The following is a 143524-nucleotide window of genomic DNA, read 5'->3' as shown; positions in this document are numbered from 1 at the left end:
ACTGGTATTTGTTTCTCATAAGAAAGGTTTGAGGGCGCATGACAGATAAACAAAATAAGCATTCATGGACCACAGTTCATTTCATCAGATGCACAAAATGGATTTTTTCTTGAGAAATCTAACATTCGGGGGGTGTGGGGACACCCATTGTTGCTCTCCAATAGGAGAATTGCTACTACCACACCAATTTTATAATACAATCTTAATAAGCCCTGCAGAAATATACTTAATAAAAACAGGCTTATTTCTACATCAGCGTGGGGGTGGGCAGGTGCAATGGGAATAACTCAAACTATAGATGCATAAAGAGTTATCCTTAATAACTAAATGGCATATTGCAACTAAGAAAAAGTATAGAAAAGGAGAGCTTCTGATTAATATGTATACTTAGCCCACTCAGAATCCAAAAAGAAGAGACCAAAACTATTGTAGTAGCATCAGAGTTTAAATCTTCCACCTGAAAATAAGATGTGGCAGGGGCTCATTCCATTTGTGGCAGAAATTAAAAATGGTTTCACAAAGAAATATGTTATGGCTGCTTCAGTTATCCAAGTCTCTTCCTCCTGAATCATTTACTTATTTATTTATTTATTTATTTGCATTTATATCCCGCCCTTCTCCGAAGACTCAGGGTGGCTTACACTATGTCAAGCAATAGTCTTCATCCATTTGTATACTATATACAAAGTCAACTTATTGCCCCCAACAATCTGGGTCCTCAATTTTACCTATCTTATAAAGGATGGAAGGCTGAGTCAACCTTGGGCCTGGTGGGACTTGAACCTGCAATATTGCAAGCAGTTGCTGTTAATAATAGGCTGCATTAGCCTGCTGCGCCACCAGAGGCGCAACATACCTTGTGCAGACATTTCAGTTACATTTTATATACCATAGTATAGCAGTCTGTATGACAAAAAGATATGCTAATAGTCTTCACCTAACAAACACAATTGGAACTGGCAACTCTGTCCCTTGAGGACACAGCCATTAAGAGAAATATCACCAGACTGAATTGTGCTTTTAGTGCTGGCTTTTCCATTGACTCTGTCGGAACCTGGCTGTGAAGTGTGCAAATGGTAATCACGTGACCACAGGATGTTGCAACTACTGTAAATGCAGGCTGTTTGCAAAAAACCTAAATCTCAATCACATGACCACAGGGATGCTGTGCTGATCATAAGTGCAAGGATCAGTCAAAAATTTATTTTTTCAGCACCATCATAACTTTGAAAGGTTGTTAAACAAAGCAGTCATTAAGCAAGGTCGACCTGTGTACATATGCAAACAGCCCTGAAGAGCAATCTGTAAATAGGCTCAAGCTCAATCCCTCCAAGACAGAGTGGCTGTGGATGCCGGCGTCCCGGTACAGTCAGCTAAATCCGCGGCTGACCATCGGTGGCGAGTCATTGGCCCCGATGGAAAGGGTCCGCAACTTAGGCGTCCTCCTGGATGAACGGCTGTCTCTAGAAGATCATTTGACGGCCGTCTCCAGGGGAGCGTTCTACCAGGTTCGCCTGGTACGCCAGTTGCGCCCCTTTCTGGACCGGGATGCCCTATGCACGGTCACTCACGCACTCGTGACGTCGCGCCTGGATTACTGCAATGCTCTCTACATGGGGCTCCCCTTGAAGGGCATCCGGAGGCTGCAGTTAGTCCAGAATGCGGCTGCGCGGGTGATAGATGGAGCCCCGTGGCTCCCGTGATAACACCCATCCTGCGCAGGCTGCACTGGCTACCTGTGGCTTTCGGTGCGCTTCAAGGTGCTGGTGACCACCTTTAAAGCGCCCATGGCATTGGGCCGGGTTACTACGGGACCGCCTACTGCTACCGAATATCTCTCACCGACCCGTGCGCCTCACAGAGAGGGTCTCTCAGGGTGCCGCCAGCGCTGCAATGTCGCCTGGCGGCGCCCAGGGAAGGGCCTTCTGTGGGGCCCCACCCTCTGGAATGAACTACCCCCCGGTCTTCGTCAGCTTTCGGACCTCCGGACCTTCCGCCGCGGGCTTAAAACACATTTATTTAATTGTGCAGGGCTGAGCTAAATTTTAAATTTTAAATTACTGGTTTTTAAATTGGCTTTTATTTTATATTTTTAATTTTAAATTAATAGGCGTTTAGAATAAGTTTTTTAACTGTTTTTATATTTCTTACATTGTATTTATGTGTTTTAAATGCCTGTACACCGCCCTGAGTCCTTCGGGAGATAGGGCGGTATATAAATTTGATAAATAAAATAAATAAATAAATAAATCTTAAGCGCCTCTTCTCACAGTTACCAGCTATCAAAGAAATTTCAAAATAGTGTCATTAATTGTAAGAAAATAAGAGATCACTTATGAACTAAAAATGCTTCCATATATTTTTCAGGCAGGATAATGTTCAGAGAACAAAAACCACAATCCAGCACCTGTAATCCAGCGGAAGCTCCTCCTACAACAGCATTTGTGGCTTCATCATCATGTGTCATTCAGATGTCCTGGAACATTAATATCCCCCATCCTGAGACAACAGAGGCATTGCTGGGACTAGATCATTTACAAATTTGTCTTTTATCTGTCCTGAATTACTTACTGATGTTACGGTGTCATAAAACCACTTCCTTTTGTACTTTGTAGGTAAGTTTTAGGAATGACAGCTGGGCTATGCCAGCATTGGTGGGTGGGGGGAGGGAGGTATTTCTAATAATTTTAAAAAGAGAAATAATTTAAGCAAGGAGAAAATTGGATATACTGTTCTCCGTTGTTTAGAAAACCACCTTATTTCTTAATTTCTTCTTAAAAACTACTCCCATCTTCACAGGATGAGGGGGGGAAAGGCCCTACCTAGTGGAATAAATTCATTGGAAAAAGTTGAATAATACTGTAGTGGTGTTTACGAAAGTTTATGCAATTTCGTGTGCACCCTTCTAATCCAGCAAACTAGTTTTTAAATACGGTTAGCGCTTTACAGCAGCAGGCTCTCAGTCGGTGTATGTAGGATGTTGTCTTCCTCTGTGATTTTTCTCATATAAGAAAGCTATTCTATTTATTTTTATTTATTTATTTTGTCACAACATCATACAAAAAGATTATATAGTATACAAACATATATATGAGTAAATGTTAGGAGGTATAAGCATATATATATATATATAGGAAGAAGAAAAGAAAAACAATAGGACAGGAACGGTAGGCATGTTTGTGCGCTTATGTACGCCCCTTATGGTCCTCTTAGGAATGGGGTGAGGTCCATAGTTGAAAGTTTTTGGTTAAAGCTTTTAGGATTATGGGAAGAGACCACAGAGTCAGGTAAAGTATTCCAAGCACTGATGATTCTGTTACAGAAGTCATATTTTCTGCAATCTAGATTAAAGCGGTTGACATTAAGTTTAAATCTATTGGTTGCCCTTGTATTATTGCAATTAAAGCTGAAGTAGTCTTTAACAGGAAGGACATTACAATAGATGATTCTGTGAGTTAAACTTAGGTCTTGTCGAAGGCGACGGAGTTCCAAGTTTTCTAAGCCTAGGATTTCAAGTCTGCAAGTGCCTGGTTAAGTGCAAAGTTCCCGCGGCTAACAAGCAGTCCCCTCTGCAGTTGATGTGACAACCAAGTTTCTGTTAAAGCCCCTAATTACTGTATTCACAGCATTCTCTAAGCGTGCATTCCCTGTTTAATGAAAGTGGAAAAATTAGAGAGCCGCAACTTTAATTAAAACTAAACCGCGCGCGTTTTAAGAGGCCACGCCTCCTTCTTTTTTCCTCTTAAAACGAGTGCGGCCAATCCCCCGCTTCCGCAGGATCCGATTCGGCCAATCAGCGGCTACTCCTTCGCTACTCTGAGAAAGATGGCGACTTTATGAACGGTTTAGTGGGGTATGGAGGCGGCGGCCGGACTCCCCCATGGCAAACAAACGGCGGCAAGCGGTGTCGGTAACGGCAACTGAAAAGCTGATCATAACGAGCCCGGCGAGGCGGAGCAATAGACGAAGAGCTGCTGTTGAAAGTGGCCAACGTGGTGGGAGTCCCTGTAGCGAAAACAGAGCGGAGGGTGAGAAGCCTGCGCAGCCCCCACGTTTTGTCCTTGCTGTTTGCACCTTTCAACCCAGCTTTGGGCAATGCGGCTCCTCTGCCTGCCCGTTACCTTAGCTTCATCCTGAGCAAAAGTATAATTTTCCACTGGATCCCGTGGTTTATTCCCTAGGAATGGTAGCGAGTTTGGAACGCAGCTCCCACCATCCCATCCAGCTGGGACTGATGGGAATTGTAATCAGACGCATCTGGATGTAACCGGAAGATTGGCGGATCGGGTACCACATTTAAATCCATAGTCCCTTGCCCCCTGCTTGTTAACGACCCTTTCCTAATTTATAATACTTGTTTCTCATTATTTCCAGAATTTTTATACTTTTTTTCTACTGGATCTGCAAGTAGGACCTTTAAATAGGGAGTTAATTCTCGATGAACGTATCTTTTCCTTTTATGTACACTGAGAACATATGCACCAAGACAAATTCCTTGTGTGTCCAATCACACTTGGCCATTAAAAAATTCTATTCTATTCTAAAGGCATTGCACTTAAACACTTATGCATTTATTACAGCTTCAGAAAAAATGAAGTTCTTATCCTGTGGGTCTGCAAGGATTTCCAATAATATATCTTTGTATGAACTACAAAAGGAAGTTTTTTTTTCCTTCAGTTTCTTCTTCAGATACTAAGTCTTGTAGTATCACACAGCTTGATCTGTACCTCCCACTACCAATGATTAGCACTTCCACAGGTGGAAAAACACTATAGCAAAACCGTGCTCTGTTCCCGATCCTCAAAGGCAATCCAAAAGGATATTGTGATAAATGGTATCAAAGACCTCTGAGAAATCAAGCAGCTCCAAGAGAATCACACTATCTTTGGTTTTGCCAGATGTTCTCCATAAGTAAGATTAATATTTTGGTGCCATGCCCAGGTCTGAAATGGGTTTAGATAATCCATTTCCTCTAGGACTATCTGCAATTGCACCTTTTTAACACTTTTCCAAGAAAGGGATGTTTGGAACAGGTTAATCCAGAATTGCTGGATTAGAGAAGGTAGGTTGCATAATCTGGTCTTCCAGAGAAGCATTTTCCAGCTTCATGAACAAATACTTAGTAGTTGAAGCTTTCACTAATCAGGAGGGATATGGATCCAGGTTGCAAGTGGGGGAAGGCTGATGTCACACACAATCCTGTCCCCTGTAACTCAGTGGAAGTAACCAGGCAATCCTTTCTCATCAGAATTTGGTCAGTTGGCATGGAACTTAAAAACACTTGGGAGCAATTTTGGTCACCAGTTGCCTAGATAATTTGTCACAACTTGCATAGTTTCATTTTACCAAAGCTCATAAAGTGAGTATACGTGTCCATTTTGAATAGGTGTTTTGCTTTATATTTTTCCATAGAAAGGTCTTTGTATAAGACGCCAAAGAGAACTCAGGTGAGCAGATCACGGTTGCCTGTTTTCAGTTCTCCTACAAATGAAATTGACAATCAGCAAGAGATCTTTTGGGATCCTCAGTCACCTACAATATATAAACTAGGTAATTATTGTTCATATTTAAAATGTTTTCTAAGTAATTTATCTTTCAAAATGTGTCTTTACAAACCCTAGAACATTCTAACTGTATACACAATGCTGAACTATAGTAACCTGTATCTATTAAAAATAACTGCTCAGGAGATAGTTTATTTATTTATAAATACTTGAGCCCATTTTCCATTAAAGCATTTCCAAAACAGGGTATAGCTGTATACTTATAATTTAATAATGTCCATGCTATTGTCTAAGAGCAGGCTGTCAAAAAAAAATTCTGCAATTAAATATGCTTGTGTAGCCTTTTAAAGACTTCACTGCTTTACTGTTGGGCTCCCATCTTCCAGTGCGAATTGGATCAACTTTGTGGTGGAACCTTATTACAAAGCATTCTTCCCAGCTTGTCCTGCCAGGTGCTGAGCTTTTTAAGTTTGCCAAATAGAAACAGGCCTTGCTTTCTTTTTGGATTTTTACTGTCCTTTTGCTGTTTTGTGTTTGTCCTTTCTCTAATGGGTTTGTCGTGTTAAATGGGGTTTTTATGCTAATTTAAGTTTTAGAGCTGCCCACCTGACATTGGTAGCACACACAATTAAAATAACAAAACCAAAAAAAAATACGGATTGATTTGTTCAATGATCCATTGTTTTGTTTCCTCAGCTCCTCATATCATAAGTTCTCTTCAACATCAAAGTTCAAAGACATCAATATTCTTTCTATCCTACTTTTTCAAACTTTCCTTCTATAGCAGGGGTCTCCAACCTTGGTCCCTTTAAGACTTGTGGACTTCAACTCGCAGAGTCCATCCACCAGCAAAGCTGAGCTGAGGAACTCTTGGGAGTTGAAGTCCACAAATCTTAAAGGGATCAAGGTTGGAGACCCCTGTTCTATAGAGTCTCACAGGGAACACCATTGCTTGCACTATTTTTATCTTGGTAGGCATAGACACATCATGACATCTAGACATCTTTTCCAAGGCTTTCATGGCTATTCTACCTTGGGCTAGTATGTAGCATATTTCTTGGTATTTTATTGTCTGTTGATCCTAAAAGACAGAAAGTGTCTGTTATTGTGATGTCTTCATTGTAAGTTCTGATTGTTGTAGCTTTTTTCCTTAGTGTAGTTATTTTTAATATTTAATTTTTGTCCTATTTTTGTCATTCTACTTGAGTTTAATGTATTTCTCTTTTTTTTTTTTATTCAAAAAAAGTTTTACAAAATTTTTCCCCCCTTTCCCCCCCTCCTCTCCCCTCCCTTCACAACCCCCCTCCCCCCCCCGACTTCCCGGGCAGGCACAAGGTATAGTTAAAAATAAAAAACATATGCTAATAAATTTTCATCCCAATAATTATACCCCTACAATCATCAATTCCTAACTTCCCCCAAAAACAATCAAGAATAATACATCATAATCATTCAAAAACAGTCTGATAACTCTTAGTCTGATATCTACGTTGAATATAGTCAATCCATTTTTTCCATTCCTTTAAGTATCTTTCTTGCGTATTGTCTTTCAAAAAGGCTGATATCTTCGCCATCTCAGCCAAATTGGCAACCTTCAATATCCATTCTTCTATTGTAGGTACTTCTTTTTTCTTCCAGTATTGTCCTATTAGTAGTCTTGCTGCTGTTATTAGGTTTAAAATCAATTTAGTCTCAATTACTGTACAATCCGTAATAATTCCCAACAAGAAAAATTGCGGCAGGAACTTTATCTTCTTTTCAAAACATTTTGTAAAATCCACCAAATTTTTATCCAAAAAGGCCTTTATGTCCTTACAAGTCCACCAAATGTGAAAATATGTAGCGTCATCACAATTACATCTCAACATTTGCTTGCATATCTGGATACATACGATAATTTTTAGGATCTAGATGCCATCTATAAAACATTTTATAAAAATTTTCCTCAGATTCTGTGCCTGCGTGAATTTAACATTTCTAACCCAAATTTTTCCCAAGTTTCCAATATTGGCTCCTGAAAATTTTGTGCCCACTTTATCATACAGTCCTTTACCAAGTCCCTTTCAGAATCTATTTCAAGTAACACATTATACAATCTCTTTATATGCTCCTGAGACTGATTTCTAATTTGCTTTCAAATTTTCCTCGTTCTGCTCTATACCAATTTTCTGATCTCCTTCCATCTAGCACGTAGTTGCTCATATTGAAACCAAGTATAATTTTTCCTTCCTCTCTTAATACTTGCAGAGATTTTAACTGCAAATTACCTCTTTCAGTATACAAAAGATCTTTATATGTAATCATTTCCTGATTCTGTTCTATGTTTATATTTTCTATTGTATGTCTAGGACTTGCCCATATAGGAACCTTATAATTTAGTTTATAAGAGTATTTTTCCAAACACGCAGAAGGGCATTTCTTAGCACATGATTTTTAAAGGCCTTATCCACTTTTTGTCATAAATTAAATATGCATGCCATCCATATAGCAAATCATAACCTTCTATATTCAAAATTCTGTCCTCTGTTAAATTAAACCAATCACTTATTGCAGAGAGAGCAGCTGCTTCATAATATAATTTAAAATTAGGCATTTTAAACCTCCCTTTCCGAGAATCTTGAATTATTTTCATTTTAACCCTAGCTTTTTACCTTCCCATATAAATTTGTTAATTCCTTCTGCCATTCCTCAAGATTCTTATCTTTCTTAATTATTGGTATCATCTGAAAGAGGAATAAAATCTAGGTAAAACATTCATTTTAATAGCAGCAATTCTCCCAGCAAAGATAATTGCAATTTTTCCAAACAATCAACTCCTTCTGAACTTTTTGCCATAAAACCTCATAGTTATTCTTATACAATTTCACATTTGACGATGTAATATAAACCCCTAAGTACTTAACCTTCTTTACAATTTCAAATCCTGTTACTTCCTCTAGTTTTTCTTTCTGTTGTCTGGCCATATTTTTTATTATCACTTTTGTCTTTTTCTGATTTACCTTAAACCCTGAGACATTCCCATATTGATCAATTATTTCCAACAAAGATTTACTAGAATTTATAGGGTTTGTTAAAGTAATCACCAAATCATCTGCAAAAGCTCTTAACTTATATTCATACTGTCTAACTCTAATTCCTCTATCTCCTTTACTTCTATTTTATCCAATAATGGTTCTAGAGTTAAAATAAACAATAATGGTGATAAAGGACATCCCTGTCTTGTTCCTTTCGCAATCTTAAAAGGTTCTGTTAAGCTACCATTGATTATAATCTGTGCTGTTTGCTCTCCATAAATTGCCCTAATTATTCTTAAAAAACCATCTCCAAATTGCATCTTTTCTATTAATTTAAATAAAAAATCCCAATGCAATCGATCAAAAGCTTTCTCTGCATCGAGAAAAATAAATGCTGCTGGAATAAAATTTTTCTTTTCTAAGTACTCCAGTAAATTAACAATCTGCCTAACATTATTCCTCATCTGTCTCCCTTTTATAAATCCAGATTGATCATTATGAATTCTTCGCTGCAGAATCAATATTAATCTATTAGCTATTATTTTAACAAAAATCTTATAATCATTATTTAAAAGTGAGATTGGCCTATAATTCCCAGGTTTAGAACAATCCTGTTCCTCTTTTGGTAGAGTTTAATGTATTTCTCCATTGGGAAAAAGTGTGCTTACACATTAGCCAATCTTGGCCTGCTTTTAAGGTAGAAGAGCTCTCTTATTCAAATTTCTTCTTTTTTTAGGCAACAGTCAAAAGAAACTGACAGTTGGTGGACATACAGTTGAGATCTCAGAGATTGTTAATCGAATTGCTCCTCAGGTAATGATTTTTCTAGGATACAGCACTATAAATTTGGTATTTTATATTTTCTTTTACATGAATTTGCATCTGATTAGAGCAGTCTATATGTCCAGTAAAAAATAAACAACATACTTTGAGAAAAAAAAATTATTTAGATCAGACCTAAAGGTGTTTCTTCAAAACTCTTTCAAGTGCAGATGGACTGCTGAATCCTATCCTAATGGGTTTGTTCTCTGTTGTGCCGTACTTTCTTTCAATCCATCTTTCAGTCCATCTGCATTTGAAAGACAAAGGTCTCTCTTTTGAATACAGCAAAATCCATATTCTGGACAGAGAGACCACTGGTTTGAAAGAGGGATAAAAGAGGCCGTCTATGTTAAAATTGAACATATTGAAGGGGAGGGATACAACACCACCTATCTCATGTTTACAACACAGTCCTATGATTCAGATCACTCTGAGGCCACAAATAAACCACCAAGTGGTCTTAGCTACTCTCAGAAGCTAATGACTAACCACATAACTGCAAGGAATACAAATCCTTCCATTCCCCATCATTCAGTCAGAACTGAATAAGCTCCTTGGATGAAGCAAAACGTCTTATTTATTTATTTTATTTATTATTTTGTCACAACATCATACAAAAAGATTATATAGTATACAAACATATATATGAGTAAATGTTAGGAGGTATAAGCATATATATATATATATAGGAAGAAGAAAAGAAAAACAATAGGACAGGAACGGTAGGCATGTTTGTGCGCTTATGTACGCCCCTTATGGTCCTCTTAGGAATGGGGTGAGGTCCATAGTTGAAAGTTTTTGGTTAAAGCTTTTAGGATTATGGGAAGAGACCACAGAGTCAGGTAAAGTATTCCAAGCACTGATGATTCTGTTACAGAAGTCATATTTTCTGCAATCTAGATTAAAGCGGTTGACATTAAGTTTAAATCTATTGGTTGCCCTTGTATTATTGCAATTAAAGCTGAAGTAGTCTTTAACAGGAAGGACATTACAATAGATGATTCTGTGAGTTAAACTTAGGTCTTGTCGAAGGCGACGGAGTTCCAAGTTTTCTAAGCCTAGGATTTCAAGTCTGCAAGTGCCTGGTTAAGTGCAAAGTTCCCGCGGCTAACAAGCAGTCCCCTCTGCAGTCGATGTGACAACCAAGTTTCTGTTAAAGCCCCTAATTACTGTATTCACAGCATTCTCTAAGCGTGCATTCCCTGTTTAATGAAAGTGGAAAAATTAGAGAGCCGCAACTTTAATTAAAACTAAACCGCGCGCGTTTTAAGAGGCCACGCCTCCTTCTTTTTTTCCTCTTAAAACGAGTGCGGCCAATCCCCCGCTTCCGCAGGATCCGATTCGGCCAATCAGCGGCTACTCCTTCGCTACTCTGAGAAAGATGGCGACTTTATGAACGGTTTAGTGGGGTATGGAGGCGGCGGCCGGACTCCCCCATGGCAAACAAACGGCGGCAAGCGGTGTCGGTAACGGCAACTGAAAAGCTGATCATAACGAGCCCGGCGAGGCGGAGCAATAGACGAAGAGCTGCTGTTGAAAGTGGCCAATGTGGTGGGAGTCCCTGTAGCGAAAACAGAGCGGAGGGTGAGAAGCCTGCGCAGCCCCCACGTTTTGTCCTTGCTGTTTGCACCTTTCAACCCAGCTTTGGGCAATGCGGCTCCTCTGCCTGCCCGTTACCTTAGCTTCATCCTGAGCAAAAGTATAATTTTCCACTGGATCCCGTGGTTTATTCCCTAGGAATGGTCGCGAGTTTGGAACGCAGCTACCATCCCATCCAGCTGGGACTGATGGAATTGTAATCAGACGCATCTGGATGTAACCGGAAGATTGGCGGATCGGGTACCACATTTAAATCCATAGTCCCTTGCCCCCTGCTTGTTAACGACCCTTTCCTAATTTATAATACTTGTTTCTCATTATTTCCAGAATTTTTATACTTTTTTTCTACTGGATCTGCAAGTAGGACTTTTAAATAGGGAGTTAATTCTCGATGAACGTATCTTTTCCTTTTATGTACACTGAGAACATATGCACCAAGACAAATTCCTTGTGTGTCCAATCACACTTGGCCATTAAAAAATTCTATTCTATTCTAAAGGCATTGCACTTAAACACTTATGCATTTATTACAGCTTCAGAAAAACAAACTCTATTTGCCTTTTTAAAAAGCACCTTTGGGAAAACCATGGCCTGGATGACTAAGAATCTCCATAGATATTTAGACCAGTGTTTATTAAATTGTTTGACCAAATTACCTTTTTTCACAGACTCAATGTCATTGACACACACCTTGTTTTTTTTTTTACACAAGCTTCTCAGCAGCGGATGTCCCAAATTGGATTCTTGACTTGTAAACAAGCAATTATAAATTGCTTCCTTTACCCAAGGATATGCTTAAACTACTGATTTAGATTATCAGATAACATTCACATCCTGATCCTCCTGAATGTGAGGTATTTGGCTTTACCTTAAGATGACAATCCTTAGAAAAAACAACATTGGAACACATTGGAACTTAATTTTCATTATATGAATACAGAAAATAAGCCATATGAATTCAGGGTAGTAGTACAAATGTGCTTGCCATGTTCCTCTTCCCCCAGTTTGTGCTAATATTAAAAAATAGAATGCTGGTTAGCTGATGCTGTTCCAGCTTGGCAGTGGACTTTCCATGCTGCTATGGACCTTAGCAGTGTCCCAGTCCTGCCTGTTTTGACATTCCACATTCAGCATCCACTGAATTATGGGATATGGAAATGTAAGGAGGCTTTTTGGAACTCTGGTTGGAGGATTGTTTCTGCCATAGGACTAGATAGCTGTGATTGATAAAACCACTTTTAACTTTTTTATGTTCTCCAAAGTGAGGAAAGGTCAGCAGCCCAGTTTATACTTCCTTTTACCTAACCGTCCATCATTGTGGGAAACATTGTGGTCCCTGAAGGCCCAAGAAGTGTTTTTTTGTACTGGACACATTAGGAGACTTTTTGGCTGCCTGTATCTGCTATTTTAGAGTTGCCCGTTGAGTATGGAAACTAAGAAATAACAGGGGAGCTCTGTTCCTCATTGATCTCAGGGAAAAGAAACAAACTGTGCCCCTTCTGCAAAGGTAGTGAAATCATTCCTTACTGCAGGGGTGTGAAACTTGATTTCATTGAGGGCTGCATCAGGATTATATTTGACCTTGGGGGGCTGGGGTGGGCGTGGCCAGCTCAACATCACTTGTGTCGGGGGCACCTGTGATGCATTCTGCCAGCGAAAAAGGCCTCTTGATCTCCGTTTTCTGCTGGGACAGCCTCCTGCAACCCTCTGCCAGCAAAAACTGAGCTCGGGAGGGCCATTTTCACTGGCAGAGGCACTGCAAGCCAGTTCTTCACTATTTCCAGGGCAGCCCCGCGGGCCAGATCTAAGTACCCCATGGGGCCACATCCAGCCCACGGGCCTTGAGTTTGACACCCCTATCCTACTGCCTTTGGGATCAAGGATTGCTGGCTTGAAGGAGATGAAGCAGAAGGATGGAAGATTTATTTTCCTTTTTTCCAATGACTCATGGGTTGTTTTCTATCTGGTGGATAAGGCAAACGCTCTCCCCCTCATATCCCATTACTTCTTTAATCACCTGGGCCCCTGAAGGGTGACTCTGTACCCCAGGAAAGCTAGCCAGCTGGAAAGAACACATTGGCTTCTATCATGGAGAGGTTTAAGAGATGGAAATATATTTAGTCTGTATGTGTGACATTGAGAAGATACTTCTCCTTGGATCTTCATTTTTATAGCCAGAGTGGATTGCTCATTCTGTTGTTTAGGTGCAGTGGGAAGAGATATCTCCTTGGACACAAAGCATAAGTTTCCTGGGCACTGGCTTACCCCATGGCTCTCTTTCCCCCAGGCCTTTAAATAGATTGAAGTGAGAGCCAATGGAGGAGGAAGATCATGAATTGGTCCTTCAAAATGATTCCTCTTTCTAAGACAAGAAGGCCTGTAAGAACCTTGTCCCTAAGGGGTTCCAGTTCCAGTCCGTCACTGTTGGAATCAGGCTAACCCAAGATTTGCCAGGAATGTCAGGCTTGGTGGCAAGTATTTCTCTTCCAGATGGAACAAGATCATCCCCCACCCCCCAAAAAAATAGCTGAAGTTTTGTTCTCTATGTAGAAATCTGCCTCTACTTGGCTATCTTCCATTTTTTTTACATTGTCCAACTTGTATAATAATATAACAGTTAATTCCATGTAATTCCATCAAAACTAATCACTCAGCTGCGTTGAGATTATGTTTGACAGAAAATCATGATGTAAATGTCTGAAAATAGCAGTGTCCACAACAGGATATGACGATGCCACAATAATTATACATTGCAAAAATTTGCAAAAGTGCTATGATTATGTATCCTAATACCTGTTACAAATATGTAAAATGCAGCATATGTGTTGTCATCATGCATATTTGCCATTTGCACTCCTGAGAACAATCTCACTATTGGAAAATTCAGAAATATTTTTAGAATTCATAACACTGAGATAAATTAGATAGGTACTGTATGTATGTCCATTTAGTCAAATTGATAATGTTTATCCTTACTATTTAGGATGAAAAACCTGCCTGTTATGAAGGATCTTTTCTTGGGCTATGGATTGGTGAAGATGCAATTCCTTGTACTCCTGGAGTAACGAAAGCACGATCGAGAACAAAAATAAACACTGCAAAGTATGTTGGAAAACTTGCTATTTGGTTTTTGGAATCATTACAAAACTTCTATGTAGGAAAGCCAGAGAACAGTTTGACGTAGTGATAAAGGTGTTGAAAAATGATGAACTACTTAAAAAAAAAAGCTAATTTTTTGCAGGAGTTGAATCTTACTGTGATACGATTGATCCATCTTCCAATAATTATAAAATGAGCCATTTCCAAATACTTTATGTTGGTAATATTTTTTTTCTTTTGCTTGTTCATGTAGAGATCATCAATTAAAACACGGAGAAGAGGAGCTTATGAAATTAGCAAAGCAGTTTGATAAAAATCTGATTGATGCAGTCCAGGAACAAAACTTTTTGCAGCCAAATTCTATCCATGTTTCATCAACAGCAAAACCATCAACTGACCATCATATCCAGGTCCAGAGAGAAGATCAGTGGCAATTGCTGAATGAACATCCTGCATTTAATTCTACTTTGTCCCATGGGAGACTTAAGGATAATGCTGGGACAGCTAAGAGTCTTAAGAGCAGTAGTCAAAAATCCATTGATCTAGATGCTGAAGGGGCACTAAATGAGCTTTTTGATTGTTCTACCCAAAAGTGTAGTGGCCGATTGAGCCAAGGTGTGTTAAACTGTTCCTTGATCCCTGTTGTGCAGGATAAGGGTACTTTGCTGGAGGCAGAGCAGCCTTCGGTTAGTGATGAACCTCAAGGACAAAGTGCCATGCATCTTAAACAGCATTCAAAATTCCTTTTAACTGAAAAAGCTAAAACAACTTCTGTACAAACATTTTCATGTGAAGAGCTTTCTAATAATCCTGAGAATACTTTCAGTGATGACAACTATGACTGGGATGCTGATCTGTTACCTGATGATTCACTTCTCATGCAAATTGTTCAGGAGCCCGAATTGATGAAAAGTGCAGAAGATGCCCGTATTTCTGAGGAAAAGGGAGAATCAAAAAAATGGACTGTAAATTCCAAGAAGCCATCTGTTGCCCAGGCTGGAGTTCATAATTCTTCCAATACCATACCAGTATCATGTGTTTACATGTCAAACCAAAACATTCAGACAGGAAAAGCCAAGATTATTCCTTTTCATGAAGATAGCTCATTAAAAACCAACAAGGTGGATTCATTTTCTAAAACTAGGCAAAACAACACTCTGGACTATAATTTTACTTCAGTGAAATCTGAAAACAAGAATGTGCCTCATGGCCCTTCCCATCTTAAAAGTGCTACAAATACAAGTTCTGAAAAAACTTCAATTTCATATTCTGATCTTGCTAAACTATCGACTGGGAAATTCAAAAGCCACGTGCATAGCACGAGCTACAAGGCCTCAGTTGTTTCTGGCAATAAAAACCATCATGATCTAAAGACGGCAACTAACCAGGGAAACCCTGATTGTCCACAACAGACATCCGTGGCAAAGAAAGGCATGTTTTCGTTCGATGATTGGGGTGATCCCAAGTTTTCAGACGATGTTCTAGAATTGTTTTGTGAATCTAATACCTCTTGGGGCACCCACTGTGATGATGATGATGACTTGCTTTATCAAGTTTGTGATGATGTAGAAAGGAAAACACAGAGCCAAATGGGTATGAAGGAAACTGGAAAAGGTAAATCAATGGCAAAGAGTACTTCCAATTTGGCGCAGAACCTTTGTCAGCCAGGGTTTAATCAAGGACTTTCCATTTGCCTGCAGACTGAGAAGAATCGTGCAAGCAGAAAGACCTTTTCGTTGGATCTGCCCATTGCAATAAGGAAGAATGAAAATTCTGCAAATATGTCTACAGTGTTTGAAGGCAGCTTTGCATCTGGAATTGGCATAGCTACTATGTCCAGTGTGCAGATAAATAATAATAATAGGCAATGGCAGAATGGCCGTGATGTGGGCAAAATAAAAACAAACTGCAATCAGTTATCTTCTGAAAAATCCAAATATATGTTCAAAAAGACCAGTAGTTCTCAAGCCCTTATTTTGGACCATAAAAATGTGAATGTAGGCAGTGTTTCTGGAACTAACAAGGGGCTGTGGGAAAGCAAGAATGCACCAAATATTCCATTTCAGAAAGTCATGAATGGCAAGCCAGCTGTTAAGAGCATTGATTTTGCACCATCAGAGAAAGGTAGGTGTTGCTGGATTCTTCTCAAAATAATACAGTTCTTATAGGTAAGCTGGTAAACCCTCTTCATTCATGGAATCCTCTGAGGAATCCCTTGATCTTCATAGAATGCACACTGGCACTGCAGCATTAATTAAGCCTGAAGTTTGTCCTGTCATACATAAGGTACTATATCTGAATAAAGGCATAGTTAGATTCATCTACCGCCCAAGACCTATATCCCGTCTGTCTTCTACTCGGAACTCCTGGTGCGTCAATTTCCATCTTGACAGGTCCAGGATGGGTCCGTTTGCCGGACTTTTACCATGCGGACATTTACAGCGGCTGACCTTCTTGCCCTGCGAGATTCCCCTCTCTCGCGGGTCTGGCCCTCCACATTATCGAGGGTCCATCTTGAGGACAGGTTTTGGAACCCCGAGAGATGGCATGCCAAAAATAGGAGACTCAGGGGATTTTTAATTAATTATTTTAATAGGGTTTTTAAAGGGAATTTTAATGGGAATTTTAAGGGGAGGGTAGAAACTGACGGGTCTGGGTTGGAGGGGGGGGAGGGTAGCGTTGGGTGGGGTGGAGGTTAGGGGCGGGTGAGGGGTAGCCCGTCGGGAGAAACCAGTTCCAACGCATGCTCGTGGCGACTATCAAATGGGTTCGGAGGTTATGAAGTGTGTTCCTTTGTGTGAGGTGAGTCTATTTGCACGGTAAGTGGGAGGGGCAGATATGGCGGAAGGGGATCGTATCGACATGGGGGTCACGCGTTCGATGTTTACAGGCGATCGCGTGCCCGATCTGACTTCTCCCGTTCCCGGATGGTCAAGACCCTCAGAGCCTGGGCCTCGTCTGATGTTATGCAACGCACGGTCCGTGGCCAATAAGGCCCCCTAATACATGATCTGATTCAGGGGTGCGCGGATATTATAGGCGTTACGGAGACCTGGTTGGGCACTGAAGGGTGTGCCCTGGTCGAGATGTGCCCACCGGGTTTCCGTGCATTCCATCAGCCGAGGCCCAGGGTAGGGGTGGAGGGTGGCGGTTGCTATTAAAGAGAGTCTAGAGCCGAGGAGACCACTGTACCTCAGATCGCGGTGTGAATCCCTCTTTGTGAGGTGGGGTCATAGATGTCAGATGGGCTTGCTGGTGGCGTGCCTGGCTCCTTGCTGCGTGACAGCTGCCCTGCCCGAGCTCCTGGAGGTGCTTGCGGGGTGGCAGTGGAGACCCCAGACTTTTAGTCATGCGGGACTTTAACTTGCCATCTGCCGGCTCGTCATCGACAGTAGCTCGGGAGTTCTTGGCCTCCACGACGGCCCTGGACCCCACTCAAGTAGTGGATGGCCCCACTCACATCGGGGGAGGCACACTGGACCTGATTTTGTCTCTGGTCAGTGGTGAGAGATCTGGACTTAAAGGAAATAGTCATTGAACCTTTGTCATGGTCAGATCACTCTCTCCTTCGCCTGGACTTTCTGACCGCTACCCAACACCGCAGGGAGACGGAACCACTACGATGGTACCGTCCCAGGCGCCTGATGGACCCAGAGAGGTTTCGGACGGAGCTTGGGCCACTTCCTGAGGGTCTGGCTCACGGCACGGCAGAGGAACTAGCTGCAGCCTGGGGACGGGCTGCGGCTGGGGCTTTAGACCGTGTCGTGCCTTTGCGGCCTCTGACCCGGCGCAGATCCCAACCGGCCCCTTGGTTCTCCGAGGAGCTGAGGGGGATGAAACGCCGGAGAAGACGCCTAGAGAGTTCCTGGAGGTCCAGCCGTTCAGAGGCTGATCGGACACTAGTTAGATCCTATACTAGGACCTACCTAGTGGCACTGAGGGAAGCGTTCCTCGCCTCCTCCCTCATTGCGTCGACAGATAACCGCCCAGCTGCCCTGTTCGGGTGACCGCTCCCTCCTTCACCAGGGAGGCGGGATGACCCTGCGGGACGTGCTGAGGAGTTTAACGGTTATCTATACGATAAAATCGTTCAGCTTAGGGACGGTCTGGACCAAAATTGTGGCGATTCAGGCGGGGTATCTGAGGCGGTCTTGGTGATGTTGTTTGGGATGAGTTTGACCCTGTGACTCCGAGGACATGGACAGGTTGCTGGGTAGATTGAATGCCACCACGTGTTTACTGGACCCGTGCCTCCTGGCTGGTGCTGGCCACTCAGGAGGTGACACGAGGCTGGCTCCAGGGGCTTCTACGAGTGCTTCCTTGTTGGAGGGAGTCTTTCCGGCCGCCTTGAAAGAGGCGGTGGTGAGGCCCCTCCTCAAGAAGCCTTCCCTGGACCCGGCTGTTTTAGGTAACTATCGTCCGGTCTCCAACCCGCCGCGGCGAAGGTTGTAGAATATGGTGGCATATCAGTTTCCCCTGCACCTGGAGGAAACTGTCTATCTGGACCCGTTCAGTCCGGCTTCCGACCCGGTTACAGCACTGAGACGGCTTTGGTCGCGTTGGTGGATGATCTCTGGAGGGCCAGGGATAGGGGTTATTCCTCTGCCCTGGTCCTATTAGACCTCTCAGCGGCTTTTGATACCATCGACCATGGTATCCTGCTGCGCCGGTTGGAGGGATTGGGAGTGGGAGGCACCGTTTATCGGTGGTTCTCCTCCTATCTCTCCGACCGGTCGCAGACGGTGTTGACGGGGGGGCAGAGGTCGACCCCGCGGCGCCTCACTTGTGGGGTGCCGCGGGGTCGATCTCTCGCCTTCTGTTCAACATCTATATGAAGCCGCTGGGTGAGATCATCAGTGGCTTCGTGTGAGGTACCAGCTGTCCGCTGATGACACCCAGCTGTCCTTTCCCCCCCCGGGCCACCCCAATGAAGCTATCGAAGTGCTGTCCCGGTGTTTGGAAGCCGTACGGGTCTGGATGGGGAGAAACAGGCTCAAGCTCAATCCCTCCAAGACGGAGTGGCTGTGGATGCCGGCATCCCGGTACAGTCAGCTGAGTCCGCGGCTGACTGTCGGGAGCGAGTCATTGGCCCCGATGGAGAGGGTGCGCAATCTGGGCGTTCTCCTGGATGCACGGCTGTCTTTTGAAGATCATTTGACGGCCGTCTCCAGGAGAGCTTTCCACCAGGTTCGCCTGGTGCGCCAGTTCGCCTTTCTGACCGGGATGCCTTGTGCACAGTCACTCACGCCCTTGTGACGTCTCGTCTGGACTACTGCAATGCTCTCTACATGGGGCTCCCCTTGAAGGGCATCCGGAGGCTGCAGTTGGTCCAGAATGCAGCGGCGCGGGTGATAGAGGGAGCCCCTCGTGGCTCCCGAGTGACACCTATCCTGCACAGGCTGCACTGGCTACCTGTGGCCTTCCGGGTGCGCTTCAAGGTGTTGGTGAACGTCTTTAAAGCGCTCCATGGCATAGGGCCGGGTTACTTACGGGACCGCCTGCTGCTACCGAATACCTCTCACCGACCCGTGCGCTCTCACAGGGAGGGACTCCTTGGGGTGCCGTCGGCGCGACAGTGTCGTCTGGCGACACCCAGGGGAAGGGCCTTCTCTGTGGGGGCTCCCGCCCTCTGGAACGAACTCCCCCCAGGACTTCGTCAACTTCCGGACCTCCGAACCTTTCGCCGCGAGCTCAAAACTCACTTATTTATTTGCGCTGGACTGGGTTAGTTTTTTATGGGTTTTTTATGGGTTTTATTGATGGGTTTTTAATTGGGTTTTTAATGGGTTTTATTATTTGCTAAATTTTAATTGCGGCCAAATTGAATAAGTTTTTTAGTGGGATTTTAATAGTATTTATTTTGTAATAGGACTGTTTATTTTATCTGGCTTTAAACCGCCCTGAGTCCTTCGGGAGAAGGGCGGTATAAAAATTTAAATAATAAAATAATAAATAAATAAATAATAATAAGATTAAAGGTGGCTTAGTGAGTAAATCACTGAGCTTGTTGATTGAAAGGTTGGCAGTTCAGCGGTTCGAATCCCTAGTGCTGCCATGTAACGGGGTGAGCTCCCGTTACTTGTCCCAGCTTCTGCCAACCTAGCACTTTGAAAGCACCTAAAATGCAAGTAGAAAAATAGGGACCACCTTTGGTGGGAAGGTAACAGCGTTCCGTTCGCCTTTGGCGTTGAGTCATGCCAGCCACATGATCACGGAAAGATCTTCGGACAGCACTGGCTCTTCGGCTTTGAAACGGAGATGAGCACCGCCCCCTAGAGTCAGGAACAACTACCATGTATGTGCGAGGGGAACTTTTACCTTTTTAGATGAGATTAAGGATGCTTTTCATCCAATAATGAATTTCTATTGATCAGTTAGCCTCCCTGGCACACCCACTACTGGGGCATGAATACAGTGATTTCTTAAACAAGGGCACTTTGGTATAATTTGGGCTTTATATTGTAAAATAGAACTTTTGACAAAATGCAGAAATTCCATAGGAGAACAATGTGGGTTCAAGTTTATTTGTGATGTATGAGCTAGTTCCTCCCTACAGTTCTCTTTGTTTTCTCCATGGTGTATTTTTCTTTTGTGATTCATCTGCCTGGCATTAATGCTTTCTGTTCTTTGGATGTAGCTAGAGCTAATTTCATTCTGCCTTTTTTAATCATTCAGGATGATATCAATTATTTAACAAGATTGACAAAATCCATGTTTAGAAATGAAACCGTGCATTAATAGTTGAACTTTTAATAATGGTTCTTCCTATTCCACTTCTTTAGATTCTATACATTGGTTCTTAAAGAGGGCAAGATTTTAAACTGCCCTTGATACAAGTAACCCCCACTTCCCTTTTACTTGGTAGACATTTTTGCAAGAATTAGAGGGCAAGAGTTATTCTGATATATTATGAATAAAGTTCCTCTTACTCCTGATCAGTAGAAACATAAGGTACTGAGTAAATGTGGCTACATCAGACTGTTTGCCTTCTCTTTGCAGAATATAAAAGTAGGAGGTGTTCTCAAGAAGAAATTGCACGGAAAAAGCAAGAAGCTCTTGAGCGAAGAAAGTGTAAAATGGAAACATTGTTCAAAAATGCTGCACCTACCTGAGTACTTTTCAGTACAGAAGAATTAATGGCAGGTGGGCAGTGGAGTCTTTGTCACTAAAATATATGTATATATTGAAGAGTACTGCCAATTCCTTCACCTACCACTGTCTTTATTCTACAGAATGGCAGTATTAATTGCTTCTGAATTTCCTTCCCTCCTTTTTGGAAACACTATTGCTTACAACTGTTTTTTTAAAAAATAAATTATTTATTTGGACTTGGGATATTAGATCTATTGAACTGATATCAATTATTTTGTGATTAAATCATGCAATTTGCATTTGTTATTCCCATGAAGCATAATGTGTCAGTTCGTACTTTGGGAACGTTTGAGAAGATCAGTATCCAGTTTAATTATATATTGATCATTTAATCCATTTCCCATGCAACATTAGTCTTTAAATTTTGTAATGAACATTTTGTTTATACTGAGGTCATAAATGACAACATTCCAAGCTTTAAAGGGCGTACCAATAATGTAAACGTTTAATAGTGAGCCTTGAATGTAACTCACAGCTTGGTTCCATTTTAATTTTATTTTATCACTACATTATAAAGGACTGATTCTGTAGTAAAAGCATGTGAAAATTTTCTATCATTTATTTATCATTGTAAATTACATACATGCTGTAAATTGTAATTAAACTGATAGCAATTTCTCTGATTATACTCTTCGCTAATATGTCATTAGAATCTAATCGGCGTAGTATTCTTACCTCTTCACAGAAGTGAAAGTGATCTGCTCTCTGTTGGAAGTATGTATCTATGTGTTGGTGACTTCCCAAGCTGTTCTTTTCTGATTCCATTCTGTAGCTTAACATAATAAACAGGGAGATGATAGCTGGTCGCTAGTTATGGGGCGTACTCATATTCAGTACAGTGGTGGGATTCTAATGGTTTGGACTGGTTCGCCCAAACCGGTAGTTCCCACTTCCTGCCGAGAGCGAACTGGTTTTCTGTTGCTGTGAAAGTGAGGCCACCTGCCCCCGGTTTATACTGACCTTTATTACTACTTCTGAAGCCCAGCTGATTGGGGCGGCAGATTGAATTGGCCCTCCTCAGCTATTTTCCTTCCTCCTTTCCTTGTTTGCAACCCAGAAGTTCAATTTTATGGAAACTGCACATGCACGCTCAGTGAACCGGTTGTTCAACCAGTAGGATTCCACCCCTGATTCAGTAAGAAAAAAACATACTCTTTTTCTGCAGCATAAGACAGAGTTGAGGATTGAGTTTAATACAATATTGACTTGGAAGCAGTGCACATCTTCTTATTTACAAAAGTAGCTCTAGTTTCTCACACTTTAGGATGTTTATTGTGCGACGATGTTACAAGGAAACTAATTCTAGATTCTTACGTGATTACAGCAAGTAACTTATCTTGTACATAATACCAGCCCCAGGGACATCCTACCATAAAAACATGCCTTTAAAAAAGCTTCATACATGGCTAAAATATATGGTCAGATTGGAATTTTCAGCAAAAGAGACAAATTTAATTCTCTTCTGGAATATTGTATCAGGTGTATTCCAATTCAGTACCCTGATTCCAGCTTCAGTTTGGGAGAATTTTTATGCAAATCTGTTTACTAAACCGAACCAGGTCCTCCCATGTAAGTAAATTACTGATACTCTCTGTCCTCCAGTGTTAGTGTCAGAAATCAGATTCATTATCTGAAATCTAATATGGCATCTGGAAAAGATTTTCTACTTCCAGAACTTTTCAAGACATAGATTGATTGGTAAGCCCCATTGTTAGCAAGGCTGTTCTCCCATATATCAGAAATAAAGATTCCATCCCAGTTGGACATTATATATTGCCATATATATAAAAAGGGAGATGAAGGTGACCGACAAAAATATAGACTGATAAACCTTATTGGGATTGTGGCTAAAATATATGCAAAACATCTTTTGAGCAAAATAAAAAGACTGAAAGATTTCTTAGTGAAAGAATAAGCTGAATTTAGATGCAAGTGTTCCACAATAGACAATTGTTTTATTTGATACCGTCTCATAACAAAACAACAAATGAAGAGAAAATGCTTACCACTTTTATAGATCTCAGTGCAGCTTTTGATCCTATAAACAGAAATATTTTGTGAAAGAAATTGGCTAAGTCAAATATGAAAACCAGACACTTATTCTTGGTTAAGGCCCTGTACTCAAACATCCTTTTAAAAGTCCATACTGGTGTAAATCGTTCTGTAACTAAAATTATACCTACCCATAATGTTAGGGTTGTATTCTAACCCCAATGTTTTTTAATCCAAATGTGTATGATATTCCAGGATTCCTGTATGCTTCAGACATGTGCCAAAGATCCATAATAAATTCAATAATATCCTTTTATACGCCAATGAGATGGTTCCATTGGCACACTCAAATAAGCTTGAGAAGTGTTTTGTGAAAAATAAATACCTACTGTTTTCTTAATTTTTTAAACATCAATAAAACTAAATCAAAAGTGATGACATTTCCAAAAGCATGACATGTAACTGGCAACTAATTGGGGAACCAATTGTATAAATAAATTTCTTTAATAATTTTTTTTTACCAACATAGGGTTATGGATAAATGATTTTAAAAGAAGTTTTGCAAGAGCTGAGGCAAGTACTAAAAGATTATATAAATTAATTATAGTTACCCAAGTACCTTGACTTCTATACTGAAGTTATTCAGGACAAAAATAGCCCTAATGCTAAGTCATTTGAACCAGTTCATACCCATTTTTTAAGATGCATACTGGGAACTGATAAAGTGTCAGCCCCTGCAATCAGAGCAGGCACTGGTATCCATTCCACACATGGCCAATCAATAATAATAAATAAATAAATAATAAAAAGGATCCATTCAATAGAGTCTCTGGGCTACCCAAAATATGCTTAACAGAACAGATGAGTATGGCTGAGGCTTATTCCTGGGTAATTGTACCATACTTATCAAAGTTATTTCATAGCTTGAATTTTCTACCTAATATTTATTCTTAACTGTCTTCCAGCCAATTTTTTAAAATAGAAAATCATAGATATGAGTGCCCAAACTGACATGGAATTATTGGCAAAAACCCGATCTCTAAATTGATTGTCTAAGAATAAAACTCTTTTCCAATTCAAAAAAATGCCTGTCATTGAGTTTGTCACAATTCTTAAGAAGGGCCTATTTTAGAGCAAGATTTGAGCTGTTGGATTTCATGGCCAAATATAGCCCTTCCGTCACCTGCTTTATCACGTGAGGACGTGTACATGCAGTGCCCCATATTTTCCATACGACTAGGTAAATAATTGGATGAAATATTTTGAATTAAAAATTGGTAAATATTAGTCTTCTAATGAGTAAGAGTTGGCCTAATCTAAAATCTTCATTCAGATCTTTCCAAATGTGATTGCCTTGAAGATTTCTTTCTTTTTGAATTCGTCAAACAGAACAAAGTTGTGTTATAGAATTCATTATCTAATGGACCTTTAAAAGAGGATTAGACAAATCCATAGACTACAAAGGTATCGATGGTTATTGGTTGCTGTAAATTAGCTCCAAAATCAGAGGTAACACATTTTTGTTGGAAATATTTCTGCTCTGCCGACATCCCAGAGGAAGTTGGTCAGATACTGTGAGAAAAGAAAGCTGAATCCATATAGCATCTTGTGTTTGTTAGAACCAATGTTGACACGACACCGTTTGAAACATTATTTTATAATCTTCCTTCATGGAGAAACTGGAAGAGTTTGTGTAAAAAGATCACCCAGTGTACAGAAACAACTTAGGACATCACTGATGCATTCTTCCATCAGAGTGCAGATCATTTCCACTTATCTGAAGCTTTCATGCTCTACAATGATATATGTTTTCTGGTAGATTTGCAAGAAGTAGCAGAAACTTCTCACATTGTAAGATGTTTATTATGGGGAGGTGTTACAAGAAATTGCTTTCTCCAGATTTTTATGTGGTTATAGTAAGTCATATATCTAGTATAGTGCAACCTATGTCGTCCCAGGTAAGTCTAGGTAAATAATTGGACAAAAATTTTCAAGTGAAAAAACAGCAATTATAGTTTTCTAAGAGCCAATCTGGTCTAGTGGTTACGGCACCAGGCTAAAAGACAGGTATCTATATGTTCTAGCCCTGCCTTAGGCACCAAACCTAGTTTGGTGACCATATGCCAGTCATTCTTTATCTCTCCTAAGTAGCAGGCAAGAGCAAACTATTATTGAAATATTACTAAGAAAAATACAGGAACTTCTCCAGGCAGTCGTTAGGAGCCAGCACTGACTTGAAAGAATCATTCCCCCTCCAAAAAGTCCTCTAATGGCCAAGAATTGAGTTGGCTGGGAAGACCCTTGTTCAGATTGTCTCGAAGCACCCTGAAGATCATAGTTGTCCGAACTCGCCCATCTGCAGTATCATAATTACGACCTGCGTCCTAACTATTGCAGTAATGTTAAGACTATTTTTAATGACTTCCCTCATAATCATGTTTATATTAGGTATTTAAAATAACTAGATATCTATATATCTATATATATAAGTGTGTGTGTGTGTTGTGTGTGTGGTCCAGTATAATTCTGGAACGCCTCGAGCAATTTGAACCAAACTTGATACATAGATGACTTACTCTCTGGAAAAAAATACTGTGTGTGTGTGTGTGGGTGGATGGGTGGGTGGGTGTGTTCCTGCATAACTCTGGAATGCCTGGGCTGCTGAAATGAAAAGGAATGAATTATATCTATAGTGTCAAATAACAGTACTTTTGACAGTGATAGTGTGCCTTTTGGATTCAAGTTCTGTTAAAACACAGCCTGTTGTGCCTTAAAATGGCTTCTACTGTACAGCATAGTGGAGTTGCCATGGTAACGGCTTCACAGTACTCCACAAGGGGGCTGCCTCTGGTAAGGGGGATTGGTTCTTAAAAACAAAAGAAACAAAACCCGGGCAACACCGGGTTATCAGCTAGTATTTTTTATAAATTACAATGTGTACTTTATTGGATACACACCAAAAAGTAAAACCATGTTTCAAAGTACATATTTCAAGCACAAAAAGAAAAACCCCAGAAGATCATGTAGATTATATAAAAATCTTGAAATCTTGAGTTAGATGAAAAAAGGAAAAATGAGAGAACACAAGCCTATCCTCTATACTCATTTGAAAAGCAGAGCGCTGTTGACATACAATCAAAGAAATGGCCTGTCTTATACAAAAGCTGAATATAAAGGAAAAAAATACATGTATGAATACGGGTAGTACTTGATTTACATCCATTCATTCAAGTTTGAAATTACAATGGCAATGGACAAAGGGACTTACAACCTATACCCGAAGTTATGGCTGCTGTATGCCTGGCAGGCACATGAACAATATTTGAGTGCTTTGTAATCTGCCGCCATTAAGACTGACCACAGGATCACTGCAGTTCCCCCTACCCGCCTATCTTCCCTCTCATCCCGCCCCATTGGATCCCTTGGGTCTCCTTCCCCACAGTCATGACTTGTTCCACTTACCGTTTCCAATGATCAGTTTTCCCAAGGAGAAGCAGCCAATGTGCCATGTGGGCTTTCCTACATAGAAACCCCATGATGCCATCCTGGAAGCGGGTGCCATATTGGAAGCTGCTGCGATTCTCACATTCTTCTTGCCTCCAAAAATGGCATCCATTTTCAGAACGGCATTCTGTGGCTTCTGTGGAGGATGACTGCATGATGAAACTCCTTGGGAAAGGTGCCTTTGAGAAAAAGTAAGTAGAGCGAAAAAGGAGACTTCCAAGTGTATGGGACCAAGAGTGGTGGGAAGCTGTTCAAGGGGGTGGGGGGCTTTCAGAGGAGGGAGGCCCTGGCTCAATGCAGGAGAAGTGTGATTTGTGGGGGAGGGGGGTGCTCTAATGTGGGCCTGTGTCTGGTTTCCCAGGGCCTTTACCAGTCTCTAAGGCAGGGGTCTTCAACCTTGGCAGCTTTAAGACTTTTAGACTTCAGCAAAGCTGGCTGAGGAATTCTGAGAGTTGAAGTCCACAAGTCTTAAAGTTGCCAAGGTTGGAGACCCCTGCTTTAAGGGACCCATTGCTCCACTTAATAACCACAAAGGAGAGATTGCATGGTGGTCATTAAGTGAGGCAATCATGTGGACTCAATTACAACCATAAATCCAGGCTCAATTCTGGTAGTAAGGCGAGGACTACTTATACTGCACACAGAGAGAGGTCTAGAAAAGACATTGTTCACACGTTTCATTTTCAAAAGGGCAAGGGATTGGAAGTTTAGCTTATGTGACTTGTTGGAGGAGAAGAGGCCAAATTCATGCTAGAGGAGCTGCCATCTCCGTGGTCCACATTTTCGATGTTACTGCTGCTGCCATCTCCGTGATCCACATTTTCGACGCTGCTGCTGCTGCCATCTCCATGATCCACACTTTCGATGTTGCTGCTGCCATCTCCATGGCTCGCATTTTTTATGTTGCTGCTGCCGCCTCCTCCTACTATAAAGCAACTACCTCCACCCAGGCTAAGGCCACTTCTGTAGCCAAGACCGCTACGAGCAGCTGAACCTCGTGAAACGTGTGAAGAGATAACAGCTGTGAAAAGAAGAGAAAGAGAAGACTGAGCATTTTCTGTTCTAAGAAAGGCAGCTACTTTGGAGAAATTATAGGAAGGGTAATCATACAGACTCTTGTCAAGTTCATCCTTCCTAAAGGACCTACTAACATTCCCCCAACATGAAATGATTTTGAAACCTCTTTATTTATTTTATTTCTCAACAGTGCCAAAGGTCAGGTGACAGAGTATTATGATTTCGCTTCAGATCAAATGCAAGAATTCCAAAGCCGTATGAGACCATAGGATGAAATTACTAACACGTTGTGAGATTTGGTGATGGACCAGAGTTCCTACAGATTTGCGTGTTGCTGTCTGAGGCCTGAAAAATTGGTTGAATTCTGTGCTATGGCATTCTACGGGTGTTTAAAAAAGTAGATAGAAGCAGATGCAGATTTTCACCCCATACATGTGGTACTATGTTGACGTAACATACCAAGAACTCTGCTGTGCTTCTACTAGCCTAATTGCTGCAGTTGTGATTGCAAAACCTACAATTGTATGGGAAGAGACAGGGCAGGAGGGTGGAAGGACAGCACAATTAGCATTTCCCTCCATCTAAATAGGGGTAAGGAGCCACTTAATCACCACTGAACAGCAAAGGTCCTATAATGTGAATATTCTTCACTATACTTACAGATGTTCACTGCATCTGCTGCATCATTTGCCAATCTGTCAGGAAACAAAGCAGAAGTCAAGCATGGGTAGGAATTCAAATGTATTCTGAGCATATACAGCTGACAAAAAAACCCAATGTTGCATGACTATTGTCACTAAGTCATCAAATCCTTAGAGACACTGAAGGATGAACTTCAAGGGAGAAAGACTCACTGTGCCCACAGAACTAGATGCTAATGGGGATGGAATTTTTTGTTTTGATGGAGTTTGAGGACTTCCACCCAAAAAATAGCAAGATCTGTAAAGGTCTATTTAGATGGGCTGTCACTGACCGATATTCTTCTCCTTCTAGGAGCTTTCTGTACATGGCAATCTCAATATCCAGGGAGAGCTTCACATTCATTAGCTCTTGATATTCCTTGACTTGTTTGGCCATCTCTTGCTTGGTTTTCTGAACGGCATCCTCCAGTTCAGCCAATTTCCGCCTAGCGTCTTTGAGTGCCAGTTCACCTCGATCTTCTGTTTCAGCAATCTTTGCCTTTAGGTTAGCACACTTAAGGGAGGAAAGAAAGATAAATTAGCATAGAAGGTCATCTCTTCAGAATGGGAATAAAATATCTTCAGTTATATTATCCCATAAGAAGATATAGTAAATTTATATTGGGCCAAGACAAATCCTTGGGCTTTTGTAGGATCTCCAAGGACACCCCAAAATGTCAAGTGCTTCCTGCTCCAAGCTTTGTAAGCATGGATTGTACTAATGAAATAATATGACTCTATGCAAATTATTCCAACTTTGGAAGAGCCCTTTTTAGTATAGACTCATACAATGATCGGGCCGGAAAGGACCTTGGAAGCCTTCTAGTTGACCCTCCTGTCCAAGTCAGGAGTCCTTATACCATCCTGGGCAAATGGTTGTCCAATCTTTTCTTGAAAACCTCCAGTGATCAAGCACCCACAACTCTGGGAAGGAAGTATTTAAGCTTGCAATGAAATGGGACATTTTCAGTATCCTGTATTGGTTTGTTGTTTCATGACTAGTGAGAGGATTGCTTTTGCAACTATTTCCAGGATAGTTAGTACAGTAGTAGGGTCAGCCATGTGGCTTCTGCTTTAAGCTTGAGGGGATGAAATACTGTGTACATGTAGTCCTTGATTTATGACTTTTTGAAGTTATGACAGACCCTTACAACCCAGTGTAGAAGTTATGGCCTTTATGACTGACTACAGGTATGCTGCAGCAGCCCCCTCTGTCTGTCTCTTTCCCCACACCCCCAGCATCCTGCCCTGGGCCTGCTTCCCACCTCACCAGGCCCCATAAACCCCACATGAATTGTGGTTCTTCTGAAAATGGTTCCCGTTTATGGGATGAAGTCACACAGCCCAGGGATGCTGTGGGGCGGAATGGCCTGCCCTTCTGCCCCAATGCTCCAGGGTTTTTCTAAAGTGTTTGATTGGCGTGAGGAGGAAGGTGGGGTGCCTGGTGGGGTGGGAAACAGTCCTAAGATATGTGGGGACCCCGAGAGAGGGTGCCTCAGGGAGTCAGGAGACCTTGAGAGAACCGGGCAGTTCATTCCTAGGCATGTGCTAGGCCTCCCACACCTGAGGCACCCCATGCGCTGCTTAATGACAGCATTGGGGAAAGCTGGGGTGGGGTCATTAAGCAAGGCACTCACAAAATTGTTAAGTAAGGCGATTACATCACCCCACCTGACAACTGTAACAACTTGCAACGATAATGGGCAGGCTTCATTACTGTCATGTGTAAATGGAAAGTTGAAAGAAGTGTGCAGACCAGAGAAATGATGACAGTTTGCAAGTGCATGTTAGCCAGGAAATTTACAGCTGTTTGGAAAAAAAATAATCAGTATGGGGAAATTATGTGGATAAGCATCATAGATGTTGTGTTATATTTTCTTTTTCAGGCAGGTAAATGTAAATAAGTACATTGTCCTATTTTGTTTCATATATAGTGGTACCTCGGTATTCGACTACTACTAAACTTGTCGATTTTGGTACTGAATGCATTTTCATGCCAAAATGTTGCCCCAGTATTTGTAGTTTCTTTGGTTTTTGGCACATTGCAAAAGGAAGAGGGGTATGAGCACAGAGAGTGGACAGGAAATGGGTCATGCTGGGAAGGTTACTGACAGGAAAAAGGACAGACAGAAAGTTTTTCTCTGGCCAAAACATAGTCGTATGGTAAGTCACCTGGTTTGTTTGGCACTCAGTTTTTAGTACCCATTGTGCCTCTTAGAACCAATTGACGTTGAATGCCACAGGACCAGTATACAGGCGATGCTAATTTTGAGGTTAAATACATGTTAAAAGGTAGCATTATATTAAGGATGAAAAAGTATTTCAACTGGGGAATAATCTGCACTTCAGAAACGAATGGGAAGATCACGACACTGATATTATTTCAGGCCAGAAATGTGGCTGAGCCGTATCACTGTATGATCACAACTTTGGGAAAACACAGTAACCTACCTGCTTTTTCACACCTTCAATTTCAGCTTTCAGTCTCTGGACATGTCGGTTAAGTTCTGAAATCTCATGCTTGGCGTTACGAAGATCATCAATGTGCCTTCCAGCAGTACTCTGGAGTTCCTCGTACTAAAAAAAAGTAGAAAACAGCCACTGTAGCTTTAATTATTATTTAATTGAGTCAGTTTTATTCATTTGTGAGAGTATACATATCTGTTTGTCTACCAGCCTCACCCCATCTGACGCTTCAACGTGCTTTGGAATGCAAATCTTACATTTCCCAGCCAAAAGTCATTGGCAATGCTAGCTGAGAAGATTGGGAAAGCTAGATTTGGTGACCATATGCACTAGATTGGGAAAGCAGGCACGTAAACACTGCAGCAAATTGAAAAACAAATAGGGGGAATCAGATTTTCCTCCCTTGTATTTTACAAGGCAAGAGTTGCCTGCTGTTTCCCTGACTACTAATAGGTTTACAATAAAAGAGAATGAGAAAGGAGAAGAGGCAACATCTCCCTACAACTGGCTTGGCTTTGCTAATTCCAATTTTGGAAGAAAACATTTGGCCCCCCTTTATAGCTTATTCACTGTAAGGCAGCAACAACTCACCCACCGACTTTTATGGATGACTGTTTACCTTGCTTTGGTACCAAGCTTCAGCCTCCGCCCTGCTTTTTTTGGCAATGTCTTCATACTGGGCTTTGACTTCAGCAATGATGCTGTTGAGGTCCAGGTAGCGATTGTTGTCCATGGACAAAATCACAGAAGTGTCAGAGATCTGCCTCTGTAGGTCTTCCAGTTCCTGCATGTGTGATAGGAATAGCCCACTCAGAAAATATACACAAAAAGATTAGGCCTTGGCAAGTACCTAATTCAAAATTTAGAGCAAGTGGTCCTTTCTATTAGATAAGTAAGGAAATTGGAAGGGGTGTTTGTTTTGCATAATTTCTTTTGTTTCCCCAATTACTTTCATTTTTTTTCTAATGGTCATGTTCATCGATACAGTTCATTGATACCGTACAATACAGTTGACCAGAAAGGACAGATTGGGATGAAAGCTGTTTAAAAATATCTATGGAAAATCCAAAGAACTGCACAGGGCACAGAATTCCCAACACTCCCTTCCCCCCAAAAACCATCTTTGTCCTCCAACTTGTTAAATTTAAGAATCCATTGCCTAAGTACAATCAATTATTTGTAACTTGTACAAGAGAGTTTTGGGGTTACCAAATACATGATCCATGTTTTTGTTTAATAAGACCATTTATTTTTAGATCTTGGGATTCTGGAACTTCAGGAATTCTTACATAATTCTTAATTAATTCTGAACCTATTTTGTAATGCTTTGTGTTCTTTAAATTACATGAGGGATTTTCAACATCTTTTGATTTAATTCAACCCAGGGTGCCAAACTTAATATTGAGGGCCACATCAGGGTTGTGTTTCACCTCGGGGGGGGGGGATGGGCGTGGCCAGCTCGATGTCAGTCATGTTGGCACTAGAGCATTCTGCCAGTGAAAACTAAGCTCCGTTTTCGTTGGCAGAGTCATTGCGGGCCGGTCCTTCACTGTTCCTTCACCAGGATGGCCAGATCTAAGCACCTTGCATGCCAGATTCGGCCCACAGGCCATGAGTTTGATACCCCTGAATTAACCCTTCCTGCCTGCCTGCCTGCCTGTCTGCCTTATTTCCTTCCTTCCTCCCTCCCTTCCTATAACTAAATATGCTACAAATTTCTTTTTTTAGCAATCTTGTTTTTCCAGGGGTGAGTGAAACAGGATTTCTCACAGGGAAACTATTTCTGGAAGGTAAATGAATATGGTAGCTATCTCTTTGGCAGTACATATAATTGCATAATAGAGCACAGGTCAAAGAAAATACTACTGAGGCTTACCAATTCATGTAGGACTCTGAGGAAATCAATCTCCTCAACTAAAGATTGTAGTTTAATTTCTAGTTCTGGTTTGACCATGTAGGCAGCATCCACTTCCTAAAAAGAAAACACTGGATTTAAGGACAAGTGATTAAAGGACTACAGAATTATTAATCCATTTTTGCTTTCTGCATATTATTCAATATTAAAATATGTATACATATGTACAGTATGTATGTATGTTTTATGTATGTATGTATGTATGTCCTAATTGAGGTAAATGTACTTGTTTCTGGGATAGTCCCACCTTTTAACATCACAGCAAGGGCTGCCTTTCTGCAAAGTAGCTAGACTGCAAATTCTCACCTTCTTGAGGATTACAAAGTCATTCTCTGCTTCTGTACGCTTATTGATCTCATCTTCATATCTATTTGGGGAGGAGAAAGCAATAACACCTACTTAAAAGAAATCTAGTAAAGCTGGTGCGATTCTTAAATGTTTTTAAAAGGCTCCTGACAATACCCCAGAAGCGATTCTCAATTGTGGCTAGTTAATTATCACAAAACGGTCTGAGAAAATTTCCTTTCTTACTCAACTGGACTTACAAGGCCTGAAGGAGGACAAACAGATAGAAAGATGGACACAGTTTTGAGCATTTCTACACAATGTCATTCCCGGCCAGCATTCTGCAGTTCAGGATGGCTTAGGTCTGCCATACCTGGACTGGACAAGGCTGAGCAATCATGCAACGGCAGCAAAGAGTTAGCAGTCTTGTGAGTCTCTGTGTCAATGTAATGATCATCTGAATTTGCGCAACCTGGGAATATTAACTACGCTGAGATCCTAGGGAGTTGAAATCGACATATGTGCAGAGCACCACCTGGTAAACCACCTCTGCACATTTGTCTTTAACAAAGCCTGCTGTGAGGTATTTAGGTGCAATATAAGCAAAGGGTATAAAAGCGGGCTCAAAACCTTAAGAGCCAGTTTGGAATAGAGGTTAAGGCACCAGGTTCGAAACTGAGAGATTGTGACTTTTAATACTGCCTTAAGTACAAAACCAGCTCAAGGCCTTTGGGCCAGTTATTCTCAGCTCTAGGAAGCAGGAAATGGCAAACCACTTCTGGAAAACCTTGCCAAGAAAACCACAGGGGCCAGTCTGGCATAAAAAGAAAAAACAAAACACCTGACTTGCTGGCATACACATGTATAAAAGAGGGAGTAAGATGAAACTTGGAGCAAAGCTGAAGGTCTGAAAGTCTTACTTGCTCCTGTAGTCCTCCACAAGGTTTTGGGAGTTATGTAGCTCTCCATCCAGCCTTATTTTCTCCTTTTCCAGATCATTCAGCTGTGTCCTAAGATTGTTGATGTAAGCATCGAAAAGTGGCTCAATGTTACTCTTCACAGTTTTCTGCTCATGTTCCTGCAGCAGAGCCCATTTTGTTTCCAGCACTTTATTCTCTTGCTCAAGGAAACGCACCTGGAGGCAGAAAGACCCAGATTTTTTGGGTGGGTGGAGTAGGGGAATTAAACGATCAATCCCCTACAATGTTTCTCAAGTTATCTTGATTTGCTCTTAAGCAGATTGTAAATATTGCTTTTCTCCTTTTAATACCCTGGATAGATGCAGAATATATTAAGGGAATGTGGATTGGAAAAAGGTAAGCATTATTTTAAAACTGATTCAGATTAACAGAGTTGGAAGGGACCTTGTAGATCATCTAGATTCTAGTCCAACACCCCACCTCACCCTGCCCAAGCAGGAGACTCTAGACCATTTCTAACAGATGGCAGTCCAGTCTCTTCTTGAAAGCTTCCAGTGAATGAAGCTCCCACAACTTCTGAAGGCAAGCTGTTCCATTGGTTGATTGCTCTCACTCTCAGAAAATTTCTTCTTATTTCCAGGTTGAATCTCTTCTTGTTCAGTTTCCATCCATTATTCCTTGTCTTTTTTTTTAATTTATTTACATTTATATCCCGCCCTTCTCCGAAGACTCAGGGCGGCTTATATTGTGTCTGGCCTTCAGGTGCTTTGGAAAATAATGTGACCCCCTCTGTGGCATCCCCTCAAATATTGGAACACTGCTAGCATGTTGCCCCTGGTCCTTCTCTTCACTAGACTAGCCATGCCCAGTTCCTGCAACCATTCATCATAAGTTTTAGCCTCCAGTTCCCTAATCATCTTGGTTGCTCTTCTCTGCACTCTTTCTAGAGTCTCAACCTCTTTTTTATAGTGTGGTGACCAAAACTGGATGCAGTATTCATAAAAAAAAAATGTTTTGGGATGCAGTATTCTTAGTGTGGTCTTACTACGGCTTTATAGAGTGGTATTAGCACCTCACTTGATCTTGATTGAATACCTCTGTTAATGCAATATAGGATTGTATTGGCTTTTTTGGCTGCCACTGCACACTGTTGGCTCATATTTAATTGGTTGTCCACTAAGACTGGAAAAAGAACCATCAATAATATGCTCATAGTTGAAAATGCACAGGATCGCAAAATCTTGTAAGAAAGGTCAAGCTAATACATTCCATGTCATACTATAAAAACAGAAGTTGGATTCTGAAGAAGTAAGGAGTACTGTAAAAGAGTACTGCCATTTTTTGAAATTTTGTGCTAGAGAAAACAGAGAATATCACGGATAGCAAAGAAAAAAAACCCAGTTACTCATGAAACAAATCAACCAAAAGTTTTCATGCAAGAAACAAATAACCAGGTGTAATTTATCTTATTTTGGATACATTACGTAAATATCCAGCTCCCTGGAGAAGGTTATAATATTGAGAAAGGAGGAAGAAGACAAGCAGCAATGTGAGTAGATACAGAAGTAATGAGTACATCTATTGGAAGAAATGAAGATCTGATTAGGGACAGATCAACCTGGAAAAAATCTATGAATGTCATGTTGCTAAGAATCAACACTGCTTATCAGAGGTGGGTTTCAGCAGGTTCTGACCAGTTCGGGAGAACCGATAGTGGAAATTTTGAGTAGTTCGGAGAACCGGTAGTAAAAATTCTGACTGGCCCCGCCCCCATCTATTCTCTGCCTCCCAAGTCCCAGCTGATCGGGAGGAAATGGGGATTTTGCAATAACCTTCCCCTGGAGTGGGGTGGGAATGGAGATTTTACAGTATCCTGCCCATGCCACGCCCATCAAGCCACGCCCATCAAGCCACGCCCACAAATTTGAAACCCACCACTGCTGCTTATGGTGTTCAACTCTTAAGCCTTACTTTGTACACGCTTCGAATGGGATACCTACCACTTCCATATCCCATATTACTCATCAAAACTCAGTTCTCCCTCTCATATTATATGCTAAATTTATCCAGAATAAAGGCTCATAATCATGCCTGCCAAAATGGTTTGATGCACTTCATATCCCACTTACTTCTTAAAAATACAATCTGTTCATAAAGGATAAGGATGAAGCCATTCTGATTAGCTCTCATTTCCTCTGTCACTATTATATAGTGAGAAACTCTATTGGCCTACTGAGATTCACGTTAGAGAAAATATGATCTGAATTTTTCCAATTTCCCTTTCTGCAACAGGAAAAAATCCCCCATGGCATTCCTCCAGTCAAGTTGCTGTTGCAAGCACAGCAGCAAAACCAGGCAAAATTGGCAGCTGTGTAATCTCATCTAGCTGGTGCCAGGTAGTGATAAATAACAGCTGTAATGACATGAGCAAAAATTGAAGTGGAGCTGGAGGAAGGCACTTGAGTTCTTTCCCAATCTGTGGCAAATAAAAGAAAGCATTTATTTATTCTCACCTTATCTATGAAGGAGGCAAATTTGTTGTTGAGTGTCTTGATCTGCTCTCTTTCTTCTTTGCGAACCTTCTCTATGTTGGGGTCAATCTCCAGTTTGAGAGGCGCCAACAGGTGGGGATTGATAGTTACTTTTTGGATTCCGCCTGGTGGGCAAACTGGGAAGCAAGGGTCTCCTCTCCCTCCACCAAAACCAGCTCCACCTAGCCCATAGCCTCCACCAATACCACCACCAACAGCATAGCCGCTATTAACTCCACCACCATACCCATAGCCTCCACCGATGCCACTGCCATAACTGCCTCCAACCGCGATTCTCCTGAGTCCACCAAGATTGTAAAGGCTTTGGCTGCCAAAACCGGCCCCACCGGCCCGGCCCCAGCCAGCACCTCCAGTGCCACAGCTTCCACCTCTGCTCACACTTTGTGAGCTCCAGTTGGTGCGACACAAGTTAGGTCGGATGGCAGATGAGTTACTGAAGCCTCTCCTCTGAATTCTGATGTTGGCTCGGTGAGACATTTTAACTGGTAATGAGCTGAAGAACAAAGATGCAGAAAGAGGTAGAGAGAGAAAGAGAGGACACAGTCTGCGAAGCAGAGACAGGTGTAGTTGTGAGCTCTAGGTTTTAAATTTTCTTCTTTTATTTATATTGTCAAGGAAGTGGGATTGGTTGTGATTGCAGTTGATCATCTTTCTGATTAAATATTGCTGGGCATGCCCTAAGGCTTTTGGAATTGTGACATCACTGTTTTGCCATACATGCTCCACACTAAGGCTAAATGGTGGTGCAACCATCTAAGTCCAGGGTTCTCAATGTTTTCTTGCTCGTGACCCCCTTCTGAAGCTCATTTATCTCTGGCTCCCTCTCATATCTGCTTTTATTTATTATAAGCAGTAGTAATTTTCAGTATTTATGCCACTGAGATTAGCACAGATAGTGAAATGTGAGAATAACGACCTATTGATTATTTGCCTGGCAGATAAATTTGGGTGGTCCTCTCAAAAACCTACTGTGATCCCTTAGAAATATGGTTCACCACTGATCTAAGCCATTGTTAGTTGGCATTTGGGAATAATAATTTCCTCACGTTTTTCCCTAGATCAGGAGTGTCAAACTCAAGACCCGGAGGCTGGATCCGGCCCACAGGGTGCTTAGTTCTGGACCACGGGTGTCAGGCTTGAAGTCTGAATGCAAAAGATGGCTTCTTTTGGCATCATGGCCCACGGTGTCTCTGCCAGCGAAAGCAGAGCTCAGGAGTGCTGTGTGTGGCTCTCCTGAGCTCTGTTTTCACTGGCAGAGGGTTGCAGGAGGCCATTGCAGCCAAAAACGGAGCTCGCAAGGGCCGTGGGTGGCATTCCCAAGCTCCATTTTCGCTGGTAGAAGGTTGCAGGAGGCCATCGCAGCCAAAAGTGGAGCTCAGGAGCCCATTTTCGGTGGCAGAGTGCTTGGGCCACCACAGGCGTCCACGACACAAGTGAAATTGAGCTGGCCATGCCCACCCTGGCCCTCCAAGGTCAAACACAACCCTGATGTGGCCTTCAATGAAATCGAGTTTGATGCCCTTTGCCCTGGATGATGAAGATGGGCCAGGGAAATGAGTCCAATTTGTGATCAAGCTAAAGAACAAGAACTGATGAAAGGTTGTGCTCCAAATCAGTTACTTGTGCCTCTGAGAGTGATGGTCTTTTCTTCTGTCACTTTTCTTCAAGGAACAAAAATTCACAACAGGGATGGAGACACCCCGCCTTTATTGTCTAACCGCAAAGCAGAATAAAATTCCAGAACATTGGGAGAAAAAAAAATGGCTCTGGAATAGTATCTTCCCCAACTTGGGGATGTTTTGCAGAATTGAATTACAGTCTTATTCAAGTTGGCCTTTGCCCTTAAGGGAGAGTTGACTGTATCCTGTATCTTTCACTTGCACTGCAAGTTGAGGGTTGGGGGAGATATTCGGGTTCTTGAACCCTCCTGGAGGGTCTTCAGTCTGTTCTCTATACTGTAGATGCAACCTGGGTTCCTGCAACCCGTTCAGCCGTTATGTGACTTGTTTGTTTTAAGCCTAGCATGCTTCGTTTAATTGAGAATGTGTGAATATTTGCAAACCATGATTTATGGCTTTGTTGTTGCTGTTAGTTGTGAAGTCGTGTCCAACCCATCGCAACCCCATGGACAACGTGCCTCCAGGCCTTCCTGTCCACTACCATCCTCTGGAGTCCATTTAAGCTCACGCCTACTGCTTCAGTGACTCCATCCAGCCACCTCATTCTCTCTTTTTCCCTCAATCTTTCCCAACATTAGGCTCTTCTCCAGTGAGTCCTTCCTTCTCATTAGGTGGCCAAAGTATTTGAGTTTCATCTTCAGGATCTGGCCTTCTAAAGAGCAGTCAGGGTTGATCTCCTCTAGGACTGACCGGTTTGATCACCTTGCAGTCCAAGGGACTTGCAGGAGTCTTCTCCAGTACCAGATTTATGGCTTGATACATAGCATAATCCCACCCCTGTGAGTTGCATACCATGGGTAAGGATTTATCATCGTGATAAACCTATCAGTTGTTGCTTTTAAATTTATTATAACACGTTTAAAAAAACATACAAAACAAAAACAAAAATGAGAAGGAAAAAACAAGAGAAAAAACAAAAGCTAGCAAGAGAAAAGCAACAAAGTGTTTACAAATTAATCAATTATATCATCTCAGCACTACAGTTTACAATATCCAATATCAGCAAATAATTATACATTTCTAAATCTGAACTGAAGAGAATATTCTTGAACCCAACCACTTCTTGAATAAAGTATGTTCAAGCAAACCTTAAATAATACCATTTGTGAATCTAGTCAGAAATGGATGTTCTGTTTTACTCATTTGAATTGCTTCTAGCCTGTCTTTTTAATCAACTGATTCTCGAAGTCTCAGTCCTAGAGAATCAATTAAAAATAATAATGTTGGTAGAATCCTGGCAACCCTGCATAAGGTTGCCACACACCCAGGCATTTATGAAGTCATTTGAAAAAGCAACTCCTCAGCAGAAATCGTGTTGGCAGTGGCCTGATGCCATCACTCTTGCAGCATGTGAAGCAATTCAATAATAATAATAATAAAAATAAGCATTGCAGTCACGTATGTTTATTGGAATTTAAAGGGAGTCGGTCAGGCTTGACTCCTAGCAATTTCATGAATAGCTCAGTGCTCTGCCATTGGTCGGTCATAAGCACAACCAATATACTTTCCATCCTGTGCTCAAATCAGACTGCCAAAGGTCCAGATAACCTGGATGCTTGTGAGTGCTCTGCAAGTATACCTCTGTTACATTCGCACTACTGCTGTCTGCTTCAGTGGTGAAATCCAATTTTTTTTACTACCGGTTCTGTGGGTGTGGCTTGGTGGGTACCAAGCAGCACGGTAGGTGCAATGGGAGATGTAATCTCTTGGACACAAAGCACAGGTTTCTTGGGTACTGGTTTATCCCATGGCTCTCTTTCCCCTCAGACCTTTAAATGGATTGATAATGGATATGGATATGATGATAATGGAGGAGGAAGATCATAAAGTGGTCCTTCAAAATGATTCCTCTTTTCAAGTCAGGAAGATCCACAAGACTCTTAGCCTCAAGGGGACCCAGTGTCAGTCCCTCACTGTTGGACCTAGGGTAGCTCAAGAACTTCATATTTGGTGGCAGGTTTTTCCAACCCAGCTAGGACAAGGTCATCTACAAAGAATAACTGAACTTTTGTTCTCTATATAGAAGTCTACCTCTTTACTTGGCTGTCCTCCATCTTCCTTACGTTATCCAATTTGCAGCATTTCAATAATATTACAGCTAATTATTATTTGTATTATATGCCTCCTCTGAGCTTAGGTTTAACAGAAGATCATGATGTACATTTTTGACATTTGAGGTAGCCACGTAAATCATAATGACATCACAATAATTATATATTAATTGCTGTAATAATACGCTGTAATTGCATAAATGCCATGACTATGCATTTTCATCCAAACACCTGATACAAGTATGTAAATTACAGCATTTGTGGGGTAACAACATCTTACATGGTTTCTTATCTGCCCTCCTGAGGACATTCTCATTATGTTAGAATGTTTTTAAAAAAATAGTTTTAGAATTGATAGAACTGAGATAAATTAGATAGGTGTGCCCATTTAATTACATTGATGGTGTGTATCCTATTGTTTAGGATGAAAATCCTGTCTGTTATGAAGAAGCTCCCCTTAAGCTATGGATTGGTGAGGATACAACATTTAGATGTGCATTGCTTCTAGGACAATAGTGCATGATTCTCAGTCCCCAGCTCATCCACTTCTCAAACTATGGCTTTTCATGGAAAAATAAGACTAGAATTATTTTTCTACCAGAGTCCATTAGGGCCCAACATTTTTCTTACCAGAATCCATTAGGATCCAAAACTTTAGTACAGCTAGTCCTCAATTTATGACTACAATTGAGCTCAGAATTTATATTGCTAAGTGAGACATTTGTTAAGTGAGTTTTGACCCATTTTATGGCTTTTCTTGCCACATTTATTAAGCGAATCACTGCAGTTGTTAGATTAGTGACACTGGTTTCCCCATGGACTTTGCTTCTCAGATGGTTGCAAAAGATGACCACGTGACTCAGGGACATTGCAACTGTCATAAATGTGAACCAGTTGCCAACCATCCGAATGTAAATCACGTGACCATGGGGATATTGCAACGTCGTAAGTGTGAAAAATAGTCATGAGTCACTTTGTTCAGTGCCGTTCAGAGGTAGTATTCAGCTGGTTCGCACTGGTTTGGGTAAACCGATAGTGGCAATCGGGGGTGGGCCCTGCCTCCTGCCCTGGCTCCACGTCGTGCTATTTAGGCAAGTTTTCAAGGCCGGGTGCATGCATGGAATTCATGAGAGCAAGCAAAGCTCATGTGTGGACATGTCGTGTCCCACTCCTCCGCTGACAGCCGGGTCAGGGAAATCTCAATCAGGCGTGTCTCTGCAGCTCTGCCAAAGTCCTAGCAAAGTCCTCAGGGCAGGCAGGAGACCAGAAAGTGACTTCAGCAAGATATGTTTAGACTTTGCCTGACTCAGAGAATGCCAGAAAGCAGATCCTTTATATAGGCCACGGGGTGTGGCTCCATGACTCAGCACTTATCCAGGCCTGCCCCTCCCTTCCTTCTGTTGCCTCCGCCTATCAAGTCTTCTGATGCGAGGGTCACGCCAGTCGGCAGCTGTTGGTAATAGACCTCCCTCAGGCTCACATGCTGTGGAGGAGGGGGAGGGGTCTAGTTGCTCCGTTTGCCTGGGCATGGAGCCAGAGCTGGGGGCTGGAGGTATTTCTTCCTCTTCAGCCTGTCTGGGCATGGAGCCAGGGCTGGGGCCGGGAGACATACTAGAACATTCCTCCGTGTTCGGAAGCAGATAAGAAGACCCCGGCTGAGGTGAGATTGGACGAGACGCAATAGGACAGCACAGGCATGCATGAAGCAAGTGTTGTGTCTGTGGAGCTGCCGAAGGAGCATTGAGCATGCTCACGCGATGCGATCTGATTGGTTTATTTCCGCATCCTTTCAGGCGGGAAAATTAGGGCTTCACTATAGAATAGAATTTTTTTTATTGGCCAAGTGTGATTGGACACACAAGGAATTTGTCTTGGTGCATATGCTCTCAGTGTACATAAAAGAAAAGATACGTTCATCAAGGTACAACATTTACAACACAATTGATGATCAATATATCAATATAAATCATAAGGATTGCCAGCAACAAGTTATAGTCATACAGTCATAAGTGGAAAGAGATTGGCGATGGGAACTATGAAATGATTAATAGTAGTGCAGATTCAGTAAATAGTCTGACAGTGTTGAGGGAATTATTTGTTTAGCAGAGTGATGGCCTTCGGGAAAAAACTGTTCTTGTGTCTAGTTGTTCTGGTGTGCAGTGCTCTATAGCGTCGTTTTGAGGGTAGGAGTTGAAACAGTTTATGTCCAGGATGCGAGGGATCTGCAAATATTTTCACGGCCCTCTTCTTGATTCGTGCAGTATACAGGTCCTCAATGGAAGGCAAGTTGGTAGCAATTATTTTTTCTGCAGTTCTAATTATCCTCTGAAGTCTGTGTTTTTCTTGTTGGGTTGCAGAACCGAACCAGACAGTTATAGAGGTGCAAATGACAGACTCAATAATTCCTCTGTAGAATTGGATCAGCAGCTCCTTGGGCAGTTTGAGCTTACTGAGTTGGCGCAGAAAGAACATTCTTTGTTGTCCTTTTTTAATGATGTTTTTGATGTTAGCTGTCCATTTGAGATCTTGCGATATGATAGAACCCAGAAATTTGAAGGTTTCTACTGTTGATACTGTGTTGTCAAGTATTGTGAGAGGTGGAAGTATGGAAGGGTTTTTCCTAAAGTCTACCACCATTTCTACGGTTTTGAGTGTGTTCAGTTCCAGATTGTTTTGGTTGCACCACAAGGCTAGTCGTTTGACCTCTCGTCTATATGTGGATTAGTCATTGTCTCGAATGAGACCAATCACTGTTGTGTCATCTGCGAACTTCAGTAGCTTAACTGATGGATCATTGGAGATGCAGTCATTGGTATACAGAGAGAAGAGAAGTGGGGAGAGCACACAGCCTTGGGGGGCCCCTGTGCTAATTGTACAGGTATTTGATGTGATCTTGCTTAGCTTCACCTGCTGCTTCCTGTTTGTTAGGAAGCTTGTGATCCACTTACAAGTCTGTTCCGGTACCTGTAGCTGGTTTAGCTTAGTTAGAAGAATGTCTGGAATGATGGTATTGAATGCTGAACTAAAGTCTACAAAAAGGACCCTTGCATAGGTCTTTGGAGACTCAAGATGTTGTAGGATGTAGTGCAGAGCCATATTAACAGCATCATCTGTTGATCTATTTGCTCGGTATGCAAATTGCAAGGGGTCTAACAGCGGATCCGTGATGGTTTTCAGGTAGGAAAGCACTAGCCTTTCAAAGGTTTTCATGACTACAGATGTTAAAGCAACTGGTCTGTAGTCATTCAGTTCCTTGATGGTGGGCTTCTTTGGCACTGGGATGATGGTAGAGCGTTTGAAGCAAGAAGGAACATAACACATCTCTAGTGATTTATTGAAAATATGGGTGAAGATGGGGGCCAATTGGTCAGCACAGACTTTTAAGCAAGAAGGAGTTATCTTGTCTGGGCCTGGAGCTTTTCCTGGCTTTTGTCTGTGAAATAGGTCCTGTACTTCCTTTTCTGTGATCACTAGGGGTTGTGAACCCAATGAAATGGGGTCAGTTGTAGGAGGCTTGGCTGTTGTTGGTGTGTCTGAGATGGGGGTTGTGGAGATAGGTGGCTGTAGTTTCCTTTCAAACCTGCAGTAAAACTCATTCAGGTCATCTGCCAGTTGTTGATTACCTTCAGCCTGGGAAGGAGGTTTGCCATAGCCGGTGATATTTTTAAGAGTTTTCCACATGTTTGCTGGTTCATTTGCTGAAAACTGATTCTTTAGCTTTTCAGAGTAGCTTCTTTTTGCTGCTCTTATCTCCCTTGTTAGTGCATTTCTGGCCTGATTGTACAGCATTTTATCACCTTTTCTGTAGGCTTCCTCTTTGGAATGTCGTAGCTGCTTAAGTTTAGGTGTAAACCAAGGTTTGTTGTTACTGTGTATTCGCAAGTTCCTTGTAGGTACACATAGGTCTTCACAGAAGCTGACATATGATGTTACAGTATCTGTGAGTTCATCCAGGTCTGCAGAGGTATCTTTAAAAATATTCCAATCAGTGCAGTCAAAACATGCCTGTAGCTATTGGTGGTTGTTTCGGACAGCTCAGTATTTTAAGAGCCGCCAACTCTTTTTCTAGTGTTGATTCTGTTCTGGAGTTGCCTTGTTGTCAATAAATGGTTCCTGTTACAAGCCGTCTCCTCATTCATGCTGACCCTCGCTGAGATTATAATAGCAAGCATGCACGCTCGGGGCGAACCAGTGGGAAAGGTAAGTGAAACCCACCCCTGGTGCCGTTGTTAACTTGAAACTGTCACTAAGCGAACTGTTAAGTTGAGGACTACCTGTACTAGATAATGGTGCTTTCATTTCTCTCATCAATGTTTATGATGTTGATCAATGGAATGGAATCAGGGGAAGAAAAGGTATAAAAAGCTGCCAACTTTTAACAGTCTTGCATAGAATTGCTACAAATGGTACAAGAATACATCCCTTTTCTTGTATCATTTGTTCCCCACAAAATTATGGATTATAAATAATTGCCTACAAAACATAAAGGGGGATGTGGTAGTGATGGACGAGATAAAGAAAATGACAATCACAATGTTCAAAGGTCTCTAGAGCAATTTCTTGAATGTGGGAGTTTTCTGCTTTGAAGGCAAGGAAGTTATAGACTTATGTGTTATGTGTAATAGATGGCGAAGAAAAAAAATCACACATTTTGGAACTTTTTCAAACAGAATAAAATTATGTCATAAAATCCTTTATACTAGGGATGTCAAACTCAAGGCTTGTGGGCTGATCCTCCCCATGGGATGCTTAGATCTGGCCCATGGAGTCACCATGGAAACAGCAAAGGACCAGCCTGTGGTGCCTCTGCCAGCAAATATGGAGCTCGGGAGGGCCCTGTGCAGCCCTCCTGAGCTCCATTTTTGCTGGCAGAGGGTTGCAGGGAGCCGTCATAGCCAAAAAATGGAGCTCAGGAGCCTGTTTTCACTGGCAGAGCACCCTGGCATGAGTGACACTGACCTGGTCATGCCCCCCCCCCGTCCCCTCCCAGGTCAAACACAACCCTGATGCAGCCCTCAATGAAATTGAGTTTGATATCCCTTCTTTATACAATGGACTTTTAAAAGAGGAATGTATTTTGTGCATATAGTGGTGCATATAGTATCGGTGGTTGTTAGTAGCAGTAAATTAGTTGCAAAATGCATTTTTGCTGGGAAATATTTATGCTCTGCAGGCATCCCAGAGGAAGTTGATCAGCTACTGTGAGAAAAGAAAGCTGAATCCATATAGTATCTCATGCTTATTGTAACCAATATTGACACTACACTGTTGGAAACCTTATTTATAAGTTTTCTCCATGGACAATCTGGAAGAGTTTGTCTAAAAAGATTACCCAGTGTACAGAAACAATGTAGGACATCACCAACATATTGATGCATTCTTCCAACAGAGAACATACCACTTTCGCTTATCGGAAGTATTTCATGCTCCAGAATGATACACGTCTTCTGATACATTTGCCGTGCCACAGACTGTGACGGCGAACCTATGGCATGCATGCCACAGATGGCGCGCAGAGCCTTCTCTGCTGGCACCTGTTCCATCGCCCCAGCTCATCTCTCCATGGCGTTTCTTTAGTGAGCTTCTGTTTCCCTGCAAATGACGAAACGGAAGCTCACGAAAGAAAAAGTTCTCACCTCTGGCAGAGCTGCCCGTGTTGGGATGCCCCACCTCCTGCCGGCCAGCTTGTCTTCGGGTCTCTGCTGTGCATGCACGCATATTTGTGCATGTTTGTGCATGCACACATGTTTGTGCATGTGCGTGCGCATTGCAGTTTGGACACTTGGGGCCTAAAAAGGTTTGCCATAACTGGTATAAGAGGTTTATTGTGGGGAGAAACTTGCTTCCTTCAGTTTCTTATGTCATATATCTATCATATAATGCAACCTAATTTGTTTTAGATAAACAACTGCACTAAATTTTTCTAATGAAAAACAGGCAACACTGGTCTTTTAAAAGCCAGTTTGGTATAGTGTTAAGACACCAATTTGTGAGTTTTAGTCATGCCTTAGAAATGAATCCAATTTGGTGACCATGTTGTGCCAGTCACTTTTTCTCAGCCCTAGGAAGCGGGCACTGGCAAATCTCTTCTCATATCTTACTCAAAAAAAAGGCAAGGATGTCTCCAGGCAGTTGCCAGGTGTCAACATGAACTTGAAACAAAATAAAAAAAGAAAAGTTTAATGTCCAAGAATTGGGCTGACCTTTGTTCAGATCTTCCCAAAACATATTCCCTTGAAGCAGTGGTGAAATTCAATTTTTTTTACTACCGGTTCTGTGGGTGTGGCTTGGTGGGCATGGTGTGGCTTGGTGGGCGTAGCTTGGTGGTTGTGGCAGGGAAGGATACTGCAAAGTCTCCATTCCCACCCCACTCCAGGGGAAGGAGACTGCAAAAATCCCCATTCCAGCCCCACTCCTGGGGGAAGGATATTGCAAAATCCCCACTCCCGCCCCACTCCTGGGGGAAGGATATTGCAAAATCCCCATTCCCTTCCCACTCTGAGCCAGTCAGAGGTGATATTTACCAGTTCTCTGAACTACTCAAAATTTCCACTACTGGTTCTCCAGAACCTGTCAGAACCTCCTGGATTTCACCCCTGCATTGAAGATCATCAGTGTCCAAATCACCCATTTGCAGTATCACGATTCTGGCCTGCTACAATGATGCTCAGACTAATTTTAAATGATCATGTTTTTATTGGATATGCACACCGAAAAGTAAAGCCATATTTCAAAGTGAAGATTTCAAGTATAAAAAAACAATACAGAAGATTATCTAGTTTACACAAACCTTGAAAAATGTAGAAATCTGACTTGGATGAAAGAAGGAAAAATTAGAACACAAGCCTGTCCTCTATATAGTTTGACTCATTTGAAAAGCAGAGTGCTGTCTACATACAATCAAAGAAATGGCATGTCTTACAAAATCTGAACATGGAGCAAAGACAGATGTATGAATACTGCACGGAGAGGTCCAAGGAAGACATAGTCCACATGTTTCATTTTTAAAAGTACAAGGAATTGGACTTTTATCTTATGTAACTTGTCGGAGGACAGGAAACGAATTTCATGTTAGAATAGCTGCCATCTCCAAGATCTACAATGTTGCTGCTGCTGCCGCCGCCACCTCCGATTGCAAAGCAATTACCTCCACCCATGCTGAAGCCACTTCCATAACCAAGACCGCTGCCGGCAGCAGATCCTTGTGAAATATGTGATGAGATGACAGCTGTGAAAAGAAGAGACAGATGATAACCTGGGAATTTTCTGTTCTATGAAAGGCAGTGTCGTGTCCTACTCCTCCGCTGACGGCTGAGTCAGGGAAATCCGAATCAGGCTTGCCTCTGCAGCTCTGCCCAAAGTCCTAGCAAAGTCCTCAGAGCAGGCAGGAGACCAGTAAGTGACTTCAGCAAGATAAGTTCGACTTTTGCCTGACTCAGAGACTGCCAGAAAGCAGATCCTTTATATAGGCCATGGGGTGTGGCTCCATGACTCAGCACTCATTAAGGCCTGCCCCTCCCTTCCTTCTGTTGCATCCGCCTATCCAGCCTTCTGATGCGAGGGTCACACCAATCAGCAGCTGTTGGGAATAAACCCTCCTCAGGCTCACATGCTGTGGAGGAGGGGGAGGGATCTAGCTGCTCCGTTTGCCTGGGCATGGAGTCAGGGCTGGGGCCGGGAGATGCTCCTTCTTCTGCAGTTTGTGTGGGCATGGAGCCAGGACTTGGGCCGGGAGGCATACATTCCTCAGTGTTCGGGAGCAGGTAAGAAGGCCCCGGCTGCTCTGAGGGCGGGCAAGACACAACAGGCAACTACCTTGCAGAAACTATGGAAAGGGTAATCACTATGGACTCTGTCGAATCCATCCTTCCTAAAATGGGACCTTCGTACATTTCCGCCCCCCCCCCAAATGAAATGATTTTAAAACCTCTTTATTTATTTTATTTCTCCATGTTGCCAAAGGTCAGATGACAGAATATGATGATCTCGCTTGAGATCAAATGCAAGAAGGTCATATATGAGATCTGAGGATGAAATTACTAATATTTTGCAAAGTTTTGGTGGTGATCAGAGTTCCTACAAATTCGCTTCTTGCTTTCTGAGGCTTGAAAAATTGGTCAAATCCTGTCCTATGGCATTCGATAGGGCAGGGGTGTCCAAACTTGGCAACTTTAAGACTTGTGTCCTTAAACTCCCAGAATCCTGGGAGTTGACGTCCACAAGTCTTAAAGTTGCCAAGTTTGGACACCCCTGCTATAGGGTGCTATAGGGTGTTTAAAATGTAGAGAGATACAGATTTTCAGCTCATGCCTGTGGCATTATATTGACATAACACACCAAGAACTTGGCTGTGTTGCTACTAGTGTAATAGTTGCAGCTGTAATTGCAAAACCAACAATTTCAGGAGAAGAGGCAGGGCAGGAGGGTTGAGGGACAGCACAAAGAACAGATCTCTCTATCTAAATAGAAGCAAGGAGCCTTTTAATCACTACTGTACAGCAAATATCTTATAATGTGAATGTTCTTCAGTATACTTACAGATGTTCACTGCATCTGCTGCATCATTTGCCAATCTGTACGAAACAAAAAAGAAATCAAGCATAAGTAAGAATTCAAATGGTATTCTGAGCATATATCCGTGATGGCAAACCTATGGCAAGTGTGCCACAGCTGGCAAGCAAGGCCCTCTTGGCGGGAACGCGAGCAGTCGCCCAGCTCAGCTTTACTGTGCATGCGCACATGCGTTTATCACTGGCCAGCTGATTTTTGGGATGCGCAGGGGGCAGGGCGCATGCGGGGGTGCCCAGGGAGGTTGAAAAATGGGTCTACCGGAAGTACCGGAAGTCCAAAATTGGACCTTTTTCCAGCCTCCGGAGCCCGGAAGAGGCTGTTTTTGCCCTCCTGGAGGCTTAAAGAAAGCCTCCAAAGTCTGGGGAGTGTGAAAATGCCCCCCCCCCACCATGGTGCAGGAGGCAGAGTAGGCCACGCCCACCATGGCCGCTCCCACCCAGTAACTGGACAGAGAACCAGTGGCTAAAATTTTTAATTTTTAAAATTTTAAAATTTTTAATTTAATTGTGGGGGTGGGGGAACATGGGGATCATGTGCACCTGTGCGGGGAGGTCATACGTGCATGTGCGGGGGGGGCACATTGCATTATGGACACGCCTTTTGGCATGCGAAGAGATAATGATTAGTCATCAATGGCTTATATAATTAAGTGAAAGAAAACCAATGTTGTATGACTATTGTTGCAAAGTCATCAAGTCCTTAAGGACACCGAAGAATGAACTTAAAGGGAAAGAGGCTCACTGAACTAGATGCTAATGGGAATAGAATTTGAGGGGGGAGATTGTGGTCTGCACCCAAGGTTACTGGAGGCCACCCTACATATTATTCCATTATTCAAGTAATAATAGTAAAAAGGTAGATTTTTAGTACAAAGACTAGTACTAGTAAAGAGGTTGTAAAGTTTCTCCTTAGATGGACTATCACTGACCGATATTCTTCTCCTTCCAGGAGCGTTCTGTAGGTGGCAATTTCAATATCCAGGGCGAGCTTCACATTCAGTAGCGCTTGGTATTCCTTGACTTGTTTGGCCATCTCTTGCTTGGATTTCTGAACAGCATCCTCCAGTTCCGCCAATTTCTGCCTAGCGTCTTTGAGTGCCAGTTCACCTCGGTCTTCTGCTTCAGCAATCTTTGTCTTTAGGTTAGCACACTTAAGGGAGGACAGAAAGAGAAATTAGCATAGAAGATCATCTCTTCAGAACAGAGTAAAATATCTTCAGTTATATTATCCCATAAGAAGATATGGTAAACTTATATTGGGCCAAGACCCATCCTCGGGCTTTTGTAGGATCTCTAAGGGCACACCCAAAATGTCAAGGGCCACCTGCTCCAAACATTATAAGCATGGATGGTATTAAAGAAATAATATGATTATGTGCAAAATATTCCAACTTTGGAAGAGCCATTTTGCGTATAGAATCATAAGGCTGGAAGTATTGCAATGAAATGGGATATTTTCAGCATCCTGTAGCCAGCAACTGTCCTGTTGCATTGTAACTAGGGATTTCCTTTTTCCCAACCTTTTCTAGTTAGTGCATTAATAGGATCAGCCAGGTTGCTGTTGCTTTTTGGTTAGAGAGGATGGAGTGTGGCATGAATGGAAAGTTGAAAGGAAAGAAGTGGTTCAGGGAGAAGATAGCTGCTTGCATCAGTATACTGGCAAGGTGAGTTTAGTAATTTATAATACCAATTAAAAGGTAGAGGTAAAGGTTCCCCTCGCACATATGTACTAGTCGTTCCCAGCTCTAGGGGGTGGTGCAGTGGTGGGTTGCCCTCAGTTCAGTCCAGTTCTTGCGAACCAGTAGTAAAACTGGGGAAAGCTTTGCCCACCCACCTAGATGTCGTCATAGACGATCTGCCCATGCGTGCGCACGATCCCATTGTGAATGGGTAGTAAACATAAGTAGAACCCACACCTGGGGTGGTGCTCATCTCTGTTTCAAACCTGTAGAGCCGGCGCTGTCTGAAGACGTCTCCGTGGTCATGTGGCCGGCATGACTAAACACCAAGGACGCACGGAACTCTGTTACCTTCCCACCAAAGGTGTTCCCTATTTTTCTACTTGCATTTTTTACATGCTTTCGAACTGCTAGGTTGGCAGAAGCTGGGACAAGTAACGGGAGCTCACTCCATTAAGCGGCACTAGGGATTCGAACCGCTGAACTGCCGACCTTTCGATCAACAAGCTCAGCATCTTAGCCACTGAGCCACCGTGTACCTCACTACCAATACCAACTGATGATAATAATAATACACAATACCAATTAAGTGGCAATTAATTAATTATTAATGAATGAATTAGACTTACGGCTATTTGTAAAAGAATAATTGGTTTTGTGAAAGTTATGAGGATGAGCATCACAGATGCTCTGCTATACTTTGTTTTGCAGGGAAGTAATGTAAAGAGGTAATTGTCTGTCAGCATGTCTTCTGTGTTTCATGTACAAGTATTGCTAATTTTGAGTTTAAATATATGCAAAAAAGTAGAACTACATTAAGATAAAAAAATAAATCATTTTAAAAGCAATAGCAATAGCACTTAGACTTATATACCGCTTCACAGTGCTTTACAGCCCTCTCTAAGCGGTTTACAGAGTCAGCATATTTGTTCTGTCCTCTTCGCCTCTGTCTGAACGATGGCTTAATTAGCCGGCTCTTATCAGCTCTGGCAGCAAAAGAGCCAGCGTCTGCCAAGAGCCCTCGTTAGCTGCCAAGACGCTGGTGAGTCACAACCTTCAGCTCTAGTCAATCAGTGGATTTGCCTGATACAAAGAGACACACCAGCTCTTGCTGCCTTTTATATCCTGTGGGGTGTGGCTCCATGACTCAGCACTTCCTAGGCCTGCCCCACCCTTGCTTCTGTTGTTCCCTCCTCTCCTGCCTACGAAACCTGGGATTGAGCCAAGCCTGATTGCTGTCATCTGGGTTTGCAGGTGTGGCCTGGGGCGGGGGAAGAGTCAGGGGAAGGAGGCCTCATTAGTTCTTCCACCTGGCCTGCTTCTGGCTCCTGGAGCTGAGCCAGGGAGGCCAGTGCTTCCGAGGTAAGTCTTGACGGCCCTTCCCCCTCACTGTCCAAGTCACTTTCTGGCAGCAGGCCGGGCTCCAAGGCACTTTCGGGCATGGGGCCAGATTCTGGGGCTGGAGCCACAACAATATTGACCCCAACAATCTAGGACCTCATTCAACCTGGCTCGTCATTCAGTCTGGGAATAATCTTCTAGGAATGTAATATGATGACATATTACGATGTTTTTTCAGGCCAGAAGTGTGGCTGAACAGTATCACTGTATGATCACAACTTTGGGAGAACACAGTAACCTACCTGCTTTTTCACACCTTCAATTTCAGCCTTCAGTCTCTGGACATGTCGGTTAAGTTCTGAAATCTCATGCTTGGCGTTACGAAGATCATCAGTGTGCCTTCCAGCAGTACTCTGGAGTTCCTCGTACTAAAAAAAGTGGAAGACAGCTACTGTAGTTTAATTATTTAATTAAGGGAGGGAGTCAGACTGATTCATTTGTGAGAGTGTATATATCTGTTTGTCTGTTGGCCTCCTGCTATCTGGTGCCTCAAGGTATTTTGCATCGCAAATCTTACATTTGCTTATTTGTTTGTTTACATTTCACACGTCTAAACCACCCATCTCCCTCCAAAGAGGGGCTCCTGACCGATGTACAATCTAATATAGCCAATAACTACAACATGAATTAACACTAAATTTAAAAACTAAAGTAGGGTCAAACATTTTAAAAATATAGAAAAATGACAATTAAGCATCAAAGGGCTAAAAAAATCCTAAAATGGTATTAAAGTTGGATTATTACATTTCCCTAACTGGGAATTCTAGCCGAGAAGTAGGAAGATTGCACTTGAGGATACCTGGCTGGGAAAGCTGCAGTATACACATCTACCAGAATCTCTTTTGGGGAAAATGTCTTTTAAAAGTGTAACTGCAGCAAATTCAAAAGGAAATAGGGAGGCATTAGATTTTCAACCCTTGTACTCTACAAGAGGCCAAAGTGGCACACAGTTTCCCCGACTTCTAATAGATTTACAAGAAATGATTGGTGGGAGAATGAGAAAGAAGAGGCAACATCCCTCCGAATGGCTTGGCTTTGCTAATTCCAATTTTGGAAGAAAACATTTGGATACCCCTCACAGTTTATTCACTGTAAGGCAGCAACAGCTCACCCACTGACTTTTATGGATGACGATTTACCTTGCTTTGGTACCAAGCTTCAGCCTCCGCCCTGCTTTTCTTGGCAATGTCTTCATACTGGGCTTTGACTTCAGCAATGATGCTGTCGAGGTCCAGGTAGCGATTGTTGTCCATGGACACAATCACAGAAGTGTCAGAGATCTGCCTCTGTAGGTCTTCCAGTTCCTGCATGTGTGATAGGAATAGCCCACTCAGAAAATATACACAAAAAGATTAGGCCTTGGCAAGTACCTAATTCAAAATTTAGAGCAAGTGGTCCTTTTTATTAGATAAGTAAGGAAATTGGAAGGGGTGTTTGTTTTGCATAATTTCTTTTGTTTCCCCAATTACTTTCATTTTTTTTCTAATGGTCATGTTCATTGATTGAAAATACAGTTGAAAAATACATATAATTGCATAATAGAGCACAGGTCAAAGAAAATACTACTGAGGCTTACCAATTCATGTAGGACTCTGAGGAAATCAATCTCCTCAACTAAAGATTGTAGTTTAATTTCTAGTTCTGGTTTGACCATGTAGGCAGCATCCACTTCCTAAAAAGAAAACACTGGATTTAAGGGCAAGTGATTAAAGGACTACAGAATTATTAATCCATTATTACTTTCTGCATATTATTCAATATTAAAATATGTATACATATGTACAGTATGTATGTATGTATGTATGTATGTATGTATGTATGTATGTATGTCCTAATTGAGGTAAATGTACTTGTTTTTGGGATAGTCCCACCTTTTAACAAGGGCTGCCTTTCTGCAAAGTAGCTAGACTGCAAACTCTCACCTTCTTGAGGATTACAAAGTCATTCTCTGCTTCCGTACGCTTATTGATCTCATCTTCATACCTATTTGGGGGGGAGAAAGCAATAACAGCTACTTAAAAGAAATCTAGTAAAGCTGGTGCGATTCTTAAATGTTTTTAAAAGGCTCCTGACAACACCCCAGAAGCGATTCTCAGTTGTGGCTGGTCAATTATCACAAAACGGTCTGAGAAAATTTCCTTTCTTACTCAACTGGACTTACAAGGCCTGAAGGAGGACAGACAGATAGAAAGATGGACAAAGTTTTGAGTATTTAATTCCTTGCCAACATTCTGTAGTTGGGGGTGGCTTAGGCTTGCCATACCTGGCCTGGACAAGGCTGAATAATCATCTGCAAAGAGTTAGCAGTCCTGTGATTTTCTGTATCAATGTAATGATCATCTGAATTTGCGCAACTCGGTATTAACTATGCTGAGATCCCTGGGAGTTGAAATCCATGTACATGCAGAACACCTGTTGGCTAAGATCCCCTCACACCTAGCTGGTAAACCACCTCAGCACTTTTGTTTTTAACAGAAGCTTTTGTTAAGATTCTTATATGCAATATCAGCAAAGGGTGTAAACAAGGGAGCAAAAGGGCTGAAGGGCTAAAAACTTTAAGAGCCACTTTGGGATAGAGGTTAAGGCACCAGGTTCAAAACTGAGAGATTGTGACTTTTAAGTCCAATCTTGGGTACAAAGCCAACTCAATGACTTTGGGCCGGTTACTCTCAGCTCTAGGAAGCAAGTCACGGCAAACCACTTCTGGAAAACCTTGCCAAGAAAACCAAAGGAGCCAGTCTAGGCCATCGCCTGGCATAAAAAAAGAAAAAAGCCTGACTTGCTGGCACACACATGCATAAAAGAGGGAGTAAGATGAAACTTGGAGCAAAGCTGAAGGTCTGAAAGTCTTACTTGCTCTTGTTGTCCTCCACAAGGTTTTGGGTGTTATGTAGCTCTCCATCCAGCCTTATTTTCTCCTTTTCCAGATCATTCAGCTGTGTCCTGAGGTTGTTGATGTAAGCATCGAAAAGTGGCTCAATGTTACTCTTCACAGTTTTCTGTTCATGTTCCTGCAGCAGAGCCCATTTTGTTTCCAGCACTTTATTCTCTTGCTCTAGGAAACGCACCTGGAGGCAGAAAGACCCAGATTTGGGGGTTGAAGGATTAAAGAGGCAAATCCTTTTGTAATTCCTGGCAAAGTTCTCAAATTGTTTTGATGTATTCTTGAGCAGATTGTACAAAAAGTCTTTTTTCTTGCTTTTCCTCCCTCCCTCCCTCCCTCCCTCCCTCCCTCTCTTCCTTCCTTCCTCCCTTCCTTCCTTCCTTCCTTCTTTCCTTCCTTCTTTTTGCCTGCTCCCAGTAGTTCGCCTTCCTCTATCTAGTGCCCTCTAGGTATGAGTTCACTGCATGACCTTGGGCCAGTCTTTGTCTCCCGATCCAACTCATCTCACAGGGTTTTCTTGAGAAAATAGGAGGAGGAAGATGTTTAGGGTATGTTCGTTGCCTTGAGTTATTTGTAAAAATAATGAAGGCGGTATATAAATAAGTAAATATTCCTCTAGACTAGTTTGTGTATGGGAGTGTAGCAACCCATGCAATTCTGTTCCTCACCAATGCTGCAATTCTCATCTCAAAAAGTACCCCATTATTGCATAAATATTTCTAATAGACATTTTGAAATGGGGCAAATTGCAATTGTAGATGAATGAGTGGACGCAGGAATGAGTGAATGAACTCTAAGCCTACTCAGGCATCTTCTTGCACACATTTTGAGCATGATACCTGCCCCTTCCATACCTCACGTTACTCATCATGACCTAATTCTTTCTTCAGCTCTGCTAAAGTTTTTTCTCTGAGCAAGAACTACATCATATCTTCATGTTTTACATTTCTAGGCTAAAGGGTCATAGTTATGTGTTTCAAACCAGCTTGACTCATGGTTACTAGTCAGGAAAAAAGATTCTCTGGCTCCAGATTCCACCTCAGACTCATGCCTTCTCAATGGCCAACCCAACCTTTTGGAACAGCCTCCCAACTGAGATCTGAGGGATCCCCCTACTCTTTTGACCTTCTGGAAGGTCGTGAAGACCTGGCTTTTTCCCCACACATTGGACTGGGATGGGGGTTGAGCAGTGAGGATGGTTGTCTAGCACAGGAGCCTCCAACCTTGGTCATTTTAAGACTTGTGGACTTCAACTCCCAGAGTTCCTCAGCCAGGAAAGCTATTCTATTCTATTCTATTCTATTCTATTCTATTCTATTCTATTCTATTCTATTCTATTCTATTCTATTCTATTCTATTCTATTCTATGCTAGACATACATACATTTTGTTTGATTAGACCTCATTTCCCCATTATTACGATATAGTGAGAAACTCTACTGACCTACTGAGATTTGCGTCAGAGAAAAATATAATATTAACTTTAGAAATGTTTCCAGTCTCTCTTTCTGCAACAGGAAAAAGAAATCCCAACAGCATTACTGCAGTTAGGCTGCTACTGCAAGTGCAGCAGTAAGACTAGGGAAAAATTGGCAGCTCTTTTCATCTCACCCAGCTGGAGCCAGATAGCTATAAATAACAGCTGTGATGAAATCAGTGAAAATTGCAAGAGGAACTGGAGGAAGGCTCCTGAACTCTTTCCCCAATTCATTGCAACCTGAAATAATAAAAGACAGCATTTATTTATTCTCACCTTATCTATGAAGGAGGCAAACTTGTTGTTGAGTGTCTTGATCTGCTCTCTTTCTTCTTTGCGAACCTTCTCTATGTTGGGGTCAATCTCCAGTTTGAGAGGCGCCAACAGGTGGGGATTGATAGTTACTTTTTGGATTCCGCCTGGTGGGCAAACTGGGAAGCAAGGGTCCCCTCTCCCTCCACCAAAACCAGCTCCACCTAGCCCATAGCCTCCACCAATACCACCAGCAACAGCATAGCCGCTATTAACTCCACCACCATACCCATAGCCTCCACCGATGCCACTGCCGTAACTGCCTCCAACCGCAATTCTCCTGGGTCCACCAAGATTGTAAAGGCTTTGGCTGCCAAAACCGGCCCCACCGGCCCGGCCCCAGCCAGCACCTCCAGTGCCACAGCTTCCACCTCTGCCCACGCTTTGTGAGCTCCAGTTGGTGCGACACAAGTTAGGTCGGATGGCAGATGAGTTACTGAAGCCTCTCCTCTGAATTCTGATGTTGGCTCGGTGAGACATTTTAGTTGGTGAGGAGCTGAAGGACAAAGATGCAGAAAGAGGTAGAGAGAGAAAGAGAGGACACAGTCTGCGAAGCAGAGACAGGTGTAGTTGTGAGCTCTAGGTTTTAAATTTTCTTCTCTTATACGTATTGTCAAGGAAGTGGGATTGGTTATGATTGCAGTTGATCATCTTTCTGAATAATGTTGCTGGGGATGCTGCCCTAAGGCGTTTTGAATTGTGACATCAGTCTGTCCTGCCATACACACCCCACATAAAGACTAAATGGAAGTGCAACCAGCTAAGACATGCTTGCTTGTCATTTGGGAATAATGAACACTTTTCTCAAGTTAAGCACAAAATGATGGAAATGAGCCAGAGAAATGTATCCCAGGAGGAACAAGAAGAAGAAGGGGGGAAAAAACCCCTAGTGGGAAATCTTGTTCCATGTAAGTTTCTCTAGCTTGTGAGGAAGATGGTCTGGGAGTGATTTTGGATTTGCAGCTCCTGCTTGAAGACCATGTGGCCAATAGGTCCTATCTTCATCCTGTGTACTAATTGCACCCATTGTTTGATTGCAAGGCCCTTTAGACAATTACTCATGCCGTAATCACCACATATTGGATTCCTATAATGTACTCAATATATCCTTAAAGACCATTTGGAAGTAAAAGCTGGTCCAAAATTCAGTGGTACAGGCATTGTTGGGCATGCTTCTATAACTCCATTGCTCTACAAGTTGCATAGATTACTGAAGGGTTTCTGGTAGCCAATTCACTTTTGTGCTCACTGTTACCTACAAAGCCAGCCTTTCTTGGTAGAAAGCCAGGGTATCCAAGGACTGTCTATTTCAGTGATGGCTAATCTTTTCTCTGTGTGTACTGGGAGTTTTTTTGGGGTGGGGTGGGTGTGCTCACTTAATGACTGCCAATAAGAAAGATCATAAAACTGGGTGTGATCACATGATGGCTTGCTTAATGACAATCGCGATTTACAACATAGTAAGCTGGGGACTTCCTGAATGCCTGTTTACAAGATATTCAATTTAGAGAGGGAAATAATACTTCTTTAAAACGCTGATCATCAACACCCAACAATTTACATGCTTTATGAGAATTTTCTTGGTATGAGATGTCCATTCATTTTGAATACTTGCCGATTAGATGTCAGTCCTTATCCAAAATTCCTGGTTCACAAAAAGTTTTGTTTTTCTAAAAGCCATGTGTAGTTAAAGAAGCCACAATGGGACTCCATCTGCTTATTTTGACACATGCAATTAGTTGCTTCCCACTACTTTACAAAATTACCATAGCTGACTGGGATCACTCAAAGGATCAGTCATACTAAAAAGACATCAATCCGTTTTAATTAATTAAGCGGATAAAGAAACCAGCTCCAGTCCTTAGGCAGGGAATGAGTAGTTTTTTCAGGGAAACTGCAAATTGCAGACTTTTTGATAAAGGCATGCCTTTATTCCTCTAAACATTAATCTGCTTAGAATTCTTCTCCTTTATTTTCTCACTGGGCAGTTTGGAAATGAAAATTTACGGTATAATGGGCAGATTGTCAAGAACACGTCTGGTATACGAGCGGGAACCTTGATTTGTCTGAGCTGCAATATACAGCTTTCCAAATTACTCAAAGGTGATTGATGATGGAACTGGTTTGTGCAAGCAGTCTCCCAGACACATACCACAAGGTGAACCGGATAGTTCACTACTGGGGTATCTGAAGGTTGCAAGATTGGGATGGTACAACAGTTAAAATCTTATTTTCTTTGTTTCCCATTCCTTAAAGATTTTGCCTCCTGGCCTCCTAGTTAAAAACAGCCTAAATATGCATTACAGCAATTATTCCTAACCAGCCTGAGTTATCCTTTCCCTTTACTATTGAACCACATATCTTTTTTTTTTAAGATCAGATAAATAGCTTCTAGTACAGTGATTGTGCTGGTAGCACAGTGATTGTGCCTTCGGCATGACCTGAGTATAACTCATAAAATCATCTGCTACAATGTCCTTCCTGTCGAAGACTACTTCAGCTTCAATCGCAACAATACACGAGCACACAGTAGATTTAAACTTAAAGTGAACCGCTCCAATCTTGATTGTAGAAAATATGACTTCAGTAACAGAGTTGTTAATGCCTGGAATGCACTACCTGACTCTGTGGTCTCTTCCCAAAATCCCCAAAGCTTTAACCATAGACTATCTACTATTGACCTCACCCCATTCCTAAGAGGTCTGTAAGGGGTGTGCATAAGAGCACCAGCGTGCCTGCCTACTATTCCTGTCCTAACGTTCCCTTTGATTGTATCCAATTCGTATGGTTATTTCATGCTTATATATACTGTTGTGTTTGACAAATAAATAAATAAATAAATAAATAAATAAATAAATAAATAAAATAAGTCCTCTTAGAGTTTCTAGGCAGCACAGCAGAGGTGGGTTTCAGAAGGTTCTGACCAGTTCTGGAGAACCGGTAGCAGAAATTTAGAGTACTTCGGAGAACTGGTAGTAAAAATTCTGACTAGCCCCACCCCCATCTATTCTCTTCCTCCCAGGCCCCAGCTGATTGGGAGGGAATGGAGATTTTACAGTAGCCTTCCCCTGCCTCGCCCACCAAGCCATGCCACACCCACTAAGCCACACCCACAGAACCAGCAGTAAAAACGTTTGAAACCCACTACTGCAGCACAGCCACTATATTAAATGGAAAAAAAAATCTACTGAATTATCCAAAGACAGGCTCCTGTATGGCTACCGCCATGTGGTTGCCATTTTGAATCCGTCCTTGCACTGAAGGGCCATGTGATTATCCATTAAGGTCCTATAATTCATCAAGTGGATTGACTAGTTTCACGACACAGTTCTAGGCTCTTTGTCTAGCCATCATGATGATGGCAAAAGAGGTCTATTCCATCTGTGCAACAAACCTTAGCTCATGGATTGTGGTCAATATATGGGCTATGACTATCCTAATAGATGGTATGAGGTTGCTGGTCACAGCTATGGCTAATTATATCTCTTCTCCCAGCCTTTTTATTTAGGAACGTAAAATGCATCTCCTCCTGGAGATCTGAATTCAGCAAGAACCCTTTTAATATATATATGTATTTCCATAAAATGGTGTTGGAGAAAACTAAAAGGGGAACAAATTTTGACTCGGCCAATACTCTGTTCAGAAAAAATGTATTGTTTGTTTGTTTGTATGTGTGTTTGTTTGAGAAAAAAATAAAAAAAACTTTTCTAAAAAATAAATAAAAATAATATATATATATATATTTCTGAAGATAAACATACTGGAAGACTACTAAGAAGCTGAATGTCCCATTTAGAAAAAGGGTTCATAAAGTATTTGTCACAATGCAGAGTGAATGCTAATAGACATTTGATATATTTGAAATAAACATTAGACTTAATATATCTGAATAGAAAATCTACCTAAACAATATCCTGATAAAAAGGAAACATAGGGGAAAAAGAGATAGACCAAGAGACAGACAGTTCCCTTTATCTTTTAAAATTAGAAGCTCATTTATTCAACCATAGGCCAGTTGAGAAACAGATACAACGAAAATGTTCTGAAGACCTTTCCCTCAACTATCTCTGCCATTTACCCTAGTAGTCAAAAGAGGTTCATGGGTGCAAAGAAATTATGCAGTTTGCAACATCATTCCATTGTGATATATCATCCCACTTTTGATCTGTTTTAGCTGCCACTCAACTAAACTCTTTTGAATGTTCAATGTTTCTGCTTAAATATAACCTAAAATGTGATCTGTTCTCCGTATAAGTCCTAAAGCTATAAAGAGAACCCATTTAAACAAATGAATTGAAGACATTGTCCTTGTTCATTTCTTTATTGAAGAAATGATCCAAAGTCAAATGTTGGGTGTGGTAAAAGTCTTGTAGCCTAAAAACAAATCACATCAGCAATCATGGTTTATCTGTGAATAGGAGATGACTGTGGATTCCTATTTACAGAACACTGTACTTCATGTCTGCACTACATTAATCATCCTCCATGGCCATTATAACTCTCCATCAACTAAATTTTTCTATTGTTTGGACTCCCATAACCTATTACTATTGTTCATACTGGCTGGAGCTGATGTAGGTCAAAATGTGGAGGATTTTGTATTGGAAAAACTATCTTACAGTAGAAACATGGATGAATATCCCAAAGGTGCTTTTTCAAGAAGCAACTGGACTTTCTGGGTTTTTCTTTGAAGATGATTCACTTCTCATCCAAGAAGCTTCTTCAGCATCTTTGGGACAACCATGACCTGGATGATTGAGAATCTCCATTGACACTGGATCATTCTGTTATAGGCACAGGCAGTCTCTAGCTGTTTTAGATTTAAAGGCCAAGCAGCAGGCCTAGTGGAGAATTGTTTTCTTTCTCTCTGTCTCTCTCTTTATATAGCTCTTCTCCAGTCGTAACTCAATGGCAGAACTCATGCATTGTATTGTGCTCAGAATAGCTTGCATTCAAACCTTGGATATATGCAAGTTGAGATGGGAAATTTTGATGTCCAAAAGTTTAGACAGCTATAGGCAATCAACGTGGGCCAGCCATATACAACCTGGATTTACAGTCCAGACCTTTTAGATCAGGGGTCTCCAACTTTGGCAACTTTAAGACCACCAATGGTCTTGGATTTTATTATAAACTAGATTAAAAATGAAAATAAAATATTCCACCAGGTTTACAGACTGCCAATAAAACATAATGTCCTTTGTTGAATTTTGGCTTCACTTCTCATGTTGGAATGGAATGTTATACCACCCATTACGGTTTAACAATCATAAGCTGTAGCGTAATATATTGTCTGAACCTAGCCTATGTCGGGGCGTTATGAAAAACAAGCCTAGGTGTAACACTATATGCAATGCCAACAACTCTCTCCAACAAATGAAGTATTCAGATCATGAAGGGATGGAACAGACAGTTATTAATGAATGACATCACTTTGTGATGGAGGCATTGTTGTGAAAATAAGGGTTGCATTTGCAAAGGCACACACAGTAAGAAAAGGTCTTGTCCTTTGGTGTTTCCTGTCCCAAAAGGCAAGCCGGGCATGCTTAGGAAATATAGGTGACCTTTTTCTCCTCCAGTAATGATCTCCGTAACTTCCCCCCCTGGACCTCCTTTTTGTGGGAACATTCTCCACTAGGGAAGAGAGCTGCAGGTTCAAGATCTGCCCCTTTGAGGTTTTACAGACCTCAATCCATCCACAGGTCAAGATTGTCTTCCTCCTTTTGCTTTCTCTTTGATGTCAACTGGGATAGTCCTTCCTTCCTTCCTCCCTCCCTTCTTCCTTCCTTCCTTCCTCCCTTCCTTCCTTCCTTCCTTCCTTCCTTCCTTCCTTCCTTCCTTCCTTCCTTCCTTCCTTCTCAGGCACTAGTCTGATGACAAGGCTGGGGTGAACAAGAATATTTTTTTTAAAAAAACCTGGCCATATAATGTATCTAAACCCAATCCTTGTCTAAGTAGGAATCTTTTTCTAGCAATTATAATGCTGTCCACTCCCAGCTTATTTATTTAGTGTATGGCAATTTCCAATGCAGAAGTGTAAGAAGAGGAATCTTATTTTCAGAAGTTCAAAACCAGTGGTGGGATTCAATTTTTTTTTACTGTGGGCATGGCTGGGTGGGCGTGGCTTGGTGGTAGTGGTAGTGGAAGGATACTGTAAAATCTCCATTCCTTCCCCACTCCAGGGGAAGGTTACTGCAATATCTCCATTTCCTTCCGATCAGCTGGGACTTGGGAGGCAGAGAATAGATGGAGGTGGAGCCAGTCAGAGGTGCTATTTACCGGTTCTCCAGAACTGGTCAGAACCTGCTGAATACCACATTTTTTGGTGGGATGGAAAGGAGCCCAGAGTAACTTAGGTGAGATAGGTTGTATAGAAATGTGGTTAATGAATAGGTCATGCTGGGTGGGTGGACACTTCATGCTGCAATATTTGCTAGAATTGCTATTCAAAAACTTTTGGTAGCATTAGAAAGTACTCATTGATCCACATTTAGGGAATCATTACAATCTGGAAAATCTTGAAATATATTGATTGGTGAGTATATCAGGAAAAAATGTTAGGGTTTTGTTGTCCTTGAAATAATAATTTCTGATATGATGCATCAGTCAGGTTGTTTTGTTATACAGGTGTGAATGACTGGAAGTGCATTTTTCTGTGAACTATTATGTGTTACGCTGTGACATGGGGGTGCAGAATAGCAACAAGAAGAATTTGAGAATTTGTTTGATTTATATTTAAAATGTAAAGCCAACTTTGTCTTTAACAGTTAATGGACAGATGGCCCGGTCTGATTTTTATTAATCCAAAAGGAATAGTAAATAGCATGAAAAAGGCAACATAGGTACTAATTGCATTTACAAGCTAAGCAGTGATTAATGATAAGAGCAGAGTTACCACCGAGATTGTTTTAGAAACTATTCGTTTCCTAACACAGAAAGAGAAGAGATACCAAAGATCTACTGAGAAAACAAATGCCTCAGGCTTTTGTTGATTGTCACTTGGCGGCAGCCCTTACGCCATACTGTCTGTACTATTTTCATAAGAACTGATATCTTAATGCGATTTCTTCCCCATCCCTTTTTTTTGTGTGCCAAGTCTTTGAGCTGAGAAGCCTGAGATCATGAGCCGCCTCCCCACAGAAATGGTTTCATCCTAGGAAAGGTTTAATGGACCCCGATTTTTCAGCAACCAGGTATCGGTTGCATTGCTGAAACATGCCTGTGGCTCTCCCAGACTTATTTAAAACAAAATAATTTTAAAATGCAAAAGGCAGAAAAACTCATGAGATGGTTAAATCTCAGAAGACTTCAGCAATTTTGTAGGCAAATACTGGAATCCAGCAAGGGCAGTCATGCGATTTTATGGCTCTTGCATGAGATTGTGAGATCTTGCAAAATGTGAACTGGGGGTTTTGGAATGCAAAACCACACGATAATGGAACAGATCTTCAGAGAGATCTGACCCCTGGTTTAGAATTTGAAACATGGAGAAGGATGGTGGCTAAAGAGGTGGCTAAATGGACTAGTTCGCATGGGGCAGATTAACTGTGTAACCCTTCATTTACAGATTGCATTACCTCAGGGGTGTCCAAACTTGGCCCCTTGAAGAGTGGTGAACTTCAACTCCCAGACTTCCCCAGCCAGCATGAGCTATAAATGAGCAAGTTGCTGGCTAGGGAATTCTGGGAGTTGAAGTCCACCACTCTTCAAGGGGCCAAGTTTGGACATCCCTGCATTACCTCCTGTTTTCTACTTCTGTAGTACCTTTCCTACTCCTTGTGCACCTTTCTTATTCGTTTGTTAGTTTGTTTGAAAATTTGTTTGAAAATTTTAAGACACAACTCTAGGCATTCTGACAGAAATAATAAACGTGCAAACCATAAACACAAAACCAAAACCAAAATTAAAGGGGGGAAAGCCCGTCATCTCAGTCATCTCCTCAACATCATCCATAGACCTCCCTCACTATACCACAGTGCCTGCAGGAACAGTCAAGTCTTGATAACCTTCTGAAAAGCTAAAAGAGTGGGAAGGAACCAATTTGGTATAACAGTTAAAGCCCTCAGGCTAGAAACCAGGAGACTATGAGTTCTAGTTTCACCTTAGGCACAAAACCAACTGGGGACCCTGGGCCAGTCTCTCTCTCTCTCTCTCTCTCTCTCTCTCTCAGCCCTGGGAAGCCCAGGAAGCAGGCAAGGGCAAACCACTTCCAAAATCTTGCCAAGGAAACTAGGGGGACTTGTTCAGACAGTTGCCAGGAGTCAAGACTGAGTTAAACATACGTTAAAAGAGTGCATTTGTGTGATGGAGGTCTTCTGGATTACTGGGGAAGGGTGTTCCACAAGATAGAGGCAGCTGTGGAAAAGGTATCCCTCCCTCCTAGGCCCCAATAAGGCACCAGGGCCTCTGGTGGCTCAACGGACTAAGTCTGTCTGTTATTAACACAGCTGCTTGCAATTACTGCAAATTCAAGTCCCACCAGGCCCAAGGTTGACTCAGCCTTCCATCCTTTATAAGGTAGGTAAAATGAGGACCCAGATTGTTGGGGGGGGGGCAATAAGTTGACTTTGTATATAAATATACAAATAGGATGAGACTATTGCCTTACACAATGTATGCCGCCCTGAGTCTTCGGAGAAGGGCGGGATATAAATTCAAAAAAAATAAAATAATAATAAGTGGCCAATTAGGGACCTGGAGCATAATCTGCCTCAGAGAGAGGCAGTCCCATAAATAATGTCTGTTTTTCTCTACCACCCAGCTTGGTGGAAGGAATGGAGGAAGTCTTCAAAGTAGAGGGTATTTTGATTTTCTGTAGAGGAGAGATAGGCTTGATTTTGATTTTGATTCATTAGGTGGGCTATTCAGACACCGAATGTTTTTGAAGGGTGACAGTTGAGCTACATACACCCTGCCTTTTTTGACAGTTATATAGAATAGAATAGAATAGAATAGAATAGAATAGAATAGAATAGAATAGAATAGAATAGAATTCTTTATTGGCCAAGCGCGATTGGACACACAAGGAATTTGTCTTAGTGCATACGCTCTCAGTGTACATAAAAGAAAATATATGTTTATCAAGAATCATAAGGTACAACACTTAATGATAGTCATAGGGTACAAATAAGCAATTTGTTATATGTGTCATATTTGCACTACAGTGTCCCCACAATCTAAAGTGGCTGAACAGGTTGAACAAAAAAGTATCTGTCCCTGCCAGATGTTCTGACATTGAAGGGATGGAGGACTTGATTGTGGGAGGTAACAACTGCATGATTGCCAAGTAAACAACACTTTCATGATTGCCTCATGAAAATGAGGGCTAAAGTAGAGGTAAGGAGATCCTGAAATTCCCTCCCTTTCTGCTGCCCCAATTAAGAAGAGGAAGAAGTGAGGAGTTCTTTGAGGTGGGGGAGTTTTAGAAGAAGAAGAAATGGTGACAGAAGGAGAAGGAGAATTCTCTCTAACCGCACAAAAGCAAGAGGAAGGATTGGGTGAAGCACCAAACACTTCTGGTGGCCCAGTAGTTAAAGTGCAGTATTGCAGGCTGATTCTATCCATAGAGTTCGATTCTGATGGGACTCAAGGTTAACTCTGTCTTCCATCCTTCCAAGATCAGTAAAATGAGGGCCCAGATTGCTGGGGACAATATGCAAATAATGTTTACATTGTAAATTGCCCAGAGAGTTCTATAAAGCATTAAAGGCTGGTATACACGCCTAAATGCTATTTCTATTCTACAATCAGAGGGGGAGGGAAGAAGGAAAATAAAGGGTGGGTGGGCTAGGAATTAAGATGGACAAGGCAGAAACCAAAAGCTCCCAGCCTGAGATGGCCATTATGTAAACGTGCAGCAATTGTTCAATTTTGAGGCCATGAGGAACTGTGCCAAGCATCTGTTAATTTTGAAGAGAGGGAGGAAGACGCCTCTAAACCCATAAAGGTATAAATGCCCAATCCTATTGCCATTGGCTACGGGCAATCAATTGTTATGCGTAGCTTTATAATTGTCTAAAATAAAGATACTTTTTAAACCTAACCGAGATGTATCAGGCAGATTTCCACCTAGTGAAGCCAAGAAGCTGAATTATACTCTGAAATGATAAAACAGGACATCGTGGCAGTGTAACTTACTGCCAAGTCCCAGGTGGAGCAGCCTTATGCTCCTAAAATTTTCAGTCAAAGATAAAGTTACCTCATTACCAGACACTCCTGAAGGTGTAATGCCATTGTCAGGCTTGAGAGTTGCTAAAGGAGACACTAGTAGCAAATTGTCTAACACAACTATTTTGCATTGAAACAATGCATTGGCTCACCACTGCTCTGAATGAATTTAAATGGCTCCATTATAGAAGTGCATCATCAACCATCTACCATTCAGTCTTGCAGTTTAGATTCCTTGGTTCTTGCATCACAAGGAATATTTAGATTCTTCAGCCCACCTCATTTGCTCCCTTTTGACTTATCCATGTGGGGACTCTTTTTTTTTTTTAATTGAAAAAGTTTAAAAAAAAAAAAACATTTCCCCCCCTTTTTTCCCCCTCCCTCCCAGAAAACCCCTTCCCCTCCTTCCTCCCCCGGCTTCCCGGTCAATCACAAGGTATTGTTATACATAAACCAAACATAGAATAAAATTTTCCTTCAATCCAATTAACCTCATCCAAAGCTTTTCATCTCCCAACCCCCTCCCCATTACATAAAATAACTTCCTAATTATTCAAAGGCAATCTGATATTTCTTAATCTGATATCTGTTTTGTAGATAATCAATCCATTTTTTCCATTCAATTAAATATCTTTCCTGCGTATTGTCTTTTAAAAAAGCTGAGATTTTAGCCATCTCAGCCAAATTAATGACTTTCAGTATCCATTCTTCTATTGTAGGTACCTCTTCTTTCTTCCAGTATTGTCCAATCAACAGTCTTGCTGCTGTTATTAAATTCAGAATCAATTTAGTCTCAATCCCTGTACAATCCGTTATAATTCCCAAAAGGAAAAATTGTGGCAGGAACTTTATCTTCTTCTTCAGTACATTTTGAATAATCCACCAAATTCTTATCCAAAAGACCTTAATTTTCTTGCAAGTCCACCAAATATGAAAATATGTAGCGTCATCACAATCACACCTCCAACATTTCGCTTGGATATTAGGATACATACATGATAATTTTTTGGGATCTAAGTGCCATCTATAAAACATCTTATAAAAATTTTCCCTTAAATTCTGTGCTTGTGTAAACTTAACATTTCTAACCCAGATTTTCTCCCATGTTTCCAACATTATTGGTTCCTGAATATTCTGTGCCCATTTTATCATACAATCCTTTACCAAATCCTTTTCCGAATCTATTTCAAGCAACACATTATACAATCTCTTTATATGCTCCTGGGTCTGATTTCTAATTTGCTTTATTAAATTTTCCTCCTTTGCATTATACCAATTTTTTGATCTTCTTTCCATCTAGCACTTATTTGCCCATATTGAAACCAAGTATAATTCCTCCCTTCTTCATTTAATACCTGTAATGATTTTAATTGCAATCTACCTCCTTCAGCATACAAAAGTTCTTTATAAGTAATCATTTCCTGTTTCTGTTCTATATTTATATTCTCTATTGCATGTCTGGGGCTCGCCCATATAGGAATCTTGTAATCTAATTTATAAGAATATTTTTCCAGACCATAAAGAGCACTTCTCAACACATGATTCTTAAAAGCCCTATCCACTTTTTTTTCATAAAATAAATACGCATGCCATCCATATAACAAGTCATAACCTTCTATATTCAAAATTCTTTCCTCCATTAAATTAAACCAGTCACTTATTACTGAAAGGGCTACTGCTTCATAATATAGTTTAAAATTAGGCATTTTTAAGCCACCTCTTTCCCGTGAGTCCTGTATTATTTTCATTTTAACCCTCGCCTTTTTACCCTGCCATATAAATTTATTAATCCCAATCTGCCAATCTTCCAAATTTTTATCCTTTTTAATTATTGGTATCATCTGGAACAGAAACAAAAATCTAGGTAACACATTCATTTTAATAGCCGCAATCCTTCCCAATAGCGACAACTGCAATTTTTTCCAGACACTCATATCATTCTGAACTTTTTGCCATAGCAAGTCATAATTATTCTTATAAAGTTTCTTGTTCGATGAGCTAATATAAACCCCTAAATATTTAACCTTTTTTACTACCTCAAATCCTGTCATTTCCTCTAGTTTTTGTTTCTGTTGTATAGACATATTTTTAATTATCACTTTTGTTTTATTCTGATTTATTTTAAATCCTGATACCTTTCCATATTTATCAATTACTTCCAACAAAAATCTACTTGAATTTATAGGATTTGTTAAAATAACCACTACATCATCTGCAAAAGCTCTAACTTTGTACTCATATTGTCTAATCTTAATTCCTCTATTTTCGTTAATTCTTGTATTTTATCTAATAATGGTTCCAGAGTCAAAACAAACAATAGTGGTGATAAGGGACATCCCTGTCTCGTTCCTTTCGCAATCTTAATAACTTCTGTCAAACTACCATTTATTATAATCTGAGCTGTTTGCTCTCCATAAATCGCTTTAATTATTCTAACAAAACAATCTCCAAATTGCATTTTCTCTATTAATTTAAATAAAAAATCCCAATGCAATCGATCAAAGGCTTTCTCTGCATCCAAAAAAATAAGTGCTGCTGAAGTATTCTTCTTTTCCAAATATTCCAATATATTAATAATCTGTCTAACATTATTCCTCATCTGCCTCCCTTTTATAAAACCAGATTGATCAGTATGAATTCTTTATTGTAAAACTAACATTAATCTATTTGCTATTATTTTTACAAAAATCTTATAATCATTATTTAAAAGTGGGGACTCTTGTTGACTTTTTGAATGCTACTGTTTTGGGCTGTTAGTGAATAATCTCTATGGCCAGTGAATTTTGCTGAAAAGAAGCTTTGTCTGAAAAGTAATCCTACCTAGCATAATTTTGAAAATGTGTTCTGAAATTTGAAAGAGATTACTTAGTGTAGGGGGTTAGACTCCAAAGTCTGGAGCCTTTGTGTGTCTCCTAAAGCTACTTTGCTTGATGTTGGACATTTGGACATGCTGGACAAATATGATATTGGACCAGAGGTGAAATACTTCCGGTTTGGACCGGATTGCCCGATCTGGTAGCGATAGCGGTGGGTGGTTCGGAGAACCGGTAGCAAAAACCCCTGCCCCCCACCATGCCCAGCTGAGCCGCGCAATCATCAGAGGTTGTTTTTTTTTTTTACTTTAAAAGCATTTTTTTCTTCGTCTAAAAAAATGCTTTTAAAAGTTAAAAAAAAGGCTCTGATGATCGTGCGGCTCAGCTGGGATCATCAGAGGCTTTTAAAAGCATTTTTTTACTACCTCTTCGGCCGAAGAGGTTCTAGAAAAAATGCTTTTAAAAGGCTCCTCTGGCGATCCCAGCTGAGTTGCCTGATCATCAGAGGCTTTTTTTTTCTTTTAAAGGCAAAAAAATGCTTTTAAAAGAAAAGAAAAGCCTCTGACAGTCAGGTAACTGAGCTCGGATTGTCAGAGGAGCCTTTTAAAAGCATTTTTTCTACAACCTCTTTGGCCGAAGAGGTTGTAGAAAAAATGCTTTTAAAAGTTTTAAAAAAAAGTTGGCCATGCCCACCCAGTCACATTATCCCCACCACCACCAAGCCACACCCACAGAACTGGTAGCAACAAATTTTACATTCCACCCCTGTATTGGACACTTGAGCTTGTGAAGGCAAAAAAAGAGAGAGTCTAAAAGACTGACCAGAGAAACAACTGCGTCAGAAACTTAAAATACCCATCTGCTAATTTGGATTAATTTTTGTTAATGGGGAATGTACTCTGGATAGCACTGAATTGTCTGCAAACAAACATTCAAGCTCAGAGAGCATCAACAATAGATCGTATAAAAATATTCCGTCATCTTTATGTTTACAGCAGGTTTATAGCAACGGTCTCCTTAGAAATCTTAAAGCCTTTGTTGTGGAGAGTATCAAGGAAGTATTGTAATTAGAACTGCTCTGCTCGGGTACCAAAGATCAGACATGAAACATGATCAAGGTGTGGCCCATACTCCTTTTTTTTCATAATATTATATTTCAAGGGAAGCTAATACTTTCATTTCTTTTCAAAAAATTACCATGACTTGATAATAAGAGGCTTGGATGAATGTTCAAAGAATGTTTGTTGTTGTTTTTTAATACAAAGGGTAGGTTTTGATTTATTTGGCCATGAAAAAATTTCCCACTCCCTCAAAACAAAGAAATTCACAGAACTGTGTGCCAAAACAATGTTTTTAAAAATCTTTAAATGATGTTGTGCCTTCTCTCCCTCCCTCCCTCCCTCCCTCCCTCCCTCCCTCCCTCTTTCTTTCTTTCTTTCTTTCTTTCTTTCTTTCTTTCCTTCCTTCCTTCCTTCCTTCCTTCCTTCCTTCCTTCCTCCTTCCTTCCTTCCTTCCTTCCTTCCTTCCTTCCTTCTTTCTTTCTTTCTTTCTTTCTTTCTTTCTTTCTTTCCTCCTCTTTGCTTCTCTTTCCATTTTGTCATTCAGTAGTGATACTTGCCTCAATATTTCTTCTAGCAATATTTTGAAGCAAACCAAATAATACTTAAACCCACTAAAATCCAGAGCAAAGAAAGCCTCCCTGTGGAATTTCCCTTGGAAAGTTACATTTTTCAGCCGTGCTTTTATGGCTTAGTAACCCTTATTGCTGTTCTCTACACATTTTTTTAGAATTTCTGAGGACAGAATCAGACCTAAGTAAAGGCACAGCATATGCTCTATGTATATGCAATGTAGAAGTGTTTTATGCATGCTTTATTATCACTGAGTTTGATAATAAAATATATTTTAAAACAGGCTTCCCTGTTAGCCCTTTGAGGTAGGCTAGGCGTCAGGTGCAAAGAATCAGACCATACATTAATTGCAGTTAAGAAATTTTATTATTCAAACATGTATACAAGACTATTGTCAACTAACATTAAATACTAAATTGGCACCAGATAATGGTTAACAGAATTTAAGAAGAGTTGGACTTAGACCATTTGTGGGAGGTGCAACAACTCTAGGCTTATAACTCACTTAACTCTGTCCCCCCCCCAGCTTTACCTGCTCTTCTCCTATACCAGTTCAGAAAATAGATGCCACAAAAAATACTAGAATTGTATTGTAGGAATTTAGCACCCACCCCCTCCTAGAAGAATGAAATATTTTAGAAAATATTTAAAAGGCAGAATATATTTCCCTGGATGAGAAATGGAGAAACATGTTTTAAAGACAAAGCAGCTCCCTGCAACTTCCTGCCACCCCCTACCTTTGTCAATGGGCCATCATCTGCATCATAATAGAACCCATTTAGCAACTGAAACTCACCACATGGCACCTGGGAAGATTACATCAGCCAGCAAGGCTAGCTAAGACCCCCACCCCCTGGGAGTCTGACAGCCAATCAGGATACTCTTCCTGTGCCCCAGAAAGTTCAAAGCTCAGAAAAAGCATAAAACCAGGGAGCACACAGGATCTCAGCCCCTTTTCTGTTCAGGAACTCAAGCCATGTGATTCTGACCACCATTAAACCATCTTTCCAAGCAGCCTCCATGTTTCCAGTGTCTTTGTCCCCACTTGGAACTGAACCCAGATGGATATTTCTTCCAACAGTATTTTATTGATATAGGTCAGTGATGGCATAGGTCAGTGATGGCAAACCTTTTAGTCTTGATTTCAAAAATTAGGAAAATGGCTAATGACTACTGGCATATCACAGGCGCACTGCCCCTCCGCAACACAAGACTAACAATTCTCTATATCTGCTCTCCCCCCCCACCCCCAATCTAGGCTATCCTGAACAGTGGCACTCAGTGATGATACCAAGGCTGAGACTAAAGTGGAGGCCCAGGCTTCAACTTCACTCCTAACACCACCACTGCCACTCAAAAAGGTCAACTCACACCAGCCCTCAAGGAATCCAAGCCTTGGGGAATGGCATGACCCAGTTTCCCCAGGATCTGCCGTGCGTCACTTACCTTCAGTCGCTGTTCTCTTTTTGTTAATTGGCCCCATGGCCTGCAGTGGGTGACACGAGTCATTCGTTCTTGAGCCAGCTTCAGAGAACGGTCTTCCATGGTCTTCCACAATTTTCGAAAATCATGTGAGAAGAGAGCATGCTTTCGAGAATAGCTGTTGTCAGCTGTTGGCAAATGCTGGCATGTCACTTAAAATATCAAGTGTGTCATAGGTTCGCCATTATTGATATATAAGAACGGGATCTTGAAAGCCTGAAAGCGCTTACACTAAAGGGAGTCAATGAAAACTTTCACTTTCTTTTTAATACCTTTTTCCCTTCCAAGGCTGAATTCATGTTTTGCTAATGATCTGTGCATAGTTTCTCCAAAGTCATTTTTTTTTAAAATTTGCATTTACATCCCGCCCTTCTCCGAAGACTCAGGGCGGCTTACACTATGTTAAGCAATAGTCTTCATCCATTTGTATATTATATACAAAGTCAACTTTTATTGCCCCCAACAATCTGGGTCCTCATTTTACCTACCTTATAAAGGATGGAAGGCTGAGTCAACCTTGGGCCTGGTGGGACTAGAACCTGCAGTAATTGCAAGCAGCTGCTGTTAATAACAGACAGACTTAGTCTGCTGAGCCACCAGAGGCCCATCTTGGTGGCTCTTTTATCCTTCTCCTTCTAATTAGAAGTGGGGTTGAGACTCCAGTTTTTTATTTTTTTTTTATCAGGAATTCACCATTTTTAACTTAGTGCAATTTTACTTCTGTATTGGAAACGTCTAACAACAATTGCTGAATTCATAGCTGTAAATTGAATCATTACTAGCCTCTTCTCCATAATTTTATCCCACTATGTGTTATTGTTGTAGGTTATAATAGCCTTAATCAAATATTAAGGCTATTATAACCTGTTATAATATATTATATTATAAATATATTCCTGATGAAGAGTCAATATTTTGAATATAAAACCAGTTATATATCTGTTTTATAGGACACTAAGGTTTTACTATAACGCTGGTTATTATCTGCAAAGAACTTTAATCCATTTTTTTAAATTTAAAACCCTTTATCTCCACATGTATCAGGATAGAAAGTAAGAGGCCATACAGAATGCTCTTCCGTAAGGTAGGCATTTTCTATTTAGCAGTTCTCAGAATTCTTAGCGATGGCTACTTTGGTAATGGAATTCTGGGAACTGAAGCCGACACAGGTGGAGATTTCCCAGCTAGAAAAGGCAGAATATTTTTGATTCAATCTTTGGCATTCATGGGCAGGGCTGGGAAAGTTTTCTTTGAAAGCCTTGGGAGCAATACTGGATCTGGCAGAATTCCAGTCAAATGTAAAGAGGGCAGGGCTCTTGTATCTACAAACTGTCCTTGATAAAATTATCTCTTCCATAAACCGTGGTGGCTCAGGCTATAAGATAGCCTGTTATTAAAACATAGCTGCCTGCAATTACTGCAGGCTCGAGTCCCACCAGGCCCAAGGTTGACTCAGCCTTCCATCCTTTATAAGGTAGGTAAAATGAGGACCCAGATTGTTGGGGGGGCAATAAGTTGACTTTGTAAATATACAAATAGAACGAGACTATTGCCTTACACACTGTAAGCCACCCTGAGTCTTCGGAGAAGGGTGGGATATAAATGTAAATAAATAAATAAAAAAACCTAATATTGGGATGCGGTGGCTCAGTGGCTAAGACAGTGAGCTTGTCGATCGAAAGGTCGGCAGTTCAGCGTTTCGAATCCCTAGTGCTGCGTAATGGGGTGAGCTCCCGTTACTTGTCCCAGCTTCTGCCAACCTAACAGTTCAAAAGCACGTAAAAAATGCAAGTAGAAAAATAGGGACCACCTTTGGTGGGAAGGTAATAGTGTTCCGTGTGCCTTTGGCATTGAGTCATGCTGGCCACATGACCACAGAGAAGTCTTTGGACAGCGCTGGCTCTTCGGCTTTGAAATGGAGATGAGCACCGCCCCCTAGAGTCGGGAATGACTAGCACATATGTGCGAGGGGAAACTTTACCTTTACCTATAAACCTAATAAAAGACATAAGAGTTTTGTCTACTTGGCATCTCTTCACCTGATACCTCTACTGTAGCCACATCTCACCCTAGTAATTACTTTACAGCAGGGGTACCCAGCCCCCTGGTCCTTGGACTGGCATCGGTCGGCGACATCCCAGCAACTGGGCTGCGCAAACAAGTGAAGCTCCATCTGCGTGGTTTAGGAAGAATGCAAAACCACTCCGCCGCCAGTCCGTGGAAAAACCTTTCTCCATGGAACTGGTCCCTGATGCCCAAAAGGTTTGGGGCCACTGCTTTACAGGACTGAATATTGCAATTAGATAAGGCATTTCGGATCAAATATAAAAAGATATCCCATATTAATACCATATACGCATGTCTATAAAATGGCAGGGTTTGCTGGCATTTCGATTGCAAAAGAACGAAGATATCATGGCATGATAAGATGGCATATATGTGGGTATAGGTATATGCATGTCTGTATATCTATTAGTCATCTTGTCACTAGGAGTGGCTGGCCAAAAATCAAACCTGCTGGCTTCCATTCTTATGGAAGAAGTCTAGAACCTATGTCTCCACTTCTAATACAGCATCTTGATTAATGTACCACATTGCCTTTCATATCAGTGGAGATCTTTCCTAGTTTTCACACAGGGAAAACCAACTCCTAATCCTATTCAATGGCCCTTCGTACTGAAAATAGCACCTTAAGGAGGCATGCAGAAGGAGACTAGAAAGGGCTTTAAATTAATCTGGGAATGTATATTGTAGTCCTGCATAACATCCTGGCCAGTAGTGAGTTTCAAATCCCAGCACTACCAGTTCGCTATTGGTAGCACGCGGAGCTTCTGCACATGCACAGAGTGTTTTTGATGACATCTGGGTGGGTGGGTGGAGCCTCCCACCACTGCCACTGCTGGTTCGCCCAAACCAGGGTGAATTGGGAGCAAGCCACCACTGAACCTGGGATAATAAGAGTATGATAGTTAAACAAAGAAAAATGCATGAAGTGTACTTTTGAGGAATAAGCCTGCAGTGATAGAACTGCTATATAATCTTTCACGTTTGAAGCTATTAAAAGCACATCCTGAATTTTAAACAAAGAATTAATTACCTTTGCCATTGTCCTGTTTAAGTACCCTTAAGTCATTCCCTCAAACATAGTAGCTCAAATACCTCTACAAGCACAGTAAAGATTGGGGCTGGGAATGCTTTGAAAATAATTTAGAAGTGCTTCAGACCTCATATAAATTTTTCAATTTGACTTTGTTCCTAGTGAACAATCACTTAAATACGAGTCAGCAGCGTACAGCAGCAGCCGAAAAGCCAATGCAATCCTAGGTTGCATTAACAGAGGGATAGAATCAAGATAATGTGAAGTATTCATAATGCTTTATAAAGCCTTTGTAAGACCACACTTAGAATACTGTATCCAGTTTAGGTCACCATATTATAAAAAAGATATTGAGATTCTGGAAAGAGTGCAGAAAAGAGCAACAATGATGATTAGGGGGCTGGAAACTAAAACATGAAAAACGGTTGCAGGAATTGCGTATGTCTAGTCTAGTGAAAAGGACTAGGGGTGACATGATAGCAGTGTTCCAATATTTGAGGGGCTGCCACAAAGAAGAGGCAGTAAGCAGTAGTGGGTTTCAATTTCAGCCGCTACTGGTTCGCTCATGAGCATGTACACGCTCGTGTGCATGCGCAATGCTTCTGTGTGTGCACAGAAGCTTCTGCACATGTGCAGAGATATCCGGGCAGGTGTGTGGAGCCTCCCGCCACCACCGGTAGCAACCCACCACCGGCGGTAAGCAACCTAGAGCTGAGAAGAAATTTTCTAAGCTTTTAGAAATTTTCTTGAGCAGCAGGTTGGATTAGAAGACTCTGTTATTCAGACTTCCTTGGTGTTTGGGGGGGAAAAGTTGCACCTTTAATGGATCCATCACTTCAAGAAGCGTATCTTTTCTGAGGTTTGTGCCCTGAGAAAAGGATGAGTTCCTTAAAGAATAATGGGTGTGGTGTTTGCTAGACATTTGTAGCACTTCTTTCAAATCACATTTCACACGAGTGCAGCCTCATTAAGGATTTTGGGGGGGAAAAATCATTCTATGTCAGAGATTTGGATGGGGCAGAGATAATGAAGCTTATAGCACCATTCCAGAAAAAAAATTAAATTTTATTGCTTGCTATCTTTGGAATATAGGATTGGTCCAAATCAGGTATACTAAAAGGAAATGCTTGATTATTTTTTAAAGATAAATATGGTGTCGAAATACCTCTAGTAGATCAAGAACTATCTTGATTTTCAGGGGAAAAAGATGACAGAAAACAGCACGTTCAAAAATTAAAATTGCTCTTTATTTGTCATGCAGACTTGCGTAGAATCAAGCATTACAATTCATAAAATAGCAGCAGCAGAAACAATCACCTTTTCCAATATTGCTTTCACATTAAAGAAAGGAAGAAAAGTGGTGACAAAGAGAGAAAGAATGAGAACGAGTACTCATCTGTGGAAACATAAACACCCTGTGTAGAAACATTGCAAAGGAACAGATCATTTGTGTCTCAAAGCTATTTTACTGTAGAAGAGTGCATGGTTAAAATGGTTTGTAGCGTCATATAGACTCAATCTGAAAACCCAAAGAATATGCTCAAAAAGGAGAAAAGATCAGAAATGTTGTTTGGAATGAGACAAGCCCATGAAGTTTGCCAGTCTAGTAACCCTCATTATATCTGTTTTTATATCAGAGCTAACACACTGTATCAAAGAAACCAAGAAGGTCTTTACAATTACTGGTTTTCTGCATGGTTCCCCCCCACAAACACACACTATTTTGCACATGTCCAGGAGTACAATAACTGGCAACCTGGAATGTCTCTGGCGCAAATTAAAGAAGATACTGATGTAGATGAATATGTAGGCTAGGTTGCAGAAACCGGTTTTGTTAAGATAAATGTTTGGCACAAGATTTACACCCGTTAGACTTCTGATATTCATTGAACGGCTGATGCTACAATTGTAGAAGTAACGTTCACATGGTGTACTGCAGACATCCTTTTTGTATACCTGCTCACAACCCTCTCACTGATCTACATAGAGACTCTCTTGATCTGAGACCTTCCTTGAAACGATTACGCAAGTGGTTCGCTTAACGGGGTTGCGTTTCCTTCTGTGGCCTCCCTGCTAAAGCTGTGCCAGGTGGAGAAACTTGTGTTTCAGCCATGACAGATCAAGTTCCAACAGAGGAACAGGTCACGTGTGTTGGATTTGGATGCAGATACCCAGGTGAATGTTAGGAGCTAGACTTTGATGGAAAAGGTGAAAGTGTCAGAGAGGAAAAGCGCTTTTTGGGTGGGGTGGGGGGTTTGTCTTCCCTTGGCATTATTTACATGACAGGCACAATGAGCACGGTTATGCGAATTGTCATCCAGGAGGAGGAGAGGATCTGACTTTAATAGGCAGATTTCCTGCTTGTACTGGTTTTTGATACAATTTTTACACTGGAACCTCCTCCTCCACCTGAGGAATGGCGACCTCCTCCACTGCTGTAAGAGCTCCCACCTCCGCTGCTGAACCCTGAACCAAAACCGGTTCCTCCATAGTTGCTGCCACTGCTAATGCCATAACCACCGCCGCCACCGCCACCAATTCCAACTCCGTATCCTCCTCCGTATCCTCCTCCGAGTCCTCCTCCGAGTCCTGCACCACTTCCTCCACCGAAACCTCCTCCCAAGGCCAGGCCAGTTCCACCAGCATATCCACTGGTAGTAGTGCTGCTGACTACAGCTGGAAAACAGTGGGGATGTGGGGAGGGGAGAGAAAGGAAATTAAGTTGCTTCCGTGACTTCTATAGAGAAAATGCATCTCAAGGCTCCTTTTTTTAAATAAAAAACCATGCATGCACAAATGCATAAATAGGGACAATACTTACAATAGCTGACATTTCCAACGCCTTCTTGCAGTCTGAAAAGCAATGTAATAATTGGAGTTAATGCTTCAACTTACAGTAAAGCTACCACATTTTTTAATATAAAAAAGGAGGATTGCGATGACAGTAATATGAACTCAACCTGTGCCTAGGGGCAAGTGGTGAAACATGTCTCATAACGTCATGACTGACAGACTGCTGTCACATATTGGGACAGAAGCAGGGGTGGGTTGCTGGGGGTTCGCAGGGGTTCGGGAGAACCTCTAGCTTAGATTCTGTGCAGTTCGGAGATCCCTCAAATCCCACTCCTGGCTGGCCCCGCCCACCCCTCCCCGCTCTTCCCAGGAGTCCCCACGTGGTCCGTTTTGGATGCAGGTAAGTGCAGGGCACATACAGAGGCTCAGGGAGGGCGAAAAATGGGCCTACTGGAAGTTCAGGAAGGCCGGAAATGAGCCAATTTCTGGCCTCCAGAGGGCCTCCAGAGCCTGGGGAGGCCATTTCTGTCCTCCCGGAGGCTCAAGGAAAGCCTCCAGAGCCCGGGGAGGGCAAAAATGCCCTCCCCATGGTGCAGGAGGCCAACTAGGCCATGCCCATCCAGCAACTGGGCAGAGAACCCCTTGCTAAAATTTTTGAAGCCTACCTCTGAGCAGAAGTACAGCAGGGTGGAGTTTACAATGTAAGGTCACCACATAGGTATATACAGTGGTGGGATTCAAGTAATTTAACAACCGGTTGGCTGCCCTAATAATTTCTTCCAACAACCAGTTTGCCAAACTGCTCAGAAAGTTAACAACCAGTTCTCCCGAAGTGGTGAGAACTGGCTGAATCCCACCACTGGGTATATATACATGTAGTCACTATGGCTAGCTGTGGATAATATGAAACTTTTAATGCATCTCCCAAAGGTGCTTTTTTTTCAAAAGGCAACCGGACTTACTTGGTTTTTCTCTTTGAAAACGTTTCACTTCCCATCCAAGGAGCTTCTTCAGTTCTGAAGTGAAGTGGAACTGAAAAAGCTTCTTGGATGAGGAGCAAAATATTATCAAAGAGAAAAACCAAGAAAGTCCTGTTGCCTTTTGGAAAAAGCATCTTTGGGACAATTATGACTTGGATGATTGAGAATCTCCATAGACTCTGAATGCATCTTATCTCTCCATCCTGAAAAGAATGGGCCGAACAATGTTTATCAGATTTGTGCTCTGTGGGTCTTTAGTAACAAAAAAAAAATAAAAATGAACCAGAGCAATGTGTCTCTCTTTTGGAGGAAAAAAAATGCTCTTAATGTTACAGAAACATGCAGTTCCATCGTCCTCCAGTCAATGAGACAAATGTAGAAAAACAGCATTCTGGTCAGATCGGTTTAACCCAGTGGTGGGATTCAGCCAGTTCGCACCACTTCGGGTGAACCGGTTGTTAATTTTCTGAACAGTTTGGTGAACTGCTTGTTGGAAGAAATCATTAGGGCAGAGAACCGGTTGTTAAATTATTAGAATCCCACCACTGGTTTAACCTTTCTATTTCACAAACAAGATTATTATTATTTTTTTTACAAAAAGAAAAGAGGTGTTGTTTTTTTTTTAAGATCACCAGGAACTTTTAAAAAGGACTTTTTCAATTTAACCGTTTCATTTCAAGGTGCAAGCTGTTCAGATGAAACAATCCAAACGAGTGCTCTTTTTTATTTAAAGAAAGTCAAAAGGAAGATTAATGAGAAACGGTAGATAAGCTATGGGTTTAGCAATTGGTTTAAAAGCATTATATTTAGTGCTGTGCTTCTCTCAACTGACCTGATTTCTTCTCCTTCGATCAGCTTCCTGTAAGTGGCAATCTCGATGTCAAGGGCCAGTTTGACATTCATGAGCTCCTGAAAGTCCTTGAGTAGCCGGGCAAGTTCTTGTTTGGCTCTCTGCGAAGCTTCCTCCAATTCATTCAGCTTTTGCTTAGCATCCTTGAGGGCAAGCTCACCACGACCTTCAGCCTCAGAAATGGCTGTCTGAAGGTTGGCACACTGGGAATGGGTATGAGAATTATTATTGTTATTATTGGAGGCCATTCATATAAAAACTGTTACTATGGGTTCTCTTTGGATAATTCAGGAAGAATATCGCTTCCAGCCTGTAAGCACAGAAAACTTGAAAATCTCTTCTTAAAGACAAAACATACTTCTGAGCAACAAAATTGTATGCTACCAATATTAGTATCTAAAACACACAGGTGCTGAGCAGTGGTGGGTTTCTACTGGTTCACCCCGGTTTGGGAGAATTGGTAGTGGCAGCGGCAGAAGGCCCCATCCACCCGCCCCGACGTCATCACGGACGCTCTGCGCATGCACAGAAGGTTCTGTTCATGCGCAGAAGCGCCACGAGTGAAGCAAGCACACATGCGTGTGCACTCACAGTGCCGAACCGGTAGCGAAGGTAAGTGGAACCCACTACTGGTGCTGAGTACACATCTGCATCTAAAGCAAATGCTTGTGGTTCAATGCCCCAACATTGTAACAATATTTCCGTAAATTTCCGTAAGTGCCTCCATTAGCTCAGGAAACAAGCTAATTATTATTATTATTTTATTTACACAAAATGACAGTATACACAGCAAACGAGATAACTATGCTGGATTTCGTATCACAGATCACTAGTCGAACACTTCCCAAGCGTTTAGGACTGCGTGATGTATCGGCGAATTATGCGAGCAGATCCCAGTAAGGTGGCCTTCTGCAGCTGACCAATGGTGATCTTGTTGGCGCCAATTGCTTTTAAGTGCTTGCCTAGGTCTTTAGGCACAGCTCCCAGTGTGCCGAGTACCACTGGAACCACCTGCACTGGTTTATGCCAGAGTCCCTGCAATTCGATTCTCAAATCTTGATATCTGGTGACTTTTTCAAGTTGTTTTTCATCGATTCTGCTGCTGCTGCTGTTTTTATTATTATTATCTTAATGCAACTTTCTTAAATGTGATGCCTAAGAGAAGGTGCATATTAATAATAATAACAGAGTTGGAAGGGACCTTGGAGGTCTTCTAGTCCAACCTCTGCCCAGGCAGGATACCTTATACCACTTCAGACAAATGGTTATCCAACATCTTCTTAAAAATTTCCAGTGTTGGAGCATTCACAACTTCTGCAGGCAAGTCATTCCACTTATTAATTGTTCTAACTGTCAGGAAATTTCTCCTTAGTTCTAGGTTGCTTCTCTCTTTGTTTAGTTTCCACCCATTGCTTCTTGTCATGCCCTCAAGTGCTTTGGGGAATAGCTTGACTCCCTCTTCTTTGTGGCAGCCCCTGAGATATTGAAACACTGCTATCATGTCTCCCCTAGTCCTTCTTTTCATTAAACTAGGCAAACCGAGTTCCTGCAACCGTTCTTCATATGTTTTAGCCTCTAGTCCCCTAATCATCTTTGTTGCTCTTCTCTGCACTCTTTCTAGAGTCTCAACATCTTTTTTACATTGTGGCGACCAAAACTATATATAAGGCAATTGTTCATTTTTTATTCAATGTGTTGTGTAACCTGAACCATTTAAGTTCTAAGTTTATGCCTTAGCATAATGTGGAAATTCAGCCAATTATGGCTTAAAACCATAGTTAAACAATGATAGCAAAGAAGAATATGCTAACCCAGCTATTACAAAAGCAAATCTGTCCCATGCAATACCGTAGAACTGGGCAGAATTCTATAAAACTTCACTTGCAACTTGTTCTTAACAACTGCATGATAATTTATATATTAATATACAAAGCTTCAGTTATTTATCACGCTCTGAGCAAATAATGCCTCTGGATAAACATAAATGGAATAATTCCAAAAGAAGCTGTTGAAACTGCTGATCTATCATTGATATTTTTTTTTAGACGGATGATAAAAGAACAAAAATATTTTAATAATATGGAAAAACTGGCTCACTGTAGTTGCCTGGCTACCTTCCTTTAGAACACATTAGGGTGCGGAATAATTTATATAATAACCTGCCTATCTGCCTGCTTGTCTATGATGTAGTAAGATGAAGGAGGGAACTCCTGGTTTAATTTGCAATGCCTAAGAGCTATTGCAAAGCAACTAACCGCAACTTGTTCAACTTGATTGTTTAGATACCTTGCAACATTTATACAATGAGAGATGTACTATCTGTGGATTCACTAGCAAAATCCCACAGAGTAGAAGAAACACTAAAATGTGGTTATGATTAGAATAATGTAATGTTTAAAAAGAAGAAATTTTGAGTGTGCTAGTCTTTGGTGCCCCAAAGGTGCTTTTTCAAAAGGCAACTGGACTTGTTTTATCCTTAAAAACGTTTTTCTTCTCATCCAAGAAGCTTCTTCAGTTCATGAATGATGAGAAGTGAAATATTTTCAAAGAAAAAACGAATCTGGTTGCCTTTTGAAAAAGCACCTTTGGGACAACTATGACCTGGATGACTGGGAATCTCCATAGACATAGTCTTTGGTGTGTAGAATGGCACCTCCCATGCTTCCTAAGTTATTTCTTGTAATGCATGGTGTTGAAACATATTTTTTTCTTTATTTATGTCATCTGAATGCTGAATGGCCACCATTTCTGGTTAGCAGTAACTGGCATTCAAATCAATTAATTCTAGTTAATGCTAACCAGGAATGGCAACTGCTTGAATATCAATTAGCATATTTAACTGTTGCTAGTTTCCTTCCTTCCTTCCTTCCTTCCTTCCTTCCTTCCTTCCTTCCTTCCTTCCTTCCTTCCTTCCTTCCTTCCTTCCTTCCTTCCTTCATCTTTGCTTCTTTTTCCTTTTTCTCATTCAGCAGTGATACTTGCCTCAATATTTTTTCTACCAATATTTTGAAGCCAAACCAAATAGTATTTAAACTTTTTTTAAAAAATACTGCTTCAGGAGTGCTTCCTCATGAAAAACTCACTACGTATCATGAAAAATAATTTAAAGTACTTTTCTCCCTAGTTTTCTTTTCTGTATGCAAGGGAGTAAATGAGTACTCAGAAAACTGTTTATCCACCCCCTAAAAATGCGTATCAGTGGTACAAATCTGCTCTGGCAAAGCAAAGGGCCTACTCTTTAGCCCGTTCTCACAAGCTAAATGGCAAGATCCGTTAAAATATCACCTGTTTCTTCAAGCCATCGATTTCACCTCGCAGTCTCTGGATCACCCGATTAAGCTCAGAAATTTCTGTCTTCGTGTTACGAAGGTCATCGCCATGGCGCCCAGCAGACACTTGTAGTTCTTCATACTGACATTCAGAAATAAACAAAGGTATCATTAAAACAGAGGAGATGGAAAATCAGCACAGAGGCTGGGGAAGGCATTCTATTAGGTGGGGCAGGTTTCAAAACCCGTCACTACCGGTTCGCTCGTGGGTGCATGTATGCCGCTTCTGTACATGCACAGAAGCATCCAGGCTGGTGGCCAGAGCCTCCCGCTGCTGCTGCTATTGGTTCGCCCAATCTGGGGAGAACCGGTAGCAACCCACCACCGATGTGGGGGCAAAAGTTCTTTCAAGGGACTCTTTGTAGGTTTAGGAAATGAAGCTACTTAGAGTCAGGATCACAAGTTGAGGGAACACATGTCTTGGCCTTCCTAAGATCCCGTCAGCCAAGGACGTTTGGCTAGTAGGGTCAAGAAGAAGAGTCTTCTCTGTCATGGCCCCTGCCCCCTAGAACATCTTCCCACCAGAGATGAGATCTGTCTACATCTTTCTGACCTTCTGGAAGGGCCTTAAATCCTGGCTCTGCCCGAAGGCTTGAAGCCCCAGTGGGGATACACTATTCTGGAAGTAGCTGATTGAATGAGAGACAAAAGGGAACAACTGTACCATCTCTGCTTTTGGGTTTTAACCTTTCATTTAATTATTGTTAATTTTAACACTTTTTATGCTTATATATCAGTGGTAGTCAACCTGGTCCCTACTGCCCACTAGTGGGCGTTCCAGCTTTCATGGTGGGCGGGTTTTGTCCGATACTGAAGCACTTTCCTTTTTTTTTTTTTATTTAATTGACTTTTAAAAAAATTTTCATAGCATTATTTAAAAACATTTTCATTAGGTTTTCATAAAATTCCCCGTGACAATTTAAATTTCTGAAAATATACTATTTACATTGCCCACGCATAAGTTTAATTCACGTTACATAAGTGAAACTAAATGGCGCTATAGTGCGACCGCAGACAAAAGACCCTCGTCCCAGAATAGCTCACGCATCTCCCCCCACACCACCCAGCTGTAACAGACAAGCAGAGCTGGTAGCCGGCACCCCCCACCAAATCTACTTTATAAATCACCATTACTGTGGAACCAGTGGGCGGTTAGAAAATTTTACTACTAACAAAAGTGGGCGGTAGGTATAAAAAGGTTGACTGCCCCTGTTTTATATTTATGCTTTTATGTTGTTGTAAACCAGCCAGAGGCACCCTAGATAGTGAGATAAGTATAAATAAATAATAATATGAATGAATGAATGAGCAGAAAGGAAGCCACACTAATGTTAGTCTGATGGTCACAAAGACACGGTGAAGGAGGAGGGAGTAGATTTCTCACCCTCTTCCTGCTTTATCATATGCTCCTCCTCTGTACCTGTAACCAGTCAGTGTCGCAACAGGTGGCGGAAAGCAGGAAAGCAGGACAGTGGTGGAATTCAATTTTTTTTACTGCCAGTTCTGTGGGCGTGGCTTGGTGGGCATGGCAGGGGAAGGATACTGTAAAATCTCCATTCCCACCCCACTCCAGGGGGAAGGATACTGCAAAATCTTCACTCCCACCCCACTCTGGGGCCAGCCAGAGGTGGCATTTGCTGGTTCTCCGAACTACTCAAAATTTCCGCTACCGGTTCTCCAGAACCTATCAGAACCTGCTGAATAGCACCCCTGAAGCAGGGGGGAGTGTCTCTCCATGCTCTACATCCAGCTCACAAGTCCCAGACCCAAAGCATTGGACCAAAGAATTTTCTCCATTGGACCCAGGTCTCTCCAGGTCTGTGACCTGTCAATGCAGTTATTTTTAGAGTCCCTCTGCTCTACTCTCCCCTCCCGTACACTTCACCTCACCTCACCTCACCTCCTCCTCTCCAACAACCACGCTGTTTTCCTGCCAAAGGATTTAGGGGAAACAGAAATGGCCTATCCCAGCTCACATGTATGTGCCCGTGATTTGTTTCTCAGGCAATTTGAAAGGGGACTAAGCCTTTTACCTGAGACACCTGCCTACACTCACCCAATCCTGAGCTACCACATGTTCTGGAGTGTGATTGATGGCTGCTTCTCCCACCAATAGGAAACACCCTGGGCGGGGAAATGCACCCAAGTTGAATGCATCAGTCTCTTTCTTTCTCATTCGCCCATTAAACCTGGAAGGGCAGCGCCACTCTCTGGCACAATTGATACTGGCATAATTTTGTCAAGGATGGGAAGACAAGACATTTACAACCTGCTGCCCTCTAGTGCAGGGAATTCCAACCAATCTGGAGGTGGCCTGATTATGAAAAGTCACTCTAGGCCTTTAATGAATTTATTATTCCAGCTACTAACCTTGGTTTGATACCATGATTCGGCCTCGGTCCGGCTCCTGTTGGCAATATCTTCATACTGTGCCTTGACCTCAGCAATTATGCTATTCAAGTCCAGGCTTCTGTTGTTGTCCATGGACAATATGACAGAGGTATCTGATACTTGCTGCTGCATTTGCATTAATTCCTGCAAAAAAATTAAAACAAAAACTAGGTCACCTGGACAGCAGAGCAAAAGTAGTATGGTCTTGTTGAAGCAGTTATGGAAAAATGGATTAAGTACCTAACAGGGCTAGAGAACTTTCTGAAATCCTAATTCAATTTTGTTTGAAGCCTTTCAATTTATATTCCAATTTGTAGCAGCCCTTTAGTTTTCTTAATAATGCCTTTTGTTAGAGTTAGGAATTTTAGTGAAAGAAGGTGTTATTCACAATAACTGGAATGCAAGCTCAGTCAAAATATGTTCTATTAACTCATAAATGCTTCCAAATCGAAGTGATTAATTTCACTTGGAAAAGTTGCCAAGGAAGGGAGTGGATATTTTTTCCATTGCTTGCTAGCATCAAGTCCAGACTAGACAGCCCTGCAGTGTGGAGGTGCCTTATTTAAATATAGTTCTGTCTTGATCCAGGAATAGCTGGAGGAAATTGAGTTTATATTGCAAAAGATGTGATAATTGATGTCATTAAGTCTCTGCTTGCCTAAACATTTAGTCAGCTCTTCAAACATATAACCAAGCAAGTGAAAACTGGTGAAGGGAAGATATCTTTGGAAGTATATCCTTTCTGACGGAAAAACTGATCTAATATTTTCTGCAATGGAACATTAAGAAATATAGACAACAAGCTTCGACAAATCAGTCTGCTATGATCATTTTAGGAATTCCAACTCCTCATTCTTTTAGCATGGCTAAGAAAATAGTATTATATAGCTTTCCCCTTACTTATTTTTTTTCTTAATGACAAGACTTCGCTTTTTTACAATGATATCTTTCTGTTGCATTAAGTTGATGTGCTAACAAATAATGGCAAGGTGAGGTGGTCAAGGGAAGAAAATCTCCATAATGGGAGACTTCAAATTGGAGAATTTATCAAGTTTCAGAGTGATACGTAAAATGTTGAATACATTCAGTTTGGTCTAGTGGTAAGGTACCAAGCTAGAAACCGGGATTACTAGTCCTACCTTAGGCATGAAACGGCTGGGTGATTTTGAACCATTCACTGTCTCTCAGCTCAATCCACCTCACAGGGATGTTGTTGTGAGGAAAATTGAGAAGGAAGGTATATTAGGTATGTGCGCCACCTTGAGTTTCTTATAAAAAGAATAAAGGCAGGATTAAAAATATTTTTAAAATATTTTTATTGGTATTGAAAGGGAGCTGGTATTTCTGTTAATAAAAATAACTTTTTTTTTTGCTTTCAGTAGCATTTTTTAAATTCTTCCTCCAATATATTTATAGTCTACTTAATGGCAAATAGAAATATAAGAGAATTAATTAAAGGGATGAGAGATAATATAGTCTATGATCTTTGGTAGTACCATAGTTCATGCCTTGTATGAATAAAATGCCATATTCAATTCCAAGTGCTTCCAATTAACAGATCTTGGAAAGATTCTGCTTTTAGTCAGATGTAGGAGATTTAGCAATAGCACTTAGACTTATATACTGCTTCTCAGTGCTATTACAGCCCTCTCTAAGCGGTTTACAGAGTCAGCATATTGCCCCCAACAATCTAAGTCCTCATTTGACCGACCTCGGGAGGATGGAAGGCTGAGTCAACCTTGAGCTGGTGAGACCCGAACTGCCAAACTACTGGCAGCCTGTGATTAACAGAAATAGCCTGCAGTACTGCACTCTAACCATTGTGCCACCGCAGCTCATTTAGATTTAGATTTAGATTTAGATTTAGATTTAGATTTAGATTTAGATTTAGATTTACTAAGGCTTTTTCTAAGGTTCAAGCTTAGGTTTACATTAAGAACTAAATTCTCTAGTCTTCTGACTGAATATAGACCCAGAGCTTATTTTAAGTTTAGAAATAGAACCTTTGATAACTTAATAAAGGAAACTTACTGCTTCAAACAGTGCTTTCAAGAACTCAATTTCATCATTCAGTGAGTCTGATTTGCTAGCAAGTTCAATCTTGTTCATGTAGGCACCATCCACATCCTGCACAAAACAGAAGAAAAGTCTGTTGCGTTTTGAGCAGAAAACAAACTTGCTCGGCTCAACACATTCAAACCTTCTTTTTCATCTCTTTGAGACCCCAGTATCTTAGGCAAATCAATTACCTTCTTGAGCACCACAAATTCATTCTCTGCACCTGTTCTCTTGTTAATTTCATCTTCGTATCTGTTAGACAAGAGGAACGAATGATAGAATTAGCAATATGCATGGGTTACAATATGAGAACTGAACATTACTTCAGACAGACCATACATAAGACAGCTAAATCCACATCTTATCAGCGCATTCTAGAAATCTTCGTAGTCTATGCCAACTGAATTATTCCCTTGAAAGTTAACCTATTTTGTTTTTGGAAGATCAATCCTTGGAATTCCTCCAGCTGCTTCATTTATGATACATTTTCAGAAACACAATTTTCATAGGCAAGTACGAAGAATTTCAGGTACAGCTTTTTTTGTTATAGTTAGTGAGAGAAGTGTGTACTTCAATAAGCACATTACTGTGATCCATTAATTTGGCCCGGCCTTCAATTTTGATGTGGCTTTAAAACGCAAGGGCAATTTTAAAACACCATCTTTTACTTGAAATTGAATGCCACATTTTAAGCTTCATAAACCAATGTTAATTGGTTTAACATTCCTTCTTCCAATGGGAACCCTGAAATGTAGTTTGGTGAACAGGTTTGGCAAAATATCAATATGCAGCCTACCCTATAATTCCCTGTATTTTATGGATAGAATCATAATTACTATAGCTGCTATAAAATTGAGACACAGTGATAGTGTAGTTTGCCGTGTTCAAATGCTTGCCTCAACTTTGATGCTTATGGCTTGGCTCAGTAATGGTGGTTTAAAGCCATATGTTGCAAATGCTTTTCCGCCAGAGCATGCTTTACCTATTTGGGGTATATATATATATCTAACATTGTCTTAATTTCAAAGAAGCACAGCTGACATGAATTTAAAACCCACAGGTCTGGAGGGAAAGCGCATCATATTCAACATTCTTATCAGATAGACTGGATTTCCTTGCTGAATGTTCACCCCAACCAGCTAGCTGGCACATAGCTTATAGAATGCTCCTAAAGGCCACAAGAGAGACTGTTATAAAGATATACAATTGTGCAAAAGTCTATACGAAGTCTTTAATTTGTAGCAGTGTGTAATTTAATTTGCAATTCTTTTGTGAGGGTTTGGCAAGATAAGCTTGTACATTGCAGGCATCCTTCTGTGAAGCCTTTTGACATCAGGCCAAATCAAACTATCCGGGAGGAAAGGTGGGGCTGGAATGAACCAAAGAAGGACGGGGGTGGGTGGGGGCTTTGCAGATTAATTCTGAACAGTTTGGTGCCAGACCATAGCCCTAATCTGTTTTGCCTTTGAGCATGTAGATTTCTAAACCTGAATTAGTTTGAACTACACAGAAAAGAAGGCTGGGTGATTAAGGGAGAGTATGGAAAAAATTAAAACTTTGCTATAAGATTTCAAGCTACTGAGCAGAATCTATTTTGTCCCCTTTCTACTTCTGTTTGCTATTTAGCAAGCTATTGCATACTTGTGAAGTAGTTAGCATTTGTTGATCTCATTCTGACATAATGTTCACAGCCAAAGTTTAGTCCCCCAAAGCTTTTCTACGCTTCTAAGAACATAAATAATTTGGTTAGGCATGAGGTTCACGGCTAAGATTTACATCTCCATGTCAGGCTTTATCAACCTGAATAAATATGTTAATAATGTGGATTTGGGAAGCACCTGCCTTGGAACTTGCATTTGGTTCAAATCAAACAGGTGAGACAAAACTCTCAAATGTTGTAGAAAAGGAAAGGAGGGGTGTTGCCTGCCATTTGGCTATCTGATTTCATTTTATTTCATTATTTCATTTCTTAAAAACTTATACAACCATACACCCTAAACCCAAAATCCAGGTTTTGTGATAGGAATCCGGTGCAAATGCACAGGGTCCTTCCCACTAGAATGAGTTCATACTGCTCGTTGGATGGTTTGAGGTGAACAGAGAATGCTCGCTGTTCTGTGCGTTCAGATAATTAATATCGCATCTAATTCAGATAATTACTTATCAGATTCTTTGCATTTACTGTATTTGGTGGTAAGACCCTTTGGAATGAATTGCATGGGATGGGGCTGTATATTCAGCAAGAAATATCAATCTTTTATGTTAGACGTGAGCTAAAGCATCACACTAGGCACTGCAATATGTCTTGGATCTCCAGAGAGTCAGGAATTTGCTATCAATGGAAACTTTACAAATATCCTTCTTCAACAGCTTTATGCAAAAAATCAGGCAGAACACAGAAATCAAAGTCTGTTTTGAAGTTGTTGTTTTTATCCTGATTTTTTTTTTATGTTTTTAACCAATGGATTTTTGGCCATTCTTTTCCCAGCCTTGAAAGATGGAGATCCTGCTCAGTGCTTACATAACGGTTCAGTCTAGCCCAGGGGTCTGCAAACTTGGCTCTTTTAAGACTTGTGGACTTCAACTCCCAGCTTTGCTGGCTGAGGAACTCTGGGAGTTGCAGTCCACAAGTCTTAAAAGAGCCAAGTTTGCAGACCCCTGGGCTAGCCTAAGCAACTCTGGTCCCTATCTTGCCCGTTTCAGCCCTTTCAATATGCTAGACTGAATAGAATAGAACGGAAAACTGCTTACTTGTTCTTAAAGTCCTCCACCATGTCTTGCATATTCCTCAGCTCCAGGTCCAGTCTTCCCCGCTCATTTATTAGAGAATCAAGTTGTTTCCTGAGGTTGTTGATATATCCCTCAAAAAGAGGCTCAACGTTGCGTTGCCGAACATGAGTCCCTTGCTGTTGTAGGAGATCCCATTTGGTCTCAAGGACTTTGTTTTGCTGCTCCAAGAATCGGACCTGCAAGATGGAACAGACAAAGATATGAACATGAGGAACATAAGCAAAATAACACTTCAGTAGGGAGAACTCCTCCGGGAAAGAGATCAAAGGATGCACATCCTGCTTGTTCCTGAAAGCCTTTTGGTGGGCACTTTGGCTCTTGCTCCAGTTAAAACAAAACCGGAATGGCTTTTCCCGTCTTTATTTTCTTTTGTCCCTTCTCCCTGGGTAGATTGGCAGCGCCTTGGAGCAGAAAACCATTATGTCTCTTATGTAGCCCTGCAAAGTTCCACATCGCTAGATGGTGTCAGCCGTGTGCAGAACAAACCAAACACGAGAACAAATCAAAAACAGCAATTCAGGAGGGGCAAAAAATAGCAAAGGAGGCTGAAAAGGGAAGGGGGGGGGAAATGGCGGCCAAAGAGGAGATTGTGAAAGCTAGCAGGGAACGGAGCTGCTGTTCCAAGTGACATGAAAAATAAGTTTAAAAATATATACTTTTCAGAACGGTCATTTAGCAATTATATTTTTATCCTCCGTAACCTAGTCTCCACGGCTTCAGTGAAATCACACACACTCTACAGTGTGCAGAGAGCCCCTAACATGGCAATGAGATTGCAACATCCAAAGCAATGATAGAATGTTACATGTTATCATGCTCCCCTCCCAAACAATGCCAAGCTGCCAGCTAGATTAATAACGGTATTATAATTTGGGTGTGAATTCCTTCTGTTATCTGCAATGACTATATGAAGCATCCTTTTTTGGCCTCAGCATTTACCATATCTGTGTCATCTATTTTTAAAACATATTTTTGACAAATTGGCCTCAATTAGGGTTGGTATTTGTCCACAAAGGATACAAACTAAGTACTCAAATCCAGAAAAACCAGAGGAAATAACTGCTTTATTCTCAACACTGTAATATTTAAGAATGGCATTGTTGACTTTGAAACTAAGATGTTTAAATTGTGTATAATTGGGGTCTTACTTTTCATCAAGATCTTGGGCTAAAAGCCCTTCTGTTATTTTACATGACTTTGGACAATATTAGAAGTAATTGTCAACTGTTGCTCATTTGCCTATATCAGCTGTGACCTTATCAGAGAGCACCCAAAGATAACTGATAAATAGCCATTCGATTGGTGACTTAAGTTTGTGAAGGGATACTTCCAATTTAGAGGCCCCAAAGGTCAAGTAAAATCACTCCCCTCTTACCTTGTCAATAAAGGAGGCAAATTTGTTGTTGAGTGTCTTGATCTGCTCTCTTTCTTGAGAACGCACTCGCTGAATCTCTGGATCAATCTCAAGGTTGAGAGGTTGCAAAAGGTGCTGGTTGATGGTCACTTCTTGGATGCCACCAGGGGGGCAAACTGGAAAACCTGGACCACCTCTTACAAAACCTGGTCCACCTACCAGAAAGCCCCCAGCACCTCCGCCCATGCCATAGCCAGCTCCACCTCCGCCCATGCCATAGCCAGCTCCACCTCCGCCCATGCCATAGCCACCACCACCTACACCCATACCATAACCAAAACCAGCTCCTCCACCAAGGCCATATCCTCCACCATAACCAGATCTTAGACCTCCGCAAACGGTACCGTAGGCAATCCGTTTGCTTCCGCCCATGTTGTGCAGGCTTCGGCTGCCAAATCCACCAAGTCCATAGCTGCCACCCCCTCCACCTCTTGCTCCTCCAACTCGAGAGACCGAGTAGGAGCTGAAACTGCTTCTCCCACCACCACTCCCACCAACAATTGCAGAGCCAGAGGTAAAGCCTCTGTTAGCTCCTCCGGAGGATGTTCGATAGGAAACACGACTTGTCATGATGGTTTGCTCGGAGAGAGAAGATGAAGAAAGTTTTGGACGATAAGCAGCACTGCAGAGAAAGCAGAGAAAGAAGAAGGCAGAACCTCTCTGATATAAAGGAGCAGGAAACCTCCCCTTTTATCTGTTTGGGAAAGAACCTGGCACAGAATTTGAGGCAATTGGATACTCAAACGCTTGATGTGCCTTGCAGCAACTTGTCTTCTGTGACACGCCTACTCCAGTCAACATAACACCACAGAACGGGTGTAAAGGGTTTGTGTGTCAGAGAGAAAGATCTTGAAGGGATCAACATTTTCCCCATTTTTTTTATTTTTAGGAGACTGTTTCATTAGCAAGAAAGCAAATAAAAGGAGAGCATAACAATCACAAGACTGCACATTTACACTCTGGCTGCTCAACTGTCTTAGTCAAGTGTAAGGAAAGCAGCTACAATTCTGATCATTATCAAAATATGTCAGATATGTATTTTTTTTCCCCCAATCTGTCAAGAGCTGTCTAGGGTCTTCAGTGTGTTGGGCACTGGGAACAAACTTATGAGGTGGACCAGACACCTTACAGTAAATTAACTTTACTTGGGTCCATAGGTGATCCTTTGTGAGCTGTACCAGGTCCCTGGAGCTAAACTCTTTCTTGTGCACATTCAATGGATTGGACCACAAGTAATCTGCGTACAACGTATACGTTTGACACTGAGGATGAACAATAGTAAGGTATTCCATAGTTAAACAGGTCGCAACTCAGTTCTCTATTCCTTGAAGCCCCATTTGCGAGATTACATTGCCTTTTATATAGGGGTTTTTTTTGGGGGGGGGCTCAGTCTATACTGAATTCAGTGGCATGAATACTGTATTCATAGGGAATAATGACTCCATTTGTGCTTTTTCAGGGCTACAATCTTAAAGCCCTCATCTGCTCCTGTAACAGCAAAGACACCTTTGGCACATCGCTAATGGCTCTTGTGTAAGACTTCATGCATTTCTGTGTAGGTGGCTCTAGATGCCTGAACTCTGTTGTAAAGATCTTCTGTCAAACATGTCCTGAAGTTACTTTTGCTTGGGACTCCTGCAATTTAGGATCAGAAGGGTCTTTAGATCAGCTTGTGGTTTGCATACATTGCAGATTAAAATATTCCTAAAAAAGGAATGGTACCCCTATCTGTTATGATTTAGCGGTATGTTTCCAAAGGATAATTGCTATTGGACTGCGGGTTTGTCTGCTTTGGGGAAATTATGAGCTTTCCTTTATGGAAAGTACTTAAGCAGAAGCTGCACAGCTAACTCTCGGGAAACGCTAATTGCAAGAACCTGAGCAAGTGCAGCTGGACAAGATTATATCTACCGGCTATGAAATTTTATGCTTTTATCTGTGATCTTTCACTCCTGTGAAAAGGAGGAAGAAAAGATTCTGCTGCACTGTTCTTACATATTTTTTTGGTTTAAATATCAAGGGTTTTGAAAAAAGAAACAGGACTTTAAAAAAAAGATTTTTTTTAATAAAAAAAAGCTTTAGGCCACTAATATCAATATGTTCCCATCCTAACTTGTTTTTGGCTCGTTCAACTGGCTTTTTATTTAAACGGAGGAATGCATTTTATTAGAAATAATATTTATATCAATCACAATAACTTGAATGAAAAAAAAAACACTACCTTGAATGCCACCCCCCCATCACCACTACCCACAAAGATTCTGAGGGAAATTGTCTATTAAATAAATATCATTTTTATTATTAATACATTTAGTTTTGGCACGAAAACTCCTGTTTTATTTTTAAAATTAAATTCTTTAATTTTAATTTTATTTTTAAAATTCCTTAAAATTAAAGGAATATTCCCATAGCCGATTTCTACTACGCATATATCTTCCTCTGCCTCACTCTGTTCATACATGCGGTGCACACTTGCACCTTATAATTTTTAAATCATTTATTCTGAAGTAGTCTCAGTGGCATTACTCCGGAACCAAAGACTAGAAAATTAAAAAGAAAGTCATGAAGAGCAAATTTTGACAGTGCGAGGTAATTTTATGTTGTCCTTTCCCATAATGAATTGTGGCCTTAAGAGAACCATTGCTTTTAGGAAAAATTGCGCACACAAGGATCAGTTCCCCCAGTAATTGATCAGTTCAAAAATCTGAAATTCGTTGAGGCTGGATGCTTCTTTTTGACTGTGCAAATGGATCACATTGTGGCTTCTTGACCCCAAAAGAAGTTTGAAGGGCATGTCATGCAGTTACATTCCAGCTAAATGAGTATTCTCTGGATCTGAAACCACTAGGAAGCCTCACAGAAGCCACTTGGTGTTATTACCACCCCCCAGTAGCTGACATACGCAATCTTGTGGCATTTACATACAGAGAAGACAGCTATGTGGTAAGACTAGTAGAATGGGCAGATCCATCCCAGAAGAATAAGGATTTGCATAAGTTCTGTGAGATACAAGCCTATCCAAACTTGAATGGCTGCAGGGCATCGGCATTGTCCAATCATTTTGAAGTCGTACTGAGATTTGGGTGATGATATGAATTGTTACTGGGGGGTTTTTTTCGCCCTCCTCAGTCTGTTGAGAATCTTGACAGAACCTGAATCAAAGTGCCAATTGCTTTCCTCATAGCATTCTGAAGAGTATTTTGCTTCATTTTCAAGCATTCCTGTTGCTATGTGTTGCCAGTAATTTGAGTCATTCACACTGGAGGCACATCAAAGTATCCTTGATTGTACTTGAGATATTATTTAGAAGGAAACCTCAACCGCAAGGGAAACTTATGCCGTAGCAAGGGGGTGCTGTCACCTTGGAAGTAAAGCAGTGGAGCACACCTTAATTCTTGTGTGATTTGAACAAACTTTTGCCCCTCCCAGCTGTTCCTTGTCCCCTTGGGCAGAAGTCAGTTCAGCAGTTGAAATGAAAAAGCATTCGGTGTGGGATTTAGTGCTGAACAATCAATGCACGTACACATATACGTATATTTCAATAAGTACTTCTTATACATTATGAACTTGTAAGCGGCACGGTCATTCAATATTACAATACTTGCTCTGTATTGATCAAAGCCAGTCACATATCTGAATATTTCAACTAAAGAATAAGCCTGTGATGGTGAACCTTTGGCACGTGTGCCAGAGATGGCACACAGAGCCCTCGCTGTGGGCACACACACCATCGCCAGCAGCTCTTACGGGTTCCATCGCGCGCATGCACACAGCGGCCAGCTGGTCTCACGGGTTCCGGCGTGTGCATGCGCTCCAACCAGCTGGTTTTTGTGTGAAGACCAGCTGGCTGGTGCACATGTGCACGATGGAACCTGGAAGTGCAGCTGGCCACCGCACACATGTGCATTGGCCAGCTGCTCTCTTCTGGGTTCTAGCGCTCCAGTTTCAGCACTCAGGGCTGAAAAAGTTAACCATCACTGGAAGAAGCTGAGGTGACATAGCTATGGCACCAATAAAGAGGCCAAAAAGTGGATTAGTGAGTGCGTAAAATGATTTATCATATTTTTCGGAGTATAAGACGCACCTTAATTTTTTTGGGAGAAAAATAAGAAAAGAGCTGATTGGCAGGTGGATTGGCCTCCTGGAATACCCCCAATCAGCTGTTCCCAGAGGTGAATTTTAGCAACAGGTTCGGGGTGAAATCTAAAAATTTTCCCTACCGGTTCTGTGGGCGTGGCTCAATTGCTGGGCGTGGATTGGTGGTCAGATGACTGGATGGGCATGGCCAATAACAATAAATAATAAAAATAATAAGGTATACAAAACAATAAGAGGTACCAAAAACCAACTTTCACACTTTAAACACACACAATACAACACAAGTGACTCACACACAATGTAAAAGCAGCTGCACTTCACCCAAAATGGCCCCTGCAACAAGCAGGAATCTCACACTTTCACACTTTACACACATAAAACACAACTGACTCTCTCTCACACACACACAACACAACTGACTCACACACAATGTAAAAGCAGCTGCACTTCACCCAAAATGGCCCCTGCAACAAGCAGGAATCTCACACTTTCACACTTTACACACATACAACACAAGTGACTCACACAATACAACACAAGTGACTCACACACAATGTAAAAGCAGCTGCACTTCACCCAAAATGGCCCCTGCAACAAGCAGGAATCTCACACTTTCACACTTTACACACATAAAACACAACTGACTCTCTCTCTCTCACACACACACACACAATACAACACAACTGACTCACACACAATATAAAAGCAGCTGCACTTCACCCAAAATGGCCCCTGCAACAAGCAGGAATCTCACACTTTCACACTTTAAACACACACAATGTAAAAGCAGCTGCACTTCACCCAAAATGGCCCCTGCAACAAGCAGGAATCTCACACTTTCACACTTTACACACACACAATGTAAAAGCAGCTGCACTTCACCCAAAATGGCCCCTGCAACAAGCAGGAATCTCACACTTTCACACTTTAAACACACACAATGTAAAAGCAGCTGCACTTCACCCAAAATGGCCCCTGCAACAAGCAGGAATCTCACACTTTCACACTTTACACACATAAAACACAACTGACTCTCTCTCTCTCACACACACACAATGTAAAAGCAGCTGCACTTCACCCAAAATGGCCCCTGCAACAAGCAGGAATCTCACACTTTCACACTTTACACACATACAACACAAGTGACTCACACACAATGTAAAAGCAGCTGCACTTCACCCAAAATGGCCCCTGCAACAAGCAGGAATCTCACACTTTCACACTTTACACACACACAATGTAAAAGCAGCTGCACTTCACCCAAAATGGCCCCTGCAACAAGCAGGAATCTCACACTTTCACCCTTTACACACATACAACACAACTGACTCTCTCTCTCTCACACACACAATGTAAAAGCAGCTGCACTTCACCCAAAATGGCCCCTGCAACAAGCAGGAACCTCACACTTTCACACTTTAAACACACACAATGCCACATACAGCTTTGTGAGATTTTGTGTGTTTGCATAGTTAGAGGGAAACACTACAGAAACTCACCAAATCTCAGAAAGCTGCAAAAATATTTTATTTTATTATTTTAATTTATTTTTTTAGATAAGAGATCTTCAACCTTAGTAACTTAGATTGTGGACTTCAACTCCCAGAGTTCCTCATTCAGCAAAGCAGGAAGTCAAAGCAAGCTGTAATTAGTAGCTGAAGAAAAACGCATGCCGTGCCCGAAAGGAGCAGTAATTATAGGTAAGTGAGGAGGGGGAATTGGCTGAGCATGGGTGGGGGCTCCTGTAAGTGGGGGCTGTTAAAAAGTGAGTTTAAAAGCCTGTGAGGATCAGGAAACTCCTCTGGGAGGCTTTTAAAACCTCTTTTTTTCCTTTTTTCCCCCCCTTCAGCTGAAGAGGGTTTTTTTAAAAAAAACTTTTAAAGGGTTTTGATGATCTATGTTCAGCCCTGCGATCATCAGAGGGTTTTTTTGTTTTACTTTTCAAGGCATGTTTCGGCTGAAGAAAAACTGCTTTAAAAAGTAAAAATAAAAACCTCTGCTGATGGTGTGGCTCAGCAGAGGCGGGGTGGGGCCAGGGATTTTTGCTACCGGTCCTCCGAATGAGCAGCCACCATCGCTACCGGGTCGCACGAGCCGGTCCAAACCGGGAGCATTTCACCCCTGAACAGGTTCCTTGGTTATGAGCTCTGTGCCTTAATTTTTTTATTATTTTTTTCTGTTTTCAGAAAACTTCTGAAACTCCATTTCAGGAAAAAAAAATCTGCCTCTGAAAGCCTCTGAAACAGCTTCCGAAAAAAAGCCTCTGAAGCTCTGCTTGGGAGCTTCTTTTCTAAAGCTCTGTTTGGAGGCTTTTTTTCTGAAGCTTCCTTTCTGAAGCTCTGTTTCTGATGCTTTTTTTTTCCAGCCTCTGAAACCTCCATTTGAGAAGCTGGGCAGGGCTACATTCGGAGTATAAGATGCACCCAGATTTTCACTCTTTTTTGGGGTGAATCTTTATACGGTAGTTTAAATAGAACAAACTTCTTCTTATCCCTGCTGCAAATTCTGTGTTCCATAAGCTTTGATTCAAATAAAAAGGCTTACAGAGATGGATCTGAACACTTAAGATCCAGAAGGTTCTTGTGATTTTTCCCAGTTTGATTTTCAATGGAAAGTTGCAATGCTGTTATGCTGCACTAGGGGAAAAAAAAGTAGTGGAAGAAAGCAGTTGAGGTAAAATGCTGATCATGCCTCCGCTGCAATCTTTGCAAGAGGTTACTGAAACTCGGAAGACCAAAAAGAATAGCAAAAACTTTGGGGTACTTTGAAATCTGCTCATCAGATACCAGACTTCCCAACTTAATTGTTTTTCAGAAGAGACAAGCAGACACATGAAACTGTCTACTCTCTAAATGACATTAAGAAAAAAACTTGGAAAGGGATGAGGAAACCCTGGGTACTTATTCAGAGTTCTACATAGTACTTGCATCAGATACCTGAGATATTTCAGCTGGATTGTTTTTCATAAGAGGTATGCAGATACTCTTTATTGGCTCCCTTTATTACTCTGAGAAAAATATTTTTTTTCCCATCCTCTATTCCTCTATAACTCTAGGAGGGGAAAAAAAAACACGGGAACCATTGTTGAAAAGTTTTAATTTCAATGTTGAACCATTGTTGAAAAGCTTTAATTTTACTGTTTCAAAGTGTAATTTGTATTTCTTTTTTAAAAAAAATGTATTACACGTAATCTTTGATTTACAGCCTTTCATTTAGAGAACATTGGAAGTTACAATGGCATTGAAAAATGTGACTTACGACCAATGGTGGGATTCAAATAATTTAACAAGTGGTTCTCTGGCTGGGTAGGTGTGGCCGGGTGGTCATGTGACTGGGTGGGCGTGGCCAACTCGATGTCACTCATCACACCCAGCCCCACCTCCCAGCCACTCGCCTCAAAGGCAGAGGTGGGATTCAGCCAGTTCAGACCAGTTTGGACTAATCCCACCACTTGCTGGCCCTGCTCCTGCTCATTTTTCAGCCCGTTTTGAAGTCCACAAGTCTTAAAGTTGCCAAGGTTGGATACTCTTGAGCTAGATGTTCTGATAGATCAGTGTTTCAGTGTTTTTCAAATTTGGCAACTCTTAAGAAGTGTAGACTTCAACTTCTAGAATGCTGTCCGGGCAATTCTGGAAATCCACACATTTTAGGATTGCAAGTTTGAAAAAACCTGTCAAAATGGGCTAATTAAGATCCTTTCTTAGGGATCTGTGTTTTGGTCTCCTTTTTTAAAAAAAGAAAATATATTACAGATTATCCTGAGCTGCATATCTATGAAGGAAGACTCATGCTTTATGCATAAAAACATGCTTTATGCATAAAAATATAGAAAGACATCTAAGGATTATTAATCTCCCCACCTTCATGGACCATAATTTATGAGAATTTCTCAATGATCTCAACAGACGATTTCCTTAGTTCTGCTTTGCCTGAATATACAATATCTATGCTCTGACATTGAGTTGTGATCATTCTGGCCCTAAAAATAGACACAAAGTTCTCTCAAGCACAAGAATTGTCCTCCATCCTCTTTATTTATAGCGTGGAACCCTTAAAATAGACACAAAATTCTCCCAGTCATAAAACTGTCCTCCTCTGTCTTTATTTATATTCTGGAATAGTCAGAAAATGAGGAAAAGCTGAGCTAATCAAAATTCAAACGCTTGGCAACTGTTAAGTATTTATGACAGTTGAAGCATGCCAGGCTCATGGGATTGCCATATGTGACCTTCTCGGCTGGCTTACAACAAGAAAAGTCAAAGGGGGGAGGAGTTGGATTCACTTAACAACCATGAGATTCATGGTTTCGCCGCGAGCTTAAGACACATCTATTTATTTGCGCAGGACTGGAATAGATTTTAAATTCGAATTGGTTTTAATGGGGATTTTATTATTTTTATTATCATCATTTTAATTATTCGGCCAATTATAATAAGTTTTTTAATGGATGTTTTTATTTGTATTTATATGTATATTTTTATCTGGTCTATCTCCCTGAGTCCCTAGGGAGATAGGGCGGTATAAAAATACGAAAAATAAAATAAATAAAATAAATAAATTTAGCAACCATTGCAAAAGTACCCATTAAAATCAGGCACAAGTCTCTCCCTCTCTTGCTAAACTTTAAAATATTTTCTGATGAATAGAGAATCCACAGGTTAGTGTGATATAAATAAATAATATTTCCTGTCAGGGAGCATATAGCTTCTTCTAGAATCATCCAAGCATCGTTCTGCCAAGATACAGTAATGCAGAAAGGCTTTGTGTCACCTTAGTAAAGGCTGGATGGTCTCTCTAAGATGATGTCACTCATTGGTGAGGAAACAGACAAGGATCCTTGTCTTCCATTCCCAAATCCTAATATTTGCATTAGGTTTAGTCCTTTTAGACTAGGGGTCTCCAACCTTGGCAACTTAAGACTTGTGGACTTCAACTCCCAGAGTTCCTCAGCCAGCTCAGCTGGCTGAGGAACTCTGGCAATTGAAGTCCACAAGTCGAAGTTGCCAAGTTTGGAGACCCTTGTTTTAGACTGTTTTAAAAAACAATTTAGTGTAATTAGCATTCTTTCCCCTATGGAAGAAAACACACCTGCTGAATAAGATTTAAAACAGTGGTGAAATCCAATTATTTTTTACTACTTGTCCTTTGGACATGGTTTGTTGGGTGTGGCAGGAGAAGGATACTGCAAAATCCCTATTCCCACCCCACTCTGGGGCCAGCCAGAGGTGGTATTCATCAGTTCTCCGAACTGCTCAAAATTTCCGCTACCGGTTCTTTAGAACCTGTCAGAACCTGCTGGATTTCACCCCTGGTTTAAAAGGTTTCTTTAGTGTTGCATCATATTCCTAACCATGAGCAACAAAAACCAGGGCAGTACAGTCAAATTTTCAATAAAGCTGTGAAAATGGTGTCAGTTGTAGATGGTTTCCGCTCAATGAACCTTAACCAGTAGACACTTTAAATTAAAGCATTGATCCGTTGCATATTAGGAGACAATATTGTCATAATTACACACAAAAAATTTTTTTTACCTGGTTCGCTGTTTTTCCAGTTTTAATTTATATCCTTTGAATCATCAGCTTGAAGTATTTGGTAATTGCCTTGCATTGCTTTCATGCAAATCCTTACCATACTTGGCTTGGAACTTTTCAAATTGCACAAATAGAGTGGAAAGATCACAAATGCACAGGGCTGATCAGCAACTCATATCTGTGAGTTATCTTATGCATTATACCATACCTATCGAAATATTAGGACTGGAAAGAGAGATATCAATTGCACAATACCCCCCTTTCCCCCCCTTTTCCTCCTAGTATATATTTCTTCAAGACTTAAAGGCATAGATTGAACAAAACAAAACATTGCTAAGTAAGACTGAAGCAAGGTTTGCAATTATGGCGACAGTCATATTTAATCCTCAAGGCGACAGTCTTCTCTAATCTGCAATCATAAAAGTATTTTTTTTAACAATGAGTGAGAACTAATTGGAGATCAGCTGAATATTTTAAAGACTACACACCCCAATTGGTCCAAAAGGCAGCACCCTTGCTGTGAAAAAGGATTGTATATTTGGAGCCTACAAGTACCGTGATAGAACAGAGGAGGTAAACACAATTGATTGCCCCTTCACTTGAATTCATGCATAAAATCTGCCCTTGTAGTGTCCTAGAGTCTGGAAAAGAGTGGGGAGAAAAGCACATAAGATTTTGCACATGCACAGGGTTTCTCATGGGGATGAAAGTTGAAGTAGCAGGAAGTTAATAGCAATGAAGTTGGGCTCTAAGCAAAATGAGCAAATGAAGATGGAATTCAGTAGTCACTGTCTGCTGAAGAAATGCAAGTTCTAGACTGACTCCAAATCAGTGGTGATTGCAGAATAAGAGGATGATATAGTATGGGTTGGGTGAATTCTGCAGATATCCAGCGGGGCAAAAAGATTCCAGAGACACAAGAAAGAAGATCCTCATTTTGTTAACCAGCAATAGCACTTAGATTTATATGCCACTTCACAATGCTTTACAACCCTCTCAAAGCAGTTTATAGAGTCAGCATATTGCCCACTCCAATGATCTGGGTCCTCATTTTACTGATCTTGGAAGGATGGAAAACTGAGTTGACTTTGAGCTGGTCAGCATCAAACTTCTGGTAGTGGGCAGAGTTAGCCTGCAATACTAACCACTGCGCCGTCACAGAGGCTGCCAGCTACATTTTACTGAGACCCTTTGACATTAATGCTTTGAAGAATATAGTAATAGCAGCTAGTTTTTGGATAGGCATACAGCAAAGGGACGTGGTGGCTTAGTGCGTAAGATGCTGAGCTTGTCGATCAAAAGGCTGGCAGTTCAGTGGTTTGAATCCCTAGTAATGGGGTGAGCTCCCATTACTTGTCCCAGCTTCTGCCAACCTAGCAGTTTCAAAAGCACGTAAAAAATGCAAGTAGAAAAATAGGGACCACCTTTGGTGGGAAGGTAATAGCGTTCCATGCGCTTTTGGTGTTGAGTCATGCTGGCCACATGACCATGGAGATGTCTTCGGACAGCACTGGCTCTTTGGCTTGGAAACGGAGATGAGCACCGCCCCCTAGAGTCGGGAACGACTAGCATGTATGTGCGAGGGGAATCTTTGCAGCATTTTAGTAGAACTTGCTGATAGAGGGACGGCTAATGTCTGAAGCATAAAGCAGTTCGATGGTTGAATAATTTACTACATTCAACATCTTCAAAAACATTCAAGGAGAGCTCTAGGTCTGTTTGAATGTGTTAACCACATTTCACTTCCTTTGGTTATGACAGAAAACATTTTTGTAGCCTTCTTAGGCTAAACATTAAAAAAAAAATCAGGCGGGTTCACAAGAAAGACATTGTATGCTGTATTTTCTTTGATTGACCTAGAACTGACAACAAGCTCACTTGAAGAAACAGGAGAAAATCATCCTTGACTACGCTAACAGGAGCTGTTGCGAAGTTAGATCACAATCTTTGGAAGACTACGCTTTCCTTTAGGATTTTGGGGAGTTGTTATTTTGCAAAATTAATGCTGCAATATTTCAAATGAAACTATAGGAGTTGATGGAGAGAGGGGTCAAATGCATCATCAGTCTCAAGTCCCTTCGTGCCCACAATAAACCTATATATTCATTTGAACTGCCTGGACTCTTGATTTTCTGCACTTGACAGAAACCTCTTTATGGGCACATCACTGTTTCTGTTTCTGTCTTCCTCCAAAGTCATATGAAATCACCCTGCAGTCCTCATGCCATTATTGAATATACTAAGGAAATACAGAGATCACTATGACTGATCAGGACCTTCCTCCAATTACTAACAGAAAAAGCACAAAGACTATTGTCCAATCTATTCTTTGTCTCCTCAGCTACCACAGACCTGGAGTAACAGAAAATCATCTCAAATGTTTATGATAGTAAGTCACTAACTGTGCCTAGTCAGAAAAAATAGTATTATTTTCTATCTTCCTTTTTATTTTGTCTTCAGTAATTTCTTCAGGATCAAATTTCTCATCAGCCACCTTCACTTATTTCCATATTAAGCAGGTGAAACACTTGTGGCCTTTTCAAAAGGACCTAGCATTGGGTAAGGTGACTGTTGCAGCAGATTCCAGAACACTGAACCACATTTTGAGGTAGCGTGTCGACATTATAATCTACCACACCTTAAATTTTGAAAAATGTTCCAGGCTGCCCTGTGTACACTTGCTGTAGCCTTTTGAAACTAATCCAGCATTCCAGAAATTGCTGAAACAGTCTATTTTGTGTTGATTACACCACAACTAAAATTAAGGGTTGCATGATTTAATTTTGAGTCAGTAGCCAATTCCTACTGCTCCCTTTTCTTACTAATACTTCTTTCTATATACAATGTGTACGTTAATACTAATCATTGTGGCATTAATTTTTATTCTCATCTAGATTGATGTGGTTCAGCATGATTGTTTATTTTCATAGCACAAAGGTTTTAAGAAATATGTTGGTGTTACAGTCTAGCTGGAGCATAACAACTTTATGGCAAGAAGTAAGCAGATATCTCTTCAATTGCCAAACTTAGTTTTCAGAATTTTAGGTATCATTCTAGCCACCATCAAAGAAAGAACCATTAGTGCCAGTAAATAACTTTATATATTAAAGTCCAAGAAAAGCATTATTTCCTCAAGATGTTGTTAAGATAATGTGTTACTGTGCAGAGTAAGAAGGTACACAATTGATCTGTATCAATTTTGTTTGCTGAGGATGAAGTTAATTTTCCAATCATATTTCACATATGGGATGTGTGGTTTTTTAACTCCAATCATTTCCTCTGTTTTATGTAACAATGTGTGAACGACAGTGTTAGGTTTCAAATTTTTTTACTACCGGTTCTGTGGGTGTGGCCTGATGGGTGTGGCTTGGCCTGATGGGTGTGACTTGGTAGATGTGGCAGGGGAAGGATACTATAAAATCTCCATTCCCAACCCATCCCAGGGGAAAGATACTATAAAATTTCCATTCCCTCCTTACTCCAGGGGAAGGTTACTGCAAAATCCCCATTTCCTCCTGATCAGCTGGGACTCGAGAGGCAGAAAATAGATGGGGGCAGGGCCAGTCAGAATTTTTACTACCGGTTCTCTGAACTACTCAAAATTTCTGCTACCAGTTCTCCAGAACTGGTCAGAACCTGCTGAAACCCACCTCTGGTGAATGATTTGTGAAACTTAAATTTAATTATAATTAAATTTAACTGGATCAAATATTAACAAAATTTAATTATAGCTGTTTCATTTCCATTTTTCTCCACATACAGCTCTCGATGTTCTCATGGAATGAGAAAGAAAAAAATGTCTGATTCACAGCTCTCAGATGTTCGCTCATCTGGTTTTAAAGCCAATCCATAAGGTTCTATATGTTTTTCAGATCTATATCCAGTTGCCATCTCTTCTTGATTAGGTTGCTCAACCAATTCCATCTGTGATTGATGTTATCTTTAAAAGGCAAATAAAATCCGAGCTAATTATTGCTGTAAGCCTTGGTCCTGCAACATTCTCCATTTGGATCCTAAAACCTTGTTCTGTTGTTCCATAAAACAGGTCAGGAATACACAAACCAAGATAGCCGACTGCTTCTTCATCACCCCTCAGTTGTTTCTATGTCCATTGCTATTCAACTGAAAATGATTCTTGTCAAGCAGAGATCTCTCCTAATATTGCTATCTAGGAATGAATAATTCTGTCCATTTTCTTTTCAGTACAGGTAGTCCTGTTTTTACGACCACAATTGAGTCCAAAATTTCTGTTGTTAAGTGAGACATTTGTTAAATGAGTTTTGCCCCATTTTATGACCTTTCTTGCCTCAGTTGTTAAGTGAACCACTGCTGTTGATAAGTTAGTAAACCAGTTGTTAAGTGAAATTTTTTTTTGTTTACATTTATATCCCGCCCTTCTCCGAAGACTCAGGGCGGCTTACAGTGTATAAGGCAATAGTCTCATTCTATTTGTATATTTTTTACAAAGTCAACTTATTGCCCCCCCAACAATCTGGGTCCTCATTTTACCTACCTTATAAAGGATGGAAGGCTGAGTCAACTTTGGGCCGGGCTCGAACCTGCAGTAATTGCAGGCTCTGTGTTCTAATAACAGGTTTCTTTACCAGCCTGAGCTATCCCGGCCCTCTTTCCCCCGTTGACTTTGCTTGTCAGAAGGTCACAAAAGGGGATCGCATGATTTTGGGACACAGCAATGGTCATAAACATGAACCAGTTGCCAAGCATCTGAATTTTGATCACATGATCATGGGGATACTGCAAAGGTTCTAACTGTGTAAAACGGTCATAAGTCACTTTTCTCACTGCTGTTGTAACTTTGAACGGTCACTAAATGAACTGTTGTAAGTGGAGGACTACCTGTAATTCATTTAGAATAGAATAGAATTTTTTATTGGCCAAATGTGATTGGACACACAAGGAATTTGTCTTGGTGCATATGGTCTCGGAGTACATAAAAGAAAAGATACATTCATCAAGGTACAACACTTACAACACTTAATGATTTCTAATACATTTCACTTATTCATTGCAAATTCTGTTTAGTTCTATGACTCTGGCAGAAAGTTCATTTGCCAGGGATTTTAATATATATATTTGTATACATGTGGTGATGTACATGTTTGCGTGACATTTTCCTAGATCATGCGCAATATCATATCCAGCATCATCTAATGTAATGATATATGTTGTGGTGTGTGTTTATTTTACCTAGCGAGCCAAATTATAGAATTCTGAAAAATAGAAACCTTCTCTGATTCACTGGAATATAAGAAGAAGGGAAGGTTATTTAGCATATGGCAATATATATATATATATATAGATATATATATAGATATAGATATAGATATAGATATAGATATAGATATATAGATATATAGATATATATTAAAAGGTGCACCACAATTACATTCTCAATGAGCAAATATGAAACTATTTATTCTATTTACAAATTCAAAGGTAAACTGTAATATATGATGGAGTCTCTGAGATTTCCCTGATATGTGCTCAAAGAGAGGGCACTATTCCACCATAAATTGCACTGTCTACTTTGGAGCACCGCAGTTACATTGCAAAGAGGAGAGCTTTCTTCCTTTATGGAGGAGATTAGCGGTATTGGACAAGGACACATGGATATATGGACAAGGAAGAAGCCTCCCTGAAGAGATTAGGAATCCTATATTCGGGCATCCCCTGGGCAATGACATAGAGACAGCTAATTCTTCCACAATGGCAGCCCGGCAATCCTTGTGCTCTCCTGTCTTAAAACACATCACTATGGGAAGGGATGAGTCACAACCTAGTCAGCACTTCTTTACTCTCCTACCATCAGGCAAGAGATAGAGAAGCACATAGCCAGCCGAACGAACAGGCTGAAAAATAGCCTTTTTCCATGGGCTGTCAGACTTGTGAACGCAACATAACACCACAATCAGGTTTAATACGATAGGCTTGCAGGGCCAGCGCAGTGTGCAACATGTTTATACCGATGTAATATAATATAATGTTATATACATATATGTATATGGGAATGTGTGCTAGTTGTTACTTATTTGGGTTTAGGGAATTCTTTTTCTTTGATTATAGAATTATTGAGATGCATTCTGTTGTTTTCAGAGGGGCTGCACCAGTGGTGGGATTCAAATAATTTAACAACTGGTTCTCTGCCCTAATGATTTCTTCCAACAACCAGTTCAGCAAACTGCTCTGAAAGTTAACAACTGGTTCTCCCGAAGAGGTGCGAACTGGCTGAATCCCACCACTGGGCTGCACCAAGGGAGGCTCATTCAATTTCACTGTACACATGTTGTGCATCGATAGTCAAAGTTTGATTTGAGGGAAGGTAAAGCACAAACACACTTGCAAGATTCTGCATTTATCATCTATCTTACTGAAGTATATTTCTAGTCTTCCCATGAAGCCTTTTTCCTGATCTGGTCTACCCTGAATAGCAGATGTCCTGCTCTTGAATCAAAAGTACATTTCAGGGCATTTATTATCTTAACATACCAAAGCACTTATCTGATGGGCCCTGGATCTAACACTCAGGTTATATCACTGCCTGGGACATTTAACCTCCCTCTCCCCCCCCCCAAATGCGTTATAATCCAATTTATCCACATGAGTTTTTCTTAATTTTGGGAGGAAAACGCTATCATTAATTGCCATTAATGAATTAATTTAAATAACTATATGTTTTAAACCCAAAGCAGTGAAACATTTCCACACGATACCAGTGAAATGCACACTGCACCCATATATCAGCTGCCTAGATTGGAGCTCACTTCTTATTCCAGACATTCAGGCATTTCAAGGCAAAAAGCTTTTGCCTAAGGGGCAGGAAAGGGAAAAGAGAGCAGATATTTCAGCTGTAAGAAAGTTCTTCCTTCAGGGATGGGGAACAATGACCCTTTTATGACCTGCGGACTTCAACTCCCAGAATTCCTGAGCCAGCTTGGCTTAGGAATTCTGGGAATTGAAGTCCAACAAGTCATAAAGGGGCCATCGTTTCCCTGCCTCTGTTCTAGAGGGTGCTGGATTGTAACTCGTGGTTGAAGTCATTCTAGAAAGGCTTTGATCAGTAGCTCCTTAGTTACAAAGTGCTTAATGTTGACGTGTTGATTCAACCTTACCTGGAAAGAAAATGATTTCCTTCTCTGCGTAATCAGATCTGTCTGGGAGCAAAGGAGATGACGGGGAAAGGGAGAGCTTGCTTGCTTATCTCACCACAAATTCTCATGGCACCTCCTCTTTCCTACCTGTGTTGAGGGGAAGAATGCAATTCAGGATGGAGAAAGCCAATTTCAGAATAGCAATGAGTAAGACAGTTTGCAAGGATCATTTCAGTGGGGGGAAAAAATACATGATGGTGGTTTTTATTGAATCCCATCCTTCTGGCCAATTCAGCTCCATGCAAGAAATGGCAACTTCGTTGGCATATTAGGGAGGGGTTGAAGTGGAGAGGAGTGGGCAATCATTTGGAAGTCAGAGACTAATATGTCTTTCCCCACCTCCTGTATTTTCAGCACCCGGAATGCGATGTCACACAAAATGACTGGTTTCTCCCAACCTGGAATATGAGCTTTTGTTCAGTTTCAGCTCCAGTGTGCCTGCACCTTATTCCTTTATGAGCTCTTCAGATGAAAAGGTTTGGCTTGCAAAATTCCCATTTCGGTATCTTACTAGCCTGCGGTAGTTTTGTTCTTAAACGAAGCACTGAATAAAAAATATGGGATCTATTTTCTGGCCCTATGTCTGCACAATTCTTTTCCCTTTAATAGTTAGGGAGCAACAGAATCTCGGCAGTGAATGCAATGGAGATTCCCGCCCCCCTCACTATAGCAGGACTTACTGGAGAAGTGCCTAACGCTGGGAAAGATTGAGGGCAAAAAAGAAGAAGAGGACGATAGAGACTGAGGTGGCTGGATGGAGTCACTGAAGCAGTCGGTGTGAGCTTAAACAGACTTTAGAGCAGAGGTGGGTTTCAGCAGGTTCAGACCAGTTCTGGAGAACCAGCGGAAATTTTGAGAAGTTCGGAGAACCAGTAGTAAAAATTCTGACTGGCCCCGCCCCCATCTATTCTCTGCCTTCCGAGTCCCAGCTGATTGGGAGGAAATGGGGATTTTTGCAGTAACCTTCCCCTGGAGTGGGGAGGGAATGGAGATTTTACAGTATCCTTCCACTGACACACCTACCAAGCCACGCCCACCAAGCCATGCCACACCCACCAAGCCACACCCACAAAACCGGTAGTAAATTTTTATGAAACCCACCACTGCTCTAGAGGATGGTAGAGGACAGGAAGGTCTGGCGGAACATTGTCCATGAGGTTGCAATGGGTCGGACACAGCTTCACAACTAACAACAACATAGCAGGACAGAAGCTTTTTCAAAAAATATTTTTTAAAAATGTCATGAGTAAACTAGCAGAGGGCATGGCCAAATTGGAATTCAATGCCGTGGCCTTCACCTGGAATGAACCACTTTTAAAATTTCCATGATTGTATCATTACGCAGATGATGAGAATTTCCAGGGATGAGTACTCTTCAATGTACAAACAATGAACAACCTCTCCCTATTAGTCATGGCACCTTCCCCCCTCCCCACCTTCACGGTACAGAATAGATATTTTTCATGAAGTTTGCAAATTAAGATACAATTCTTATTTGCCTAAGTGTTGCTTATGTGTTCTTTTTATCTGGCAGTTTATTATATAAGTTTATAATCCTTATGTTTGTTTTAATGTCAACTGCTGTTTAAAAAAAGTAAAGCCATCTCAAAACCTTGGAAAGATGCAGATGCAATAAAAAAAGAGAGAGAAGAACACAATGTACTTTGTGTGCATTTAGTTTATTACCTACAAGACAGAAAAATACAGCAAAGAGCAAAACGAGTAGGTGTAGTGTCATGAACAGATCAATGTCAGAGTGCCTGAAAATTTCAACCTCTTTTGTGCTTTAATAGCCAACCTTTTGGGTCTCAACCTAAAAGAAGCCACCTCCCTATAGCTAAATTTTTCCAGAAACAGCCCTGGTGAACAAAACTATAGTTCTATGGATCAGCTGTATGGTGGAGAAAGGATGTGGAGTCGGTATTCAGATCCTTTGCTCTCCTTTTCAGAGAAATGGGTGGCTGGAGCTTCCATTTGCTTATCAAGTTAATCAGAACACAAAGCAATAGCACTTAGACTTATATACCTCTTCACAGTGCTTTACAGCCCTCTCTAAGCAGTTTACAGAGTCAACATATTTTCCCCAACGATCTGGGTCCTCATTTTACTGACCTTGGAAGGATGGAAGGCTGAGTCAACTTTGAGCCTGATGAGATTCGATCTGCCAAACTGCTGGCAGCCAGTGATCAGCAGAAGTAGCTGCAGTACTGCACTCTAACCACTGCGCCACTTAGCCTCATTTTCTGGATCCAGGTGTGATTTTCTATCCAACTACAACTGTATAGAAGTCTCTGTCTGTACTGCATGTTATACCACAATGCTCTGATAAGTCAGTGTTAGTTATCTTGGTACAAGATTGGTCTTTGTAGAACTCTGTAGCTTGTTTTGAAGTGAGTTTATTAAAAGCATGCACCCTTTTTTTGAATTGAATCTGTTTTATTACTGTGACTATTACCCTACACCTTATTAGCATAAGCTCCCTATTTATTTATTTATTTATTTATTTATTTATTCATTCTGAAGAAAAACATATTTATATCTGAAAGCAGAAATAGAATATGACAGCTCTGCTTTAAAAGAAAATATTTCAGGCACATGAGCATTTTCCAGAATGAATGAGATTCCGGAAGCCTCAATTTCACTGTATTTTCTTGTTTCACCTTCATGTTATTATTATTTTTTATTTATTTGTTAAATACGTATTAGATAATATATATAAGTATAAGCATGAATTGAATACATAAAATGAATACAATTAAAGGAACATTAGGACAGGGACGGTAGGCACGCTGGTGCTCTTATGTAAGGTGCCCTTACAGACCTCTTAGGAATGGCGTGAGTTCAACATTAGCCAGTATTAGGTTAAAATTTTGGGGATTTCGGGATGAAACCACAGTAGTGCATTCCAGGCATTGACGACCCTCTTGCTGAAATCATATTTTCTGCAATTGAGTTTGGTGTGGTTTACCTTAAGTTTGTATCTATTGTGTGCTCGTGCATTGTTGTGTATTGTGTATTGTATACTATTATTATAATATTATGTTATTGGTCACTATGCTGGACACCATGTGGCAAAAGGCATTAATGTGTATTTCACAAGCACTACTGTCATCCCTTATTGGGTAAGATTTGTAAAGGTAGGCTGTGCATATACACAGTGAACTATAAGCTATTTTTCAGAAATTTCTAAAATTTGGATAAAGTTGATTGATCTAGGACAGGGGTTTGCAAACTTGGCTCTTTTAAGACTTGTGGACTTCAATTCCCAGAGTTGAAGTCCACAAGTCTTAGAAGAGCCACGTTTGCAGACCCCTGATCTAAGAGGTCTTCTTTGTGATTTGAAACATTCCATCACTGGCAAGCTAGCAAATTCACTAGTAGGTTGAGTTTGCTGAGAAGCTGCCTTGCTTGCTGCCACGTAATGGCTGTTTCGATAGAATGTTAAATCACCCAGGAAAGCCTTGTTAAATGGGCTGTCCTTTCCTTTCTGTCCTTTTCTGAAGGACGCAAATTCCTTCAAAGCTTTCACTTCCATCTTTTATGATATACAGATAGACAGTTTCTCAGATTACCTGAACCAGTGGTGAAATCTGAACCGGTTTGCTACCGGTTCGCTGGCTGCGCATGCCAAACGCACACTGCACGCGCACATGCGCAGTGTGCACCACGCACCAAGTGTGAGGTTCATGCGCACAGGCACGCGTACAGTGAACACCAAAAGGAGGTATGGGGTAAGTAGAACAGCGCACGGGGGGGTGGGGGTGGGGTCAGCTTTGGCGTGCGATCTTCAGAGCCTTTTTAAAAACTTTTTTTAAAGCATTTTTTTACTACCGGCTCGAATGAATCGGTAGTAAAAAATGCATTTAAAAGGTAAAAAAACACGCTCTGACGATCACAGCTTTGGCACGCAATCGTCGGAGCCTTTTTTTAACCTTTTAAATGCATTTTTTTACTACCTATTCGCCCAAGCTGATAGTAAAAAAATGCTTTAGAAAGGTTAAAAAAAGGCTCCGACGATCGCGCACCACAGCTGTGATTGTCGGAGCCCTTTTTTTTTTTACTTTTTTAAAGCACTTTTTTTACTACCAGCTCGGGCAAATAGGTAGTAAAAAAAATGCATTTAAAAGGTTTTTAAAAAAGGCTCTGACGATTGCGCGCCACAGCTGTGATCATTGGAGCCTTTTTTGTTTTTACTTTTTAAAAGCATTTTTTACTGCCTAAAAGGCAGTAAAAAAAAAGATGTTTTTTAATGCCTAAAAAGTAAAAAAAAAGTTCTGACGATCAGCTAAGCGACGCACAATCGTCAGAACTTTTTTTTTTTTACATTTTTTACTGCTGGTTTGGGTGAACCGGACTGAACCGGTAACATTTCACCCCTGATCTGAACCTAGCAAACTGAAACAAGCTGGGCTCTGCTCAGGTTTGAAACCATCATCAAACCATGGTTTAAGAACTTAATAATAATAATAATAATAATGTTTTAATTTGTATACCGCCCTTCTCCCGAAGGACCCACTTGATACATGGGACTGATTTTTTAAAAAATCAAATTAATTCCATCTCTGGATTAATGCAGAATTGCAAGCTATGGTTGCAGTCATTAAAAGCAGAAAGAGAAATTTCTAAACATCTTCTTCCCAGATGTTCAAAGGAAGAGAATGTGAAAAAAGGAAAGTTGCGAATCTGGGGAGAGTTCATGTCAATGAGAATCATTATTTACCAAGCTAGTAAGGAATGACATGACTTTGATTCCTTTAGCTAGCTTTTCTCATAGCTGTAAGAATCTAGGAAACACCAAGATTAACATCAGACCAACAATCAAGAAGCAAACAATACTCTAATCAAGGAATTGCCAGGCAAGCTAACAGTAAACAGCCCAACCAAAGAACCACCAACACCATTCCCAACAGCACTGATAGGGCAAGTCACTAGAATATAAAATGAGAGCAAACCGCACTGAAGATGTTGCCTCCTTTGGGTAATGAAACATCTGCAAGAAAATAACCAATATCAGAAAGCACCAAGAATCCCTCATTTCAATCCTGAGATACAAATATTTTCATCTATCAAATCTAAATTAAGTTGTTCCTTTCCATTGCTTGTGAAACTATCCGATAGTGTCCTGTCTGCTTTCCTTTCTGCAATTTTACTTTTTATTACCAGACCATTTGCAGACAGTAGAGCACTTTTCATTTTGACACTTGGTTTTACTCTCAGAGGAAATGGATATTTTGGATCCAGCCGGTTTGCATTGACCGGAGCGTCCAGTCTTCTTACTGCATTCCTTTCCTTGTTTCGCTGCACTCTGAGAACTGCATGGGGAGTTGGTCACCGCTGGAAAGAAAACACACACCGAATGGTTATTCCTAAAACACCTTATTGGGAAAAAAACCCCAAGCAAACAGGCAACTTAGTACTTACAGATACTGGTGGAATTTGAAGAATATCTGAATATCCTATGGAGGGAAGAAAATATTCACTTGTTTTTTCATGTTGATCTATGCCTGCCTTTATGCTGTTTTAAGTTTATCGTCTTCATTCTTTCCTCAAGAATGAATCCACAGCATTTATACCCATTTAATGCAGAATACAAAAGGCATTGCTCAAATGTTTCATCACCTCTTTTGAAAACACCTTCGTTTAGAGTTATCAGACTGTTTTTGAATGATTATGATGTATTATTTTTGATTGTTTTCGGGGGAAGTTAGGAATTGATGATTGTAGGGGTATAATTAAGTTGGGACAATATTTTTTTAGCATATGTTTGTTTTATTTTTAACTATACCTTGTGCTCGTTCCGGAAGTCGGGGGAGGGGTTGTGAAGGGAGGGAGGGGGAAAGGGAGGAAATTTCTGTAAAACTTTTTGAATAAAAAAAAAAAAGAAAATACCTTTGTTTAAAAGTGCTATTTGAAGGATTTTAAAATATCTCCGTATTTAGTGTTACATATATTTGGAAGTGACTGGAATTTGGGCCATATCATGCTTGGTGACAGATCCTATAAAGCTTGATCTAGAATGAATAAAATAAATTAACATCGGAGATTCACCTCTCTTCTTCTCCCTCCAGCAAACATTTGTAAGCTGCAATCTCAATATCAAGCGCTATCTTCACATTCAGGACTTCCTGGTAGTCACGTACTAGGTTGGCCAGTTCATCCTTGCCATTTTGAAGGCCCTTCACCAGCTCAGCATATTTCTGTTGACCATTCCCGGAGGCTTGTTCACCTCTTTTGGTAGCCTCACAAATTGTCTTCTTGAGCTCTTCATTCTGTAAAAGTCATAGGGTTGGACATGATATCACCTACCTCTTAGTGCCACACAACCAGTGTGCAGCCCTTCAACAAATGTATCTGGAAATGTAGGGCTCATATCCTTAAAAAACATGAGTTAGAATCTTTGCTTCATTCATTCAAGGAAAGAATAATGAAATCCATTTAATTAGTTGCCATTACATCAAATAATTCAGGCTTTGTCCTTCAATATGTTATCTCCTTTTTTCCCCAGGAAACCCAATGGACAAAATATAACTTTTGGGACAACCTGGCCTATCTTTTCCCAGACCTGGACATTAATCAGCATTGAGTATCCCAGAAGGGAGATGATTAGGGAAACCCAAAAGCGAAGATTGTAGACTGTAAATTTGACTGGAAAATTGAAAAGTATCCAGTGAAAAAAGTAATGGTGAACCAGTTGTGTGATCTTACCAAGAAAACGATATGCTTAGGTCCATGTGAGCATTAAGGACTGAACTCAAGACTTGAGAGCTTCTTTATCAGAAAAAAAAGATGTTGGTAGTATGGGCTAATACAGGTCTCGCATATACTTTTGTACAATTTCCTCCAATACCCCACCGTACTTTTAGCATACAGACACCAGTTTCTTTATACCAACTGCATACTGGAAGCAAGAATGTGGATATGTTGTAATCAGGATATTGGGAATTACTATACCTGTGGAGCAAATATATCCTATGGCATGTAAAAATATTTTTGTAGAGCATATTAAATGCATATTCAAACAAGAAACAAGAAAGTTCTGTTTTGCACTTTAAAAGTCAATTTTTTAAAAAAAATGATTTAAATTTGTCAACATTTTCTTATCATGAGAAACGCTGTCAATTTGAGGTCTGTTTTCAAAAAAGAAGAGATTCAAATTCTTCTAACCTAGCTTCATATCTTTTTAATGTTTCACAACTAGTGTTTGTAATGCCCTTGCCTCTTTACTAATTACACATAACTAGTGAAACAAATTCAGATTTTGGAACTAAAAATAGTAAGCACAAATAACCTTCTTTACACAAAGAGGCACCTTGCATATATTCTGTAGTACTCATGCATGAATTATTCTAATTTGAAATTTGAATTATTCTACCAAAAAAACAAACAAACCCTAGTTGTCTAATTTGCCTTGCTCCAGTCTTACCTCCTTCTGCAAGCTCTGAATTTCACACTGGACTTTTTCAACTTGTTCGATAAGTCCTGAAATCTGCTGTTCTCGATTCTTCAGATCCCATTGGAAACTAGATCTCTTACTTTGAGCTTCTTCATACTAAGGGTGTCAATATAACAGCTTTCTTTAAAATTATCACAAACATATGTTTACATTACAGCTTTCCCATGCTAATCATATTCAAAGTAGCTCACGACATCGAAAAAATTACAAGGCAGTTTGCTATCAAAGCAATTATTTGAGGGAGGGGGCTCGTTATAAGTAAAGTAAGATTATGCAACCTTATTATGCTCATTATGCTGAAATTTATATTTTTAAAGAGAATTTTTTTAAAAAATAGTTCAGATCACTGCAAAAATATCTAACTTATCTAAAATTAATACTTGTCTGGAGCATTCTGACAATCTCATCTTGCTCTCATTAGCAGTTTTTGAACTTGGTCTAGTTTGCCTTTTTTAGCCAGTTAAAGATGAGACCAAAAGAAGAACGGGTGTCAACTTTTGCAGGATTCTACATGGCTACAAGCAATGGAATCCTACCATTTAGCAGTGGATTGTTGGCCACACTTCTGCTGAGTATCTCTCTTGTTTACTTGAGATGTCTCTCAGTTTTACCTAATCCCTTTCTTCCAATAAATTAGTGGCAGAATGGAAAGCCGTCCAATGGAAGCTACCTACATGTGGTAGGTAAAGGTAAAGGTTCCTCTCGCACATATTTGCTAATTGTTCTTTCTCCGTTTCTAAGCTGAAGAGCCAGCGCTGTCAGATGACGATTCCGTGGTCATATGGCCGGCATGACTTAAACGCCAAAGGTGCATGGAACACTGTTACCTTCCCACCAAAGATGGTCCCTATTTTTCTACTTGCATTTTTACATGCTTTCGAACTGCTAGGTTGGCAGAAGCTGGGGCAAGTAACTGAGTGAGCTCATTTACACGGCACTAAGGATTTGAACCGCCAAACTGCCGACCTTTCTAATCTACAAACTCAGCATCTTAGCCACTGAGCCATTGCATCCCCACTGGTGGTGGTTACAGGATATTTGCTGACATTATGGCCCTTCTACTGTAACATTTGTTTCAGGGAGGACCAAGAAAGAGCCAGACGGAGCAGCTAGAAGATGTTGAAGACTGAGGAAGACATGCCATTGCTGTCCTTTACAACAGAGGATACTCTCCTGTCACTTATATCTGAGTAAGATTCTTCTGCCAGTTCAGGAGGCTTTTGAATATGAAATGAGGAGCAGCCCTATTTCTCATGAGCAGTGTCCCATATATTAAGAAGCTAGGTTGGTAATCAGTTGCAAGGAAGCCACAAACATATACTATCTTTAAAAGTTAGCAGAAGTGACAAGAGAAATAAGCAGGGAACATCTGTGGCATTTCACTTAGCCATTATTACATTATGTTCTTTTTTTTTATCAGTAGGTCTGTTTTTTTAAAAAAAACAAATAAAAATTGCAAATTTTTGCACTGATGTGAAATACCTTGTTTTGGTAAAATTTATCTGCCTCCGCTTTACTTCTCTGCATAATTTCCTCATACTCTTTTCGGAATAAGGCTATGATGTTGTCCATGTTAAAGTTTCTACTGTTGTCCATTTTCACAACCACATCGAAGTCTTGATCTTGTTTGTCAAGTTGTTCTTTCTCCTAGATGTCGATTCAAATGCATTGTCAGTTCTGTAGACTAGGCCAAGTGGTGGTCACACGAAGAAAAGAGGATCTCTTCAGTGGATCCCTCCATACTTACCTTCTTATATACACATTTCAAGAACTTGATCTCTTGGTCCAGGAGACTGACTTTCCTCTCCAGCTCTACATTATTTGAAAAGATACAGTCTACATCCTAAACAGATGACATTCTCATATTATATTCTTGTTTATGGGAAGACTTCCAAAGAAAGGGGGGGGGATCAGAATCAGAGGGATCGAAAGTTATTATAAAAATTTAAATAAATAACAACAACAATCATGTCATGATTTTTAAACCCATTATTCCCAAGTTTCATGTCCCCTTCAACTCAAGCAGGATATCTCCTTTTGTGCCAAGGAATTGATTCTTTTATTTGCAAAAGCATTAAGTAGAAAATATTTTTTTTTGTTCTTGAGTAAAAATACTGAGCTGTTGAGGGCACCTTTTCTTCTTTCCAGTTATTTATTTTAATTAAACATATCATACAAATATTTGGAAAAGGCGGGGCAAATGAAATATTTTTAAATACACGCCTAAAGTAAGATCTTAGATACATGAAAGGGTGAGTCCATTTTAAAAAAATATTGCTATTTTATTTATTTCTATATTTATTTCTGCAGGGGTTTTTTTAAAAAAAAATTTTTTTGGGATATGTGCTTTAAATTATTTATTTTTAATCTACAATTTCATAATGTGATGCCTATCAAAATATAAAATATAATAACATTTGTAAGGGTATTTTATAGTTTCTGTGTTCACGTCATATGCTTGATATATAGAATTAAACCAGTTGCTTGATAAATGTGAACCTCTATCTATCAGCTAACTCATTTATTGGCATTCATTGGCATCCTTCAGTCTCGATGGTATCTCTATGGTATCATGCTCTGGAAAGAGATCCTAAAACAGCATCTAGTATGATTAAAAAGGCCAATTTGAGAGTGGCATCCCTTCCACACTGAGGGCAGATTCTGTCCTCTGCCCAGCCCCCAGATTTCGCTGGTTCCAGGACTGCCTCTTTGCCTCAGCCTGCTGAACAAATGTCTCTTTGAATTGGAGAAGGCCATGCTGTGTCTTCAGCCTCCAAGCTGAACGATCACATTTTCCCAGTTGTTAATGTCCACTCTCAGGGTCTTTAGATCCTTTAGCTAACTACACTGGAAAGTATAGGTGGCTGGTAGAAGGTAAGTGATATATATAGCATCCTATGATTCATAAAAAAATCTGATACAGATAAATTAACCCAACTTAACGGGTTGCATAAATGAAGCTATTTGTAATAAGAAATCATTTTTTTTTTTATTTTGGGAGCAAATGTTTTGCAATCCACTAAAAGAAGGGAAATGACAGGCTCATATGAAATAATGGGAGGAATGTGAAATAAATGTACCACTAAATTGGATAGAAATAGTACTGGATGAATAATTAAAAATCCATACGCTTTACACTTGCAAAATGACTCTAGTATCTGAATACTGATTCAATGTATAATTTAGACGGTTTTATTAATCAGCATAGCTATTTATCCATCACCTATTTTAAACATACTACTCCAAATTCACCATTGCAAAGATGTCATTGCAAGACTATATTGCAATGCTATTATAGGATATATCAGGGGTGAAATTCAAAATTTTTCCCTACCAGTTCTGTGGGCATTGTTTGGTGGGCGTGGCATGGGAAGGATATTGCAAAATCTCCATTCCCACCCCACTCTGGGGCCAGCCAGAGGTGGTATTTGCTGGTTCTCCGAACTACTCAAAATTTCCTCTACCGGTTCTCCAGAACCTGTTAGAACCTGCTAGATTTCACCGCTGGGATATATTATATTATCCAAAATGTCTGGCTGATTATTTACAGAAAAATATTCTTCTTTCATTCTTATTAAAAATTAACAAGTTGGCTTGCCAGAATCATATTGAAAAATAAGGATGATGATAATAGTAACATCTGAGGTTTTTTTTTTTCCCAAATGTAACATTTATCCCATTGCTCATTATCTTGATTTTAATTTTTTTAAACTAACTTCACCAATAGCAATAGCAATAGTACTTAGACTTATATACCGCTTCACAGTGCTTTTACAGCCCACTCTAAGCGGTTTACAGAGTCAGCCTATTGCCTCCAACAATCTGGGTCCTCATTTTACCCACCTCGGAAAGATGGAAGGCTGAGTCACCCTTGAGCCTGGTGAGATTCGAACTGCCAAATTTGCAGGCAGCCGGCTATCAGCAGAAGTAGCCTGCAGTACTGCACTCTAACCACTGCACTACCACAGTTCTAAGGAGTTGTTCTACTTACCTTCCTAAGTTCTATAATCTCTTTCTGTGCTGCAAAATGCTGGTTGACTTTCTCTTCATATCTAGAAGGAAGGACCACAAGAATACAATAGAGAGGGAGATGAATCAAACAGTAAACGTGGGTGACACAAAGTTATAGTCTTCCCAATGCGGTGGTATTATGATGGCTCCAAATGTTCCTATATGTATCACTCCCAAAATATCTCTGGGAAAGAGGATTGGGAAAATAAGCCTTCTCTGACCTATTGGCAAATTATGGGCAGAATAATGGTCCCATGCACAAAACTCAGCCTCAGTTATTTCTAGTTAAAAGGAATAGGTAACAAGTGATAGTAGATTGTTCTTCCTGAATACATAGTTATTTGTTTGTTCTCTTAACAATAGTGGAATAAACAATTTCATGCTCCAAAATTCCTATACAATTTTCCCAGCTCTGTATAGTACTCCATATTCATCTCAAGGGCTGATTGACTCTTGAAATACAACCAGATGTCATTATTTCTCCTCCATTGCTTAGCATCAGGATTTTCTTGAGCTACCTTAGGACCAAAAGAAAAGGGAGTGTTATAATATGAGAAATCTGTTTGACAAATTCAGGTAGGAAAACAATGATCTCCTTCTCAGAAAGTCACTTCATACATTTACTGCATGTGATACATATCCTGAACACATATAGAACAGGAAATAGATAGAGCAATCTTATGCAGGCCTACTCAGTTATGCAGTCTCATTATTTTTGGCGACGTTTGCTCCCAAGTCAACACCTTCAGCATCATAAGAGACAGTGCAGATTTGTCAAGAAGCACAAAATCCAGTGGTGGGATTCAAATAATTTAACAACCGGTTCTCTGCCCTAATGACCAGCTGGGTAGGCAATGGCTGGGTGGTCCTGTGACTGTGTGGGTGTGGCCAACTCAACATCACTCACGTCAATGGGCGCGAGTTACAATGTAATAAGGGTTAACCAGAGAGGCAGTTTCTATAAGCAGGACAATAAAGATTAGGCTAGAAACAACACCAGAATGTTTCCTTCCTTACAGGATTAGCCCTGTAAAGTGGAAAAAATCAAAATAAGATTTCATCCAATAACTGGTTCTCCGAACTGCTTAGAAAGTTAACAACTGGTTCTCCCAAATAGATGCAAACTGGCTGAATCCCACCACTGACAAAATCTGTGTCATTTTTAAATCTTCTCTGCATAATTCAAGAGGAACTCACTTGCACTTGCAATCTGCAGTTTGTGCCTTTGTACTTTCACTATCACTTTGCAGTTTCTCCTTCTCATATTGCAAATATTCCAACTCCTTCTTCAAGCTTGCAATGTATTGTTCAAACATGCACTCTAAGCTTTCAGTGGGTGGTTTGGTTTGTTGCTGCAGGAAGGCCCATTTAGTTTCTAGCAGCTGGTTCTTCTGTTCCAGGCACTGCACCTAAAATCCAAGGTGAAATCCATCCACGAATCCATCAGTTCATTAAAACAATCCATCAATCAAAACTGAAGTTCTGTTTCATAGGATGTTTTGAAATGCAAACACCATTTTAGCAATCTAACAAAGATGCGGAATTATTGGGCTGATAAATGGAATTCAAATGGAAGCCAAAGCAGGAATAATGTAGAAGGTAGAATACGTATTAGAAAAGACTGAAAGAAACAGAGCGTGCTCAATGTACCGTAAATTAAATTATGGCAGGGACATGGCAATTGTTCTCAAGGCTTCAGACTTGAATATTAAGTAGCCCAATCAAGTTACTGGCTCATTTACAAAATACTTAATAGACCACAATTATTATTAGAATTTTGCTACCAACAATTGCCACCAACCTGCCTTCCATTGAGGACTTCACGAGTCAAAAAGAGGGCTGTGAAAATATTTACAGACCCCTCACATCCTGGACATAAACTGTTTCAACTCCTACCCTCAAAACGATGCTATAGAGCACTGCACCAGAACAACTAGACACAAGAACAGTTTTTTCCCGAACGCCATCACTCTGCTAAACAAATAATTCCCTCAATACTGTCAAACTATTTACTAAGTCTGCACTTCTATTAATCTTCTCACCATTCCCATCATCCATCTCCTTCCACTTATGACTGTATGACTGTAACCTTGTTGCTTGTATCCTTACAATTTATATTGATATTGATTGTTTCCTGATTGTTTATTTGTACCCTATGGCTATCATTGTGTTGTACCTTATGATTCTTGATGAAGGTATCTTTTCTTTTATGTACACTGAGAGCATATGCACCAAGACAAATTCCTTGTGTGTCCAATCACACTTGGCCAATAAAAAAAATTCTATTCTATTCTATTCTATTCTATTCTATTCTATTCTATTCTATTCTATTCTATTCTATTCTATTCTATAAGTTGGTTCAGCTTCTTAACATGTCTAGGTTTGCTTCCATAGAAACAATTTATTCAACACATGCAACCGGGCTATGGACTTTTTCAGATACACTTTAAAAGATGTCAGGAGAAGACGAAGAATAAATATTCATTCCCATTTCAAAGTAGTTATGAGAGATTATGTAAAGCTTGGATTTTAGCAGTTCAACTCAAGTGAGCACTAAATTGGGTGTAGAAGATAACTGAAAATAGCAATGAGCATTACAGAACAATATTTGGACAAAAATAATACCATGTTGGCAAAATAGGAATGTGCAACAGTAATCTTAAATGGTCAAAACATAGGATCAACCTAGAAATGGTACCAAATTGTATAAGCAATCCTAGTTTTATCAGTAGCCCAGTAGAGTAAGGAATTTTAAACCTTCAGATTTGAACGTCTCACCTTATCAATGAAACCAACAAATTTGCTGTTAAGGGACTTCATTTGCTCCATCTCTTTGCACTTCACTTTCTGGATCTCAGGGGAGATCTTGACATGGAACGGCTCCAACAGTTTTGGATCAACATGTACTCCCTGGATGCTGTATCTCCTTGTTACTCCCTGAATTCCACCACCTCTACAGCTGCCACTCTTGTGATCTCCACACAGGGATGAAGTTGTCCTTCCTCCAAAGTTGGACATTTTCCTGCTGCTTCTGGAGCCAGAATGTTGCCAGGAGCTTGAGCTGTTTGCTCCATAGTGGGTCAAAAGGCTTTGTGTATTTTGTTGGCTGCCTGCTGAAATCTGACGACTCATGTTTGCCTTGCTCTGATAGAAAGGGTTGCAGAGAAGAAGGGCAAAGATCTGGATATTGGACACTTCCAATGGAGACTTTTGAGCTGGCCTCTCTTTTATGTGTTTGAGGATCTAGGCTTGGTTGCATGAGAAGAGGATTCATGTGGTTGGAATGCCTGGCAGCAAAATACGATCTTCAAGAAGTTAGACTGCTCGTAAACCAGAAAATAAAGGTTGAAATTAAAAAAAATCGCATAACTTGCAAACACGATGAGAGGATATTGCTTAATTAATTTCCTTTCTAACCCTAATTAGAGTCTAGTCCAAACCATTCTCCCCCAAAAGATCTTCATAGATTGATGATAATATCTGTGGCTCTTTGTATATTGTGATGGGAGAGGATGCTTCTGTGTGTGATACTAGTTAGATCAAAGATATGGATCAAATTGTTGAGGAACTAAAAGAATCCAGAGAAAAAAAATCTAGGCCAAAATGGGAGTCCACAGCAAAACAACAATTATCCAGTTGCAGTCAGTAACTTTAAGATTTGTCAGCCCTTTCTATTAAAAACCTTCTTTCCTCATGGGTTGCATTGGGCAGCTGTTTTGAGTCCACCAATATACTCCCTCAGATAACTATGGAAAGAATGAAACTTTTGTGTGTGCCAAGAAAACCAAAATGTTAAATACAGCTATGAGATAATGAAGATGCTCGTACTCTTGCACTGCAATCAATGTATAAGAACAAACATTAATAGGAAAAATGGACAGGTAGGTAAGAATGAGGTAGTGTAATAAGAGTTCTAATGAGCTTCGCAAATGAGCTTCTCTCATTTAAGTGCAAGATCACAATATTAATCTTAATCCATGTTTCTTACTTTCAGAATATCCTTCCCTTGTCGATTTTTAAAATATCTTTTTAATTCAAAAATCCATGATAGCCAACAGTCTCTTGAGTTTATTTTTGTAAGGCTGAGATAAGCTAGGTCCAGTCCAACTTTTAGGAAAGTGACCCACCTCAGCCAAAGAGGCTTTTGTACAAAGAGTACAAAGAATCACAGTAGATTAATCAACAGCAACAAGCACGATAAAATAATCAGCAATCCAGAAACATATATTGAGCAAAAAACAAATGGAATGCCTTTTATATCAGTATTTTTCTGCAAGATTTCAGCTCTACTTAAAAAAAAAACACCTTTGGCTTAGAATTACATTCATTTGAAAAACAGCTAAGCATGTGCAAATCATCACATATCCTGGTCATAAATTCTATTAAGTTGATTATTATGAAATATGTCATAATAGTGTTGGAAGAAATATCCATCTGGGTTCAGTTCCAAGTGGGGACAAAGACACTGGAAACATGGAGGCTGCTTGGAAAGATGGTTTAATGGTGGTCAGGATCACATGGCTTGAGATCCTGAACAGAAAAGGGCCGAGATCCTGTGTGCTCCCTGGTTTTATGCTTTTTCTGAGCTTTGAACTTCCTGGGGCACAGGAAGAGTACCCTGACTGGCTGTCAGACTCCCAGGTGGTCTAGGGGTCTTAGCTAACGTTGTAGGTTGTCTCTCAAGCTTGCTTGAGCCTTGCCATGTGGTGAGTTTCTGTTCTATTGTGTTGCAAATGATGGTTGACAAAGGTGGGGGGAAATGAGTGAGCTTGGTTGAGGCTTTAATGGCCCATTGACAAAGGTGGGTGTTAGATTCGGGCAATAACGAGGCAGGAGACCAGGGTAGTGACAACAGCTCTTTACTATATGGTGAACCCAGCAACCAGGCTGGGGAAAAACCTCTCCTTATATACTGTTTAACCGGCGGCCTCAACCAATCAGCAACGTGCTTGTTTCCCGCCAAAACATTTAAAGATACATTACACTCCTTCCCTCCCAGAAAACACTTTACCTATATATTTACATTTATTTACATATTACTTTTCAACGTAATCACGTAAATAGACTGGGCGTCTCCTGACTCTTTCGGACCTGCGCAGTACAGTCTCTGGGAGCGGTTTGAGTTGGCCGGAGGGGCTGTTTGCTCCTCTCGGCTCCTCCTCTAGGCCATCCGGCCCTGGATTATTTTCCGAGTTGTCCCTGCTGTTTTCTACAGGAACCTGTGGGCGTCGCTGGACCTCCGGGAATTCAGTTAAGTCCTGCGATTTTCCCGGGTTTGGGTCAGCTGTTGGTTCAAACATGGAATAGTCAGGGCCTGTTTCGTCTGACTCGGGTTGTTGACTGCTTCTCAATTGATCTATGTGGCGCCTCCATACTCGGCCATCCGTTAACTCTACCAAGTATGATTTGGACCTGTTATGTTTAGAATTTTCCTGCTACCCAGGTCGGGCCTCACCATAGTTGTGTGCCCATACCGGTCGCCTATATCCATTCCTCTTGTCTTTTCAAGTCCCCCTTGTATCCCTCCGGTGTATAGTTGGGATTTAAACGGTCTAGTGGGCACCTGAGTTTCGGCCCATTAGTAATTCGGCAGGGCTTCTGCGGTGGTGGCACAGGGGTTCTGTGTTGGACGGCCAGGAAAATATCTATTTTGATTGCCAGTCGCCTGGCTTGAGTCTGGACAATGCCTCTTTGCGCTCGGACGAACGCTCTGCAAGGCCATTCGTCGCAGGGTGGAAAGGCGCCGAGAGGGCATGCGGATGCCCTCTTCTGCCAAGTATTCCTCAAACTGTGTTGCCGTGGTGCGGGCGTTATCAGAAACCAATGTGTCAGGCAACCCGTGTGTTGCAAATAGGTGCCGTAGGACTGAGATCACGGCTTCGGCTGTCATGGATCTCATGAGAATGATTTCCAGCCATTTGGAGTAGGCATCGACTACTACCAGGAAGGTTTGGCCGTGGAAGGGGCCGGCAAAATCAATGTGGATTCTTGACCAGGGCCCTTGGGGTCTTTCCCATTCCCGAACCGGGGCCGTTGGGGGTAGAGGTCTGGACTCTTGGCAGGCCTGGCATTTCCCTACCCTTTCAGCAATTTCGGAGTCCATTAAGGGCCACCACACATAGCTTCTCGCTAGACCCTTCATCCTAACGATCCCTGGGTGACCCTCGTGCAGGAGATCCAACACCTTTTCTTAATTTCTCTGGGATCACCACTCTATCCCCCATAGCAGGCACCCCTTGAGCCGACAGTTCCCACGCTTTTTACAAATTCCTTAAAACGCCGCCCGCAGCGGGCCACCCTCTTTGTACCCAACCGAGTACAGTCCTCAAAATAATGTCCTGGTATGATGCCCGAGCCACCTCCTTAGATGTGACTGGGCCAGAGTCCAGAGAGTCAATTAGCAGGATGGGTGTCCCCGGAGTGGGGTCTTGATCGCCCCTGGTAGTGGGCATCTGCTTAAAGCGTCCGCATGCCCCAACTCTTTTCGGTCGATGCTGCAGCTTGTAGGAATAGCGGCTAAGAAGATAGTCCATCGGGTCAATCGTGGCGAAAGTGCCACAGGCGTTGGTGATCGCCAGCCAGTATCCTAACAGTGGTCTATGGTCTGTAACAATTTCAAAGTCTCTACCAAAAACGTATTCGTGAAACTTTTTTACCCCTGACACAATTGCTAGTGCTTCCTTATCCAACTGGCTATAGTTCCTCTCTGTCGAGGACATCGTTCTGGAGTAGAAGGCTATTGGGGCTTCTGTGCCATTTGGAAGTCTGTGGCTGAGCACAGCCCCCACCCCGTAAGGGGAGGCATCGCAAACCAGTAATAATGGCAATGAGCTATGATACTGGATCAGTAAGCTATCGCTCGAGAGTAGGTTTTTTACTGCTTCGAAAGCCCTAGCTTCCGACTTTCCCCAAGACCAAACAGTATTCTTTCCCAGAAGCTTATGCAGCGGCTCAGCAACGGTTGCCTTGTTTTTTAAAAAGACCGCGTAAAAATTCACTAGCCCCAGGAATGCCTGTAGCTCTGTTTTGTTTTTGGGCGCTGGAGCCTTTCTTATTGCCTTGACCTTGCTTTCAGTGGGGTGAATTCCCTTCTTGTCTATTCTGTAGCCCAAGAACTCTACGGATTCTACCCTATCTGGCATTTGTTCACTTTAACCTTTAGACCGCTGACCGAAAATGCCCAGAACTTTTCTCAAACGCTCCCCAATTCTTCTAAATTTTCGCTGATATCAATACATCATCGAAATAGGGACTACCCTGGGAGCCCTTGCAGAAGTCGCCCATTAAATTTTGAACAGCCCGGTGCCACACTCACCCCAAATTGTAAACGGGTACACTTGAAAGCACCTCTGTGAGTTACAATCGTTTGGGCTTCGGCTGTGTTGGCGTCTACGGGCAGTTGTTGATAGGCTTGAGCCAAGTCTAACTTTGCAAAGACTTGCCCTTGCCCCAACGAGTGCAGCAAGTGTTGCACCACGGGGACCGGGTAAGCGCTTTTCTGCAAGGCTTTGTTTAACGTCGCCTTGTAGTCAGCGCAGATTCTAACTGACCCATCTGGTTTTACTGGGGTGACGATTGGCGTCTCCCACTTTGCGTGATCGACTGGCACCAGAATCCCTGATTTATGAGCTTGTCTATCTCCTTGTCAATCTTAGGTTTAAGGGCAAAGGACTCTCCTTGCCTTTAACCTAATGGGGCTACCTGGGGTCTAAGTTGAAGGAAATAGGGGTCCCCTTGTACTTGCCCAGGCAGTCCTTGAAGACATCTTGAACTCGTTCATGAGTGTGTCTTTTAGGTTACAGTCACTTCTGTAGATGCCAGTCACTCCCATGCCCAATGCGGAACCAGTCTAGTCCCAACAAACTTGGCAGGGTCCCTTCGACTATCGTGATGGGCAGGGTCTTCTTGTGTGGTCCGTACTCGGCGGACGGAGGTGGTCCCTCGAACAGGGATGCGATTCCCTTGGTAGTCGTGGACTCGTAGCCGTTGTGTTTGCAGTTTGCGTTTGGCGATTTTCGCAAAGCTTTTAAAAGTGTCCCAGGACATGATTGTGATCGCTGACCCTGTGTCCACTTCTAGTCGGCACGGCACTCCTTCTATCTTCGGTCTGGTGAAGATTTTCTTCTCACGGGTTGCTGCGGCCTATTACCGCGGTCGATTTGAATTCGCCCTTTCTGTTCTGACCAATCGCGGGTCGCCTTGCCGATCCTGCGCTCTGATTAGTTGGTTTGAATTTTCGGCGGAAGGTTGGGGTGCTCGACAGACTTGAGCCAGGTGCCCTTCTTCTCGCACCGCCGACATGTAGCGTCCTTGAACTTGCATCGTTGGCGCTGGTGTTGCCCTCCGCAACTTCCGCATTCATCGGTCTTCTTTGCCCCTTCTCTCGGTGAGGCAAACTCCTTCCTCATCCTCGCCGTCTGATTCGGTCTGGATTTCTTCGTGATGCACGGGTTTTCTTTTGCTCGCCGTTGGCGTGAGTGGCTTTTGTAGGGTTTCCGCCGCTTGGGTGGACATCTCATGAGCTCTGGCTTCGTCCAGGCGTTTGCCAGCGATAGATTGCTTTTGATAGCAGCCGCCTCCATAAGCGCATGTCTCTGACCCCACGGATGAGTTGCTCTAGTAGCTCCTCATCCAAATCTCGGTACCCACAGTCTTTGGAGGCTTTCTCAGGCGGCCATGTACCGCTGATGGATTCGCCTCTTGCTGTCTCGCTCTCCAAATTCAAAGCGCCGCGTATTTGGGCGGTGTTGGCGCGAAATGGTTCTTTAGAAGATTTTGCAGAGTTTGCCACGATACCGATTGTACGGCGTTGGCTCTGCCAGGCTTCGCGATGTCGATGACCTCGGGACCGCAGTGGCTCAAGTATGCCCTTTGCGGTTGTCTGGAACTCCTTGCAGTTCGTTTGCCTCAGGAAACTCTCGAAGCGGGTCATGTCGTTCCCCATTTCTCCTGGAAGGGTCAAGCGGCGCGGGCGGAGTGTAGCTGGCCATCTGTGATTCTGCCCTGAGTTTGCTGGGTTCGGTTCCTTCGTGCGTTCAGCTCGTTCCTGGTGCTCTTAGCCTCGAGATCCCACCTTCGTCGCCAGTGTTAAGTTCGGGCAATAACGAGGCAGGAGACCAGGGTAGTGACAACAGCTCTTTACTATATGGTGAACCCAGCAACCAGGCTGGGGAAAAACCTCTCCTTATATACTGTTTAACCGGCGGCCTCAACCAATCAGCAACGTGCTTGTTTCCCGCCAAAACATTTAAAGATACATTACAGTGGGGGGGAGTCAGGAAGCTGCTTTGTATTTAAAACATGTTTCTCCATTTCTCATCCAGGGAAATAATCTTCTGCCCTTTTTAATATTTTCTAAAATATTTCATTTTTCTAGGAGGGGGGTGGGTGCTAAATTCCTACAATAGTCTGCGCTATGACATATGCAGTGTCATATATATATATGACATATATAAAGACAAGCTGTAGCAAAATCTTTTAAACATCTTCACAGAAAGACCCTGTAACTAACAAGTGAGGATGAGAGACAAATTCCTATGCATTTAGTTCATGCTGTTTGCATTTCTCGGCTTGCCAATAGCAAATAGTTCGTGGAAATACTTAATTCTAGTTTGAGTTAATAAAAGGACAGCTTGTCTGAATAGCTTCGCACTCCCTGTTTAAGATCGGCTGAGAGATGGGCTGCTGGTTGCTGAGGGAAGGCTGCACCAGTTTACTCTTTCAATGGTATCCTTCAAATTCCCTGCCTGTCTTGACTTATCTTTTAAGATATTAAAAAACAAGCAAACAAAAAGGAAACAATTAAAGTAACTTGGACGGCTGCAGAACAAAGAATTAGCTTCTTGCACGATCTTGGGCTCCATATAGAGTTTTTTTTAGCCGTTCTTACAAAATGACTGGGTGTGATCAGTGCTTTGTCTGGAGATGTAACTACATGTATTGACCAAAACAAAAGAACAAATGTGGTTTTTTTTTTAATGTATATAATTGTGTTTGCTATGGCAGCCTGGTATTGATCCTTGCTGCATGCTTTGGATTAGGAAGATAAACTGATTTTTCTTAATATTTTCCAGGTAAGGCCTTCAGGTTCTATTTTCTTTTGCATAATCCATAATATTTTTTTCATCTATTTATTTATTTATTTAACTGGATTTTTATACCGCCCCATCTCCCGAAGGACTCAGGGCGGTTTACAGCTAGATAAAAATAAACAAGAATAAATACAAGATAAAAACAATATTTAAAAAACTTATTAAATTGGCCCAAATTAAAATATAATTAAAACAGTAAAAACACCATTTAAAACTGAAATCCTATGCCAGTCCTGCCCAAATAAATAGATATGTCTTCAGCTCGTGGCGAAAGGTTCGAAGGTCCGGAAGTTGGCAGAGTCCTGGGGGAAGCTCATTCCAGAGGGTGGGAGCCCCCACAGAGAAGGCCCTTCCCTTGGGTGTCGCCAACTGACATTGCTTGACGGACGGCACCCTAAGGAGTCCCTCTCTGTGAGAGCGCACGGGTCAGTGGGAGGCAATCGGTGGCAGTAGGCGGTCCCGTAAATAACCCGGCCCTATGCCATGGAGCGCTTTAAAGGTAGTAACCAACACCTTGAAGCGCACCCAAAAGACCACAGGTAGCCAGTGCAGCCTGCGCAGGAGTGATGTCACATGGGAGCCACAAGCGGCTCCCTCTATCTCCCGCGCAACTGCATTCTGGATCAACTGGAGCCTTCGGGTGCTCTTCAAGGGGAGCCCCATGTAGAGAGCATTGCAGTAACCCAAGCGAGAGGTAACAAGAGCATGAGTGACCGTGCATAGGGCATCCCGGTCAAGGAAGGGGTGCAACTGGTGAATCAGGCGAACCTGATAAAAAGCTCTCCTGGAGACGGCCGTCAAGTGATCTTCAAAAGACAGCCGCCCGTCCAGGAGAACGCTCAAGTTGCACACCCTTTTCATCGGGGCCAGTGACTCGCCCCCAACAGTCAGCTGCGGCTGCAGCTGACTGTACCGGGGTGCCGGCATCCACAGCCACTCCGTCTTGGAGGGATTGAGCTTGAGCCTGTTTCTCCCCATCCAGACCCGTACGGCTTCCAGGCACTGGGACAGTACTTCGATAGCTTCGTTGGGGTGGCCTGGGGTGGAGAAGTACAGCTGCATGTCATCAGCGTACAGTTGGTATCTCACCCCAAAACCACTGATGATCTCACCCAGTGGCTTCATATAGATGTTGAACAGGAGAGGCGAGAGAATCGACCCCTGCAGCACCCCACAAGTGAGGCGTCTCGGAGTCGATCTCTGCCCATGCCAACACCGTCTGCGACTGGTCAGAGAGATAGGAGGAGAACCACCGACAAACAGTGCCTCCCACTCCCAAACTCTCCAACCGGTGCAGCAGGATACCATGGTCGATGGTATCAAAAGCCGCTGAGATGTCTAATAGGACCAAGGCAGAGGAATAACCCCTATCCCTGGCCCTCCAGAGATCATCAACCAATGCGACCAAAGCCATCTCCGTACTGTATCCAGGCCGAAAGCCGGACTGGAACGGGTCTAGATAGACAGTTTCATCCAGGTATTGGAGTAATTGAACCACACTCTCTACAACCTTCGCCACAAAGCGAAGGTTGGAGAACGGACAATAATTTCCTAAAACAGCTGGGTCCAGGGAAGGCTTCTTGAGGAGGGGTCTCACCACTGCCTCTTTCAAGGCGGCAGGGACAACCCCTTCCATCAAAGAAGCATTGATAATCCCCCGGAGCCAGCCTCGTGTCACCTCCTGCGTGGCCAGTACTAGCCAGGAGGGGCAAGGGTCCAGTAAACATGTGGTGGCATTCAACCTCCCCAACAACCTGTCCATGTCCTCAGGAGCCACAGGATCAAATCCATCCCAAACATTCTCAACAAGACGAGTCTCCGACCTCTCACTTGGATCCACCCAATTTTGATCCAGGCCATTCCGAAGCTGAACGATTTTTTCGTATAGATAACCACTAAACTCCTCGGCACGCCCTTGGAACGGGTCATCCCACACCCCCTGTTGAAGGAGGGAGCGGGTCACCCGAAACAGGGCGGCCGGGCGGTTATCTGCCGATGCAATGAGGGAGGAGACGTAAAGATGTCTCGCTTCCCTCAGTGCCACTAGGTAGGTCCTACTATAAGACCTAACTAGTCTGTTCCAACAGTTCCAATCTGTTCCAAGCTTCATTCAAATTTTGCTATATTGGTTTTAAGTTTACTTTTACTGTTGAGTCTTACATAGTTTCCCAGTTAGCATACCCAGAGTTATGCATTTTGCATCCAATGCTACAAAATAAATTAAATTGAATTAAATATATTAATACTGGATAATGGACTCATTAATTCTTTTATGAGCTAATCCTGCAAATTACTTTTTTAAAAAAATTCAGGATAATATATGTAATGTGGTAGATTTGGGAGAGCTGTAACATTTGATAATTCCTTTGATTTAAGTCCAAAGAGATTCTTTGAGATTTCTCTAAGCAGTTTTCTGAATCATCATTCATTTTCACCACCATCAGTAATTTTCCTTAGTTCCAGAGTCATCCGGAATGAATCATCTGTATTAGAATTTAGATCAGTAGCATAGCACTTTTCTACAGACAGTCCACACTTACCCAACTGTTATGATGGTAGGAAAAGTAGCTTTGCCACCGAATCTCACATTTATAACTATCACAGCATCCGATAGCCATGTGACCATTATTCATGTGATTTGCAGCTGTCTTGTAACAAGCAAAGTTAAATAGAGAAGGTGGAGGTTAGATCATAACCCATAGTCCTGTGAGGTTTCACTCAACAACCAAATGGGAAGTAACGTCATAAGTATTGTGGTCATTTGATTTTTCACTTGGTGATCACAGCATTTAACAATGTAGTGGCTGATCCCAATTGTGATTGCTAAGCAAGAGATACCTATATTTTATTGGCATAGTAGGGAGCAGCTGACCCTTTAAAACACAAGCCAGAGGGTGTCACATGACCCCTGAGAGCCAATAAAGGAAAAGAAGGGGGCTATGCGAGATGTTGGGCAGGATGCATTTTGAGGGTCCTTTGTAAGAGACAGGTGGAGTCCTGGAGGTAGGAGATCATCTCAGGCTGGAATGAACCAACCTGCCAAGGTCAACTCTTCACATCCAATTCGCTATGGCCAAATCATCACAGCCAACTCGCTGTGGGACAACTTGCTGTGAAACAATTCAACAATTTATTTTAACTATTTAAAACAATTTTAAAAATATTTTAATTGTTGTCATTCACATTTTATTTTGTCCCTCCTTTGCCATTCCCTCTTTAATGATTGTATTTGACAATTTCTTCAACATTAGTGTAACTCTTGTCCCGCAGTGAGTTGTCCCATGGCGAGTTGTCCATGGCAAGTTGTTTGTGGCAAGTTGGTGGTATCAAATTGGCTGTGATAAGTTGGGTGTGGCAAGTTGGCTGCAGTCAGTTGTCGTAGACCCTCTCAGGTAAGGTTGAAAATGGAGTTACTTAGCTATAGTTGAACCAACAAAGGAGAATATTTGTAGCTCAGGGTTGAAATGAGGGGTTCCTTGGTGCTCTCTGAGCTTGCTTGTTTTCTTGCAGATGTTTCATTACTCAAACTAAATAACTTCATCAGTGTTCATGCAACACTGATGATGTAACCTAGTTTGGGTAATGAAATCCTGTCGAAGACTACTTCAACTTCAGTTGCAACAATACACAAGCACACAATAGATTTAAGCTTAATGTTAACCGCTCCAATCTTGATTGCAGAAAATATGACTTCAGTAACAGAGTTGTTAATGCTTGGAATACACTACCTGATTCTGTGGTCTTTTCTCAAAATCCCCAAAGCTTCAACCAAAAACTGTCTACTATTGACCTCACCCCATTCCTAAGAGGTCCGTAAGGGGCGTGCATAAGAGTTAAGGGGTGTGCATAAGAGCACAAGCGTGCCTACCGTTCCTGTCCTATTGTTTCTATCTAACCTATCAAAAACAGCACTACAAAAAACAGATTAGAAACACAAGTTAAAATAGGGAAGAAAATGGTAAGTGAACACCTGTCTACCCTAGACGAGTTCAAATCACCAGGACCGGATGGATTACACCCCAAGGTTCTGAAGGAACTGGCAGACGTGATCTCAGAACCACTGAACTATATCTTTCAAAGATCCTGGAGCACAGGGGAGCTGCCAGAGGACTGGAAAAGAGCTGATGTAGTTCCCATCTTCAAAAAAGGAAAAAAAACAGATCCAGGAAATTACAGACCTATCAGTCTGACCTCAATACCGGGGAAGATTCTGGAAAAGATAATCAAGCAACGAATCACCGAACACCTAGAAGCAAACAAAGTAATAACCAAAAGCCAACATGGGTTTGTCAAAACAGATTAGAAACACAAGTTAAATAGGAAGAAAATGGTAAGTGAACACCTGTCTACCCTAGAGCGAGTTCAAATCACCAGGACCGGATGGATTACACCCCAAGGTTCTGAAGGAACTGGCAGACGTGATCTCAGAACCACTGAACTATATCTTTCAAAGATCCTGGAGCACAGGAGCTGCCAGAGGACTGGAAAAGAGCTGATGTAGTTCCCATCTTCAAAAAGGAAAAAAACAGATCCAGGAAACTACAGACCTATCAGTCTGACCTCAATACCGGGAAGATTCTGGAAAAGATAATCAAGCAACGAATCACCGAACACCTAGAAGCAAACAAAGTAATAACCAAAAGCCAACATGGGTTTGTCAAAACAGATCATGCCAGACTAATCTTATCGCATTCTTTGACAAAATGACAAAATTAGTAGACCAGAGGAATGCTGTCGATATAATTTACTTGGACTTCAGTAAAGCATTTGATAAAGTAGACCATAACCTACTACTAGATAAAGTAGAAAAATGTGGGTTAGACAGCACCACCACCAGATGGATTCGTAACTGGCTGACCAACCGCACTCAACGTGTAGTCCTCAACGGAACTACATCCACATGGAGGGAAGTATGCAGTGGAGTACCCCAAGGCTCTGTTTTAGGCCCAGTACTCTTCAACATCTTCATCAATGACTTGGACGAGGGGATAGATGGGGAACTCATCAAATTTGCAGATGACACCAAGCTGGCAGGAATAGCCAACACTCCAGAAGATAGGCTCAAGTTACAGAAAGATCTTGACAGACTTGAACATTGGGCGCTATCCAAGGTCCCTTCCAACTCTGATGTTATGTTATGTTATGTTATGTTTCCTTTCGTTCTATCCAATTAATATAGTTATTACATACTCATACTTATATATATGCTTATATATTGTATAGTTATTTCATGCTTATGCTTATATATACTGTGTGACAAAATAAATAAATAAATAAATAAATGAAATGAAATGAAATGAAATAAAATGAAATATCTGCAAAAAAATAAGCAAGCTCAGAGAGCACCAAGGACCCTTCATTAGCTATAGTGGGAATTACATTATGTATTTAAAATCTGTCTTGTATGCATGGAACCTTGTTTTCTTTTGGCACATTTAATATGTTTATTTTTTGCTTAAATCCTGGAATTAACCAGTGACCTCTTATTACCTGCTTCAGCTTGGCTGGGCTGTCGACTCCCCAAAGTTGTTGTTTAGTTTTCTTTCCTGTAATTTAGCCAGACCCAGGTGGGGTGACGATTACAATTTTTGGTTCCCCAGAAGGCTGGTGGGGAAGGGAGAAAATGATTCACAATAAAGGTGTCAACAAGGGGATTTAATTTTCCAGTCACTCCTAGCAGGAGGTTACCTCAGAACTAAAGTACCTCAGAAAGAGGCCTTTCCCCTTATTACAGTTAGATTTCTATCTCTCCTTTCTTTCAGAAGCACACAGCTCCATACATTGCATTTCCTCTCCCAATTTCATGCCCCCTGCCCTGCAATACCCTGTGAAGTATGTGAGGTTGAAAAAGTGTACTGGCCCTCAGTGACCCAATGAGTCCCCGTGGCTGAGGTTGAATTTGAACCTGGGTCTACCTGCCTCTTGTGCCTTAATTCCCTCTCCACACTGCCTTTTAAAGGACTAAGCCCTGTATTTATAACATAACATAACATAACATAACATAACATAACATCAGAGTTGGAAGGGACCTTGGAGGCCTTCTAGTCCAACCCCTGCCCAGGCAGGAAACCCTACACCATCTCAGTCAGATGGTTATCCAACATTTTCTTAAAAATTTCCAGTGTTGGAGCATTTACAACTTCTGAAGGCAAGTCGTTCCACTTATTAATTGTTCTAACTGTCAGGAAATTTCTCCTTAGTTCTAAGTTGCTTCTTTCTTTGATCAGTTTCCACCCATTGCTTCTTGTTCTACCCTCAGGTGCTTTGGTGAACAGCCCAACTCCCTCTTCTTTGTGGCAGCCCCTGAGATATTGGAACACAGCTATCATGTCTCCCCTAATCCTTCTTTTTGTTAAACTAGACATACCCAGTTCCTGCAACCGTTCTTCATATGTTTTATCCTCCAGTCCCCTAATCATCTTTGTTGCTCTTCTCTGCACTCTTTCTAGAGTCTCAACATCTTTTTTACATCGTGGCGACCAAAACTGGATGCAATATTCCAAGTGTGGCCTTACCAAGTCATTATAAAGTGGTACTAACACTTCACGTGATCTTGATTCTATCCTCTGTTTATGCAGCCCAGAACTGTGTTGGCTTTTTAACAGCTGCTGCACACTGCTGGCTCATATCTAAATGGTTATCCACTAGGACTCCAAGATCCCTCTCACAGGTACTACTATTGAGCAAGGTACCACATATACGGTACTGGTGCATTTTGTTTTTTTGGCCTAAATGTAGAACCTTACTTTTTTCACTGTTGAATTTAATTTTGTTAGATAGCGCCCAATGTTCAAGTCTGTCAAGATCTTTCTGTAACTTGAGCCTATCTTCTGGAGTGTTGGCTATTCCTGCCAGCTTGGTGTCATCTGCAAATTTGACATTTGCAAATTGACATCTATCCCCTCGTCCAAGTCATTGATGAAGATGTTGAAGAGTACTGGGCCTAAAACAGAGCCTTGGGGTACTCCACTGCATACTTCCCTCCATGTGGATGTAGTTCCGTTGAGGACTACACGTTGAGTGCGGTTGGTCAGCCAGTTACGAATCCATCTGGTGGTGGTGCTGTCTAACCCACATTTTTCTACTTTATCTAGTAGTAGGTTATGGTCTACTTTATCAAATGCTTTACTGAAGTCCAAGTAAATTATATCAACAGCATTCCTCTGGTCTACTAATTTTGTCATTTTGTCAAAGAATGCGATAAGATTAGTCTGGCATGATCTGTTTTTGACAAACCCATGTTGGCTTTTGGTTATTACTTTGTTTGCTTCTAGGTGTTCGGTGATTCGTTGCTTGATTATCTTTTCCAGAATCTTCCCCGGTATTGAGGTCAGACTGATAGGTCTGTAGTTTCCTGGATCTGTTTTTTTCCCTTTTTTGAAGATGGGAACTACATCAGCTCTTTTCCAGTCCTTTGGCAGCTCCCTGTGCTCCAGGATCTTTGAAAGATATAGTTCAGTGGTTCTGAGATCACGTCTGCCAGTTCCTTCAGAACCTTGGGGTGTAATCCATCCGGTCCTGGTGATTTGAACTCGTCTAGGGTAGACAGGTGTTCACTTACCATTTTCTTCCCTATTTTAACTTGTGTTTCTAATCTGTTTTTTGTAGTGCTGTTTTTGATAGGTTGGATTGTTTTTTCCTTTTGTGTAAAGACAGATGCAAAATATGAGTTAAGTAGATCTGCTTTCTCCCTGTTGCTTGTCATCTTCTTGCCACTTTCTCCCAGCAATGGGCCAATTGTTTCCTTGACTTTTTTCTTGTTTTTAACATGTTGGAAGAAGCTTTTTTGTTATTTTTTACTTTTGTCGCTAGCCTTTGTTCATTGTGAGCCTTAGCTTTCCTCACTTCATCTTTACAGGCTCGGGCTATTTGCTGATATTCTGCCTTAGTTATTTGCCCCTCTTTCCACTTTTTATATTTGTCCTTTTTGTCTTTCAATTTGTCAGATAGTTTATTTTATTTTATTTTATTATTTTTTTTACAAATACCTCAAGGCAGCAAAGATATCCAACATAACTTCCTCCTCCTATTTTCCCCACAACAACAACCCTGGGCAGTGAGTTAAGCTGAGAATGAGTGTCTGGCCCAAGGTCACCCAGTTGGCTTTCACGGCTAAGGTGGGACTTGAACTCATGGTCTCCTGCTTTTTAGCCTGGTGCTTAACAACTAAACCAAACTGGCTTCAGAAATCATATATTGACACATGACATTTGAAGACCACATCTGAAACCACCCCCAGCTCCTCCCTCAAAAGCCCCCATTTCAAAATGGCAAGAAAGTCTTAAAATAGTCCTGCCATGGGCCCTGCCATGAGACTGAAAATCTCAGGATTTATATATAAACTTCATTTGGCCTCTACTGTCTCAGAACTTAGGAAAATTGAAAGATTTTAATTGAATCTGTAGGGCAGCTAGTATTATCTCAGTGACTGAGGCAACATACACATTGACAAAGCAAGCAAGCAAGCAAGCCATATTTTACATCTGTATTTATGAGTTGTGAGTGCCTATATAAGAGGAAAGTCAATGAGTGTGTATGAGCATGGATGGGAGAAAGCAGAATGACCTGCTCACTTAGGGGCATCTTGCAGAGACAGTCAAAGATGGCAGCCACAAATTCAAGCTCTGTTCCCTTTTGGCATTCAGGGTTCTCATTGCATAGTTGCAACCATGACTTTTTGATGACGTATCTGCTCATTCTGCCCTTAGTTGAGTCAAATTGGCATGTTGAATGTAGTTGATTTCCTTGTAGGCATGACTTTTATATAGTCTTCAGGGAGGGGTCAAAAAAGTCAGGATGGCAACCACAATGAGATTCAAGTCCTGCTCCCTTTTTGTATCACACAGTTACAGTCATTGTCTTGACCTTTGGATGGTTGTGGTTGCTAGCTGCAAAGTCATGTCTGACCCATTGCAACCCCATGGACAACATTCCTCCAGGCCTTCCTGTCCTCTACCATCCTCTGGAGTCCATTTAAGCTCACTCCTACTGCTTCAGTGACTCCATCCAGCCACCTCATTCTCTGTCATCCCCTTCTTCTTTTGCCCTCAATCTTTCCCAGCATTAGGCTCTTCTCCAGTGAGTCCTTCCTTCTCATTAGGTGGCCAAAGTATTTGAGTTTCATCTTCAGGATCTGACCTTCTAAAGAGCAGTCAGGGTTGATCTCCACTAGGACTGATCGGTTTGATCGCCTTGCAGTCCGAGGGACTCGCAGGAGTCTTCTCCAGCACCAGAGTTCAAAGGCCTCAATTCTTTGGCACTCAGCTTTCCTTATGGTCCAACTTTCACAGCCAGACATTGCAAATGGGAAAACCACAGCCTTGACTATACGCACTTTTGTTGGCAGAGTGATGTCTCTGCTTTTTAGTATGCTCTCTTGATTTGCCATAGCTTTCCTCCCCAGGAGCAAGTGTCTTTTAATTTCTTGGCTGTAGTCCCCATCTGCAGTAAACTTAGAGCCCAGGAAAATAAAATGGTGCTTTGGATGGTACTTCTGGAAAAAAAGTGATTTAGGATTGCATGGTTGTGGCTGCCATCTTGTTTTTATTTTTATTTTTACTCATTCCCTGCAGCTGTAGGATTTTTGACCTGTGGTGGTGCAGTGGTTAGAATGCAGTGCTGCAGGTTACTTCTGCTGACAGCTGGAGGCCAGCAGTTCAGCAGTTTGAGGTTGACTCAGACTTCCATCCTTCTGAGATCGGTAAAATGAGGACTCAGATTGGCTCAGATTGCTGACTCTGTAAACTGCTTAGAGAGGACTGTAAAGCACTGTGAAGCGGTATATAAGTCTAAGTGCTATTGCTATTTGGCAAAAATTCCTTTTTGCTTTTAGATGCTAACTAGACCAGGGGTCTCCAACCTTGGTCCCTTTAAGACTTGTGGACTTCAACTCCCAGAGTTCCTCAGCCAGCTTTGAAGTCCACAAGTCTTAAAGAGACCAAGATTAGAGACCCCTGAACTAGACAACTCTGTGACTTATTGGGTCATCTGTTGTGAGAAAGGCAGGGCAGTTGGATGTGGCAAGAATGCACATTAAATTTTAGGTTGACCACATTTTTTTACCCCAATAGTAGACAGTTCCACGGTCATCTAAGAAGAATACTGTATATATCAGAAATAGAAAAAATATCTGCCAAATATCTTATAGTTGATAATGAAGTGAAAATGAAACAATTTCATTGATGGAGAGGAAAGATACACATTCTTGTGAATTTCAGAGAGATTTGATTTTTGACTTCCACTTTAAAGCAGAGTGGTTTTTTTTTAACCTAGCAAAAAAAAAAAAAAAAAGGTTTATCAGCTGCAGTCTCTTTGGTGTCTCTTTTGTCCCAGGCTGAAGGTAGTTTCTTCTTTGCATGCCAGATTACCAGGGAAACCATGTTAGCCGGGTATCTCACCACTGATGACCAATGGCTAGCAAACTTTTCAAAGAATGATTTTTTTTTAAAAGAAATGCTAAGTAAATTCTTGCTTCGCTGTTTATAGTTTTTACCCGTACTGGGGAGCGATGTTGCAATCTATGCATAGTCACTTAATGATCTATTTAGAATGGTGTGAAAAAACCCCGGCAGTGAAAAATGCTGAAAGTTGACCTCATTCTGGTGATAGAAAGCAAGGTTAGGTGTACAAATGCTGTTTTGCACCATCGGCATGTTCAGAATGCACTTTTAGTCCAAAAACCAATTACCTTAAGGGCATTTTGAAAATTGTGCCAGCATTATTTCATTAAACGTTTGGCACTGGCAACCGTCACCTTCTGAAAACACACACATTCAGGAAATGCGGTAAACTAGGATGTGGATGAAAGAGTAAAATATTGATTTTCATTTCTTTAATGACTCATTTACTAAACCAGAAATTGCCGGCTCTCATGCTCCCGAAGACATTACTTATTTAAATGTTCATTTTTAGAAATTGTTTGAAACTTGGGATGTAGAAGTATGTCTGTGGATAGTCACAAAGATTCAAAATGCATTAGCATTTTTTGCTTCATCTTTCAAACCCTGAGTCAAAAAACTTCATTTGGAATCAAAGGATGATACCTGAGATACAGCAGATACAATTGTATAATAATAATTAGTAATCAGAATGTTATTTATTATAATTTGCCTTTTATCCCATCAGATAAATTATAATTTGCCTTTTATCCCATAAGAGCTGAGGTGGTGCACTGGTTAGAGTACAGCACTGCAGGCTACTTCAGCTGACTGCTAGCTGCAGTTCGGCAGTTCAAATCTCACCGGCTCAAGGTTGACTCAGCCGTCCATCCTTCCGAGGTTGGTAAAATGAGAAGCCAGATTGTTAGGGGCTGACTCTGTAAACTGCTTAGAGAGGGCTGTAAAAGCACTATGAAGACTATATAAGTCTAAGTGCTATTGCTATTACTATAAGCACCCCACAATTTCTAACAATCCAAAAATAAAATATGAGCAATCAAAATCTAATTGAAAGCAATTATGATTATTAATGGTAAAGGAAACAGTATTTTTGACATATAAAATGCTAACTGTATTTTTATATGTACCACTCTCCCTCCCATTAGTTTTCTTAATGTACCAATTTTTATAACCTATTGTTGAACCAAGAATACTTTAATATTTATGCTATGAATTATGTGCCCATTTGTTTTTAAGCCTTTTCTTACTCTAGTATGTGGACTATTCTGACAACATGGATTAGTTGAGGATCTAACTATTTCCCCACTATTATTCAGATCGAATCGAGTAAAGCACACTATAAACAACTGAGATTGCAACAACTGGTTGAGAGAGCAGAGAGATGTTTAATAGCTACCACAATCCATTTGCTCAAATTAGACACCTAGCTGGTTAGATAAAACCCTTTCCATAATCTTAGAATATAAGTTTATTTAACCAAGGCATGAGGTTTATTGTTTACTATACACAGAACATATTGTTGCAGTTTAATAAATTTAAGAAGATGAAACAACTTTGTTTTTCAAGTTAATGCGTGCTATAGATAACACGATAGATATTATCTATAGTACACACCAGGACATTTAGTTGTACCTGGTTACAAGTTCCAAAATGTTCGAGCTCAAGAGAACTCTTGAACTATATAGCTACGGTAGTACATGAATTTGAAAACTTGATGTAAGTGGATTCTCCATGCCCTTACTATGACTGATATTGCAACATTTACATTTCACTCAATGGATTGAAGACTTGATTACATTTGCCACCTATTAGCGGGTTGCCTGTAGATGGAAGATTTTGGGTAGAAAGAATAAAGAAATATGGAACACATTGATACAAAATACAGGTGGTGAAAAAAGAATATACAGAAATGCATTACAACGTAATATATGTACCGGTAGTTGAATAATATTTACATGATATAAGTATATGGAATTATCTGTTAATTGCTATAATAATATACTTTGTTCCTTTCTTTTTCTTTTTTTTCCCACTAAAGCACATTTCATGTAGTTTTTGTATGTATTTGCATTATAATTATCTTTGTGTTTTCTTTCTTTTTGTTATTTTTTAAAAGCAATAAATATAAGTAGAACAAGCAAAGTGTTCTAAGCAAAAAAATCATCCTCTTGCTTTTCTCCTGCTGCACAGAATGTACCGACTAAAGCAGGGATGTCCAAACTTGGCAACTTTAAGATTTGGGGACTTCAACTCCCAGAATTCCTCAGCCAGCTTTGCTTTGCTGACTGAGGAATTCTAGGAGTTGAAGTCCCCAAGTCTCAAAGTTGCCAAGTTTGGACACCCCTGGACTAAAGGCTTTCATTTCATGTTAGGCTTGGTTGTTTGTGAAAAACAATTTGGATTTGA

General features: G+C 41.2%; 6 protein-coding genes and 1 long non-coding RNA gene across 9 annotated transcripts; 2 read left to right on the top strand and 5 right to left on the bottom strand.

Annotated features, from left to right (window-relative positions):
• The first annotated feature begins 3788 nt into the window (after nt 1-3788).
• On the top strand, nt 3789-21814 carry ETAA1 (ETAA1 activator of ATR kinase). 2 transcript variants are annotated; one of them, XM_058172974.1, is made up of 6 exons: nt 3789-4028; nt 5413-5550; nt 9255-9331; nt 13923-14041; nt 14292-16162; nt 21038-21814. In XM_058172974.1, exons 1-6 carry the CDS (start codon nt 3881-3883, stop codon nt 21148-21150), a joined length of 2466 nt encoding a protein of 821 aa, XP_058028957.1. In that variant the 5' UTR covers nt 3789-3880; the 3' UTR covers nt 21151-21814. The 2 variants fall into 2 exon arrangements, with proteins under 2 accessions (XP_058028957.1, XP_058028958.1); XM_058172975.1 differs by lacking the exon at nt 21038-21814 and having other exon boundaries at nt 14292-15652; nt 15739-15856.
• A 3993-nt stretch (nt 21815-25807) lies between these two features.
• LOC131192351 (keratin, type II cytoskeletal 6A-like) lies at nt 25808-37082 on the bottom strand. The gene is made up of 9 exons (XM_058171414.1): nt 36483-37082; nt 33970-34184; nt 33071-33131; nt 32726-32821; nt 31469-31633; nt 30835-30960; nt 28677-28897; nt 28364-28398; nt 25808-27707 (listed from the first exon to the last, which is right to left on the bottom strand). Exons 1-9 carry the CDS (start codon nt 36996-36998, stop codon nt 27394-27396), a joined length of 1749 nt encoding a protein of 582 aa, XP_058027397.1. The 5' UTR covers nt 36999-37082; the 3' UTR covers nt 25808-27393.
• Nucleotides 37083-46933: 9851 nt separating this feature from the next.
• LOC131192281 (keratin, type II cytoskeletal 5-like) lies at nt 46934-57160 on the bottom strand. Its single transcript, XM_058171294.1, has 9 exons — nt 56538-57160; nt 54755-54969; nt 53824-53884; nt 53478-53573; nt 53041-53205; nt 52144-52269; nt 49751-49971; nt 48790-48824; nt 46934-47479 (listed from the first exon to the last, which is right to left on the bottom strand). Exons 1-9 carry the CDS (start codon nt 57051-57053, stop codon nt 47280-47282), a joined length of 1635 nt encoding a protein of 544 aa, XP_058027277.1. The 5' UTR covers nt 57054-57160; the 3' UTR covers nt 46934-47279.
• Nucleotides 57161-76988: 19828 nt separating this feature from the next.
• On the bottom strand, nt 76989-93034 carry LOC131192191 (keratin, type II cytoskeletal 5-like). Its single transcript, XM_058171119.1, has 9 exons — nt 92330-93034; nt 90916-91130; nt 88356-88416; nt 88138-88233; nt 86086-86250; nt 83672-83797; nt 80369-80589; nt 78585-78616; nt 76989-78439 (listed from the first exon to the last, which is right to left on the bottom strand). Exons 1-9 carry the CDS (start codon nt 92936-92938, stop codon nt 78105-78107), a joined length of 1860 nt encoding a protein of 619 aa, XP_058027102.1. The 5' UTR covers nt 92939-93034; the 3' UTR covers nt 76989-78104.
• Nucleotides 93035-93185: 151 nt separating this feature from the next.
• LOC131192201 (uncharacterized) lies at nt 93186-112393 on the top strand. 2 transcript variants are annotated; one of them, XR_009153668.1, is made up of 5 exons: nt 93186-93651; nt 98023-98166; nt 99281-99437; nt 109521-109642; nt 111116-112393. It is a non-coding gene; the product is annotated as an uncharacterized LOC131192201 (long non-coding RNA). The 2 variants fall into 2 exon arrangements; XR_009153667.1 differs by lacking the exons at nt 93186-93651; nt 98023-98166 and having other exon boundaries at nt 99166-99437.
• A 4090-nt stretch (nt 112394-116483) lies between these two features.
• LOC131192196 (keratin, type II cytoskeletal 75-like) lies at nt 116484-118351 on the bottom strand. The gene is made up of 2 exons (XM_058171124.1): nt 118102-118351; nt 116484-116715 (listed from the first exon to the last, which is right to left on the bottom strand). Exons 1-2 carry the CDS (start codon nt 118213-118215, stop codon nt 116557-116559), a joined length of 273 nt encoding a protein of 90 aa, XP_058027107.1. The 5' UTR covers nt 118216-118351; the 3' UTR covers nt 116484-116556.
• Nucleotides 118304-123923, bottom strand: LOC131190595 (keratin, type II cytoskeletal 4-like). Its single transcript, XM_058167934.1, has 4 exons — nt 123409-123923; nt 121828-122039; nt 120611-120671; nt 118304-118462 (listed from the first exon to the last, which is right to left on the bottom strand). The coding sequence occupies exons 1-4, from the start codon at nt 123760-123762 to the stop codon at nt 118304-118306; spliced, it is 786 nt and encodes a 261-aa protein (XP_058023917.1). The 5' UTR covers nt 123763-123923.
• Between the last annotated feature and the right edge of the window lie 19601 nt (nt 123924-143524).

This window comes from Ahaetulla prasina, chromosome 2 (genome assembly GCF_028640845.1).
Source record: "Ahaetulla prasina isolate Xishuangbanna chromosome 2, ASM2864084v1, whole genome shotgun sequence".
In the NCBI taxonomy this organism is placed as follows: Eukaryota; Metazoa; Chordata; class Lepidosauria; order Squamata; family Colubridae; genus Ahaetulla; species Ahaetulla prasina.
The sequence above is the reverse complement of the archived record's forward strand: the minus strand, read 5'-3'. Positions and strand labels throughout refer to the sequence as shown.

Excerpts from the sequence above, each read along its gene's own strand:
- LOC131190595 (XM_058167934.1), bottom strand. The coding sequence starts at position 123,762 with ATGAGTCGTCAGATTTCAGCAGGCAGCCAACAAAATACACAAAGCCTT. Across the intron at positions 120,672-121,827 it reads ACTGCAGATTGCAAGTGCAA|ATATGAAGAGAAAGTCAACC; the intron begins GTGAGTTCCTCT and ends CCTTCCTTCTAG. Across the intron at positions 118,463-120,610 it reads AGATTATAGAACTTAGGAAG|GATGTAGACTGTATCTTTTC; the intron begins GTAAGTAGAACA and ends TCATCTGTTTAG.
- LOC131192281 (XM_058171294.1), bottom strand. The coding sequence starts at position 57,053 with ATGTCTCACCGAGCCAACATCAGAATTCAGAGGAGAGGCTTCAGTAAC. Across the intron at positions 53,206-53,477 it reads TCAGAGTCCTACATGAATTG|GAACTGGAAGACCTACAGAG; the intron begins GTAAGCCTCAGT and ends TCACACATGCAG. Across the intron at positions 48,825-49,750 it reads CTGGAAGGAGAAGAATATCG|ATTGGCAAATGATGCAGCAG; the intron begins GTCAGTGATAGT and ends TGTTTCGTACAG.
- LOC131192196 (XM_058171124.1), bottom strand. The coding sequence starts at position 118,215 with ATGGACAACAGTAGAAACTTTAACATGGACAACATCATAGCCTTATTC. Across the intron at positions 116,716-118,101 it reads ATAAATTTTACCAAAACAAG|TATGAAGAAGCTCAAAGTAA; the intron begins GTATTTCACATC and ends TGACACCCTTAG.
- ETAA1 (XM_058172974.1), top strand. The coding sequence starts at position 3,881 with ATGGCAAACAAACGGCGGCAAGCGGTGTCGGTAACGGCAACTGAAAAG. Across the intron at positions 9,332-13,922 it reads TTAATCGAATTGCTCCTCAG|GATGAAAAACCTGCCTGTTA; the intron begins GTAATGATTTTT and ends CTTACTATTTAG. Across the intron at positions 14,042-14,291 it reads ACAAAAATAAACACTGCAAA|AGATCATCAATTAAAACACG; the intron begins GTATGTTGGAAA and ends TTGTTCATGTAG.
- LOC131192351 (XM_058171414.1), bottom strand. The coding sequence starts at position 36,998 with ATGTCTCACCGAGCCAACATCAGAATTCAGAGGAGAGGCTTCAGTAAC. Across the intron at positions 32,822-33,070 it reads ACTTTGTAATCCTCAAGAAG|GAAGTGGATGCTGCCTACAT; the intron begins GTGAGAATTTGC and ends TTTTCTTTTTAG. Across the intron at positions 27,708-28,363 it reads AGCAGATGCAGTGAACATCT|CTGTTATCTCTTCACACGTT; the intron begins GTAAGTATAGTG and ends TTCTTTTCACAG.
- LOC131192191 (XM_058171119.1), bottom strand. The coding sequence starts at position 92,938 with ATGACAAGTCGTGTTTCCTATCGAACATCCTCCGGAGGAGCTAACAGA. Across the intron at positions 88,234-88,355 it reads AATTTGTGGTGCTCAAGAAG|GATGTGGATGGTGCCTACAT; the intron begins GTAATTGATTTG and ends TGTTTTGTGCAG. Across the intron at positions 86,251-88,137 it reads TGAAAGCACTGTTTGAAGCA|GAATTAATGCAAATGCAGCA; the intron begins GTAAGTTTCCTT and ends ATTTTTTTGCAG.